The sequence below is a fragment of the Leucopleurus acutus genome (assembly GCF_964270905.1).
Source record: "Leucopleurus acutus genome assembly, chromosome: 16".
Classification (NCBI taxonomy): domain Eukaryota; kingdom Metazoa; phylum Chordata; class Mammalia; order Artiodactyla; family Delphinidae; genus Leucopleurus; species Leucopleurus acutus.
This window is the reverse complement of record NC_139158.1, coordinates 55,434,682-55,578,860: the sequence shown is the minus strand read 5'-3', so window position 1 is coordinate 55,578,860 and position 144,179 is coordinate 55,434,682. Positions and strand designations below refer to the sequence as shown.

The 144,179-nt window shown below is 39.4% G+C and overlaps 1 protein-coding gene and 1 pseudogene across 5 annotated transcripts in view; both read right to left on the bottom strand.

Annotated features, from left to right (window-relative positions):
* The window catches only part of LOC309973514 (mitochondrial nicotinamide adenine dinucleotide transporter SLC25A51-like), a 27,493-nt pseudogene extending 23,231 nt beyond the window's left edge, over positions 1-4,262 (bottom strand). The window contains exon 1 of the transcript in view: positions 4,162-4,262. The product of the transcript in view is annotated as a mitochondrial nicotinamide adenine dinucleotide transporter SLC25A51-like (transcript). The remainder of the gene's footprint in view (positions 1-4,161) is intronic.
* A 55,255-nt stretch (positions 4,263-59,517) lies between these two features.
* On the bottom strand, positions 59,518-120,208 carry GPCPD1 (glycerophosphocholine phosphodiesterase 1). 4 transcript variants are annotated; one of them, XM_082857930.1, is made up of 20 exons: positions 120,103-120,208; positions 114,455-114,531; positions 111,157-111,253; positions 106,560-106,644; positions 100,743-100,818; positions 98,826-98,867; positions 96,708-96,831; positions 92,921-93,152; positions 90,623-90,785; positions 90,186-90,318; positions 89,365-89,419; positions 84,998-85,090; positions 81,067-81,144; positions 80,323-80,362; positions 78,606-78,667; positions 75,898-75,963; positions 74,386-74,522; positions 73,784-73,919; positions 73,199-73,359; positions 59,518-60,731 (listed from the first exon to the last, which is right to left on the bottom strand). In XM_082857930.1, exons 2-20 carry the CDS (start codon positions 114,501-114,503, stop codon positions 60,542-60,544), a joined length of 2,019 nt encoding a protein of 672 aa, XP_082714056.1. In that variant the 5' UTR covers positions 114,504-114,531; positions 120,103-120,208; the 3' UTR covers positions 59,518-60,541. The 4 variants fall into 4 exon arrangements, with proteins under 4 accessions (XP_082714056.1, XP_082714057.1, XP_082714058.1 ...); XM_082857931.1 differs by lacking the exons at positions 100,743-100,818; positions 106,560-106,644; positions 120,103-120,208 and having other exon boundaries at positions 114,455-114,465; XM_082857932.1 differs by lacking the exons at positions 111,157-111,253; positions 114,455-114,531; positions 120,103-120,208 and having other exon boundaries at positions 98,826-105,119; positions 106,560-106,625.
* Positions 120,209-144,179: the final 23,971 nt, after the last annotated feature.

The following is a 144,179-nucleotide window of genomic DNA, read 5'->3' as shown; positions in this document are numbered from 1 at the left end:
TGCTAAAATGCACCTTTCCTACCCCCACCCCATGTCTGAGTCCCCTTGGCACTATCCCTGCAGCAGTGTTTGGGCCCCCATGCCTGGGAGACCCCACACTGATCCAGGTGTCTGCCTTGTTCTCAGACAACCTTCTAGCTCACTGTCTTTCCTCCAGCCAGTCCTAGATCTGCATGCCCAGGCCACAGGAACATCAGGATTCTCCAAACCATGCCTATATTCTTCTTTCCCAGTATAAACTTGGTTCCCCTGGGCACTGCTGCTCTGCTCCCAAGGTTTGAAGCCCCAGAACTCAGAGCCCCCAGCTCTTGTTCTGACTCCAGTGCCACCACCCCGGGTCTGCCCTGTAACCTCAAGGCTCCATTCTCCCTTGATTCTGTTGCTCATATCTGGACATTCCGCATGGACCAGGATGAGAGGGGACATGGCAGTAATGGAAGAGGCAGTAGGTGAGGTTTGTTTACCATCACCGTGGAAGCTTCTGTCCATGGGCACTGGGTGGGGCTTAGGTGGCAGGTTAGACAACCCTCCTCAAGCCCCCTGCTCATCCCAGCTCACTGGGAGTAGTCTTGGACATTAGGAATCCCTGGGGAAAAGCCCCCTGTGTTATTGAGCCCTGGTTTCAAGGGCTTACCGCATTAACTCCATGTGATCTTGAGAAGGCCATCCTCTCTCAGCCCAATTTTTTTTTACCTCTAAAGCATGGGACATTTCCTGACTTCATAGGAAACAGTGGGCAGGTGGGATGGAGTGAGAGACAGGCCCAGGTGGAAGAAACAAGGAACATTGTCGGGATGTTTCACTAGGCGGCACAGACTTAGAGAGCAAGCAGATCCAGGGAGATGTCTGTGGATGAGTCACAGAGGGAGGAATGGGTGCAAAGGTCTCAGTGAGACCCAATCAGAGCAGGAGCTGGCTGTGGCCAGGCAGTCATCAAGAGGAGATAGAAGGCTCATGCCAGACCCTGGGACAAGGCAGAGAGAAGTCTGGGCACAGAGACTCTCTCCAGCCTTTACACTTCTTCTGACACATTTCTTCCCAACACCCTGCAAATGTGACTCTGCTGTTGAGTCCACCTGGGGTGACCAGGGTGCTGGGAGGCCTGATTCAAGAACGGCTGATTCAAGAAGATGAGAAGCCATGGGGATGAGTAGGGCAGCAGGCAGCACCTCAGTGTGAAGCTCAACACAGCAGGTCCATGCCCTCTTCAGGGTGTCTTGTTCCCCTGGCCACACCTTGGACCTTGGATGACAACTACTTAGTGACATTCCCTAATCAACAAGACATGGAGAAGAAAGGATGGAAACATCAGTAAGTGAACTAAATGAGGTCTCTCACTCATGGAGAAATATGAGAGGACACGAGAAAATGAGTCTTCAGGGGGAGTGCCTATAGCTCAGATGTATTTGATCACATTAGAGCCAAAAACACCAAGCTTCACCTTAAACCTGGAAGACCTCTCATTGGAAAGCTGCAGATGGAGAGGATAAGATTGGGTGGCTTTTGCTCACAGACCTGGGCCAACTTTGGTTGAAGTCTCAGGAGAGCCTACAATGACCATTTTTTTTCTTTTGGTAAATTCCATAAATGGACAATAATAGCAGGGGATCAACAATGGATTTAGTAGAAGCTCAAAAAAGTCACCACAAAAATACAGAAAGGGGTTAAAATCTTATCAGATTATGAAAAAAAGACAAACCAGTAAGGAACCTTTTGAAAATATCACCATGGCTCATGCAAAAAAGCAAATTCCAGAAAAGAATGGTAGGAGGTGAGCATAAGCTCTCCAGGGAGGTGAGCCACTGGAAAGTAATTACTCTGTAAGACCCTGTGAACAACCAGCAAATGAGCTCCAAAGACAATGGGAATGGAAGAGGACAGAGAATGAAAGTCATGGTCCAGCAAGAGAAATATTTCAAAGACCAAAACCTGTGATAACATCTCCAGGACGATCTGGTCATGAAACCCTTCCAGAGAGGTCCTCAAGCCCAAACTCACTGTTTGGGCCAAAGACAGACACTAGCAAGGTCCCCTGCCCCATCCTGTGCCACCTGCAATGACCTTCTCCCCTTTTAATGAGAGAGATGGGCTTAGAATGTAACTTGGGTTTGAAGGTGGGCGTCACTTCATGTCCAGGTGATTATAACTTGATTACAACTTAAGCGTACGTGAAATACATTCACATATTTTGTTTCGTGTAATTAAAACAAACCTGAACAAGCACACCAATAACATCGCCTGGTGATTCTCACTTAGGAAATGGACCCACTGGTTACATCAAAAGTACTCTGACTTGGAGAGTCTGGAGGAATGACACTTGCCCGGCTGGGTGGCTGTTGAAGAAGGTACTTGACCTTTACCTCATTTGACCTCACAAGCTGTACAACTGTGGCCAAGCTCTGAGAAGTCATCCTGCCCCAAGTCCCTCCTGGTAGCAAGGTGCAATGAGGAGTAAAGCTCACCCAGAGCCCCCAGTGCTGCCCAGGGTCTTTGCATGGAGATCAGTAGAGACACCCCAGCACATCAGTGGAGTCAGTTCTTTTATTATCACCCTTCTGGGGAGGAGAATAAAGGCACAACGAGGTTAGTTAAACTTGCCCAAGGGCACACAGCCAGCGGGTGGCCCAGCCAGCCTTTGAAGTCAGCATCTGATGATCAGCATCTGGAAAATGCTGGTTCTTCAGACTCCTTGCCCTGCCAGCTCTCTGCCCCACTCTCAGACTGTCCCTGGGCTCACGGCTCAGAGAAGGAGGAGGAGGAGAAGGCTGAAGTCTGAGAGCTCAGAAATGGACCCAGCAGGCCCAGCAGGGGCTGCACCCAAAATCCAGGTTTCTCTGGGTCCAGGCCCTTTCCTGGCGGACATGAAGGCTAAGGCCAGGGTGGCAGCAGAGGGGAGTCCTGCTGGGCAGAAGTTTCCAGGGGAAGCCAGAAGGTGCAGAATTTCCCCAGAGTCAGCCAAACCCAGGTGGGAGGCAGCATCTGGGGTCCCATGGCCTCGCTCAGCGTGGGAGCCTGAACCTGAGGCCCCAGGAGGGGCATGGATCCCCCTTCTGGGAGGAGGGAGCCAGCCATGCAGCCACCTTCAGCTGCCTCAGCATCCAAACTGGTTCAACACCTGTGAATTGGCAAAAGGAGAGTGTGAAAGGCCCGAGGGCTTCCGTGATCCCTACCGAGTCTCTGCTGGTTCCATCCATGGGTCTTTCCCTGCCTTCCTCATTTTCTGTCAAAATGAGAGGCTAAGATGGACAGGGCAGGTAGTGGAGAGAGCAGATCTCAGGACCAGCCCTGTGTTCTCTCCTCTCCCAGGCAGAGTGGCCAGAGTCACTTGCTCAGGCAGGAGTCACCTGGATCCAGTGTCTGGGACACCCCTCTCTGACAGTCCCTCTTGGAGTCTGACCACTTGATGCATGCAACACCATTGAGCACCAGCCAGAGCAGAATCAGCAAGAACAAGGTCAGTCTGAGGCCTGCCTGCTGACTGTTACCTTTGCAAATCCTTCCCTGTTTCCTGAGCATTAGGTTTTTCAGACATATGAGGATTCTAAAAAATAATATCACAACCAGCAGGTGAACAAAAGTTTCATTGTTTCCATGACTCTGGTCCCCTAAGGGTCAGGAAAGCAGTGACCATATTCCCGTTTTCTAAACTACAGGGCCCAGGCCCAGGTGGGTGGTGGGGAGGCTTGCATCCTATGGCCACCTGGGATGGCAGAAATCAGGTATTTCATGTGGGAAAATGGGTCCCTAGATGGCAAGAGTGGCCTTTCAGCAGATGTGGAGTTGCACCTCTGTCCCAGTCTATGCAGATCTGAGAGGTGCTGGGGGAGGGCACTGGTCCCCTGTCCTCATCCCAGGGGAACACTTCAGCCACTCCAGTGGCCTCCTTCTGCTCTTGGGCTGCAGGGAGGAGAGCAGAGGTGTGCCTGATTGTGGCCGCGTCTCGGTGTGTCTGCTATCGGCATGCACGTGTGCACGTTTCTGTGGTTTGTGGGCACAGGCTCAGCAAACCACCTCTTAGCTGAGTGCCCAGCTGATTCTTCTCATCAGCTCAGGAAACCATCCTTGTGGGCCCTTTAAGTTCTGTGGCCCTGGACTGTGCCTACCGTGCCCACTGTCCCAGGGCCCCGCCGGCCTGCCTGTGGCTGTGCTGCCTCCACTCACCTTCTGCCCCAAGACATTCCACACAGCATCTTTCCGCACAGAGGACAGATGACAGTAGCTCCATGTCCAGGGATGGCTCCCACATCACCGCTGAGCGACATGCGTCTGCCCTGCTCACAAGATGCTCTGTGCCTGCTTCCTTCCTTTACATCATCTGCTGACATGTGTGGGGTGCTTCCCAGGGCCTGGTAGTTCTCTAAGCCCATTCCATTGACTAACTCCAGATCCTCGACTCACTCCCACGCAGAAACACTGTCATCGCTCCCACTTTACAGATGAGGAAATGGAAGCACAGAGAGGTGATATGAATTCCCCAGGCCCGGGGGTCTCTAATGGGGGAGGTGGTGTTGGAACCCAGCAGTCTAACACAGAGCTGGTTCCCTTCCCCTCTGTGTGGACCATGGAAGCCATTCCAAGAGCTGGGCCAGCTCATTCAGGCCCTGTCTTTACCTCAGATAAGTTGGGTGGCTGGGATGAGGGGACAAAGGCACCTAGGCTGCAGATCTTGGCCCCAATGTCACCTTCATCTCCTTCCTGCATTTTCAGACCTAATTCTTAACCTAGAGATTCTGCAACCTGGCCTCTCTGGTCACTGGAGTTCCTGGAGTTGGAAAAACCAACTGGGTCTGTTTTTCTTTCAGTTGAAAGAAACAACCAAAGTGACAGTGTTCTCTATATTATGTGTCTTTCTCTGGCAAAATCAAACCGGAATCGGGTGTCTCGCTGACAGCCAAGAGAGGAGCAGGAAGCAGCCCTGGGTGACCTGCCTGAGGGTCCACCCATCCTCTTACCAGACTCCCGCGGGCTGCCGTGACGCAGTGTCTCGGGTTCTCAGGCAAGAGGCGATGTCCTCCTGGGCACCACACACCAGCCCTGGGGCCCTGAGGGTGTCCCTGCCCTGGGGCAGCCCCTACAGGAGGATGAGGCTTGGCTGCTCAGAACGGGACTGTCCTGAATGCATGTGATCCCCCGAGGGAGGGGCTGTTCCTGGCATTTAAATATGAGGAAACAGAAGAACAAAGAGGTGACATCACTTGCACAGGTTGACCTTGTGGTCATGACAGAACTCAGATGCGGTCCAGGTGTACTCAGGTCCCTGCAGCCCACTCTCCAAAGAGGAAAACAGGATGGACATTTAAGGCTGAATTTGCACTCAGCACCAGTGGTCCCGCCTCATTCAGGCCACGGCTCCTGTGGCACCTTTACCTGTGCCCACCAGGAGGAATCTGGTAAAACCAAAATCAAGGTTCAGACCATGATCCCCAACAGCAACCACGGTGGGTGCTCTTCTCATTCCCCAGGGGCCAGGCAACCCCCTCTCGACCCCAACAGCTCAGATCCCAGGATCCTGTCCTAATCCCCGTACCCAGAACTCTTCCTCCCACTTCTTCCCAGGTCCCCGGCTGTCCCCAGCCTGCTCTGAAGGAGGCCTGTTCTCCTTCAGGTTACAGGAGGGAGTCCGGCCCTGGGAGACAGCCTGCTCTGGGAGGGGCACTCATCCTGTCCCATCCCTGCTGTGTGCTGTCACCTCTTACCAGGCAGATGGGGACTCTCCTTTCTGGAAGCTCCTCTGCCTGCCCACACACAGCCGGGTGTCTGCCCTTCTCTGGGCCCAGGGCATGCTCCCACTCTGTCCCTGCACTGCCTCACCTTCCACTGCCTCTCTGGCCACAGGAATTCCTCAACTACTCTCCTGAGTGAGCCTAGACAAACAAATAGTCCTGACTCACTGAGGAGTCTGATGGAGACCTTGTCACTTTAACTGATTCTGTCTCTAAGGAACCAAATGCTGGATGATCCTGATTGGCTGAGCCGTGCGGCCCACCTGACCAACTGAATGGCCAACTGCTGCCTGTCAGTGTTACCAAGCTGCCTGTCAGATGGATGGACTCTGGGATCCTGGAGGGGCTGACAGACAGACGGACATCAGGCAGGAGAGGGGGCCTGGATGGGGAATGCCTAGGGGTCATCCATAGCCTCTTTGGTCACTTTTCTTTCTTCTTCTCTTTTTTGTATTTTTACAGATTTATTGAGATATAATTCACATACCATATAATCATCCATTTAAAATGTACACTGGTTTTTAGTACATTCACAGAGTTGTGCATCCATCACAATATAATTTTCAAACTTCTTTACCACCCCAAAGAAAAACTGTACCCCTTAGCAGTCATTTCTATTCACCAAGGTGCCCCCAGTCCTAAACAACTACTGTCTAGGTAATCTACTGTCTCTATAGATTTGCCAACTTGAACATTTCTTATAAATGAAATCATACATGTGGTCTCTTCTAGATTATCTTCTTTCATTTAGTATTTTTCAAAGTTTGTTCTTATTGAATCGTGTATCAGAACTTCATTCCTTTATTGCTGAAAAACAGTCCATCTTATGTATAAACCACATTTTATTTATCCATAAATAAATGGATGGGCATTTGACTGTTTCCACCCTTTGTCTATTATGAACAAAGCTGCTATGAGCATTCATGTAAAGTTTATGCCTGGATGTAGGTTTTCATTTCTCTTGAGTATACGCTTAGAAGTGGAATTTCTCGGTCAAAGTGTAACTCTATGTTCAACATTTTGAGGAAACACCCAACAGTTTTATAAAGTGCCTGCACCATTTTAGATTCTCACCAGCAATCTACAAGCATTCCTTTTCCCCCTATCCTGACACTTTCTGTCTGTCTTTTTAGCTATAGCCATCTTAGTGTAGCGGTATCATTCATCTTAGTGGAGTGGAATCCTATTGTGCTCTCAATTTGCATTTCCCTAGTGACTAACGGTGTTGAGCATCTTTTCATGTGCTTATTGGCTATTGGAGAAATGTCTATCCAAATTTTTTACTCATATTTTAGTTGGGGTTTGGGGTTTTAAAGTCGAGTTGTAAGAGTCATTTATGTATTCTAGGTAAATTCTCTTATCAGACATATAATTTGCAAATATTTACTCCCATTTTGTGAGCTGTCTTTTCACTTTTCACTTTCTCGGTGGTGTCCCTTGAAGCACAAAATTTTTAATTTTGATGAAGTCCATTATTTTTTCTTTAGTCACTTGTGCTTTTAGCATCATAGCTAAGAAATCATAGCCTGATCCAAGGTCACAAAATTTTATTCCTATTTCTTCTTCTAAAAGTTTTATAGTTAAGTCTTTGATTCATTTTGAATTAATTCTTGTATATGGTATGAAAGAGGGGTACAAATTTATATTTTGCTGGTGGCTATCCGGTGGTCCCGGCACCATTTGTTGAAAAGACTATTGTAATAGCAGCCTCCCTATCCTGAACCTGAAGCATGATGGGCCCTTCTCTCCTCCCTCCCTGTCGCCGGCCCGCACACTGTTAAGGCAGGGGCCGCTCGCCTCTCCTCTCCCGGCTTGGCCGCACCTGGCCCACCAGACTGGCCCGGCGCCTGCCACCCACCCACTGAAACTCTGCTCTGGGATACCAGCTCCCAGGCCACTTCATGTGTCATGAACTGACCAGTGAAGCCAGGGGCAGGCTGATCCCAGGGAGCCCCTGCCTCAGATGGTGATCCCAGTAACGCGCGCATCAACTGCCCCCACGTGGCCACCGCGGTTTCCACCGCTTGCGGGCCTTGCTCTACCGCAAGCTGGAGGACTATGTTGCTGGCAGCCTGGTACTTCTTCAGACCTGGCTGCTTTCTGGAGTCGCACCTTTCTACTCAGTGTGTAATAGCAGCGAGGCAGGTGCGAGCTATAGCAGCCCTGCTCAGCCATTGGTCGGTGCCACAGTGGTCCCTCCCCCTCTTGTATATAAAAGGAGCCCAAATTCAGACTTAGGTAAGATGGTTCTTTGAGAGGCTAGTCGGCCATCTTCTTGGTCTGCTAAGCTTCCTGATTAAAAGCATTATTCCTGTTCCAACAGCTCATCTCCTGATTTATTGGCCTGTCCTGAGGCGAACAGAACAAGTTTGGGCTCAGTAACACTATCTGTTCCCTATTGGATTGTTTTGGCATCTTTCTCAAAAACAAATTCACCATAAATATAAAGGTTTACTTCTGGACTCTCAGTTCTGTTCCATTGATCTGTATGTCCAAATACTAGTACCACACTGTTTTGATTACTGTAGCTTTACAATAAGTTTTGAAAGCAGGAAGTATGAGTCTTCCAACTTTATTTTTCTTTCCCAAGGTTGTTTTAGCTATTCTGGATCCCTTGAATTTTCACATAAATTTTAGGATCAGCTTGTCAACTTCTCTGAAGAATCCAGCTGGAGTTTTGATAGGTATTGTGTTGAACCTGTAGATCAATTTGGAGAGTTATATTAATCAGGGTTCACCAGAGAAACAGAATACTATATATATATATATATCAGCAAGAGAGAGAGATTTATTATAAGGAGTTGGATCACATGATTAGGAGGATGGTGAGTCCAAAATCTGCAGTCTGGGCCAGCAGACTTAAGACCAGGAGAGCCAATCTTCCAGTTCAGTTTGAAGGCCAAGAGCTGATGGTGTATTTCCAGTCTGAAGTCCAGCAGGCAGACTCAGGAAAGCTTTTGTGTCAGTTCCAGTTCAAAGTTTGGCAGGCTGGAGATCCAGGAGGACCAATGATGCAGGTGAAGTCTGAAGGCCATCTGCTCGGCAATCTCTCCAGAGTGGTCCCTGTGCCTGGGGGGCACTGCTGTGAAGAGGGAAGTCTCTCTTTACTGTGGGTCTGTGACACCCAGTAGAGTGGAGAACTCTCACCTCTGTTCAGGGCCAAGACCCCATATTCTGAACTGAGAGACCTGGCCCTGCTGTCTGGGGTGGGCAGGGCCCTGCACCTGTGTGCACACAGGGAGAGAGCACGATGTGTCCACGCCCATGTGTCTCTGGAGGTACACACACATACACATGACACAGCTGATACCGCTGTCTGTTCATGTCCCTAGGGGCCATAGACCCCCCACCACCCTCCTTTCTGAAAGCTCCATGGGGCTCTGTCTGACACACTGCCCATGATCATTAATGTGCCAGGAGGGGCAGGTGCTGGGTGTTCTGCTAACAAGCAGGTCCTCTGAAATCACAACCCCCAGAGATTCTCACAAGGCTTCAGGGTGGAGACCCCACAGAAGAGTCCCTCCCATGCTGACTGGCAGTACTGATGAGAAGCTCACTTCCTTGGGTCTCTGGACTGGAATTTAAGGTTAGAACCCTGCTGTAACCACATGGTTGTCATCCTGTCTGCACATGAGGCCCACCTGGGATTTCTCCCAAAGTTACTGCCACCAGGACCTCACTTCCCCAGCTCCAGTGATAATTGTTTTGTGGTGCTGAGTGAATATCAGGAGTTCTAAAGCCCCCCAGATTGTTGCAATGAGCAGACATGGTTGAAACCTTCTGCTCCACTTGGCACCTCCCCCATCAGAACACCTGTTGCCACTATGGTCACCAAGTGTCCTGGTTTGCCTGGGGCTGTGGGACGTTCCGATGATGTGGGCCTTCCAGGGCTAACACCAGCTCAGGCCTGGGCAAATCAGGATGGCTCATCACTCTAGTTGCGACACACAAATCCCAAGTCTCAGCCTCACCTTCCCCTGAACGAAGGCCTCACGCTTCCTCCTCCAGTCCGGCAATTTATCCTCATGGGCTCCTAATTGTAATCACAACACTCAAGCCCCCTTTTTTCTTGTAACTCACTTATAGCAATTCCATCAGCTTTCGTATAGACACAGGTCTCTATGAAGCAGCTATACTTGAGGGCCACAGCTCCAGCCCTTTCCCCAAAGACCTCATCCCCCAACCCACTCGCCTGCTACCACCTCCCCACTTGATGTCTCTCAAGAAGCCCAGCCTGGTTCCTTGCACCAAAGTCTAAGGATTCTTCCACCAATTCCCCCATGTATCCTTCTCAATCCCTTACTTCCTTATCAACCACATCCCAATTCCAAATCCCAAGCTCCATTTTTTCCCTAAATTCCCTATAGATGTCCCATCTCTAATCCTAGAGACCCCACTCAAATTGAAGGGATTTTTTCAGTTCATTTACCACATTTCCTGTAGTGACTTCCTTGAGTCCCCCTGAAGGCCCACACACTGCTCTCTCACAGGTGCTTGTTTTTCCCTTCACTAGAGCCTGGTTTTCCCTCTCCATCCTTTCAGCTCTTTCACTCATCCCCACCACCCCCTGTACACATACGTGCTCAATGCCTACCATGCACTTAACCACTGCACTCAACCATGAGATACAGCCACAAATGGGGCCCACGGTGCCCTTTCACAGACCTTAAAAAGGCCTATATAGGGACTTCCCTGGAAGTCCAGTGGTTGAGACGTTGCCTTACAATGCAGGGGTTGTGGGTTCGATCCCTGGTGGGGGAGCTAAGATCCCACATGCCTCTTGGCCAAAAAACCAAAACATAAAACAGAAGCAATATTGTAACAGATTCAATAAAGACTTAAAAAATGGTCCACATAAAAAAATTGAGGGCTTCCCTGGTGGCGTAGTGGTTGAGAGTCCGCCTGCCGATGCAGGGGACAAGGGTTCGTGCCCCAGTCCGGGAAGATCCCACGTGCCGTGGAGCGGCTGGGCCTGTGAGCCATGGCCGCTGAGCCTGCGTGTCCGGAGCCTGTGCTCCACAACGGGAGAGGCCACAACAGTGAGAGGCCCGCGTACCGCAAAAAAAAAAAAGAAAAAATAAATGGAAAAAAAAAGCATATATATATATGTAATATGTACACACACACACACACACACACACACACACACTCTACACAACAGATATTTGACAAGTTGAGTTTGAGATGCTCAATAAACCAAGCGGAGATGGTCAGGAGCAGGCCACTGTTCAGGTCGTAGACTAGGGGAATATGCTGGGGAGTGGCCAGTGTAGAGATGGCAACTGAAGCCATGGCAGGGACATGCTTGTTGGGTGGGAGAGTAGAAATGGAGGAGAGGAGAAAAACCAGGGCTGATCCTGGAGATATTCCCATATAAATTCATGTAAAAGAGAGTTAGTTGTGCCCTCCCAGAACCCCTGATGTCCTGTTTATTAGTCTTGGTCAGTGTGTCTCCTGCCAGGGACTAAGGGGGCTTAGCTTAATGGATCACTCCTCCTCCATCCTCTGAAGGATCATTCTTGAATCCTCCTTTCTGCCAGACCAGGGAGTTGTGCCAGCCACCTTCCCCAATGCCTAAGGCAAAGGTCTTTGGCAAAGGCCTGCCTGGGGTGATGGGGAAAAATGTCTGGAGACAGGACAGACTATGCAATTCACAATCCACAGCACACCAGGGTCATGTGGAAGCTAGATTTCACCGCACCCACAAGCAGGGAACCCCACCTGCTCACTCCTTTACAGTTTCTTCTGGGAGCCCCCAGTGAGGCACATGCTCATAAGTCCTGCACCCAGGCTCTGCTTCCAGGATCCTAAACAAAGACATTGAGGGAATAGAATCCAGTGGTGGAAAAGCCATGTGTTAAGCTGGAGCTTTGGGAATGTCGTGCTGCTGAGGTCTAGGGCAAAGAGGGATCAAGAAGGACAGAGTAGCAGACCCAGGGGTCCTGTCCACAGGTGAAGGGTCAAACGAGGATGGGAGACCTGGTAACGATGGGGATACCAGGTTTGGGATGGAGTGGTGGGTTGTGAGATCAGATAGGATTGGGCTAAAACTGTTCAAAATGTGTTGTTGTCATCTCAAGAAATTTGCCTGTGAATGGAAGAGGGAATGAAAAGTGGGTAGAGAGGGATGAAAAAAATCAGATGACCAAAAATTATCAATCCATGGCCAGAAAAGAGTTCTAAACAGAGAACGCAGCCCATATGTGACAGAGGGAAATAGAACACTTTCCAGGTTATTATGCAGACTCCTTTTTGATGTTGGGTCTCTTCACAAGCATCCATGTTAATTTTAAGGTTGTACATATTTTAGTGTTTTTATCTTAATAATTCTGATTTATTTCATGTATTTATTCAATCACTTAACAAGTATTTACTGAGCACCGACTATGTGTGCCTTACACTCTTCTCGACCCAAAGAACAACTTTGAAAAGGCAGAGGAAACCTCTGTCTCCTGGAACTTACATTTTAAGAGGGAGGGGAAAACAACAATAAGTATATGTAGAGAGTGATATTGGGTGGTGAAAATTGCTATGACTAAAAACATTTTTTTTAAATAAATAAATTTATTTATTTAGGCTGCATTGGGTCTTTGTTGCTGTATGTGGGCTTTCTCTGGTTGCGGTAAGCGGGAGCTACTCTTTGTTGCGGTGCACAGGCTTCTCATTGCGGTAGCTTCTCTTGTTGCGAAGCATGGGCTCTAGACACGCAGGCTTCAGTAGCTGTGGCACGCTGGCTCAGTAGTTGTGCCCTGCAGGCTCTGGAGCGCAAGCTCAGTAGTTGTGGTGCATGGGCTTATTTGCTCCACAGCATGTGGAATCTTCCTGGACCAGGTCTCAAACCCGTGTCTCCTGCATTGGCAAGCAGATTCTTAACCACTGGCCACCAGGGAAGCCCTGACTAAAAATATTTTGATGGAGGAGGAAGGGGAGACTTATTCTTGTGAACAGCCTTACAGTTACCTGTCACTATCAGCTGGATGAAAGTGAAGGATTAATAGTAACGCAAAAATTAATGTATTTGCTGGGAAGTAGAATAGAGGGAACTCATTCTCTGGAAAAGAGTTTGGAAAAGAGTTTATCCATTGGCTTTATCCAATGAAGCTGAATGTGAACTTTGGCCCTGCAATTCCACTACTAGATAAAACTTTGCGTGTGTGTCCCAGAAGACAGGTAAATCTTGTTCAAAGAAGCAAAACTGAAAACAGTCCAAGTGTACATTAACAGAAGAATGGAGAAATAAATTGTGGTGAAGACATTGCACTGGAATACTTCACAGATGCAAAAATATACAAGGCAATCAGTTGAGAACCATAAAATTCCAGATAGTGGTTTCCAAGATTGTGACTCATGGAGGGTGCATGGGGCCTGCAGAATTAACACAGGGTCTGTTTCCAGAGCTGAGGGATAGCTACATTGGGAAAGCTTCGGTAATTAGTTCCCTTTCTGTTTGTTTTTCATGTTAGCTACCGCATCTTATGTCTTCAAATAGAGAAAAACACCCACACACAAAAACCTTGGCTTCTAGTAATTTATGAGAACCTAGGCCACAGCACTCAATCCTCCTTTGGATGAACTTCCTGCTAAAAACCAATCTGGGAAAAAAACCTCATTCAAAAATAAGTAAAAAGAAGCTGGGGAGAAATATAAAGAAACTACAAAAAGAAGTGGAAAGAAAAGGCAAAGCAAGGCTTACTGAAACATTCACCAGAAAAACACTGCTTTAGAGCAAAGATACTATGACCCAAAATGTTGGAACAAATGGCAGTATAGCAATTGTGAGATCTAAGTGCTCACACACAGCAGACTGGAGACAGCAGGAGTCCTTGAGCTAGAGCTGACCATGCTGGGGTGTGAGGAGGGAGGGAATATAAGAGAGTATCTTTGTGGCTCAGCTCAAACAGGAGAAAATGGCTTTCTAAGGGGGCAGGCAATGGGGACAGTCGAGGGGAGGAAGTGGCTATTTCCTGAAATAAAACCTTTTAGAGGTTATTTGTTCAATCTATGCTGAATGAATAAGTTTGATGTAAAAAATAGAAAATAATAGAAAGGAACCTCTGGGAATTCCCTGGCAGTCCAGTGGTTGGGACTCTGCACTTTCACTACCAAGGGCTCAGTTTCGGTCCCTAGTGGGGAATTAAGATCTCACAAGTTGGATGGCATGGTCCAAAAAAAAGAAGAAAGAAAGGAACGTATTTCCTGGCCATTACCCAGTGATGACTCACAGATGGTGTTCCCTGCAGGAGGAGTCTCAGACTTCTGTTCACACAGCCAGAGCACCCACCACCCCACCTTCCTGGTCGCTTCCAAGACAACCCCATCAAGCACCAAGGTCTTCCAAATACAGAGCACCCCCCCCACCTCTCCCAGTGTATCTTCCTCAGGCTGGTTCTAGTGCTGGCCACCAAGGACCCAGGAACATATGGGCTCCTTCAGTCAAACCTCACCCATGTTCCCCAAAGCTGCTGAGACCCTGATTTCCTGTGTTCCCTGTCACTGCCACCCTGATACTCGGGTCCAATATCTCAAGTCCTCAAGGCTTGGCACTCTCCTGGAGGATCCATTTCTCTGTGTTCCTGCTCATCACATCTGTACATATGGGCTATAAACCTGTGACGATATTATACTCTTTGCACCTCAGTTATTTTTTTCTCGTGCAAATTTGGGATGTGTAGTCAATTTCACTCTGGACAGATGGGGGTGGGATGGGGTAAGATGGAAACAGAAGCTAGAAAAACGGAAGCTCTGTTGCTGGATTGGTACCTCTGAGAATGGGAGTTGGGCTGGGACAGGTTGGAAGGCAATTCCCAGAATAAAGTAACTGGGGTAGGGGTAGTGATGTCATGAAGGTCCCATTGTGACACCTACCCACACACCAGGAGGGGAGCTAGGATTGGCCAGGAGGGCATAGAAGGGAATGAAAGACATTCGCCCAGCTATCAAACTAGAAATTCGTAACAAATAAAAAGAAAATCTCCAAAGTACTTGGAAACTACACCATACATTCTAAATAATCCATGGATCTAAAAGGAAGTCTCAAGGAAAAAAATTTTAAATAGAGTGAAATAATAAAAATGGTAATACAACATATCAAAATTTATGGAGCACAGTTAAAGTTGTGCTAAGAGGGGAATTTACAGCACTAAATGCTTACATTAGAGAAAAGAAAATATCTCAAATCATTTACCTAATCACTCCCTCAAGAACCTGGGAAAAAGCTAGCACAAGGAAGGAAATAATAAAAAACAGAAATCAATGAAATTGCAAACATAAAAATAGAGAAGATCAATGGAGCAAAAAGTTTGCTCTTTGACAAGGTTGGTAAAATTGACAGACCTCTAGCAAGAATGACAAAGGGAAACAAAGACTACTAATATCTCTCTGATAATAGTTCTTAGAGATTATAATACATAAAAATCTAATACTGCAGTAAAACAGAGGATATCACTGTTACCAAGCTTGTTCTGCTCACCGCATGACAGGCCAATAAATTGGGAGACAAGTTGTTGTGGCAAGGAATAACAACTTTAATCAGAAAGCTAGCAGACCAAGAAGATGGCAGACTAGTGTCTCAAAAAAACCATCTTCCCTCAGTCCAAATTTGGGCTCCTTTTGTATAGAGGAAGGGGAGGAGGAGGGGCCCACTGTGATTCCAACCAATGGCTGAGCAGGACTGTTAATAGTTACTCACTAACAGCTGCTCCCTAATGGTAGCTCACTAATGGTCACTCACTTGGGGGAGGGGTCCACTGCAACCCCAACCACTGGCTGAGGGGGACTACTACTGGTTGCTTACTAACAGCCATGCAACTGTCCCACCCCTATTACAATTGCCCACTGTCAATGTCCATTTCACAATCTTGTGGGGAAAGGGGTGATGATCTTTCTGGCTACTTCCTGCTGAGCAGGGGTGAGGAGGGGGTGATTGTGAAATGGAATTGACCAACTTTGTGTTGGGAATATTCATTAAAATTTTTAGTAAGTAATATAATTCTTTCTTTATCTACAACTATTTGAACCTGATGAAATTCCTTCTACAATGACATTTTTATCTCAATACTTATCCTTTTTGAAGAGCAACCTTAACCCTTCTAAGAGTTCACAAACCCATTGCTGTCTAAGCCTCTCAGTGTAATAGAGCAGGGTAGTGAGCAGCCCTTAGCATGTGGCCATCACTGGGTGCCATTACTGGGCAACCCATTACAATGTCTGCCCAAGAGGGACGTTGAGTGACAAAGATAGAAGTGAAAAGTTCAGTCATGCAGAGGGGGTCCTCTTGGTAAGTAGGTTTATGATTTTTACAATTAAACCAATCTGAAATTGAGAATAGCTTGTACACCCATAGAAACCCAGCTGGTTGGCCATCTGCATTAAGACCTCTTACAGGATATTGGTGCAAGGGAAATTGCCCTGCTCTGGAAGTGGGTCCCAGTCCAAATTGGGTGCCCTGTCAGGTCTTAGATGGTGACACCAAACCAGGCCCCTGTGCCCTGGAGGTTAACACAGAAACTTCTAATTGAGCCCCATAAGTAGGGGAAACAGGAGATGGTGAAAGGAGTGAGTATATTGGTGGCATGAGGGCAGTTGGAACAACTGCCAATGCAGCGTGCTCAGCCAGTGGGAGAGCTGGGTTTGCTGGAGGGGGGTTTAAGTTTTGAAATAACATGTCCTCAGTCTCATTTTCTCCCTCTCCCTCTTGTAGAACAGGTTTTCCCTTTAGACTGCTGTACCATAAGACAACAGCCATCTGACTTCTTTTCCTCCTGATGCAATAGCATAAATGCTTCTACATATTGGAATCTCATTTTAACCTGCTCTTTCACAAAACAATTCTAATTTCAAGATCATATAATAATTAGGTGAGCCATTCAAGGTCCATCGCTCTCCTGATCCTAACATATATTTGGACCACACACTATTACAATAGAATATCATCTCTTTCTTAGTCACAGGCCCACAACAATATTTTGTCCACTTGTTTAAGATATGTCCCAAAGGCCTTTCCTTAGGGACATATGGAGTATTTCCCAAATTTATAAGTTCAAAAACAGCAAAACACAAAAAGCACAAGCAAATTCCAGTACCAAAAGCACAGACCCCATCATGAATGAATACAAAACAAAAGCAAATAAACCAGTTCACAAATCAGGTAGAGTCCAACAACGATTCCCCTCTCCAACAGTGTACCCCAATCAAATGCAAAATGAATTGGCTTTTCTCCTAAAGAAAAAGCGAATACCCTAATATATGGAGCCCATTGGCTCCCAAATGTTGATTCCTTGCTCCAACTGCCAAGCGCTGGGGCAGCAGGTGCCTCTTCAGGGAATTTTGAAAGGAAAAGCCTCAGGACAAGTGGTCCAGGCAGCTGCTAGGGCCTCACCCCAAAATTCTCCAACCAGGGCAATTGGCCCCAAGAAGCAAGGCTCCTGGCTGTCTTTGCCAAAATTGTTACCAAGCCCAGCCTCACTCTTCTCGCTGCATGACAGCCCAGTAAATTGGCAGACAAGTTGTTGGGGCAAGGAATAATGACTTTAACCAGAAACTTAGCAGATGGAGAAGATGGCAGACTAGTGTCTCAAAAAACCATCTGTGATAAGGGCAGATCAGGCACAACTTGTAACATCCCCACTCAGCCATTGGTCAGTGTCACAGTGGACCCCTCCCCCAAGTGAGCAACTGTCAACAAGCAATGATTAGTGGTCCTACTAAGCCATTGGTTAGCACTGCAGTGGGTCCCTTCCACTCCCCCTCCTCTGTATAAAAGAAGCCTGAATTCAGACTTGGACAAGATGGTTTGGGGGACAAGAGTGAGCTTGGGCTCAGTAACACATCTTCCCTTCGTCCAAATTCAGCCTCCTTTTATACAGAGGAAGGGGAGGGGAAGGGGCCCACTGTGATTCCAACCAGTGGCTGAGAAGGACTGCTAACGTTTGCTCACTAACAGTTGCTCCCTAACGGTTGCTAGCTTGGGGGAGGGGTCCACTGTGATGCTGACAATGGCTTAGCAGTACCACTACTGGTCACTCACTAACAGCCATGCACCTACCCTGCCCCTATTACATCACTACAGACCATGCAGACATAAAAAGATAATAATGGAATACTATAAGCAACTCTACACACATAAATTTAACAACTATTACTACAAAAGCACAAACTACCACAACTCACCCAATTGAAATAGATAATTTGAATAGCCACATAACTATTAAATGCATTGAATTTATAATTAACCTCCTGAAAAAGAAATCTCCAACCCAGATGGTTTCACTGGAGAATTCTAGCAAATATTTAAAGAAGAATTAAATTTAACTCTACAAAGTCTCTTCCAAAATAGAATAAGAGGGGTGAACATTTCCTAACTCATTATAGGAAGCCAGTATCACCCTCATACCAAAGCCAGATAAAGACTGTACAAAAAAAAAAAAAAAAAAAAAAAAAAAAAGAAAGAAAAAAGAAAAGAAGAAAAAAAGAAAAGAAAAGGAAAACTATGGGCCAATAGTCCTCCTGAATATAGATGCAAACATTCTTAACAAAATATTGACTAATAGAATTCAGCAAAATATAAGGAGAATTATATATCATGAACAAGTAGGGCTGGTTCCAGGAATGCAAGATTGATTCAATATTTGAAAATCAATTATACAATGTAATCCACCATATTAGCAGGCCAAAAAAAAAATACATAACTATATCAGAAATTTCCTAGCAAAATAAATGGGTCCTCTTTGTGGATGACATGATGTTATACCTAGAAATTTCCAAATAATCTAAAAAAACAAAAATAAAAAAAATCCTAGAACTGATAAGTGAGTTCAGCATACAAGATCAACTTATGCTATCAACAAATATGTGAGCACTAAATTTGAAAATACAATACCATTTACAATTACTTAAAAAGATATACTTACATGCAAATGTAACATAACTTGTACAAAACTTACATGCTGAAAACTACAAAACACAGATGAAAGAAATCTAAAGAGGTCTAAATAAATGGAGGAACATACTATGTTCATGGACTGAAGACCCAATATGGAAAAGAGATTGATTATCCCAAAATTGGTATACAGGTTTAGCAAATCATACAAAAATCTCAGCAGGACTTTTTTGTAGATTTAGAAAATATTATTGAAAAATTTATAAGGAAAGACAAAGGAACTATGATAGTTAAAACAATTTGAAAAATAAGAATAAAGGGGGAGAAATCAGTCTGATTTCAAGGCTTATTATATAGCTATAATTAAGACTGTGTTGTATTGGCAGAGGAATAAAGATATAGATCAAAGGAACAGAATAGAAAACCCAGAAATAGCCCCACACAAGTATAGTGAATGAATTTTTGACAAAGGTGCAAAAGCAATTCAATAGAGGAAAGACAGTCTTTTTCAAGAAAGGGTGGTAGAACAATTGGGCATCCATAGGCAAAGAATAAACCTTGACCCAATGCTCACACCTTATACAAAAATTAACTTGAAATGGATCATGAACTTTAATGTAAAATGCAAAACTATAAACCTTTCAGGAAGAAAAACAACACAAGAGAAAATGTTTATGATCTAGGGCTAGAAAAGAGTTGTTAAATTTTATACCGAAATCCTGATAAATAAAGGGCAAAATAATAAATTTAACTTCATCATAACTAAAAACTTTTCCTGTGCAAGAAATTCTTTAAAGAGGATGAGCATCTCTAGATAGGGAGAAAATATTTGCAAACTACATATCTGAAAAAAATGACATATCTAGATTATATAAAGAACACTTAAAACTCAATAGTTTGGGACTTCCCTGGTGGTGCAGTGGTTAATAATCCACCTGCCAGTGCAGGGGACACAGGTTTGAGCCCTAGTCTGGGATGATCCCACATGCCGTAGAGCAACTAAGCCCGTGTGCCATAACTACTGAAGCCCATGCACCTAGAGTCTGTGCTCCGCAACAAGAGAAGCCACCTCAATGACAAGCCCATGCACTGCAATGAAGAGTAGACGCTGCTCACTGCAACTAGAGAAAGCCCGCATGCAGCATCGAAGACCCAACGCAGCCCCCCCCAGAAAAAAAAACCTCAATAGCTTGAAAAAAACCCAAACCAATTACAAAATGGGCAGAAGACACACTCACTGAAGGGGCTATACAGATGGCAAATTGACACATAAGAAGATGTTCAACATTATGAAACATTAGGGAAATGCAAGTTAGGACCACAGTGAGATATCACTATATAGTTATCAGAATAGCTAAAATAAAAAATAGTGACAGGAAGAGATCAAGATGGTGCAGTAGGAGGAGGCTGAGCTCACCTATCCATGAACACATCAAGAATACCTCTACATGTGGAGCAATTCTCACTGAAAACAAACTGGAGACTGGCAAAAAGACTTCTATAACCAAGGCTCCCACACAGAGTTGGGTAGGAAGGGAGAAGTGATCAGCCAGGACCTGAGTCCCTAGCAGCAGACACAGAAGAGGAGGGGGACTACACAGGCTTGATAATCCTCCCTGGGGAGTCAGTATTTAGAACCACATACTGGGAACCCCAGTCCTGGGGTCCAACACACAGAAGACAAGTCCTCTTCACTGGTTTGAAAACCAGTGGGACTTAGAGGAGGGCTGTAAGAAACCTAGACTTTTCTCATGAAGTTCATGCACCTACTTGCTTACTCCCAAGAAACAGATGAAACTGCCCAGGGCTCTAGCTGGTTTCCTGCCACCACCCCAGTGTGTCCCCAGCCCATGATGAGCATCCGCTCAAGGCACTCTGGCTCCAGCACAGCTCCCTGCTAGGGTGGCTGCCATTGCTGAGGAGAGTACACAGTTCAAGGGGACAAAGCAGGGACTGCATCTGAATGGAGCAAGGGACCATTGCTGGTGCTCACAGAGGTGGTGGAAAGGGAGCTGTCCCAAGTTCTGACTAGAATTCTGGGACCATCCCAATGCACAGTGGGCACACACTCTTGCCCCTTTTGATCCAACACTGCTCCCCCCTTGGGCAAAGGTGCTATTGCTGGAAGGGGGGAGAGTGTACACTTAGAGGGAATGGAACTAGCTCAAACATGACCCTCAGGGCTTCTGCTCCAATACCTTGGAAACCACCCCTGCCCCCAATAGGGTGGTGATGCTGCTGAGCAAAGGAGAAGCCCTGGCTCCCACCTGGCTCTGGCTCTAGCTCCTCCTTCTCTAGCCCCACCTCTCACCAAGGTGATAGCTGCCAACACACCCTAGGAGAAGATGCAACCCATGCTCACTTCACATCAAGCTCTCCCACCAAAGCCACTGGGCACTTGTAGACTACATAGAGACACTCCCACACAAAGACACCCCTTCAAGACCAAAACAGGTAACTGTTTCACCTAATTTTATAGAGACAGAGAAAGTTAAACAAAATGAGAAGACAGGGGTATTTGTTTCAACTGAAAGAACAAGGAAAAAAACTTGAAAAAACAACTGATGATACAGAGAGAAATAACTTACCAGATAAAGAGTTCAAAGTATTAGTAATAAGAATGCTAACTTAACTTGGGAAAAGAACAGATGAGCACAGTGGAAATTTTAACAAGGAACTGGAAAATATAAAAAGAACCAGTCAGAGCTGAAGAATACAATAACTTAGATGAAAAATACAGTAGAAAGAATTAACAGCAGACTAGGTGATACAGAATTCATAAGTGATCTGGAATATAGAATAGTGGAAATAATCTAATCAGAACAGCAAGAAGAAAAACAAATTTAAGAAATGAGAATAGTTTAAGGGACTTCTAGGACAAAATCAAGTGTACTAACATTCACATTATAGGGGGTCCCAGGAGATGAGAGAAAGGGGTCAAAAATCTATTTGATGAAATTATGACTGAAAATTTCCTGAACCTGAAGAAACAGATACCCAGGTACAGTAAGAACAGAGAGTCCAAAACAAGATGAAACTAAGAGACCCACACCAAGACATAACATAATTAAAATAGCAAAAGTTAAAGATAAAGAATTCTAAAGGCAACAAAAGAAAAACAAAGAGTCACATACAATGGAATTCCCATAAGTCTATCAGCTGATTTTTCTATAGAAAATCTGTAGCCGGAAAGGAGTGGCATGATATATTTTAAGTGCTGAAAGGGAAAATCATAAATCTAGGATAGTCTATCCAGAAAGAATATAATTCAGAATTGAAAGGGAGATATCGAATTCCTCAGGCAAGCAAAACCTAAAATAGTTTGTCAATATTAAACTGACCCTAAAAGAAGTGTTATAGGGGCTTCTCTAAGTGGAAAAGGCTACAAGAAGTAAGAATTTATAGGAAATGAAAAATCCCACTAGTAAAGGTAACTATATAGTAGAGGTTGTGGATCGACCACTTGAATAAGCTAGTACAAAGACTAAAAGATAAAAATTGTAAAATCAACTATAATTACAATAAACAGTTAAGGGATAAACATGAAGAAGTAAAATATGACATTAAAAACACAAAACATGAAGAAGGGGATTAAAATTGTAGATCTTTTAGAATGTGTTTGAACTTAAATGATTATCAGTTTAAAACAAGTAGATATAGTCAACATATATGCACCGCATGGTAACTACAAATCAAAAACCTACAATAGATACATAAAAACTAGAGGCAGAGGAACACAAGCATACCACTAAAGAAAGTCATAGAACTACATGGAAAAAATGAAAAGGAGAAGAACTACAAAAACAACCAGAAAACAAGTAGCAAAATGGCAATAAGTACATATTTATCAATAATCCCTTTAAATTTCAATGAACTAAATGCTCCAATCCAAAGACTTAGGGTGGCTGATCAAATTTAAAAGCACAAGACTGAGTACTGGCACAAAAATAGACACATAGATCAATGGAACAGAATAGAGAGCCCAGAAATAAACCCATACACTTACGGCCAATTAATCTACGACAATGGAAGCAAGAATATACAATGGAGAAAAGACAATCTCTTCAATAAGTGGTGCTGGAAAAACTGGGCAGTGGCACGTAAAAGAATGAAATTAGAACATTCTCTAACACCATATACAAAAATAAACTCAAATAGATTAAACACCTAAATGTAAGATCAGAAACCATAAAATTCCTAGAAGAAAACATAGGCAGAACATTCTTTGACATAAATAATAGCAATATATTTTTGGATCTGCCTCCTAAAGCAAGGGAAACAAAAGCAAAAATAAACAAATTGGACCTAATTAGAGTTAAAAGTTTTGCACAGCAAAGGAAATCATTGACAAAACAAAAAGACAACCTACAAAATGGAAGAAAATATTTGCTAATGATATGACCAATAAGGGGTTAATATCCAAAATATACAAACAGCTCATATAATTCAACAACAAAAAACAAACAACCCAATTTTAAAATGATCAGAAGACCTGAATAGACATTTTTCCAAGGAAGATACACATATGGCCAACAGACACATGAAATGATGCTCAACATCACTAATCATTAGAGAAATGAAAATCAAAACCACAAGCTATCACCTCACACCTGTCAGAATTGCTACCATCAAAAAGAACACAAATAACAAATGTTGTCAAGAATGTGTTAAAAAGGGAACCCTTGTACACTGTTGGTGGGAATGTTCATTGGTGCAGTCACTGTGGAAACAGTATGGAGTTTCCTCAAAACACTAAAAATAGAAGTACGATATGACCCAGAAATTCCACTCCTGGGAACATATTAGAAAAAAACAAAAATGCTAATTTGAAAAGATACATGCACACCAGTGTTCATAACAGCATTATTTACAATTGCCAAGATATAAAAACAATCCAAGTGTCCATCAAAAAATTATATAGATAAAGATATACATACACACACACACACACACACACACACACACACACACACACACACTAAATGGAATACTACTCAGTCATAAAAAATAATGAAAATTTGCCATTTGTAACATGGATGGACTTAGAGGGTATTATGCTAAATGAAATAAATTGGAGAAAGACAAATACTATATGATATCACTTATATGTGGAATCTAAAAAATAAAGCAAACTAGTGAATACAAAAATGAAATAGACTCACAAATGTAGAGAAAAATCTAGAGGCTACCAGTGGGAGAGGGAAGAGGGTAGGGGAAGACAGAGGTAGGGAATTAAGAGGTACAAAATATTATGTAAAAAATAAGCTACAGGGATATACTGTACAATGTAGGAAATACAGCCAATATTTTATAATAACTATAAATGGAGTATAACCTTTAAAAATTGTGAATTACTATGCTGTATACTTGTAACTTATATAATATTGTACATCAATTATATCTCAATAAAAAAAGACCCATCTATATGCTGCTTACAAGAGACTCAGAGGTAAAGACACACACAGATTGAAAGTGAGGGGGATGGGAAAAAAATTTCATGCAAATAAAAATGACAAGAAAGCTAAGGTAGCAATACTCATATCAGACAAAATAGACTTTAAAATACAACAAAAGACAAAGAAGGACATTGTGTAATGATTGAAAGATCAATACAAGAAGAGGATATAACATTCATTAACATATTTGCACCTAATATAGGGACACCTAAATATATAAAGCAAATATTAATAGACATACAGGGAGAAATTGACAATAATACAATAAAAATAGGGGACTTTAAAACCTCACTAACATCAATGGACAAACCATCCAGATAGAAATGAATAAGGAAAGAGTGGTCTTAAATAACACATCAGACCAGCTGAACTTAATAGATATCTACAGAACATTCCATCAAAAAGTGCAGAATACACATTCTTTTCAAATTCACATGGAATATTCTCCAGGATAGATCACATGCTAGGCCACAAAACAAGTCTCAATAAATTTAAAGGGATAGAAATTATATCAAGCAGTTTTTCCAACCACAAGGGTATGAAACTGGAAATCAATTACAAGAAGAAAAACGGGGAAAACACAAACATGTGGAGACAAGCAACATGCTACTAAAACAGCAACAACAATGGGTCAATGAAGAAATCAGAAAATACCTCGAGACAAGTGAAAATAACAACACAACTTTCCAAAATCTATGGGATGCAGCAAAAGTAATTCTAAGAGGGAACTTTATAGTGATACAGGCCTACCTCAAGAAACAAGTAAAATCTCAAATAAACAACCTAACCAACTATCTAAAGGAATTAGAAAAAGAAGAACAAAGTCCAAAATCAGCAAAAGGGAGCAAATTAGTAATATAGAGACCAAAAAAAAAAAAAAAAAGAGAAAATATCAATGAAACAAAGAGCTGTTCTTTTGAAAAGATAGTTTTAGCAAGGCTCATTAAGAAGAAAAAAAAAGAGAGTACTTGCTTTGGCAACACATATACTAAAATTGGAATGATTTTCCATGTGCATTTGAAAAGAATGTGTATTCTGCTGTTTTGGATGGAATGTTCTGTACATATCTATTAAGTTCAACTGGTCTGATGTATTATTTAAGACCATTTTGGCCCCTGCACAAGGATAACATGCAAATTCATGAAGCATTCCATATTTTAAAAAAGAAAGAAAAGAAAAAAAAAGAGAGAGAGAACACAAATAAACAAAATAAGAAATGAAAGAGGAGAAATTACAACCAACATCACAGGGAAAGAAAAAATCATGGAAGAATACTACTACAATTATATACCAACAAATTGGACAACCTAGAAGAAATGGATAAATTTCTAGAAACATACACTCTTCCAAGACTGAATTGGAAGAAATAGACAATCTGAAGAGACCAATCACCAGTAGTGAAATTGAATTAGTAATAATTAAAAAAAAAAAAAGCCTGCCAGCAAACAAAAGTCCAGGACTGAAAAGCTTCACAGGGAAAGTTTACCAAACATGTCGAGGAGAGCTAATGTCTATTCTTCTCAAACTATTCCAGAAAATACTGAAGAGGAGGGAACACTCCCAAATACATTCTATGAGGCCACCATTACCCTGATATGAAAATCAAAGACACTACAAAAAAAAAAAAAAAAAAGGAAGCTATAGACCAATACCTCTGATAAATATAGATGCAAAAATCTATATATGATAAATATAGATGCAAAAATCCTCAACAAAACATTAGGAAACCAAATTTGACAATATATTAAAAGGATCATGCACCACAGTCAAGTGGGATTTATTCCAGGGATGCAAGAATGGTTTGATATCTGCAGATCAATCAACGTGATCCATCACATTAATAAAAGGAAGGATAAACTCACATGATCGTCTCAACAGATGCATAAAAAGCATTTAAAAAATTCAACATCCATTCATGATAAAAGAAACTCTCATCAAAGTGGTTATAGAGAGAACATATCTCAACATAATGAAGATTATATATGACAAACCCAAGCTGACATCATACTCAATGTGAAAAGGTGAAAGCTTTTCCTTCAAAGTTAGAAACAAGACAAAGATACCCACTCTCACTACTTCTATTTAACACAGAGTTGGAATTCCTAGCCAGCAGTTAGACAAGAAGAAATAAAATGCACTCAAACTGGAAGGGAAGAAGTAAAACTGTCACTATTTGCAGATAACACAATACTATACATAGAAAACCCTAAAGTCTGTAAACTAAAAACTATTAGAACTAATAAATGAATTCAGTAAAGCCATGGGATAAAAGATTAATATACAGAAATCTTTTGCTTTTTTATGCACTAGTAATGAGCTATCAGAAACAGAAAGCAAGAAAACAATTTCATTTAAAATCACAACAAAAAGAATAAAATACCTAGGAATAAACTTAACAAGAGAGGTGAAAAACCTATACTCTGAAAACTATAAAACATTGATGAAGGAAATTGAAGATGATACAAAAAAATGGAAAGATATCCCGTGTTCATGGACTGGAACAATTAATAGTGTTAAAATGACCATACTTCCCAAAGAAATCTACAGATTTAATGTAATCCTTATCAAAATACCCATGACATTTTTCACAGAACTAAAATAAATAATCCTAAAATTTATATGGAACAACAAAAGACCCCAAATAGCCAAAGCAAACTTGAGAAAAAAGAACAAAGCTGGAGGTTCATACTCCCTGACTTCAGACTTTACTACAAAGCTACGGTACCCAAAAGAAATGAGAACTTATGTTCACAGATGTTGATAGCAACTTCATTCATAATAGCCCCAACCTAATAGCACAATCCAGATGTCCTTCAGTGGGTGAATGTCCAGAGAAGTTTGAGGGCAGATACTGCAGAAGTTTAGACTTGGATTGTTTGTGACTTTCCAGAGAATGAGTACATGACTGGGGCAGAGTTAGGGTGTGTGCTGGGAGGCTGGGAAAGAACAATGATGACACACTAGCAGAACTGAATACTTCAGTCTATAATTGGTAAATATTGAACTACATCTCTAAGGCCTTAGGTTTCCCAGATCTGCTTCAGTCCAAAGCACTTAGGAAACAGAGACTCAATAGGGCAGCCTCCTAGGCCTACGGAGGGACATGTGGTTTTCCTTCTTTGGAAGAGATGTGCCTTGTCATCTGTTCTCCTAAATTTAGAACAACCTGTGAATAACTTCATGGGCAAAGTGGCCCACTTTTTGGAACACAATTTTTGTGTGGGGATTTATGGGTGTTAATGTAAGATGTATGTGTATGTAGTATGCAGTATGCAATGCTCAGAAAGGTTAGACCTCACCAAGTGAGCTAACAGCGCCAGAACACATTAAAGAAATGTTCCTCAAAAGACCACTAGATGGCAGCACATGCACACAGCAGTTAATGCTCCTTCACCCAGAGAACTTTGCAATTAAACTGTCCTCCGGTAATACCCCTGCCACCCTGGAAAATCCTGCCCTTGAATAGACATTTCTCCAAAGAAGATATACAGATTGCCAACAAACACATGAAAGTATGCTCAACATCACTAATCATTAGAGAAATGCAAATCAAAATTACAATGAATTATCACCTCACAACAGTTAAAATGGGCAACATCAGAAAATCTACAAACAAATGCTGGAGAGGGTGTGGAGAAAAGGGAACCCTCTTGCACTGTTGGTGGGAATGTAAATTGATACAGTCACTATGGAGATTCCTTAAAAAACTAAAAATAGAATTACCATACGACACAGCAATCCCACAACTGGGCATATACCCTGAGAAAACCATAATTCAAAAAGAGTCATGTACCAAAATGTTCATTGCAGCTCTATTTACAATAGCCAGGAGATGGAAACAACCTAAGTGCCCATCATCAGATGAATGGATAAAGAAGATGTGGCACATATATACAATGGAATATTACTCAGCCATAAAAAGAAACAAAATTGAGTTATTTGTAGTGAGGTGGATGGACTTAGAGTCTGTCATGCAGAGTGAAGTAAGTCAGAAAGAGAAAATCAACTACTGTATGCTAACATGTATATATGGAATCTAAAAAAAGAAAAAAAGGTTCTGAAGAACCTAGGGGCAGGACAGGAATAAAGATGCAGATGCAGAGAATGGACTTGAGGACAAGGGGAGTGGGAAGGGTACGCAGGAATGAAGTGAGAGAGTAGTATTGACATATATACACTACCAAATGTAAAATAGCTAGTGGGAAGCAGCTCCATAACACAGGGAGATCAGCTCGGTGCTTTGTGACCACCTAGAGGGGTGGGATAGGGAGGGTGGGAGGGAGATGCAAGAAGGAGGGGATATAGGGATATATGTATACATTATAGCTGATTCACTTTGTTATACAGCAGAAACTAATACAACATTGTAAAGCACTTATATTCCAATAACGATGTTAAAAAAAGGTTTATGATGAAGTATATTTTTATGATAATGTGTTGCAAACAGGAAGAATTTCACAGGCTCTGTACGCGCAGGCCCAGCGGCCATGGCCCACGGGCCCAGCCGCTCCGCGGCACGCGGGATCCTCCCAGATCGGGGCACGAACCCGCATCCCCTGCATCAGCAGGTAGACTCCCAACCACTGTGCCACCAGGGAAGCCCGCAAACATGAAGAATTTTGAGGTAGGAACATAGATTCAAAGGATGACAAGAGATCGTGTAGTTAGAATTCTTCACCTTTTGGCGAAAAGTATCTTTCTTGCACCTGAAGCCAGAAAGTAATTATACCAGATAAAAGGTTTTTTTTTTTTTGAAGTATAGTTGATTACAGTTTTGTGTTAGTTTCAGGTGTACAGCACAGTGATTCAGTTATACACACATATATATGTATCTATTCTTTTTCAGATTATTTTCCCTTATAGGTTATTATAAAATATTGAGCATAGTTCCCTGTGTTATACAGTAGGTCCTTGTTGGTTATCTACTTTATATGTAGGAGTGTATATATGTTAATCCCAAATTCCTAGTTTATCCCTTCCTCTCCCCTTTCCCTCTTGGTAATCATAAGTTTGTCTTCTATGTCTCTGGGTCTATTTCTGTTTTGTAAATAAGTTCATTTGTATCTTTTTTTTTTTGATTCCACATATAAGTGATATCATATGATGTTTGTCTTTCTCTGACTTACTTCACTTAGTATAATAATCTCTAGGTCCATCCATGTTGCTGCAAATGGAATTATCTCATTGTTTTTTATGGCTGAGTAATATTCCATTATATATATATATATATATATATATATATATATATATATATATGCCACATCTTCTTTATCCATTCATCTGAGATGGACATTTAGGTCACTTCCACATCTTGGCTATTGTAAATAGTGCTGCAATGAACACAGGGGTGCATATATCTTTTTGAATTAGAGTTTTGTCAGGATACATGCCCAGGAGTGGTAATGTTGGATCATATGTTAGTTCTATTTTTAGTATTTTTTAAGAAACTAAAAACTGTTCTCCATAGTGGCTATACCAATTTATATCCCACCAACAGTGTAGGAGGGTTCCCTTTGCTCCACACCATGTCCAGCATTTATTGTTTGTAGACACTTGGATGATGGCTATTCTGACCTATGTGAGGTGATACCTCATTGTAGTTTTGATTTACATTTCTCTAATAATTAGTGATGTTGAGCATTTTTTCATGTGCCTGTTGGCCATCTGTATGTCTTCTTTGGAAAAATGTTTATTAGATCTTCGGACCATTTAAGAGGATTTGTTCGATACAGGTATCCCTCTTGGGTTCATGGTTTGAGGCCGGCTGTGCCATACACTATCCCTGCATCTCATAATTGCTACTGTTCATTTATTGAGAATTTAGCTTGATGCTGGGCATGTGCATTATGCATTAAACTTTACTGCAGCTGTCTGGTGTAGCAATTGTTATCCTCATTTTACAGATGGGAAAACTAACTATTAGAGCCACTAAGAATCCTGGTAATGGAACAGAGCTAGTAAAGACTGAGGTGCACTCTTAATCCTATGAACTTCCCAACATTCCCCCCGGTACTCCTCCAGGTGGTGCTCATGTCTAAGCTTTTACTGCTTCATGATGGCTGAAGTCTAGGACAAATACTCTAACTGAAGATGTCTTCTTTCTCTTCCACCAAAAATATCTTGGCAATCCCTATCAAGATACCAATGGCATTTTTTGCAGAACTAGAACAAATAATTCTAAAATTTGCATGGAAATATGAAAGACCCCAAATAGCCAAAACAATCTTGAGAAAGAACAAAGTTGGAGATATCACACTCTTGGATTTCAAACTATACCACAAAGCTACAGTAATCAAAACAGTATGATACTGGCACAAAAACAGACACATAGACCAATGGAACAGAATAAAGAGCCTATAAGTGAATCCTCACTTACATGGTAAATTGATTTATGACAGAAAAGTCAAAAATATACAGTGGGGAAAAGACAGCCTCTTCAATAAATGGTATTGGGAAAACTGGACAGCTACTTGTAAAAGAATCAAACTGGACTACTTTCTCACATCATATACGAAAATAAACTCAAAATGGATTAAGGAATTAAATGTAAGACCTGAAACCATAAAACTCCTTGAAGAAAACATAAGTAGTAATGCTTTCACAATGGTCTTAGCAAATTTTTTTTTTTGATATGTCTCCTCAGGCAAGGGAAACTAAAGCAAAAATAAACAAACGGGACTACATAAGACTGAAAAGCTTTTACATAGCAAAGGAAACTATCAACAAAACAAAAAGGCCGCCTACTGAATGGGAGAGGATACTTGCAAATGATATATCTTATAAGGGGTTAATATCCAAAATATACAAAAGACTCATACAACTCAACATCAGAAAACCAAACAATCCAATTAAAAAATGGAAAAAATAAATAAATAAAATAAGAAATGGACAGAAGGGCTTCCCTGGTGGCGCAGTGGTTGAGAGTCCGCCTGCTGATGCAGGGGATGCAGATTCGTGCCCCGGTCCAGGAAGATCCCACATGCCTTGAAGCGGCTGGGCCCGTGAGCCATGGCCGCTGAGCCTGTGCATCTGGAGCCTGTGCTCCACAACGGGAGAGTCCACAACAGTGAGAGGCTCGCATACCGCAAAAAAAAAAAAAAAAAATTGGACAGAAGATTTGAATACACATTTCTCCAAAGAAGATATGTAGATTGCCGGTAGGCACATGAAAAAATGCTCAACATCACTAATCGTCAGAGAAATGCAAATCAAAACCACAATGAGCTATGATCTCACACCTGTTATAATGGCTATTATCAAACAGACAACAAATAACAAGTGTTGGTGATGATATGGAGGAAAGGTTACCTTCATGCACTGTTGGTGGGAATGTAAACTGGTGCAACTACCATGGAAAACAGTATGGAACTTCTTAAAAAATTTAAAAATAGAACTACCATACAATCCAGCAATTCCACTCTGGGTATTTTTCTGAAGAAAATGAACACTAATTCAAAATAATATATGCACCCCTATTTTCATTGCAGTATTATTCACAATAGCCAAGATATAGAAACAACTTAAGTGTCCATCAATAAATGAATGAATAAATCAGAGAAGAAAAAGAAATAAAAGGAATACAAATTGGAAAAGAAAAAGTAAAGCTGTCACTGTTTGCAGATGACATGATACTATACATAGAAAATCCTAGAGATGCCACCAGGAATCTACTAGAGTTAATCAATGAATTTGGTAAAGTTGCAGGATACAAAATTAATGCACAGAAATCCCTTGCATCCCTATACACTAATGATAAAAAATATGAAAGAGAAATTATGGAAACACTCACATTTACCATTGCAATGAAAAGAATAAAATACCTAGGAACAAACCTACCTAGGGAGAAAAAAGACCTGTATGCAGAAAACTGTAAGACACCGATGAAAGAAATTAAAGATGATACCAACAGATGGAGAGATATACCATATTCTTGGATTAGAAGAACGAATATTGTGAAAATGACTATAATACCCAAAGCAATCTACAGATTCAATGCATCCCTATCAAATTACCAATGGCATTTTTTACGGAACTAGAACAAATCATCTTAAAATTTGTATGGAGACACAAAAGACCCCGAGTAGCCAAAGCAGTCTTGAGGGAAAAAAACAGAGCTGGAGGAATCAGACTCCCTGACTTCAGACTATACTACAAAGCTACAGTAATCAAGACAATATGGTACTGGCACAAAAACAGAAATATAGATCAATGGAACAAGATAGAAAACCCAGAGATAAACCCACGCACCTATGGTCAATTAATCTGACAAAGGAGGCAAAGATATATGATGGAGAAAAGACAGTCTTCTCAGTAAGTGGTGCTGGGAAAACTGGACAGCTACATGTAAAAGAATTAAATTAGAACACTCCCTAACACCAATACAAAAATAAACACAAAATGGATTCAAGGCCTAAATGTAAGACCGGACACTATAAAACTCTTAGAGGAAAACATAGGAAGAACACTCTTCGACATAAATCACAGCAAGATCTTTTTTGATCCACCTCCTAGAGTAATGGGATTAAAAACAAAAATAAACAAATGGGACCTAATGAAACTTCAAAGCTTTTGCACAGCAAAGGAAACCATAAACAAGACGAAAAGACAACTCTCAGAATGGGAGAAAATATTTGCAAATGAATCAACGGACAAAGGATTAATCTCCAAAATATATAAACAGCTCATGCAGCTCAATATTAAAGAAACAAACAACCCAATCCAAAAATGGGCAGAAAACCTAAATAGACATTTCTCCAAAGAAGACATACAGATGGCCAAGAAGCACATGAAAAGCTGCTCAACATCACTAATTATTAGAGAAATGCAAATCAAAACTACAATGAGGGGGCTTCCCTGGTGGCGCAGTGGTTGAGTGTCTGCCTGCTGATGCAGGGGACGTGGGCTCATGCCCCGGTCCGGGAGGACCCCACATGCCACAGAGCGGCTGCGCCTGTGAGCCATGGCCGTTGAGCCTGCGTGACCGGAGCCTGTGCTCCACAACAGGAGAGGCCACAGCAGTGAGAGGTCCGTGTACCACAAAAAAACAAAACAAACAAAAAAACTACAATGAGGTATCACCTGACACTAGTTAGAATGGGCATCATCAGAAAATCTACAAACAAATGCTGGAGAGGGTGTGGGGAAAAGGGAACCCTCTTGCACTGTTGGTGGGAATGTAAATTGATACAGCCCCTATGGAGAACAGTATGGAGGTTCCTTAAAAAACTAAAAATAGAATTACCATATGATCCAGCAATCCCACTACTGAGCATATACTGAGAGAAAACCATAATTCAAAAAGACACATGCACCCCAATGTTCATTGCAGAACTATTTACAATAGCCAGGTCATGGAAGCAACCTAAATGCCCAACAGACAAATGGATAAAGAAAATGTGGTACATATATACAATGGTATATTACTCAACCATAAAACGGAACGAAATTGAGTCATTTGTTGAGATGTGGATGGATCTAGAGACTGTCATACAGAGTGAAGTAAGTCAGAAAGAGAAAAATAAATATCATATATTAATGCATGTATTTGGAACCTAGAAAAATGGTACAGATTAACCGGTTTGCAGGGCAGAAGTTGAGATACAGATGTAGAGAACAAACGTATGGACACCAAGGGGGAAAACCGTGGTGGGGTGGGGATGGTGGTGTGCTGAATTGGGCGATTGGGATTGACATGTATACATTGATGTGTATAAAATTGATGACTAATAACCTGCAGTATAAAAACAAACAAAATCAACTAATACTAAACTTTCTTTTTGTATTTGTATGGAAATATGTTAATATAAATGTTTCAGACATTACATGAAATTTCTAAAAATCTTATATGTTCTTGTATAATGTTATAAGTCATAATTCTAGTTATTATTTTAAAATGTATATCTCAGAAACAACTAAATTTCCTTGTCAATTGCATTATTATGAACTTTCATCAAATCTTTAACTGTGGTCATTTTTGTCTTTTGTCATTTTCAGACAGTTCTGGGTGTACTCTGATGCTTTTGCAAAAATGTTCCTATAAAAGGGTTTCATCTTCAAGGAATCGATGGAAAAGACTCTGACAAGTACAGGTTTCTGGTAACTGACTATACTGCTGAACTGAATGAATAAGCATTTTCAGAACTCTAATGGAAAACTGATGAATTCATGAAAGTGCTAACAAAAGATCAAGATGAAAAAAAATTAATTACATGGGACTGAGTGAACTGATGAGGATGATTATAATTTTTGTGACTTTCTGTTTGAATAATAATAAAAAATGATGTCTCTCACACACAACACACACACATGCAATGGAATATCACTCAACCATAAAAAGAATGAAATCTTGCCATTGAGACATGGGTGTACCCAGAGGATATTATGCTAAGTGAAATAAGTCAGACAGAGAAAGACAGATATTGTATGATTTCACTTATATGTGGAATATAAAAAAACAAAACAAATGAACAAACATAACAAAACAGAAACAGAGTCATAGATACAGAGAAGAAAGAGGTGGTTGCCAGACGGGTGGTGGATGAGAGGATGAGTGAAATGGGTGAGGGAGATTAAGAGGTACAAGCTTCCAGTTACAACATAAATGAGCCATAAGGTTGAAATGTATGGAGAATACAGTGAATAATAATGTAATATCTTTTTATGGCAACAGATGGTAACTAAATTATCATGGTGATCATTTTGTAATGTATAGAAATATCAAAACATTGTGTTGTATACCTGAAACTTAACATAGTGTTGTAAGTCAATTATACTTCAAAAAACAAACAAGCAAACTCAAAGTAAAAGAGATCAGATTTGTCCTTACCAGAGATGGAGGGTGACTGGGTGGGAATTGAATGAAGGCAATCAAAAGGTACAAACTTCCAGTTATAAGTACTAAGGGTATAATGTACAACATGATTAATATAATTAACATTGCTGTATGTTATATATAAAAGTTGTTAAGAAAGTAAATCCTAAGCGTTCTTGACACAAGGAGAAACGATTTTCTTTCTTTTTCTTTTACTTTGTATCTATATGAGATGATGGATATTCACCAAACTTATTGTGGTATTCATTTCATGGTGTATGTAAGTCAAGTCATTATGATGTACACCTTAAACTTATATAGTACTGTATGTGAATTATATCTCGATAAACCTGGAAGAAGGAAAAAAATATTTTGAAACTAATATGTTCAATCTAATACCAACTGAGTATAGCCTTTAGCTTGGGATAGTGAGAATAGTAACTAGCAACTTAATATCAAGAAAAAGATTCATAAGATTCTTTACATGGTTACTTGTTGGGCTTTTTTTTTCCACATCAATAATTGTAGGACTAAATTACATTGATACCTAAAATGCCATCAGCTGACCAATGACTCGCGGAAGTGACAGATTGCAGGCAAGCATATACAGCTGATTTTGCATGGCACACTTCCAGCCACATGGCTAGTTTGGTGTTGGGCAGGGGGCAGGTGAAATAGTTTGACATGGATGGTTATATCTTTTTTTAACTTTTTGAAAGTTGGCTTTTCTCAATTCCTATTTATGACCATGGGTGGAGGCGATCAATATACTTGATGCTAAATAGAACTCAAGTAATATAATGGTGAATGGCTGAAAAGACAGGTGGGCAGGCAAGTAGGAGGGAGACAGGTAAAGTCTATTTGAGGCACGTATACCTCATCTACATAGAGAATACCCATGAGGAATCCTGCTTCCCACTGCCATGCCAGGCTTAGCAGTTCACACTCCCCCTCCTGACTCAGGCACCGACTTAGTGGGGAAAGGGAAACAAGATTCAATTTGGGATAATGTAAATAGGAAATCAGAAGCCCCTATCATTTTTTTAAATTGAAAATGCTAAATCCATCTAATGCACAGCATTGTGATTAGAGTTAACAACACTGTATTGTACTTGAAAGTTGCTAGGAGACTTGATCTTAAATGTTCTCACTACAAACAAGAAATGATAATTTTGTGCCATGATGGAGGTGTTAGCTAACACTACAGTGGTCATCATATTGCAATCTATAAATGAATCAAATCAACACATTGGGAACCTTAAATATATACAATGTTATATGTCAATTATATCTCAGTTTTTTCCAGTTTTATTGACAAATAATTGACACACGTCACTGTGTAAGTTTAAGGTATACAGCATTTACATATTGATTTACATATATTGTGAAACGAAATGATTACCACACTAGGCTTAGTTAACATTTATCATCTCATATAGACACAATAAAAAGAAAAGAGCAATTTTTGAATGTATAATGTTGTAAGAGATGAAGATTTAATATATCCATCTCTCCTTCCTCATCCTCTCTCTAAAACTTTATTATCCTTTTACTTATATCAATAAGTCGTGTTTGCGTCACTTATATCTCAATTTAAAAAAGAAAGAAAGAAAACGCCAAATCCTATCAGAACAATTTGGCATGCAGTGTTCCCCTAAACATTATGTCTCTAATTTTTGACATGCACACTTTTGATATATGTGACATATAAGTTATGTAAAGTTATATAAAACCTTCAAATTAACCCTGTAGTTTGGGCATTATCTCTCTTTTATAAAATAGGAAAATGAGGTATCATGTAACTTTCCTAAGTGACATACCTAGGAAAAAATGCATTTAGTTAAGTGGAAGTCTTTTGTGTATTTATAGGGGCAGTAAAATGTCATACAGGAGAATGGGAGGTTGACTGGACAGGCAACTGCAGACCAGCTGAGTTTTTAGTGGCCATGAATGCAGTGAGGCCAGTTAGAAGTGCTGCTTGCTCTTCTCCAGCCATATCCAGAGGTGTGGGTACAGACACAGACTTGGAGGCAAGGTGGACATAACCAGAGGGGTGTGATGAAGCAAGACAGTGTAGGGGCCTTGAGGGCACAAGGGATTCCAACAATTGACCATCTAATGAAAGCTTGACGAGGCAGGGAGTGAGAGCATGAGAGGAGGTGGGCTACAGTTAAAGAAGATGACTGAGGCATTAGTGGTTCTATTGCGAGGAGGGTACCAGAGGAAGTGAGCAGTGATGAGGGAGTGGGATGCGTGAAATTTCTGAGAGGTGTTAATACTGGACAGGACATGTCTGGGGTGTGACCACGGGAACAAACAACTGAGGAGACAAGATCATTGGTGGAGAGCTGGGAGGCCAATGTACTGGAAATACTATCTACCAAGATATTGATCTTACCAAGGATAATGACTAGGGAGTGTTAGAGAAAGTGACAATGATCCAGGAAGTGAAACTTCAAGGAATAAACTCATCTACCCAGACTTTGGTAGATGATTGTGACCACAAGGCTGGTAGGAAAAACAATCTGTGGTTGGACGGAGGGAGCGTGTTCCAGGAAAGCAGCAAGCAGCTGTGGGACTGTGGCCCATGAGAGGCCAGCAGCCAGGACTGGGACATCCCAGTGGTGACTCATCTCAGGGCTGGGTCATTAGTGAGGCCTGAAGTAGGGACATGGGTGATGCCACCAGAACATTTAGGAAGTCACTGACCCCAGACTAAGTTCCTTCCTCTCTCCCTCCTACTGCTCACCCAACTTTGGAGGGAAGTCCAGAGCTTGTCGTGACACCATGGAAGAAATTGCCTAGACTATGAGGTCAGAACAAAGCCAATGGGTGTTTACAACAAACACTCATTAAATTTCAGTGTTGGCTTTGAAGGTCATCTCATCTAAAAAGACAGCTGGTGAAGCATCCCACCTCATGAAAGGGAAAGGGCCCTTTCTACCCCTAAGGCACCTCAACTTTACACTGTTCCGAGGGTCAAGGACCCTCAAACTATAGATGAAATGTGTTTACTCTGTGGCACCTAGCACATATTAAGAACTCAGTAAAGGTTTGTGGAATAAATGGATGAATGGATAAACAATGTCTTCTCAGGGCTTCCCTGGTAGCGCAATTGTTAAGAATCCACCTGCTAATGCAGGCAACACGGGTTTGAGCCCTGGTCCAGGAAGAACCCACATGCCGCGGAGCAATTAAGCCCCTGCACCACAACTACTAAGCCTGCGCTCTAGAACCCATGAGCCACAACTACTGAGCCTGCGTGCTGCAACTACTGAAGCCTGCGTGCCTAGAGCCCATGCTCCGCAACAAGAGAAGCCACCGTAATGACAAGCCCGCGCACCACAACGAAGAGTAGTCCCCGTTCGCCGCACCTAGAGAAAGCCCGCATGCAGCAATGAAGACCAAACGCAGCCAAAAATAAATAAATAAAATAAATAAATTTATTTTTAAAAATGTCTTCTTGGTAGAATCAGGAGCTGGAGACAGCCCTCCGGGTACAAGCAGCAGGAAAGTGTCCCTGGATCTTTAAGTTTATCCTAAGGATCTCACCTCCCCATCACCTCCTCTGTGTTTTAGGAGAATCCAAACAGAACTGCTTCCCCCACCCACGTGGCCTCTAACTGCCTGCCGCCTAGACACAGGCTCTCAGGGGTTTCAGACAAAGTAGATGAAGAGAAGCAGTCTGTCAGTCCTTCCCCCGAGGCTGCCTTCCCAGAGCTTGCTTGTTTCTCACAGAGCATCACATGCCCAGTGCTGGGAAGGGATGAAGAAAGAGCCGTTACCTTCATACACTGGGGCAACATCCCTGCTCTGAATGGAGATCTCTCACAGTTAAAGAGCACCATCCTCCCTGCTCCCAAGAAGGGAGGTCCTTCATTCTGGGTTACAGAGTCATGGAGTGACTTAGTGGGTCCCAGGCTGACTCTGCAGCTCTCTTGGAGCAGAAGGCAGCTGGGGCACATCACCAGGGTGAAGCACATCACCCCTTCCTGCTCGTCATATCTCCCAGTGTGGTCTCCCAGGGCCACGGCCACATGGTCAGCTCCCCAAAGGCAGTGAAGCCCTTGCCCCCAATTTTAGCCCAGGTCCTCAGCAGGCCCTCGTGAGAAGCAGCAAAAAAGACAAAGTGCCAAGTGACCTTTTTAAATGATGCTGAAAAGACTACTAAAGCAGTTCAGTTATTATTATTCCCAAGATGTACAATTCAGTGGAAATAGGCAAATTACAAGCAATAATATACTGTGTGAGCATACACACTCTTCTGTTCAGAGAAAGGTCTGAAATAGCCTAACCAAATCAGTGCCATTTCTCAGGGATAATATGAGAAATGGCCTTTACTTTTATTTTGTAGATTTTTGCTTATCTATATTCTAAATTTCCTTAAAGTTGCACATCAAAAAGACATTTTTAAGAGGAAAAAGAAAATGAGATTGTATCTCACAGTGTACCTTTCATCCAAAGCTCGGAGGTATTTTTCTGAGAAGCCTGGAAAAGAGCCAACCCCGCCACTCAGACTTGCCAGGTTCTCTGGGGCCCACTCCAGGCATTCAGGAACCTTAAGGTCCTGGCCTGAGCCCACCTACAGGGGACAGACCTGATGTGTTATACTTTGGTCATTTTTATTTATTTGTCCATGTATCACCTGGGGCCTAGTGAGTGCCAGGCTCTGAACCAAGTGTTGGGGTTAAATTCTGTCCTGGTGAAGAGACGGGTGCTAGGTATTGAATTGTGTCCCTCCAAATCACATTGAAGCCCTAGCCCTCAATGTGATGGTATTTGGAGATGGGATCTTTGGGAAGTACTTAAATTTAGATGAGGTCATGAGGGTGAGATGTCCGCTATGGGATCAGTGCCCTTATAAGAAGAGGAAGAGAAGCTCATTCTCTCTCCAAGAACACACACCAAAGAAAGAAAGGCCATGTGAGGACCCAAAGAGAAGGTGGCCATCTGCAAGCCAGGAAGAGAGTCTTCACCAGGAACTAATCATGCTGGCACCCTGATCTTGGAATTCCAGCCTCCAGAACTGTGAGAAATAAATTTCTGTTATTTATGCCACCTCTGTCTGTGGTGTTTTGTCATGTCAGCCCAAGCAGACTAAGACAAAGGGCACATAAATCAGAAGTACAAAGCAATGTGCTAAGTGCTGTAGGTGGGGTGATGACGCCAGAAAGTTCTAGATAAACCCCTGCTCTTTTGCAAGCTGCTCAGTGCCCTGGAGCAGGGACATAGCTGGCCATATGGTGAAGGGAAGGCTGCCCAGAAACTGGGTGCAGATGCAGATGGAAGGGAAGGGAGCTTTTTGTGCAGGGTCCCAGGCTAGCCCAGCACACGTGCATGCTGCTGAACTGCGGGACACATACTATTAGTCTGAGTTTCTTGTCAAGGGGACGAGAGAGCAGAGGAAGCCAAAAGACTTGTCCTTTCCTGGTACGGGGCCAAGCTAGGAAAAGTGGCGTTTATTAGTTTCTCTTCTCTTTGGCATCCTCTCAACCCTCCTCTAAATCCTGTAACTGTTTCCCTGCACTCTTCTTGCCCCCATACTGTCTTGCTGTATAGAGGGCAGGATAAGACCTACTTGTGCTCCAAAATTATCTGCCTGTCCTCCTAGCCAATCAGAACATCCACTCTCTCAGCACCTGCATCAGAAATTAATCCACACTGAGATGCAAATGACTGATTGGATCAAAATCTTACTAGAGAGTTTCCCAGAAAGAGTATGTAGACAAGTGATTTTTTGAAGTTGGACATTCTTCTTTATTACTAATTCCCCAGAGCTTCTGATATGCTGTCGGTCAGAATTTCCAAAGGTGTGGAGTGGGACTGTCTCCCTAACCTTTTACCTAGAGAATGCTTTTTTTGTATAACATCTCTTACATCTTACCTTTGTCTCCAGAATTCCATAGTAGGCACTATAAAAACTTTGTCCCGAAGTTTTTGCATTTTAAAAATAGGTCTATGACTCTAATAAACTGCTGTTGGAATTTCTGACTGTGTAACGAAGAGTAAAGGAACTTTCCTGGCTTGTGTGTGTGTGTAGCAGTCAGATCTATGTGATGATGACTCTGAATTGTCTATCTGACATCCTGCTCAGTTCCAGACCAATATATCCAGCCGCTCTTAGGACTTTCCTCTTGGGTGTACCCAGACACTTCAGACCAGAGAGGCCCAAAGGGGAAATCACTATATGCCCTCACGTCAGCACATGGCAGGATTATTCACCCAACTGCTCAAGACAGAAACCTAGGAGTCATGATCGACACCGCCCTTCCCCTCACACCATGCAGCCACACCAATGTCTGCAGGTTCTGTTACTCAGTATCTTCCAGATCTGAACCTCCCCTCCTCCCCCATCACTCCTGCCAGCGCTCATGCTGAAGACCTCATTACTTCTCTCCTGATTGACCAGCAGTCTCTTCTCTGGACAATTGGCGTAATAATGGTATCTGCCTCACTGGGTGGCTGTAAAGAATAAAACACTTAATAAACATAGAGCAACAATCTTCTCACTCCTCGGCTAAATACCCACCCATTCAGTAAATATTACATGTGTGCATTACTTCTGGATCAGTGCTTGGTGCTAATGTTACAGAGTAGATATTTTCTGTTCGCTCAAATGTCTAAGAGAAGAAACACACAAAAAGTAACTGAGGTAAAGTGTCCCAGGTGATGAAGACACAAAGGAGGAAGCAAGTGGCCAATTCAATCCCAGGGAATTGGGAAAGAGTCCACGGAGGACAGATGGGGACCTAATGGGTCAGAGCCGTTAAGCGATCAATGTCATGGTCTTGTCCATAAAATTCACTTGACGTGGCACACACCTCCTTCAACGAAGCAAGCAAGTCAGACACTGACCTGTCAGCCCCAAGTAGTTCCTGGCTTCTGCCATCTCTACCTCCTCATCTAGACCTTCTCCAGTTCCAACCAGGAGAGCCTGGGGTCCTTGGGGGTCCAAATACGCTATTTGACATTTCTGCTGACTCACTCATGATGGCTTGCTTGCATGTTTGGCAACTTTTTTGTGTACCAATATTTGGCTTGCCTTAATTTGAAGGATGAGAGTGACTTATTCCAAGTGAAATTTGGATTTACTTCTGCAAGGTATCCCAGGGTACGACCAACAAGGAAGTATTTGAAAATCATTTCTCGGTCTGGGTTTTCTTCTGATCATGTGGTAGTGTAAATTCAAACCTGGAAACAGTGTGAGGATAAACCTGTTCTAGGAAGGGGGACCCCTTCCAGGGCCTGAGAGTGGGCTCTTGTCTAACACTCTGAAATGAGTTGTCCGGGGATACACATATGCTGACAAAGCAAGAGACTTTATTGGGAAGGGGCACCCGGGAGGAGAGCAGCAGGGGAAGGGAACCCAGGAGGACTGCTCTGCCATGTGGCTCGTAGTCTCAGGTTTTATGGTGGTGGGGTTAGTTTCTGGGTTGTCTCTGGCCAATCACTCTGACTCAGGGTCCTTCTGGTGGTGTGCACATCGCTCAGCCAAGATGGATTACAACGAGGAGGATTCTGGGGGGTTGGTAGGACATATGGACTGATGTCCCCTCTCTCCTTTTGACCTTTCCCTAATTCTTCAGGTTGGTGGTAGATTGTTAGTTCTGTCTTCCTTACCAGGACCTCCTGTTCTAAGATAACTCATGCAAGTGGCTACTATCTTGCCTGGCCAGGGCAGGCGGTTTCAGTCAGTGTTTCCCCTAACAGACCTATGATTTGAAATTTTAGGGAAGACTTTTCTCCCACTTAACCCTGAGCAGAGGCCTAAGAAACACTGACAGTGATTTGCTGGGAGTCATTAATTTTCTAGATCACGCTTTCACCCAAACTGTAGCCTTTTGGCATCCCTGGCATTTGGAGAGTCTCAGTTCCATCCTCCATCTTGCATGGGCCAAAAACATTATGACCTGTCCCTCCCCGGGGTCTTTGAAATCCACTCTCTAGCTTTCTGGAACAGCAGACTCTTCAGGGTAGCCATAATTTCAATTTTGGTTTTGTCTTTTGTGGGGTTTTCTTGCTTTCTGGAGCATTTATTATTTTAAATAAGTTTATGTTTTGTGGTGAGAAGCTGTTTCAGTGTATCTAATCTGCTATATTTCTGGACATGGAAGTTTCCCTCTGATATAGATAGATAGATATATAGATAGATAGATAAATGATAGATAGATAGATAGATGATTGATAGATAATAGATAGATAAACCAAACCACACCTTGATCTTGGACTTCTAGCTTCCAGAACTGTGAGAAAATAAATTTCCGTTGTTTAGACTACTGAGTCTATGGTATTTCATTACGGCACCCCTAGCAGATGAATATAGTAGCCATCAGTCACTTCAACAATTATTAACATTCTACCATTCTTGTTTCATATCATATCACCACCTCCCCAGCTTTCACTTAATTTTTGGCCGGATTATTACTTTAAAGCAAATCTATGCCATAGTATTATTTTACCTGTAATTGCATCAGTATTTCCAACAGGCAAGAACTTTTTAAACATAGCCACAGTATCCACATGGCTTTTGACTAAGAATTCTAGTTCCAGGAATTTATCCTAGGTACAGTTGCACGCGTGCTCCACTTGGCCTTTGGGAGGGAATAGCATTCGTATTGCGGCTTGTTCACAAGATCCCCTCTGTCACTGACCACCTTCTAACAGGCCAGGCTTCTGCTGCTCCCAGGAGCTCGCTATGCCCTCAGCAGCCAGCAGCATAGCTCAGGCTGTCTACTGAAGACCTTTCTTTTTGCACAGCTCCTGCACTGGAGCTGTGCAACCTGTCCCAATCCCATGTGTGTGCAGCGATGGAGCCACTAGTATTCCGCAAGCCTCCCTACTTATCTAGGGGCTGGTTCGGCAGCCCTCCCTACTCTGCCTCAAGGGGAGGAAGTGAGATGCAAGGACCCTGGAATCTCACCTGCTCAATCTCCCTCTCTCTTTTTTCCCCACACATGGCTGGCTTGGAAGTGCTTTCTCTTACTTTCCTTTCTTGTTGGGAAGGGATGTCCCGTGCTTCTTCTTTCCCAGTGTCCTTGACTCACACCTTCTGTAAGGCCACATGGCAGAACAGTTGCCAGGGAAGATCATTGAGGCAAAGAAAAATATCTGGAAGTATAATTCCAAACTGTTATCCTATGACAAACTTTCGTATGTTTGAATTTTCTGTTGCATGTGAATATTGTTTAAAAAAAGAAAAGACCTCAGAAGAAAAAAGAAAATTCAGGTAAAACTCAAGCTTCTGAATTCATTGTGATGTTGTAGTCTTCTATAGGAAAATTCTGTATCTTAAGCCTACTTATTTGATACTAGCAAATTAATGCATGCTTACTTCTTTTTGATCCAGTTATTTATTGTTTTTATTATTATTTTGTGTATGTGAACCCAGTTTGCCTTAAATCAGTCAAACAAACAAGAACAATTACTTTTCATGTCATCGGGCATCTCTGATATCTGACCAGACTGCTTCATTCCAAAGCAGTGCACTGGGCTAGTAGCAGTCCTTACCACAAGTGACCCGAAATGTGCTGAGCAGAGGCTGGCTCATGTCCACCATTAGTCCTCATCATGACATGGGATCTGATGTGGCACAGAGCTGGGAAGATGTTTGTGGAATGCTGGTGAAATGCAGCCAGCTCTTTTCTGCTCTACAAAAGACAATGGTACCTGCTAAGCTGCACAGAATCCCCCTTTCCTGGAACTGGCTTCCAGGAAGAGAGACAGCGGCCTCCAGCTAGTTCACTTGGAGCCATTGGGGACAGAGACAGCCCTGATGGGCAGTGCTGAGTGGCCACTCTCTCTAGCAGCAAAGGCAGCAGAGACCACCTCGACTCAGAGATCTGGGTCCCTTTGAGAGAAGCAGGTTTGACTCAGTGACAGCTGGTCAGCTGCCATGATATCTGACATTAATTCGAAGAATAAGGAGGAGGTAAAGTACTAAGAGACAAGAGAGAGACAAAGACAGGACTTCCTTGGTGGTGCAGTGGTTAAGCATCCGCCTGCCAATGCAGGGGCCAAGGGTTCAATTCCTGGTCCAGGAAGATCCCACATGCCGTGGAGCAACTAAGCCCATGTTCTAGAACCCGTGAGCCACAACTACTGAGCCCGCATGCTGCAACTACTGAAGCCTGTGTGCTTAGAGCCAGTGCTCCACAACAAGAGAAGCAACCGCAACGAGAAGCCTGTGCACTGCAACAAAGAGTAGCCCCCACTCACCACAACTAGGAAAGCCTGCACACAGCAAAGAAGACCCAAGACAGCCCTAAATAAATAAACTTATTAAAGAGAGAGGAGAGAGAGAGAGAGAGAGAGAGAGAGAGAGAGAGAGAGAGAGAGACAAAGACACGTTTTCCTCCATACTTCTAGAAATACTGGTGTTTTGGTAACTGACATCAACAAAGACTGAAAAAGAATGCATTACCAGGTAGAAGCAGGCAGTCCCAAATTTTTGTCCTTTCCCACTCAATCAACATTTTTGGAAAAGGGATCCCATGACCAGTGTGGCAGGAATAAAGCCTGGCCTGAGCCATTCAGAGGCCCCAAGTGCAGTACTGAGGAGACGGGGAGCCCCTCTCCTAGCTCTCAGAATTTAGGACTTGGGGGATAGACTTCTCCTTAGAGGATCCCTCATAGCCCCCTTTCTCCAAGATGAATTGCTGGCTACTGCTACTGCCAATCCACACTTTGTACTTGTGTGGATTCTCTGCTGTTTCATTGATGTGTGTTTCTATCCTTTCACAGTACCACACAGTCTTGATTCCTGAAACTACATTAAGTTTTGAACTCAGGTAAAGTGATTCCTCCCACTTCATTATTTTTCAAAATTGTTTTTAACTACTCTAGGTCCTTTGCCTTTACATATAAATTTTAGAATAATCTTGTGTATATCTATAAAATGCTTTGCTGGGACTACCATAAGACTTGCATTAAAACTGTATATTAGTGTGGGGAAAATCAACACGTTTACTAGAATGAGTCTCCCAATCCATAAACCTGGAATACCCCTCCATTTATTTAGATCTTTGTTTCTTGTGTCAGTGTTGAATAGCTTTCAGCATACATGCCCTACATTTTGTTATATTTGTACCTAAGTACTTTTCTTTTTTTAGCAATTGTAAATGGTACTGCATTTTAAATTTTGGTGTCCACATGTACATTGCTAGTATACAGAAGTAGTGGTTTTTTTATGTTGATTTAAAAATTTTTTTTGTATGTTAATCCTCCGACCTTGCTGAACTCATTTACTAGTTCTAGTAGTTTGTTTGTTTGTAGATTCCTTGGGATTTTTCTATGTAGACTATCATGTCATCTGCAAATAGGGACACTTTGATTTCTTCCTTTCCAATCTGTATGCCTTTTCTTTCTTTTTTCCTTTTTTAATCTGTTGCACTGGTTAGAACTTCCAGTACTATGTTGAATAGCACTGGATGGTGGGCATTGTTGTCCTGTTCCCAATCTTGGGGGAAAGCATTCAATCTTTCACCATTAGTATGATTTCAGTTGTATGTTTTTGTAGATATTCTTTATCAGTTTGAAGAAGTTCTCTATTCCTTTTCTTTTGAGAGATTTTATCAAATGGTGTTGAATTGTGTCAAATGCTTTTTTCTGCATCCATTAATATGCTCATGTCATTTTTCTTTCTTTTTTCTTTTTTTTGCTGTGTTGGGTCTTTTTTGCTGCATGCGGGCTTTCTCTAGTTGTGGTGAGCAGGCTACTCTTCGTTGCGGTGCAGGGGCTCAGTAGTTGTGGCTCGCAGGCTCTAGAGCAAAGGTTCAGTAGTTGTGGCTCATGGGCTTAGTTGCTCTGTGGCATGTGCGATCTTCCTGGATCAGGACTCAAACCCATGTCCCCTGCATTGGCAGGAGGATTCTTAACCACTGTGCCACCAGGGAAGTCCCGCTCATGGCATTTTTCTAATTTAGCCTGTTAATATGGTGAATTACATTGTTTGATTTTCAAATATTATATCAGTTTTGAATCCTTAAAACAAATTCCACTTGTTTGTGGTATATAATTCTATTTATATATTGCTGAATTCTATTTGCTAACATTTCAAAAGGATTTTTGTGTCTACATTCATAAGGAATGTTGGTCCGTAGTTTTTTTTCTTTTCTTGCTTTCTGTTTTAACAAAGTACTATCTTTTTGGTACTCTCTTCATTTGGTTTTGGTTTTGGTATCAGGGTAATAACTAATAACTAGCTTCCAAGAATGAGATGGAAAAACTTCTATTTTCTAGAAGAGATTTTGTAAAGTTTGTCCTAATTCTTATTTAAACATTTGGTAGAACTCTCTGTTTGAGCCTGGAGATTTCTTTTTCAGGTTTTTAAAATTCAATTTCCTTAATAGTTATAGGGCTATTCAATATACATCTCATTTTGGGTGAGTTGTGGTAGTTTGTGTCTTTCAAAATTGGCCCTTTTCATCTAAGTTGTCAATTTTATGTGTAGAGTTTTTCATAGTATTGCCTGATTATCCTTCTGATGTCTGTTAACAGGACCTGTTTTATTCCTGATATTAATAATTTGTCTTATCTCTTTTTTTTTTTTTGCCAGTCTTGCTAGAGGTCTGTCAGTGTTATTGATCTTTTAAAATAACTAGTATTCTATATCACTGATTTTTCTCTATTCTTTTTCTGTTTCCAAATTTACTCATTTATACTCATTATTTCCTTTTTTCTGCTTGCTTTGGGCTTATTTTGATCTTTTCTTTCTAGTTTCTTGAGATGCAAGCCTAGGTTATTGATTTGTTTCCTCTTTTCTAACATACACATTTAGGTGCTATAAATTTCCTTCTCAGCCCTGCTTTTGTTGTATCCCACAAATTTTGGAACATCAGCTAGATCCTGTTGGTTGATGTTGTTGAGTTCTTCATATGCTTGCTGTTTTCTGTTTAGTTGTTCTATCAGTTTTTGAGAGGAGATTGCAGTCTCCAACTATGATTGTGTATCTGTTTCAGTTCTAGCAGTTTTTGCTTCACATATTTTGCAACCCTGTTGTTTTTTTGTTTTTTGTGGGTTTTTCTTTTTGCATATACACCATTAAGATTGCTGTTTTCTTGGTGTATTGACCCTTTTATCATTATGTGATGTCTTTTTTTTTTTTTTTTTTTGCGGTATGTAGGTCTCTCACTGTTGTGGCCTCTCCCGTTGTGGAGCACAGGCTCCGGATGCGCAGGCTCAGCGGCCATGGCTCACAGGCCCAGCTGCTCCGTGGCATGTGGGATCTTCCTGGACCAGGGCACGAACCCGTGTCCCCTGCATCGGCAGGCAGACTCTCAACCACTGTGCCACCAGGGAAGCCCGTGATGTCTCTTGTTGTCTATGGTAACTTTTGCTCTGATGCCTACCTTAGTTGATATTAATAGTTGTTGTACTTGTCTTTGGTTTTTTGCATGGCATATCTTTTTCCGTCCTTTTACTTTCAACCTGCCTTTATCATTACACTTGAGTTTCTTGTCAACAACATATTCACTCTACAAATCTGTCTTTTAACTAGTATGTTTAGTTACATTTAATGTAATTACTGATGTTAAGGCTTAAATGTGCTATTTTATTTTTTGTTTCTTACTTGTTCTGATATTTTTCTTTGCTTTCTTTTCCCCAACATCCTGTGGGTTACTTCATCATTTTTTACAATTGCATTTTTATTTGCTTATAGTATTTTGAGTGTATTTCCTTGTATAGCTTTTTTATTATTACCTTTTATATATACAACTTATCAAAGTGTACTGGTGTCATAATTTTACCAATTTGAGTGTAGAAACATCTCCTTTACATGCTTTTCCCTCTCCCAAATACTTCCCCTATATACACTGAGAACCACATTAGGCAGTGTTATAATTTTTGCCTCAAGCATCAAACATAATTTAGAAGACTCAATAGGATAAAGAAATTCTATTGCATTGGCCTGTGTTTTTGCATTTCATCTTACCATTTTCTCTTTAGAGACCTCCCCCTCAGCTCTTCTTTCAGGGTAGGTCTGATGGCAAGAAATTCTCTTAGTTCTCCTTTATCTGATACCTTGATTTCCCCTTCATTTCTAGGGGATATTATTTCTGCTGGATATCGAATTCTGGTTTGGCAGTACTTTCAACACTTGAAAAATGTCATATCCTTCTAGTCTCCATAGTTTCTGAAGAGAAGCATGTTGTTTGAATTGTTTTTCCCCTATAGGTAATGGGCCATTTCTCTTTAGCTGCTTTCAAGATTTTGTCTTTAATTTTCGGAAGCTGACCTACCATGTGTCTTGGTGTGGATTTCATTGGGTTTATTTTGTTCGTGGTTTGCTCAGCTTCTTAAATCTCTAGGTTTACAAGTTAGTTTTCCCCCCAAATTTGGGAAATTTACAGCCATTTTTTCTTCAATCTTTCAGCCCCACCCTATTTTTCCTCTTCTCTGGAACTCTGATGACATGTCAAGATTTTTGTTTTAGTCCCACATGTTCCTGAGGTCATGCTCATTTTTCCCCCCAGTCTACTTTCTCTCTGTTTAGATTAGGTAATTTTTTTTCTATCTACAAGTTCTCTTATTCTTTCCTCTGTCCTCTTCATTCTGCTGTTGAGCCCATTCACTGACTTTTAAAATTTGTTCATTTTCATTCTAAAATTTTTGTGTGGTTCTTCCTTATATCTTCACTTGAGACCATTTTTCACTTGTTTCAAGTATGTTTCTAATTGCTTGTCAAAGCATTTTCTGACAGCTGCTTTAAAATCCTTGTCAGATAATTCCAACACCTATGTCATCTGTGTTGTCTTTTCTCACATGGTTTGAGATCTTCCTGGTTCTTGGTATGACAAGTGATTATTAATTGAAACCTGGACATTTTTGGTATTATAAGACTCTGAATCTTATTTAAGTCTTGTATTTTTAACAGGCTCCCTCTACCACAGCGCTGCCTCATTACTGCCAGGTAGGAGAATGTTCCTGTTGACACCTGGGGACAGGAAGGGCTGGGAGTTCCGGCTTCACCCTAGACCTCCTCTGACACCACCCAGTGGGCAGGGGGAGAGGCACCTTGTTACTGCAGGACGGGGATGAAGTCTAGCCTCCCTGTGCAGTCTCCACTGACACTACAGTGCAGGCAGCTTTGTTACCTCTGTGCAGTGGTGAAAACCCTGATTCTCCATGGGGTCTCCTCTGCTTCCATCCCAGAAAGCAAGGAGGATGGAGTCCAGGCTCCTCACTAGACCTCCTCTGACATCATCCTCGTAGAGGGTTGAGGTGCTAAGTTTAAGCATGCTTGAGTGGAATCTAGGCTCTCCCCTTAGCCTTAACTTGTGGGGGTGAGGATAGGGTTGCAGTCTTTCCTGAGGTATTTGATTGGAATAGAGCAGTTACTGTCTAATGGATTTCTGCCTTCTTAGGCTGCCTTTTTCCTGGTCCTTTACCTGGAGAGAGCAGGCTTTTGCTGTTTTTTTGTTTTGTTTTGGTTTGGTTTTTGCCTATATCTACTGTGTTTCCTGGTTGCCAACTTCACCAGTATTGTCTGGGATAGATGAGGCAGATAAGAAAACCCAGGGAACTCACCACATGTTGTTCCTTGAGTCCTGAGGTTCCTAGTTAGTCTGTCTTCTCTTCATCTTTGAGTCTTTTTATGCTTGTTTTGCATATAATTGTTCATAAAATGTTCAGGGGTTTTAGCTGTACTGGCAGGAGGAATATGGGAAGTATGTATATTCCATCTTTCTGGAAGAAGTTCAATTTTTCATTAGATACGTTTTAGTCAAAAAATGAAAATACAGTAAGATCCACAATTTTGTTAAAAATAGAACATATCTGCCTAGAAAAAATACCAAATTATAATAATGGTAATATGTGGGTAGTAGACTTCTGGATAATATTTGTTACTTTTGCTTACCTCTATTTTCCATGTTTAAAATAATGAACATGTGTCACTTTGGAAATAATAAAGTCATGTTCCTACAAGTTGATTTCTACTACTGTCTTCCCCTCATATGATGCACCCCAGGTTATGTTCACTTTTGCAACGGGAGTATGGGTTCCATTCAACTAACACCGAATAGCATTTGAATCCTTATTTTAGTGTGCTTTTTAAAACTCCCGATAAGCTGATACTTAACAGATTTGTGTCCTGGCCCCTACTTTCCAGGTATGGATCCCCTGGGCTCTTTCTGCCCAAGGGAATCAATGGAACCATAGGGGAGAAAAGTTGGTATCTTGGACAAAGGTGTAGGCCCTCTGTGATTGCCACCACTGACAAATGACACTTGTAAGTGGGCTAGTCAGCCCGACAAACATGAGTAACCCCCATCTGCCTGTATGGATACGATGGATACTCTTGAGAGTCAGAGTATTGAGAGAGAGATATATATATATATCCATATACATACATTTCCCACCCTACAGCAACATGTTCCAGTCTGGGGATCAGTTCTAACAGCCTTTCTTGTGAGACCTGGCTTATCTTCCAAACACATCTGGTTTGTTTTATTCAGATGGAGCTGCAGTACAAATAAAAATTTTTTCAAATAAGCATTTTCAATCAAGAACTAAACATATCCATCACTCCCCCAAATTTCCTCATGCCTTTATAATTCATTCCTCTCTCCCCACTTCACCCCCATTCCTCAGCAAGCACTGATCTGCTATTACTCTAGATTAGTTTTCATTTTCTACAATTTTTTATAAATGAACTCATATGGCATTAAATCCTTTTTTGTCTTGCCTTTTATACTAAGTAAAATTATTGTTGAGATTCTTCTGCACTGTTGTATTGATAGTTTGTTCCTTTTTTTTGTAACCATTCAATTGCTAATGGACATATAGTTTGTTTCCAGTTTGGGACTCTTACAAATGTGCTGCTATGAACACTCACATGCAAGTCTTTATATAGACATTGGCTTTCATTTCTTGTGGGTAAACAATTAGGAGTGGAATGGCTGGTTGTATGGTAGGTGTGTATTTAACTTAAAAACTGAAAACGGCTTACACATAAGGTCAAAATAAAAATAAAGTCATTGTTCATTCTCTTACAGGTCATATGAGATTTTTTTCCATTTCAGCCCAGAGTAGCACACTAACTAAAAAACAAAAACAAAAACAAAAACAAACCACACAAAACTGCTACCTGTTCAGATCCAATAACTTACAACAGGAAACCTTCCTAACTGCCAATACAAACCCTACCCCCAAATCTTTACATATTCTCTTCTCAGTCTTTAGTAGACTAAAGCAGCCATTTACCGTTGTCACCTTCAGATTAGTAACTCTTCCCAGAGACCTCATACATTCAGCTCATTTCCTATGGATATTAACTAGGTGAGATTATTATGAAGCTATTTCACCTGTTATAAAAAGTATTAAATATTTAAATATGGACATATTGGTAGGCCCCTGACCATTTGAGCAATCTATTTTCTATTTTCAGGAGACTATTACGGGGGAGGGGGGGAGGGATAAATGAAGAATTTTGGATTAAAATATAAACACTACTATATCTAAAATAGATAACCAACAAGTACCTACTGTATAGCACAGGGAACTATACTCAGTATCTTTTCATAACTTATAATGGAAGAGAATCTTAAAAAGTACCATATATATATATATATATATATATATATATATATATATATATAAAACTGAATCACTTTGCTGTACACCTGAAACTAACACAACATTGTAAATCAACTATATTTCAATGCAAATTAAAAAAGAGAGACTGTTACCACCTCTAATTGATGTAGGCTGATTTTGGCTTTTATTAGTTCTCAGAAATTAAAGTATCTGAGTTTCCTCACTACCAAAGCAAGAAATTGGATTTAAAAAGTTCTCTATATACATATAAACAGAGCATTTCTAGGAGCCACCCATAGGGTGTGGCTCTATGATCAGAGGTCCAGGTTCCAGGAGTTGAGGACATGCAGGACCTCAGTCTCTCCAATTGCAACTCTCAAGAAAGTTTCTGACAGCTCAAGAACTAGAGTCAGCCATAGAAAAAATCAGCCATTGGTTGTTACTCATTGGCTAACACAAGTTAGATGATGCTGTCCCCTCTCTAATCATCAGCTGCTAGAGGGGCAACAAAGATTCTCAGTACCAGGGAGAGGTGGGAAGACAGGAAAAGTTAGCATAGAAAGTGACGGGCCATAAGGGAGGAAGGGGTTAGAGATGCTGGGAAGGAAGTTACATATAAGTTTCAATAAGCAGGTTTCTGAGGTGAGAGTGGAGTCAAATCCTTTTGGGGGCAGCTGGTTTCTATCTTTGGCACCAGGTAATAAATTTCCTGTGTGCGTGTGGGATCTGCTACCTTAATGGATAGAGTAACACAGATATAATTCCCTGATGGGCACTCAAAAGACAGAAGGCAAGTATATGTGTATAAAGCACTGGGACAAGCTTCTCTGATAAGCCATCAAAGCAACGTCTTGTTGTTTATATCCTGGACTCACAGACACATAAGTATACAAGGCAAGCAACTAGAAAAGAGAAAAAAAAAATTCTCCTTGGACCAGAAATCAAAACGATGCTGCTGGGTGACTCTAGGGTGGGGTGCAATGTCCCTAGTGTCCTTCCAGGCATTAACTGTCAGGTGCCATGATATACCTGGATCTAGACTGAGGTCTTGGAGCCCCTAAGGGAGGCAGCCACAAGACCAGCAGAGAGACTGGAAGAAGGAAGGAAAGACACAGAAACATGATCTTGCATACCAAAACTCCAAAACGCATGAGGCACGAGGAAACTCAAAGCTAAGAAAAAGCCAATAAAATCAAAATGAGAGTTCATTCCAGAACAGCCGGAAAAGGATAATATAATCAAATAGATTGAAAATGTTCAAAGAGCGAAATGGAAGTTACACTTCCATTTAAAAAAGAACTCTAAATTATTTAATAAAAATGGAAGGGAATGAAATAACATCAGATGGACATAAAGAATCAATTAGAACTCTTGCAAATGAAAAATATGTTTTAATATTTAAAATACAATTAACTAAGCTGGATATAGTGAAAGGGTGAATGAGTGAATTGGAAGACAACACTGAGGAAATCACCCAAAATGCAACATACACACCTCTCAAATTACATGTATAATAGGCATCTTAAATATTTTTAGCCAAATCACATCTTCAAATCACATCTCTACTAGAAGAAATAAAAGTTGTCAAAGCAGAGCCATTCCAGTTAAAGTGGAGGTGGTAGGACTGATCTATGTTGCTAAATGAGCATTAGGATATAGCTTGGAGACTTTCCTTCTATTGTTCTCTTGGACAACTACTACAATTTTGCATTTTTTAAAATATATATTACCTCAACTAAATAATTAGCATACTGAAAACAGAAGCTAACTTTATTCTACTGCCCAAGCCCTCAACAAATATTTGATTTTGGTTATGAATATGAATATAAGGAAATTCAATGCAAGCAAATTAGTTAGAAACTAAAAAGATTTACACTTTATATAGTGTATACAATATACAGTGCATAGTTCCATTATTATAGAAACACCAGCTCTTAGGAGTACCTACTTTTCTTTCCTTTGTTTTTAAATTAAAGTTCTTGGGACTTCCCTGGTGGCACAGCAGTTAAGAATCCACCTGCCAATGCAAGGGACACGAGTTCAAGCCCTGGTCTGGGAATATCCCACATGCCGTGGAGCAACTAAGCCCGTGCACCACAACTACTGAGCCTGCACTCTAGAGCCTGTGAGCCACAACTACTGAAGCCTGCATGCCTAGAGCCCATGCTCTGCAACAAGAGAAGCCACCGCAATGAGAAGCCCACGCACAGCAACAAAGATGCAACGCAGCCATAAATAAATATAGATAAATAAATAAAATTAAAAAATAAAGTTCTTGTTCCATTTCCATTAAAACAGTATTTGTCTAAGATCAGTTCTATTATTCCATTGTATTTAATATTGAGGTAGATTCAACTCAAGAAGGTATAAATAAATCAAAATTAGGTAGAATTTTTAAAACTAAATTTAAGAGCAGTAATGAACAGGCAATAACTAAAGTAGAAACTGTAACGGCAGTAAAAAACACTTGAAAATATGCACATAGGAGAGTTTATCTAAACTTTCAATGAATAGATGACTCTCACAACATATAAACTGTTTGACAAAATAGAAAACCTGAAGAGCTTACTCATTTTATAAGGCTATCCCAAAGGTCTCTTAAACTAGACATAATAGCATAAGAAAACTAAGTCAATCTCATTTATGAGTGTAGATAATAAATCCTAAACAAACTAGCAAATCAGAAGTTCATAAATACATTTATACCAGTTACTGAAAGGTAATCCAAATTCAGAAACTATATTAGCATCATTCACTACATTAAAATTCACAAATAACAACTAGAATTATATTCTAAATCTTCAAAAACTCACTGGATAAATTCAAAATGTATCCCTTGGGGGTCAAGGGTGGGGGGGGGGGAAGAGATCCTTTAGCAAACTAAGAAGAAAAGGAACATTTCTTAACTTGATAAAGGTCACCTACTAGAAACTTCAGCAGCCATCATACTTACTTCCTACGATAGGCAGGAAAAAAAACAAGGATGCCTACAACTGTTATTAGCTAATGAAACAAGGCAAGATAAAGAGCTGTTACTTAAAATCAGAAAAACACATTTGCAGATCAAATTTATCTATTTAGAAAATCCCAGAGACTTAATACATAACTATTTTGACTAACTGAATTCAACAAAGTAGCTAGATAAGATAAACAAAAATTAACTGCTAATTATTAGTGAAGAACGTATTTAAGGAAAGTAGTGTTTAAAATAAACTTTAAAAAAGTATACAACACCTAAACAGTATACAACACCTACAGGAGGACATAAAAATTCTGAATGGAAACACACCTGTGCTCTAAATATTTAGATGTCATATTTTTAAATACTAATCCTTCCCTCACATTAATCTAGAAAATCAATCCAACACTGATCAAGATCTCAAGGGGACTTTGTTGGCTTGAAAAGGTGATTCTTGTGTTATTAAACAAAATATGTGAAGTTTTTAAAAATTGAAAAAGGATAAATGGACCACCGACCTATTACATATCATAGTTAAAAGTTGTACTAATCACAAGGAAATAGGAAAATAATGCCACTTACTGAGATACAGAACACTAGAGGAGGTGGGATAGGAGCAGGTTTGGTGAAAGGAGGGAAAAAGAGCTTTGTTGAGGTACATTAAATGTGAGATGCCCATTAGAACTCCAAGTAGAGAAGTGGTGACAGCTGGATATATGAATCTGGAGCTTAGGAGAGGTCTGGGCTGCAGAGAGACACATTTGAAATCATGGGAAGCCATGGAACTTTTACTAGGTTTTAGTTTTCTTTCTGTGAAATTATATAATTTGGCTTTGCAAGTAAGTTTCAGAAGTTCACCCATCCCACCTGCGTTTCTGTTTTCTATCTGAGGAAACAGGTAGACGTACGTTTGGATCAATTTAGTAGAGGACTAGACAAATTAATCTCTGTACTTCTTTTATTATTATTCCTGTACTAATATTACTTTCTTCATTATTTGAAAACACATTTCATCTTAATGTCATTTTCCTTTAAAATCACCAGTAAAATTTTATCTCCTGCAAGGATGCAAAGTCTCTGACATCCCAAAATCTTTTCCACTGTTGTGATGGCCCCTTGATCCTCTCTGAACACAATACTACTCTGGCCTCTGAATTTACAAAGGCTGTGCCCCAAACTGGCTTCACAACTTCTGACCTCCACCCCATTCTGCAAGGGCTTGAGAGCCTCATGAAGTCTTTGCTCCAATCCATGAGCTCTCCTTCTTACCTCCAACACATACTCCTGTGAGGTTAATCATATGCTCTCTTACTTTTTTAAACATTTCACATCCATTTCTCAAACTATATAAACCCACTGAGATTATATTTCAATAAATTTTCACTCATGAACACCAAATAATGCAGTATTTCTAATATGCATACTTTGCTTTCTACCCCAAAAGCACATGATCCAAACCTAAAACATAAAGGAGTAAATCACTTGTATCCAAATCTAAATTAACAGGACTCCACTGTCAACCTAGAGTACCAAACCAGGAATAATGTGAAAAAACAAAATGCAGTCAAGATGTGGTGAGTCAAGGCACAAAGGATAATGATGCTCCCTCAAGACTCATGAAACAGCGCCCCCCACAGGTCACGCAAGTTCTATCTGAGGCAGTACCTGCTTCACTTAAGGGGCACCGGCTGCAGGATTTAGGTGTACTGCCCTAGAAAGGGACAAGGCCTGGGGGAAAACTGTACCTTATCTGCCACTTATTCCCGTGACTGTCCCCATTCAGCATGGACTAGAAAATTGGTTGTGGTAACCCCTTAACTATGTGACCCCAAGAAACGGGTAGAGTGAGAACTCCATGTGTAAACATGCCAACGTACATGCACATGCAAGCACACACACTCCAGACAACACGGCCACGCACACCATATGAAAACATATGTATATTGTGAAACAATCTGAGTTAAGAAACTAGGATTGTATTCACCACCATTTATTTATCTAGTTCATAACTCAGTATAGAACACTATGGTAGTGGCTAGAAATGCAATGAAGTCCTTGCCCTTAAGGGGCTTACAATCTTATTAGGGAAATATAACAGGCACATAAAAAGTGGGACTACAAGAAAGCATATGCTAAAGAATGCCACAAAAATTCAGAAGGCAGCATTGTATAAGAACACGGGTTTAGGAGTCACAAAGCCCAGTTCTAGTCCCAACCCGGTAAGTCAGTTAACTTGTCTGGGTTTATAACCCAGGCTGAAAATAAAACTGGTAAGATTTAGAGGCTGTCTGTACTTGTTTGCATCATGAGCTGAGGAATGGTTTTTGGAAGAGGTGGCACCTGAGCTGAACGCAGAAGGAAGACAAGGAAAGCGGTGCTGAGGTAGGCCTAAGCATGGGCTTCAGAGGGGAGAAGAAAGACGAGTGTCACAAGGAGCAATGGGAGTGAGGTCACGGGTGGCTGTGGCTGCCCTCAGGCACCACTGACACAGCAATGAGCTGTATTCCTCACATTTACATCCAGGCGGTTACAGTACGTAATTCCGGACAGTGGAATTATCAGAGAACAATGGCAGCATTTTATCAAACATTTCACTCAGTTTCCAGAAAATATAAAATAATTTAACATTATACCTCTACATTTAAAACTGACATCAATAAACTGTTCCAACTGCCAAATGTAAACCAATTCAAACTTTACATTCTTAGTAAACATAACTAAATCTCTTAATTCAAAAAGACATTTGATACAAATTATCCCCACAATTCCAAAGTTTAGTTTCTACTATGTTTCATGCACTGTGGAAATAAAAATTTGTAAGACAAGGTCCCTGCCCCTGAAGTGCCTGCAGCCTGGTGAGACAAACCTCAACTATGTCTACCTAAAGTGTGCTATGATACATGGCATGATCAAGGAATGAACATTGGGCCATGGAGTAGAAAAGGTGGATTCATCCCTTCTTAAGTTTTGGCAAGGGTGCAGCGGAGAGAGGTCAATGAATGGCTTAAGGAGAAATGAGTTTGGCAGCGAGAAAGTATCAAGGAAAAAGAAGGCTTCCAGGCAGAGGTCACATGGCTACAGACAGGAAGTAGTGTAGGAATATGGCGTGGCTAAGGCCTAGCACAGGTACAGTGTAGCTGGAGCAGAGTATACAAGGCAATAGCTAGTGATATGGAAGCCAGGACCTAGTCCTATAAAAACGAGAGCCACTGCTTGCTATGAGTTAATCATCCACTAACCCTGGTGTTTATAAGGTCAGGAAGAGACAGGAAAGAAACTGAGCAGTGAGGTCCTGTCCTTGTCATAAGCAATGGCTGTAAGCTCTTCTCAGCAAATTACACAGTTCAGGAAACTGACCCCCACATCACTTCCTTTCCTGTTTTTTCATGATCTGCAGGTCTTCAAAATGGAGCTGGAACTGGAAAGGCACAGGGGAGGAGCAAACAAACACGACTTGAAATACACATATGGCTAATCAAGTTACTGTAAGGTAATGGTAATTGTACTGTACCAGGTCTGCAGATTAAGAAAAGTAATTCTTTTTCAGGAGTTTTCTAAAAGTGCCTAATTCACATCAAGTGATGGAAAATCTCTTTCAACATGAGAAAAGTATATAAAACCCCTGCAGAAGACTCCATTTCCTAAACTATTTTCCATTAAATATCAGTGTTACAAACACAATACCATAGGCTTTTAAAGCCTATCTTCACACAATTTAGATCTGACCAAAGCTGCATTGCTTGGCTTAAAAAAATAAAAAGATACAAATATATAATCCAAGTTTCAGGTTCTCAGCTACTACCAAATCATGTCAATACATGAATAAACTGCCTAGTGAGGAACATGCAATAAAAGGTATATGCAAATAAGCCATCCTTGCAGAGTAGACACTAAATTCCAATTTCTCATAATAATAATACAGAACCAATGCTATAAAAGTAACACCTTCTTGAAATTTCATTTTATAATGAAGAAAATAAATCTGTGTATTTTATTCAACATTCATTCATAAGTTACAATTATGCCAAAACAATCTGCTTCTAATGAAAGAAACCTTGGTATAATCCTAACAACATGCATATACATTTAATAGAATCTTCTGCATTTCTAAATAAATTACATGCATGATATTCATTAACCAATAAAGAATACCGATATAAGAATTCAGGACATTTATTTTTCTGCACAGAGATTTAACTACCGTACAACACACACACAAAACAAACCCATAAAGCAACGGTGTGTAACAGGTAGTGAGAGACACTTAAGCATATTTAAAATGCCTACAAATAGGCTTTTTTTTTCCTTTTTTTTTTTTTAGGCAACAAATTATTTTTCTGTCCTTGACACCTTCTCACACTCACCTAGCACCACAGATGCAAGGACTTACAGTAAACGTGTACTATCTCATGCTTAAAACAAAAAGCATGCATTCAACAGAATTTATACATTATCATCTACTGTACTAAGTCTTCAATCCATTCTTTTAATACTTTATACATTAAGTTACCCTGCAGCTTTTTGAAATTTTAGTATTTATGCAAAACAACTTTTGAAAGATTTATGAAACAAGTTTTCAAGGATCACCTCTAGGCTATTTACACAGGCATTGGTTTGGTTAAGTGGGGAAATGGCAGCAGCCTCAAGGTTCATACTGAATGAAAATGGTGTGAATGTCAATTCATGTCAAAAATACACAGATGGCACAAAGGTTTGTGCAGTTGGAATCACCAGTGCAAATGCATGCATTTGAGGTACTTATTTTTCCCATGGTCAGGTATAATTATGCATAGTCATGTTCCTTGAGTGCTAAATATTTCAGACCTGATCAAATGAAAAGCTGTAATAAGTATAAATATGAGATATTTGTATAGTTAATTTCAAAGTGTTATGTTTTTAATGAATATTTGTTTAACATTATAACTTACATATTTAGTTTAAAATATTTACCAACCAATAAATTTTTTCATTGTAAAGAGACTGACTGGTAATTATACCTGGCCAAGTGATTTATATAGAATACTTGAAATTCTAGCAAGAACTGTAGTGAAATATTAAAATACTTCATTATTGCTTCACTGGACTGAAAACCTAAAAGGCATAGATAAACAATGCTCAGTGATGAAAAGTGAATACCCAGAACAGCGATGCATGCCCCGAATGGTCTCCGCCCAATAAACACTAAGCATTCTCCACATTATCTATGCCATTGGCATCCACATGGATGTCAGGCTCCCCACAAAAAGACGAGGGGACAAAGCGGCTAACAGTGGGACACAAACAGCTCTTAAGCTCTGGCAATTCTTGCTTCAGACGTTCCAACTGCTCCACTTGGAATATATTTGGCTGTTCAGGCATCCAATCATATATCCTGTGATGAAAAAAACACAAAACATAAAATATGGTAATTTTATGGTTTACTTAGGACCTGGCTTAACTTTTTCAGGAGAATTTGCTTACCGAATGCCTAAAACACCTATACTACAGAGTCCTTATTTTTTCTTTAAAAGATATAAGCATCAGTTCTATTCAAAAATATTTCTCTTCTCCCAGTCTTTCCAATAATCCAGAATAGCATCACTGCCTTTTGTACCCCTGAAGCAAAAGAGCTGATTATAAATTGATAGAATGTGAAATCTGTAGCGTATTAGTGATTCTTCAAGTATCTTTTCTCCAAGTTAATCAATCAGCAATGCCTCATTTGACGGAAGGAAAGTTACTACACAGTAGAGCTGGAATTCATATCCAGTTCTGACTTCAAAGCACTGAAGATCAAGATGAAAAGGACTGCCCGGGACTTCCGTGGAAGTCCCAGTGGTTAACACTCCAAGCTTCCGGATTGGTTCAAGATGGTGGAGGAGAAGGACGTGCACTCACTCTCTCTTGCGACAGCACCAGAACTACAACTAACTGCTGAACAATTCTCAACAGGAAGACACTGGAACTCACCAAAAAAGACACCCCAAAGACAAAGGAGAAGCTGCAATGAGATGGTAGGAGGGGCTCAATCACAATGAAATCAAATCCCATAATCGCTGGGTGGGCGACTCACAAACTGAACAATTACACCACAGCAGTCCACCCACTGGAGTGAAGGTTCTGAGCCCCATGTCAGGCTTCCCAACCTGGGGGTCTGGCAACGAGAGAAGGAATCCCCTGAGAATCAGACTTTGAAGGCCAGCGGGATTTGACTGCAGGACTTTGATAGGACTGGGGAAACAGAGACTCCACTCTTGGAGGGCACACACAAAGTAGTGTGCGCACAAGGACCCAGGGGAAACTAGCAGTGACCTCACAGGAGACTGAATCAGACCCACCTGCTAGAGTTGGGAGGGTGTCCTGCAGAGGCGGGGCGGGTGGCTGTGGCTCACCACGGGGACAGGATACTGGGAGCAGAAGTTCTGGGAAGTACTCATTGGTGTGAACCCTCACAGAGCCCACAATTAGCCGCACCAAAGAGCCTGTAGGCTCCAGTGCTGGGCGGACTCAGGCCAAACAACCAACAGAGAGGGAACTCAGCATCACCCATCAGCAAACAAGTGGATTAAAGTTTTACTGCCCACCAGAGCAAAACCCAGCTCACTAGTCCCTCCCATCAGGAAGCTTGCACAAGCCTCTTAGATAGCCTCACCCACAAGAGGCAGACAGCTGAAGCAAGAAGAACTACAATCCTGCAGCCTGTGGAAGAAAAACCAATATCAAAGAAAGACAGACAAAATGAAAAGGCAGAGGACTATGTCCCAGTTGAAGGAACAAGATAAAACCCCCGAAAAACAATTTAATGAAGTGGAGACAGGCAACTGTCCAGAAAAAGAATTCAGAATAATGATAGTGAAGATGATCCAGGACCTTGGAAAAAGAATGCAGGCAAAGATTGAGAAGATGCAAGAAATGTTTAACAAAGACCTAGAAGAATTAAAGAACAAACAAACAGAGATGAATACAGTAACTGAAATGAAGAATACACGAGAAGGAATCAATACCAGAATAACTAAGGCAGAAGAACAGATACGTGACCTAGAAGACAGAAGGGTGAAATTCACTGCTGCAGAACAGAATAAAGAATGAGAAGAAATGAAGACAGCCTAAGAAACCTCTGGTACAACATTAAACGCAACAACATTCTTATTATAGGGGTCCCAAAAGGAGAAGAGACAGAGAAAGGACCCGAGAAAATATCTGAAGAGATTATAGTCGAAAACTTCCCTAACATGGGAAAGGAAACAGCCTCCCAAGTCCAGGAAGCACAGAGAGTCCCAGGCAGGATAAACCCAAGGAGAAACACGCCAAGACACATAGTAATCAAACTGACAAAAATTGACAAAATTTAAAAATTGACAAAAATTAAAGACAAAGAAAAATTATTAAAAGCAACAAGGGAAAACTGACAAATAACATACAAGGGAACTCCCATAAGGTTAACAGCTGATTTCTCAGCAGAAACTCTGGAAGCCAGACGGGAGTGCCACGATATGTTTAAAGTGATAAAAGGGAAGAACCTACAAGCAAGATTACCCAGCAAGGATCTAATTCAGATTTGACAGAGAAATCAAAAGCTTTACAGACAAGCAAAAGCTAAGAGAATTCAGCACCACCAAACCAGCTCTACACAAAGGCTAAAGGAACTTCTCTAAGTGGGAAACATAAGAGAACAAAAGGACCTACAAAAACAAACCCATAACAATTAAGAAAATGGTAATAGGAACATACATATCGATAATTACCTTAAATGTAAATGGATTAAATGCTGCAAGCAAAAGACACAGGCTTGCTGAATAGATAAAAAATACAAGACTATATATATGCTGCCTACAGGAGACCCACTTCAGACCTAGGGACACATACAGACTGAAAGTGAGGGGATGGAAAAAGATATTCCATGCAAATGGAAATCAAAAGAAAGCTGGAGGAGCAATACTCATATCAGATAAAATAGACTTTAAAATAAAGAATGTTACAAGAGACAAGGAAGGACACTACATAATGATCAAGGGATCAATCCAAGATCAATTACAAATATATACGCACCCAACACAGGAGCACCTCAATACATAAGGCAACTGCTAACAGCTATAAAAGAGGAAATCAACAGTAACACAGTAATAGTGGGGGACTTTAACACCTCACTTACACCAATGGATAGATCATCCATTCAGAAAATTAATAAAGAAACACAATAGGCCAGATAGATTTAATTGATATTTATAGGACATTCCATCTGAAAACAGCAGATTACACTTTCATTTCAAGTGCACATGGAACATTCTGAAGGATAGATCACATCTTCGGTCATAAATCACACCTTGCTAAATTTAAGAAAACTGTAATCATATCAAGCATCTTTTCTGACCATAACACTATGAGATTAGAAATTAGAGGGAAAATATGTAAAAGCCATAAACACACAGAGGCTAAATACTAGTAAATAAACAAGAGATCACTGAAGAAATCAAAGAGGAAATCAAAAAATACATACAGACAAATGAAAACAAAAACACGACGATCCAAAACCTATGGGATGCAGCAAAAGCAGTTCTAAGAGGGAAGTTTATAGCAATATATCCCACCTCAAGAAACAAGAAAAATCTCAAATAAACATCTAACTTTTTACCTAGAGGAACTAGAGAAAGAAGAACAAACAAAACCCAGAGTTAGTAGAAGGAAAGAAATCATTAAGATCAGAGCAGAAATAAATGAAATAGAAACAAAACAATAGCAAAGGGCTTCCCTGGTGGTGCAGTGGTTGAGAGTCCACCTGCTGATGCAGGGGACATGGGTTCATGCTCCGGTCTGGGACGATCCCACATGCCGTGGAGCGGCTGGGCCTGTGAGCCATGGCTGCTGAGCCTGTGCATCCGGAGCCTGTGCTCAACAGGAGAGGTCACAACAGTGAGAGGCCCGCATACCACCAAAAAAAAAAAAAAAAAAAGCAAAGATTAATAAAACTAAAATCTGGTTCTTTGAGAAGATAAAACAACCTTGATAAACCTTTAGCCAGACTCATCAAGAGGGAGAGGACTCAAATCAATAAAATTAGAAATGAAAAAGGAGAAGTTACAACGGACCCCACAGAAATAAAAAGCATCATGAGACTACTACAAACAACTATATGCCAATAAAACTGACAACCTGGAGGAAATGGACAAATTCTTAGAAAGGTATAACCTTCCAAGACTAAACCAGGAAGAAACAGAAAATATGAACAGACCAATCACAAGTAATGAAATTGGAAGTGTGATTAAAAATCTTCCAAGAAACACAAGTCCAGGACCAGATGGCTTCTATCAAACATTCAGAGAAGAGCTAACACTCATCCTTCTCAAACTCTTCCAAAAACCTGCAGAGGAAGGAACACTCCCAAACTCATTCTATGAGGCCACCATCACCCTGATACCAAAACCAGACAAGGGTATTACAAAAACAGAAAATTACAGACCAATATCACTGATATAGATGCAAAAATCCTCAACAAAATACTAGCAAACAGAATCCAACAAAACATTAAAAGGATCATACACCATGATCAAGTGGGATTTATCCCAGGGATGCAAGGATTCTTCAATATATGCAAATCAATCAATGTGATACACCATATTAACTAATTGAAGGAGAAAAGCCATATGATCATCTCAATAGATGCAGGAAAGGCTTTTGCAAAATTCAACACCCATTTATGATAAAAACTCCAGAAAGTGAGCATAGAGGGAACCTACCTCAACATAATAAAGACCATATATGACAAACCCATAGCAAACATCATTCTCAATGGTGAAAAACTGAAAGCATCTCCTCTAAGATCAGGAACAAGACAAGGATGTCCACTCTCACCACTCTTATTCAACATAGTTTTGGAATTCCTAGCCATGGCAATCAGAGAAGAAAACGAAATAAAAGGAATCCAAATCGGAAAAGAGAAGTAAAACTGTCACTGTTTGCAGATGACATGATACTACACACAGAAAATCCTAAAGATGTCACCAGAAAACTATCAGGGCTAATCAATGAGTTTGTTAAAGTAGCAGGATACAAAATTAATGTACAGAAATCTCTTGTACTCCTATACACTAATGATGAAAAAATCAGAAAGAAATTAAGGGAACAATCCCATTCACCACTGCAACAAAAAGAATAAAATACCTAGGAATAAATCTACCTAAGGAGGCAAAAGACTTATACTCACAGAACTATATGACAGTGATGAAAGAAATCAAAGACAACACAAACAGATGGTAAGATATACCATGTTCTTGGATTGGAAGAATCAATATTGTCAAAATGACTATAGTACCCAAAGAAATCCACGGATTCAGTACAATCCCTATCAAATTACCAGTGACATTTTCTACAGAACTAGAACAAAAAATCTTAAAATCTGTATGGAGACACAAAAGACCCCGAATAGCCAAAGCAATCTTGAGGGAAAAAAATGGAGCTGGAAGAATCAGACTCCCTGACTTCAGACTATACTACAAAGCTACAGTAATCAAGACAATACGGTACTGGCACAAAAACAGAAATACAGATAAATGGAACAGGACAGAAAGCCCAGAGATAAACCCACACACCTATGGTCAACTAATCTATGACAAAGGAGGCAAGGATATACAATGGAGAAAAGACACAGTGTCTTCAATAAGTGGTGCTGGGAAAACTGGACAGCTGAATGTAAAAGAATGAAATTAGAACACTCCCTAACACCCTAGACAAAAATAAACTCAAAAAGGAATAAAGACGTAAATGTAAGGCCAGACACTATCAAACTCTTAAAGGAAAACATAGGCAGAACACTCTATGACATAAATCACAGCAAGACCCTTTTGACCCACCTCCTAGAGAAATGGAAATAAAAACAAAATAAATAAATGGGACTTAATGAAACTTCAAAGCTTTTGCACAGCAAAGGAAACAAGAAACAAAACAAAGAGACAACCCTCAGAATGGGAGAAAATATTTGCAAATGAAGCAACTGATAAAGGATTAATCTCCAAGATTTACAAGCAGCTCATGCAGCTCAATATCAAAAAAACAAACAACCCAATCCAAAAATGGGCAGAAGACCTACATAGACATTTCTCCAAAGAAGACATACAGATTGCCAACAAACACATGAAAGGATGTGCAACGTGACTAATAATTAGAGAAATGCAAATCAAAACTACAATGCTGTATCACCTCACACGAGTCAGAATGGTCATCAAAAAATCTACGAACAATAAATGTTGGAGAGGGTGTGGAAGAAAGGGAACCCTCTTGCACTGTTGGTGGGAATGTAAATTAATACAGCCACTATGGAGAACAGTATGGTGGTTCCTTAAAAAAACTAAAAACATAACTATCATATGACCCAGCAATCCCACTACTGGGCATATACCCAGAGAAAACCATAATTAAAAAAAAACATGCACCCCAATGTTCACTGCAGCTCTATTTACAATAGCCAGGACATAGAAACAACCTAAGTGTCCATCGACAGATGAATGGGTAAAGAAAATGTGGCACATATATACAATGGAATATTACTCAGAGATAAAAAGGAACGAAATTGGGTCATTTGTAGAGACGTGGATGGACCTTGAGACTGTCATACAGTGTGAAGTCAGAAAGAGAAAAACAAATATCATATATTAATGCATATATGTGAAATCTAGAAAAATGGTACAGATGAACCTGTTTTCAGGGCAGAAATAGAGACAGATGTAGAGAACAAACGTATGGACACCAAGGGGTAAAGCAGGGTGGAGGGGGGTGAATTGGTAGATTGGGATTTACATATATTCACTAATATGTATAAAATAGATAATAAGGAAATAAATAAATAAAATACCCACCCCCGTAAAAAAAAGACTCCAAGCTTCCACTGCAGTGGGCACGGGTTTCATCCTTGGTTGGGCAACTAAGACCCTGCACGCCATGCGGTGCCGCCAAAAAAATAATAATGAAATGAAGTAAAATAAAATAAAGGACTTCTCACCAGTGTGAAAATTATCCTAAAGCTATGCCTAAAGGCAGGTGTACCTAGAGTTGAGAGTCTAGAAAAAGCCCCAAGTGACAATGGCAGCACTAGCATTGCCTATCAGCAGAGAAAGGAAGGTCTTTCATGCTTTAAATGTGAAAGTCAGACAATTTATGTGAGGAACTAACTCTTTATGACCTCACAGTAGGGAAGAATTTCTTAAACAAGATTTTTAAAGTATTGATTCTATTAAGTATTTGACTATTCTAATATAAAGACTTTCTGTTAAAGACATACATAAGAGAATGAAAAGTTACCTCTGGGTCAAGGTATCAGACGGAACAAAAGCATCTAAGTTCACCCCCTATATTGTGTTAAAAATAAAATAAAGGTATTAAAAGAAAATTCACTGAACATGAGAAGAACCAAAGAGACAGTACAACAGAATTTTGGAAGCTAGAAAACAGATGGATTAAGTAATAACAAAGTGTTTCAGTTAGCAGAATGGATAGGTCAAACCACAAGCCAGTAGTTGAAAAAATGAAAAGGGTGAGTTAAAAGCAGCCCCAAACTTCTGTAGATCTTGGGGGGTAAGGAAGGGGCTCAAAGAGGGACAATGAGATGAAGTCTTGAGCAGCAGCAAGTGGTTCCCTTCCTCTTACTCCCTGCTGCGGAGGCTGCTCTTACCCCACTTGGTTGAGGTTTATTTCCAGAATTAAACAGGAAATCTGGAATGGAGGACAAGACCAGGTTAGAGAGTTTGGGGCATTTTATAAAATGGCCATCAGCATCAGGGATATTGGAGATGGTACAAATACAACACATGCTAAATACAGACATGCCCTCCTTCCCCCATCTCTCTTCCCACACTTGACTCCAAGAAACCAGACCTGTATCCTCTAAGAATATATTATAGCGTCTTCTACGAGGAATCTGACTAGTCAAAAAGCAAAGTTTTTTAATCTACTGACAGATGTATGACCAAACAGGTCACCCAGATCACCCCATAAGCCCTATTCACATGCTCAGAGCTTCCAACAAGCTTTTTAGATCTTAATTCCTTATCGTAAGAAGCAGCCAAGAATTTCTAAATATCTGAGGAAAGCTTCTAACAGGTAAGATAGTAAGCAAAAGAAAATTTTTTTTAAAAAAGTTCCTTAATGCCTTCAAATAGTACTTTCATCAAATGAGAACAGGATTTTTTAACTATATATAGAAAAAAGAGAATCCAGAGAAAAAAGGACAGTTCTTGAAAATTAAAAACACAATAGCAGATATGAAAAACTCAATAGCATGAGTGGAAGATAAGGTTGAGGAAATCTTTGAAAGTGGAAAAGACAAAGATAGAAAATATGAGAAAAGATAAAGAACTTTAAGTCTCGTCCAGGAGTGTATAATATACAACAAAAGGATTCTTATAAAGAAAAAGAAAACAAACTCAGAAAAATGGAAGAAATAAAAATCAAAGAAATAATTCACTAACTATTCCACATCTTCAAGGACATGTATCAATAGACTAAAAGGGCTACCAAGTGTCCAGCACGATGGGTAAAACCAGACCCACAAGACCATCTCTATGAAAGTTTAGAACACTGGTGATGAGAAGAATCTCCAAACTTCCAGAGAAGAAACAAAGAAATCACATGTGAGGGAGTAGGAATCAACATGGTTTCACATTCCTTAACAGCACAATGGAATTGTGAAGAGGATGGAGAAATGCTTTTAAAAGTCTAAAGGAAAATGATTTCTAACATGGAATTTTATGCCTGGCCACAATACTTCCAGACACACAAGACCTCAAAAACATTTACTTTCCATCCTTTCTCAAGAAGATACTGAAGGATGTGTTCCATAAAAATGACAGTAAAGTAAGAGAAAAAGATTTGGACTACAGGAAACAGAAGGTCTGACACAAGAACTGTAGCTCAGCATGGCAGCTGTGCCCAAAGAAGTCAAACAATATGTACTGGAGGAGCCTGCATGGGTGGGCAGGTATGCTCAGGGCTATCACTCCAGGAGGGCCCCTGCCCACCCTACCAGCTTTGAAACCTACAGACAGAGTGCCCTGAGCCATTTAACATGTGTTGATTCAGTGTCCACTCTACCTGACAGGTTTATTATGGGTGGCCTACTCCTGAGAACTGGTAGGAGGCTCCAATGAGCACTGAACAGCCCACTCCATGTACCCATATTCCTGCTGTACTTCCAATGCCTGACCCACGGACGGATGTCTTGTCATGCTGAGCTAGAGACCTAGTGGGTCACAAAATCAGTTCAGAAAGTTAAGAAAAGCATTGAAATAGGTGTGAGCCAGTGGCACAATCATTTAAAAAGCACACACATATAAATAAAATATTCAAGGGGCATTATCTTTTTAATTTAGTTTCAGGTACACACTTGTAGATATACATATCTATGTGTGCACTGGGCTGCAACGTGAAATGCATTTCTAACTGATTTTGGGGTCAAAAGGTTTAAGTCACTGCCCTAAAGAAACTTATACACATACCATAGGACAGCTGGTCAACAAAGTTTACAGCAAACACTGTAATAGCAAAAACCTGAAAAAAAAAAAAAAAAAGGGCTTCCCTGGTGGCGCAGTGGTTGAGAGTCCACCTGCCGATGCAGGGGACACGGGTTCGTGCCCCAGTCCAGGAAGATCCTACATGCTGAGGAGTGGCTGGGCCCGTGAGCCATGGCTGCTGAGCCTGCGCATCGGGAGCCTGTGCTCCACAACGGGAGAGGCCACAACAGTCAGAGGGCAGCATACCGCAAAACAAAAACAAACAAACAAACAAAAACCTGGCAACCACCTCAGTGTTCTCCAATAGTAGAATAAATTGTGGTACAATCATACAGCCAGGAAGATGAATAAAGTACAGCTAAACGTAACAAATGGATTGATTTTAAGAATATAACAAGAAAAGAGTACAAATAAAGCTTAAAGCCATGAAAAACTAAATGTTATATTGTTTAGCGATAGATATAAGAATTTAAAAACTTTTAAAAGAGAGTAATTGCTTGCTTATCAGTTATATCTATGGGAGGAGGTAGGGGCATAGAATTAGAGAGGAGAACACAGGGGAGTTCAAATCTAATAATAATGTTCTTTAAATGTGGGTGTCTGTTACTGAATTTTTAAAAATAATTTGAGCAGACACAGTATAGAAAGAGGAAACATTGCTCAATTTACTCTACGAGGCAAGTATTATCCTCATGCCAAAATTAGACAACAACCATTTGATAAAGGTAAATTAAAGGCCACCTTACTCATTACTACAAATGCAGAAATTCCAAATATCAGCAAATCAAGCATAGCAGCTTATATCACAAAACCATGATTAAATGCAAAATCTGTGTTAATGCCTTTGTAAAAGAGAACAAATTGGTTTTTGATAAACTAAAACACATCACAATGCTCCCACATGTAAAATGAAACAAAGGTTCTTCTGAATCACTATCATTCAAACCTTCTATAGGTCTAAATTTGGTAATGAAAAAGTAATAGCATAAGCACCTTAAGTACCAAGAAATAGTTCCAAAAAATATTAGGGCACAGGAATTCAGCTAGAGACAATGGAAGGGATAGGTGTAAGGGACTGCTAGTTTGTTTTTTTAAATTTTTTTTTTGGCTGCACCTCGCGGCTTGTGGGATCTTAGCTTCCCAACCAGGGACTGAACCCGGGCCCTCAGCAGTGAAAGCACAGAGTCCTAACCACAGACCGCCAGGGAATTCCCAGGACTGTTGGTTTTTACTGTTAGTCTTGTAGAACTATTTGAAGTATATACACACACACACAACACACACATAAGTGTGGCTGATTATATATACATATGTAGTTCTTTGACTAAAATTGGAAAAAGAAGAAAAAACTTCCAAGGATAATAAAGACTGACTTGACTCTAACACAGTCCACCTCTCCTCTCATCAGGTCTGAACAGAAGGCCAGTGCTGGGCTGCCTCCTCAACATCCTCCACACCCTCAACACAGTCCTGCCCTGGTGCCTGCTTGCACCTCTGCCTAAAACGCAAATCCTGTCAAAGCTGATTTAACCCCCCCACCCCACCCCACCCCTGCCCAAATCCAACTCAATCCTTCCTCTTTAAAATTATTCTTGTTGACCCTGAGCCAGGAAGAACTCACTTTCTTTAGGTCCTTTTGTATCACATACTATCTTCCTGTTCTCCCTGCAAGGTCAGTGTTTGGCTACAACCAAGTAAGGCCCTTTAGTGAAGGATCGAACTAAAATTTGTATACCCTACAACTGCCATACCTGGTATAATCTCACAATATACTTTTCTTGCCTGAAAATATTTGCAATCATCCCTTCCTCCTCCTCCAAGAAAGAAATATTCTCCCAAAATTTGCTAAATAAAGCACTTCCATCAAATTGTAATTTAAAAATTTTAATTTTCCTTTAATAAGTTGGAAACGTCTATTAAAAAGAGCTATGAATCATGCCACTTAAAGCAGTATTAACCAAACACTTTAAAAGGCAGGCATTATCGCGTGGCAGTTTTAAAACCAGACTAATTCAGACAAAATTTGGGGTGGGGAAAAGCTTTATTAAGAAAGTGATATAACTTTATAGAACAAACAGTAATATAAACTAAATCCAACGACTGTATTTTTTAAAGCAGGCCTGGTAACAATTTCATCACTTACTCTTTGTATGATGCTGCTCAAGCATTAGCAAGCCCATTAATCCCCTCAGCAGGACAAATGACATTCCCTCTAACCCAAAATTTCTTTACGCTGAGCAACCTTTTCATCTCTCTGAGATCTCAGACTTACATCCTAAACACCCAGGGAGTTTATTTAAAAAGAAAAGATTAGTTCAACAAATATTTGAGCTTCTACATCTAACCTCTGGTGATACAGCAGTGCACAAAACAGGCAAAGTCTTGCCCTCATGGAGCTTCTGCTTGTGGGGGTGTGTTGGGGGTGGGATAGGAAAGGAGGTTGGGGAGAAAATAAAATATAGTATGTATATGGATATATCACGTGGTGGTAAATGTATGGAGAAAAGTCAGGAAGTGCACTGTGAGTAGAGGTTTTGATTTGAATTAGGATATTCGGGGAAGGCCCTACTAAGAAGGTGACATTTTAGTCTTTCCTGACATCTTTATCAGAAGAGAAACAGCAGGAGGCCAATTAGGGGTGGGGGCGGGGATCATCTCACGTAGGGCCTTGTAAGGATGTGGGATTTTACACTAGGAGACACAGAATAGGGGGGGAAGGTTAAGCAGTAACATGATCTGACTTCAGTTTTCAGTCCTGCCCGCCCCCATAATGGACAGCAGGGTATATGAGTGGACACAGTCCCAGTAAGCAGGTTACTTTCATAATCCACCTGAGAAACGATGTGGCTTAGTGGAGAGTGACAACAGTAAAGGATTCAGGATATATTTCGAAGACAGAATCAACATGATTCTGATTTTGTCTGACTGGATTTGGGTATGAGATAAAGAACAGAATCATGAAAGACTCCAGGGATCTGGCCTCAGAAACTGGAAAGAAAGTTGTCATTTATACTGAAATCAGGAAGTCTATAGGAAGAATAGGCGTTGATAGATGGATATAAAAGTTTAGAGGTCAGGGGAAAGGCTTGAGTTGGGGATATACAAAGGTAGGAAAAGGCACAGAACTGGATGAGATCACCAAGAAAGTTGGTGTAGATAGAGAAGAGGTCTAGGGCGGCCACCTTCACCCGCAAGATGACTCAATACATCTGGGTTAGGGCCCAGTCATCTGAATTTTTAAACAAGCTTCCCAAGTGACTGTGGTATAACTTCAAAATTTGAAAAATTCCACTGACAAATGTTAAGATAATTCTACTTTTTTTCTAACAATCCATTAAAATTTTTCATGAAAAACAAATACCTATCATAAATTAGACCATTAACTCCAAATTCCTTTAATTTCTTTCTGTTTTCAGGATCATTGGTATCATCACCCCAGCAGAATATGACCAGTCCCTTAGCTTTTGCCTCTTGAATATAGGATGGGTTTCTGAGAAGGTCTTCAGTATGTGCATTTATCCCCTAAAAGAAGAAAGATAAGTTACTCATGAAAGAGAAACTTATTATATGTATAAAATACATAACTAATAAGAACCTGCTGCAAAGCAGAATGGACAGGGAAAGAAAACGATAGAATTTTTTCTTCCAATTTATGCGATCAAACAAGTTTACAATCTAACTGTTTTAGATGATTCATAAAACCCACTCAGAAAACTAAACTACAAAACTTACTTAACCTAGGCCTGCAAGAAAATCTTTGTTGGTGGTGATCATTTAACTGCTTTTCAGTCTGAGATTTACTATCCTCATTTTAAGTAGAGCTACCTCCTCATTATACATAGGTCAAAACTAACCAAGTAGATGTTAAATTAATATATAACTTTATTTACTAGTGCTCTAAAACATTTTTAAAAAACAAATAATAAAATATTCAACCACAGCTTACCAGTAGATTTTCAAACTGTGCAAAGCTCATTGCAATGGGGGTTGTCCGAGATCTGAGGTCCATGAGTTCAGGGTAAATATCAGATTTCCCCTGAGTCAAAAATAATATGGGATATTTGTTCTGCTTTTGCCGAACCCTAAAAAAGACAGTTTAAAAAATACTTTTCATTGGGGAGATAACCATAACATATTGTTTTGAAATTTTAGAAAATACTAAAAATATAAAGAAACAAAATTTTAAAAGCATACTCATTACTGAGATATAACCACCATTAATGTGTATTGCCTTTTAGTCAAAAAAAGAAAAATTTAAATTATTTTATACAAGAGTTAAAATATTCTCAGAAATGGGCAAAAAGAAATCCCTTGAGGGCTTACAATTTGGTAAGGAGGATATTATACATCTGTAAAATGAAACACAAGGCATGAGGTGCTATAACCCAGCGGGTGTGGAGGCCATCCCAGCAGAGAATATATACAATGGGACTGAGAAGACAAATCAAGGGTGAAGTCTGGGAACTTCCCCACCTCCAACTACAATCTCTGTGCCCTTAGTCCTAGCTACAGTCTAAGCATATAGGAGAAAAAAACTGAATTACTCACATTGTGCAAATATCTGCATCAAATGAAGAAAATACTATTCTCCTCTTCCCAGAATTTTCTAAGACAGTTTTTAAAATTATATCCAAAAACAGATTCATGTCAAAATATGTTGATAAGTTACCATCCCATATTCCATCCTATATGGAAGAATAGGAAAACAAAAGTCATTAAATACCTTAGAATCACAGTGCTAGGAAAAATTCTCGAGAACATTTAGTCCAACTCTTATTTTACAGATGAGAAAGCAAAGGCCTGTGTGAATTATTATCATAATCAGGTATAGAGACACTTATATACAAAGCAATTATAACATCAAAAGACTTTTGCTTTAATAAGGTTAACAAAATAAAAACTAAAACTCTGGAAATTTGAAATCTACCATGACTTTAAAATATTTTTATGCAATCTTCATAAACTATAAGTGGACAAAAAGACTCCACTTCGTTTGCTAACTCACTACCCCAAAAACCCTGGTAATTAAGAATTACCAGTTAAAAATCTCATTCTTTGAGTCTTAGGCATATCAAGTGCCCTCAATAAATAATAAAAATAATTTTCTAATTATAGCTAAGATACCAAGAGCCCTATTGATATTCAAACATTAAAAATTTTAAGTATTAGTCATTACAATAATTCTAAAAGTTCTGAAAACTAAAAATCACCTACTAGAAAAAGCATGGTTGTGCACTTGCATGTTATATGTTAGCCAGGACCGGCTTATCATAAATAGCTACATAGAAGACATGCTTTAAGGGCAGTTATAGATTATTCTGACCAGAACAAATACCAGGACTGCCCAATCATGATGCCTGGATTAACTACTTCCAATGTCCCCCCACCTCAATCAGCCCTCTTACCATGCAGCCTTATCCATTTACACATATCCCCATCTGATACATCCAAGTTGTTTTCCTCGACTAGAAGACTGTTAAGTTTCAGGAAGGCAAGGCTTTATTCTGTTTTCTTCACTACGTAAGCACAGAACTCAGAAAATGCCTGGCGCATAGCAGCTTTTCAATAATTATTGAACAAAAGAATGACTAAATTTCAGAGTGATTTAAAACATGTCTGCAGAAATTTCTTTTCCTGATTAATTATTACTAGCTACTGCCACTTAACAGAAAAATGCTTAGGCACTTAAGGTATATATTGAGACGGGGGTTAAAAAAAAAAAACCAAAAAACTAATCAGAGTTATAAAGTTCTGACTGGCCACAGTTCTCACTGTTCACTTTATAAGTGTGCCCAGAAACCATCCATATTAATGTGCACATGAGACACATGTAAATTAGAATTTCTACTATAATACATTCATCACTACTTTTAAGAACTTAAATATTAGTGTAAGTGTAAGATATACTTTACTTCAAAGTTCCAACAAGCACTGTGCTTGCTGGAAGAAGCCACAATTTCAGTTTCATTTATTCCATTAAAACAAAGAGACAGGAATGAATGCATTTAAAGAAACGGGGGAGGGAGGAACGAAGAATGTGCCACATGGAAAATGACTTACCCTTTGTTGGCAGATCCATTTTATTTCTATGTTAAACCCTACATCTTCTGGCAAAGACTCTAAAACCTAGAGTTGTGTTTGTTGGTGGTAAATTTTGTTTCATTTTTGGTGAGATGAATGGTAGAATAAGAAGGAAAAAAGAAAAATGGATTAATTACAAAAAGCAAACTATAAGAAAACATTATCACTAGTAAGGATAAAGTGTTTTGTGCCTTCAGCAAAAACCACTATCTTTTCTTATACTCAAACTGACAACCTGGTTGATGATTAAGTTGAATAAGAAAGTCAAAAGAAATTAAATAGCAAAGGCAGTAGTCTTTAGCAATATCTGTGATAATCAATCACTACTAGCCGCAAAGATGATCCTGACCTAAAATCCTTTTCACCATCACTACTGAACAGCTAAAGTGAGCAGTAATAAGATAGGCAGCCTCATGAATTTAAAAAGACATCTGTCATGTTTTCTGAATTGCATTCAGGTATGTCAGTCTACTTTACTAAGATATGGTTATATGAAAAACCATGATTTCTAGCTTGCTGTGAAGGTGGTGATGCTTAACACCACAGTGATAACCTCCTGGAAAGATGTTAACTCCAAATTAAAGAGGCTCATAAATAAATAAGTCTATATCTATATAAATTAACAAATAATATAGTGTCAATATATCTAAATTATCTAGAAACTTTGGACTTCCCTGGTGGCACAGTGGTTAAGAATCCGCCTGCCAATGCTGGGGACACGGGTTCAAGTCCTGGTCTGGGAAGATCTCACATGCCATGGAGCAACTAAGCCTATGCGCCACAACTACTGAGCCTGCGTTCTAGAGACCGTGAGCCACAACTGAGGCCCACGCGCCTAGAGCCTGTGGTCTGCAACAAGAGAAGCCACTGCAATGAGAAGCCCGCGCATCACAATGAAGAGTAGCCCCCGCTCGCCGGAACTAGAGAAAGCCCACGCACAGCAACGAAGACCCAATGCAGCCAAAAATAAATAAAATAAATTTATTAAAAAATAAAAACTAAATTATCTACACACTTTGCAATAACACCACTTGGGCAGCATAACTAGAAAATCCAATCTAAAATATGAAGCTTGGGGCTTCCCTGGTGGCGCAGTGGTTGAGAGTCCGCCTGCCGATGCAGGGGACAAGGGTTCGGTTCGTGCCCCGGTCCGGGAAGATCCCACATGCCGCGGAGCGGCTGGGCCCGTGAGCCATGGCCGCTGAGCCTGCGCGTCCGGAGCCTGTGCTCCGCAACGGGAGAGGCCACAACAGTGAGAGGCCCGCGTACCGCAAAAAAAAAAATGAAGCTTGGTTATTAACTTACAATCAGCTGGTTTAGTCAGTATTTCAAAGTGTAGAAATCCTTAACATGTATAATATATATGGTATTTAATTTTATAATAGCAAATAAAAGAATGCTAACAGAGTAAGAACACAGCCTGGGACTCTGGTGACCTGGGATCTAGCCCCTGCTGCATGAAAAGTACGGTACCTAAAACAGGTTGTACTCAATCTCCTATGGGGCTTTTTGACTTTCTCCGAATTTCTCCGATACGTTTAGCCTTTTTTAGTTAACATACCTTCCACAATTTTACTGGACTAATGCAAAATCAGAAAAATAAGGACAATAGTGTATATTAGTGTTGAGACTGGTATACATCAAATTTGCAGGATTCCCCTTTATACTAAGATTGCGTTTGGCCTTTCTTTGGATTCAAACTTTCTGATTAAATTATAGTGATGGCAAAGTGAATGAATAAATGTGTTTATTTGGCTAAATGAAAGTTGTCAAACCTTTGATAAACAATTTTTTTAAAGCCTGTTTTTCTGTTCTATGAAATCACAAGTCTAGAAATCATGGAATTTCTAAGAACCAAACTATTTCAGAATTTTGGACTAGAAGGAATGACTTAGCTGGGCTTCATAAATATCTGAAAATTTATACAAATCATGCTCTAAATTCACTAAGACAATGTCTATTTTAGGGGCTCTCTTGTAGCATCCTTTTTGGAGGGTGAATAATCATGATAAACTGAAATTACCTATTTTTGCCTAAGAAGTCTATTGTACCTGACACATCACCAGAAAAAGACAGTGGAGAAGAGAAAAAATTAGGAAATGGAGCCAGCAAGAAAATGAGACTCAGCATGGCCAAAGAAGGTATCTGGTATTCGCGCAGGCTTGCCTGACGCTGTCAAAGGAATTCCTCTATGAATTGGGTCTAGTTTTTAAATGTTCATGCCAGTTTTTGTTACACATTTTCAGAGTGAATACTTGAAATCTGTATTTCATTTTAAGTAACCAGGGTACTTATTTTCTTTGGTTGGGGAATTTCTCTCTAAAAGCTAAGGACCAGCCTTACATATTGTAAAAATGCCTCTCCCATCGTCACACTCCCCAACCCCTTTTCTGTGCCCTTTCCTTCCTGTTTATATACAGAAATATGTGAATTTCCTATTCTTACCAAATTAACCCAATGAGGTAGGAATTTTATTCATTTGAGCAAATAAGTTTCTCAAAAAAAAAAAAAAAGGCACCATAGGCACACTTGACAAGAATGTATCTTCTCTAAAAAGCATCAAACATAAGTTTACATTAATGTTGTCTTTTACACAGCCTTTTTAGTGCCCATTTAAAAGACCATAATAAATTATTCAGATATAACAGAATAATGATAGCCTGCCCTAGTTTTCCTAAGGAACTTACCATCTTAAGAGAAGGAAATGGCTGATTTTCAGAAAAGGAATTTTCCTCCTCAACCACAGATTCTGAAAATTTAAATTACAAAAACTCAGTAGATAAATGCCATTTTATCACTAAGACCTTTTCCTAAATTCTGAAGGCAAAAAAAAAAAAAGATGTAGTTATGAGATCCTTTCATATATAGTATTTTTGAAGGCTCCTGTATTTATTAATTTTAACCATTAAAACCCCCATTTTCAAAATAAGCATCCTTTATGAAGACTGGTTTACAACATTTAGTAGGAACATCACAGTTTATGACCTCAACAGTGATTATTTTCTTATAAAAACTGTAATATAATTTTAAGAAAGGAATCACAAGCAGTGATTTGTTATTTCTCAGTGAAATTAAGGGCTGTGTAATCTTGCTAATACTTCTACTTGAGATATCAAGTTAGAAATTAAGAGAATCTATAGGTAGCATTACCATTTAATCCAAAATTGATTATGTCTCAAGGCACACAAGAATTTTTTTCCAAAAGAGAAAAATTTTTATATCAAGATTAAAAAGAAAAATCACCCAGGAACAAACAAAAAGCAAAACAAAAATTACAACAAAAATAACCAACCCTAGTGCATTACAAATTCAAAAACTAAATCATGTAAAATTTTCCAGTCAAATAAATTAAAGTAAAATTGATTTTACTACTAATAGTTATGAACTATTTACAAGCTTGTAAAGTCATATTTATGCTCTGAGAAGAATCTTTGGAGTCTTTGGCACCTCACTAAGTTCTTCATAAAGGCATTCCAACTATCCTGTTATCCTAAATGCAGATTAACATCTAATGAGTACCTACTATAACCAGAGTACTGTAAATGTTTCAGGGAATAGAAAAACATTTCCCCCACCCTTGAGAGGTTTACATCCTGGAGGAAGAGAAAGGACATACAGAAAAATAAAGGGTTAAAGAAAGGACACACCAAGGCTAAAATGAATGTCACAGACTATTAAATTCTGTGGAAGTAGAAAGTAAAGTGGAATTACAAAGGGATTTTGTGGGTAGGACAAGCTTTGAGGAAATAGGCACAGAGTGGTTAAATAAAGTAACCGAGGTCACAGTTGGTAAATGCTAGAGCTGGTTTCAAATTCCTGGCTCTGGAGCCAGATTCTATACTTGATACATTCTGTACTTTGTAATGCTTAAGAATGTGTGGAAAGAGGGACCTCCCTGGTGACACAGTGGCTAAGACTCTGTGCTCCCAATGCAGGGGGCCCGGGTTCGATCCCTGGTCAGGGAACTAGATCCCACATGCATGCTGCAACTAAGAGTTCGCATGCCACACTAAGGAGCCTGTGTGCCACAACTAAGGAGCCCACCTGCCACAACTTAGGAGCCCACATGCCACAACTAAGAGGCCGGCGAGCTGCAACTAAGGAGCCCACCAGCTGCAACTAAGACCCAAATTAATTAATTAAATAAAAAAGAATGGATAGGTACAAAATTATAAAGAATTTTTGATCATCAAGCTAAGAAAATTCATAAAAGTGAAAAATCATGCTTACTATACATGACATGTATGCATTTGGCAATTAATACATACAAAGCCTTCATGTCTATAAAATTACATTTATATAACCCAGTATTATATTAAAGTCACCAAGAGTAAGTTAAAATGGATAAGGAAATTCATGATGCTAATTATGAAATGAAAACAGTGTTTTCACATTGGTACATACCTTTCAGTTCTTTAGATTTTAGTGCAGTCACATGAGTGAGCTAGAAAACACACACACACACACACACAAAATGTAATCAGAAAAAAAGGCCTTAGTTTATGAAGGTATGGTTAATAGAACTATAACTTGAAAAGCTAGCAAGTTAGGAGAAATTATAAAATGTAGAATCATCAGTTTAATAAGAATAAGCACTTACCACTGTACATATTTTATATTTACATACATATGCATAAGACCATGATCAAATACCCAAGTAGGGGAGAATATAAAAATTATTAGGTTAGGAAACTGTTTATACTCAATCAACCAATAATTTAGGTATCTAATGAGAATAAGAAGAGGGATCATGTAAAATTACATAGTAAAATACAGGAGGATTTTAGATAGTAGCATAGCTATAAAAATCAACAATAGCATAGAAGGCTAAGTATAAAATAAAAAAGAGCTAAAGCAGACCAGAGACAACCTAAGATTATGGCTAGCCCCTATGGCCTATAAAGACTTATAGCCCATCTCCTTCAAAAAAGCAAAAAAAAAGATGGGGTCCATAGAAACTGTTAAAGAAGACAGATGGATGAGCACGAACCCATTCTTCCTAACAGAACAGAAAACCAAAGCACAGACTCAGTACATGCTGTATATATCTAGTCATCCCCATGCACAAAGAGAACATTACTATATACAAACAAGTACAAATAGTCCTAAAACTAAAAGATAATTTACGTTTTACATTATTATTACTACCTTTAACAACTGGAGTTGGTCAAAGGTTAATTCTTTTACTGGAATTTCAAATAATTCAACTGGATCAGCATCAAATTTCTAAAAGAGAGAGAAAATTGGGCCCCATGTTATTACTGAATGTTTACTCTAAACTGGCCTAATATCTCAATTTACTGATGAGAATAACAGCTTGGTGGCCTCAGTGAGCCCACGCAGGGGAGCCCTTGCTACCGAACACCACCTCCCAGCTTAAATTCTGGCTTTTGTTTTTAATGTAGGTGGGAGTGCCTGGAAGAAAACAGCTGGGAAGAAGCTGTAGCACTAAAGACACACTGAGAACCAAGCCACAAGTCAGTCATTTCCCCTATTTCCTGTCATGCTGTATACATTTTATTTGACACATATCCATGCTACAGGACTAGGAAATCAACAGGCATGCAGGATCTAACTAAGGATTAGTTTCTATCAGTAAGTTTCTAAACCTTTTAAACTGAAGTTTGGTTAAAAACAGCCACAGAAATCAACTGTCATGAAAAAATCGTCTGGTTAGCTGTAAGTAGTAATATTTAATAGGAACCCTAATCTATTATAAATGCTTTCCCAAGGAGCAAATCTGTTTTATTAGATTTTAATATCATATCAAATGTCACACTGTTTAGGCACTTCTATCTTAAGAAAATGAGTTAATGTACCACCAATAAATCATCAATCCAACAAATATATTAAAATCCGTTACATTTATATTCATTCATGTATATATAGTATGAGGCTATATACGTATAAATTTCTTCTGGAAGGACACGCAAGAAACTATTAAGAGAAGGGAGTACCACCAAGGAGAAAAAGTAAAGGAAGATTTACTTTTCATTTCATAATCTTCTGAACTACTTATAATTTTATAAATGAACATAAATTGGTTTTTTAAGGAAAATACCAACTTAAAAATTAATACTAAAAATATATATAATTTATTGCTTTCATTCCGCAATTAACTGAACCAGGTTCAACTTAAGAGCAGGACGAATTCTGGTGAAAACTGGGGATCAGTTATACTCTTCAATTAGCCCTCATGGATTTTTAGAAATTACAGCTAGAGTCATTAATCTCAATCTTGGTTAGTGAGTTCCTTCACCACTCCATTCCTTCTCATTTCGCTTTGCATTAACATTTCCCCACAGCAAAAAAACCCTGCCCCAATTCTATTAAGTAATTCTACTTCTGTCATCTAAATAGGTGCACCTCGGAAATTCCCGGGAGGTCCAGTGGTTAGGACTCAGTGCTCTCCACTGCCAAAGGCCCAGGCTGAATCCCTGGTCAGGGAACTAAGATCCCACAAGCCACGCAGCGTGGCCCCCCAAAAATAAATAAATTTAAACAAATAAATAAATAAATTTAAACAAACAAATAGGTGCATCACCTTCCTTCCTTCTCCTAATACCCTTTCACAGAAAGGGAAGGGTCCTTTTCTATAAATGATAATAATCCAAACTGATACGACTGTTTAGAATCCACTAGCAGGCAGAGCTAGGTGCCTTGTCATAGGTGCCTTGCATACTACACCAATGCAGTGTCTGATACATGTTAGCAAATCAAACTTTATTTATCTTGAAGTATACTTAAGTTACAATATTGTGTTACTTTCAGGTGTACAGAAAAGTGATTGTTATACTTTTACATATGTGTGTATACATATATAAGTAATTATATATCTATTCTTTTTCAGATTCTTTTCCATTACAGTTTATAAGATATTGAATATTGTTCCCTATGCTGTACAATAGGACCTTGTTTATCTATTTTATATATAGTAGTTTGTATCTGCTAATTCCAAACTCTTGATTTATACCTCAGCCACCCCTTTTCCCCTTTGGTAACCATAACTTTGTTTTCTAAGTCTGTTTCTGTTTTGTAAATAAATTCATTTGTGTCATATTTTAGATTATACATGTAAGTGATATCATATGGTATTTGTCTTTATTTTTCTAACTTACTTCAATTAGTATGATAATCTCTAGGTCCATTCATGTCACTATAAATGGCATTATTTTATTCTTTTTTATGGCTGAGTAGTATTCCATTGTATGTGTGCATATCTTTACACATTCATCTGTATCCATTCATCTGTCAATGGACATTTAGCCATGTCTTGGCTATTGTGAAGAGTGCTGCAATGAACACTGGGGTGCATGTATTTTTTCGAACTATAGTTTTCTCCAGAAATCCCAGGATTGGGATTGCAGGATCATATAGTAACTTAATTTTTTAGTTTTTTGAGGAACCTCCATACTGGCTGCACCAATTTACTTCCCACCAACAGTGTAGGAAGGTTCCCTTTTCTCCATACCCTCTCCAGCATTTATTATTTTTAGACTTTTTGATGATGGCCATTCTGATTGGTGTGAGGTGATAACCTCATTGCAGTTTTGATTTGCGTTTCTCTAACAATTAGAGACACTGAGCATCTTTTCATGTGCCTGTTGGCCATCTGTATGTCTTCTTTGGAGAAATATCTATTTAGTTCTGCCCACTTTTTGATCGGGATGTTTGCTTTTTTGATATTAAGCTGTATGAGCTCTTTGTATATTTTGGAAATTAATCCCTTGTCAGTAGCATCATTTGCAAATATTTTCTCCTAGTCAGTAGGTTGTCTTTTTGTTTTGTTTATGGTTTCCTTTCCTGTGCAAGAGCTTTAAAGTTTAATTAGGTCCCGTTTGTTTATTTTTGTTTTTATTTCCATTAGTCTAGGATACAGATCCAAAAAAATATTGCTGCAATTTATGTCAAACATTCTGCCTATGTTCTCCTCTAAGAGTTTTATAGTATCTGGTCTTACATTTAGGTCTTTAATCCAATTTGAGTTTATTCTTATATATGGTGTTAGAGAATGTTCTAATTCATTCTTCCACATGCAGCTGTCAAGTTTTCCCAGCCGTAACTTTAGATCAACACAACGGAAAATGATACCCAACACAGTTTTAAAGAAAATGCCAAAGAAAAGGGTTTTAAAGGACCCTCCTAGTTTAAGTCCCTGAGAAATCACTTGGTTAACTTGTATACTGAAGTCCAGATGCTATATAATTATTACAATTATTTCTGTACAACAGTAATTATAATTTTAAAGAAATTATACGCTTTTTAAATCTCCTTCTGGACTTTCTCCTCTATCATGCCCTCTTTTCCATTCTCACTGTCTCTACTCCAGTTCTGGCTTGTCTTAAGGTTTGGCCCACATTTCCACTCCCCTTGTCTCTAGTCTCTGTCCTCTTAAGTTGTCCTTACATCAGGTATCAAAATATTCATCTGAAAGTTTACTTCTAAAACATTTCCCTACTTGGTTCAAAAGTCTTTCAAAAGAAGTCCCTAGCTCCTAAGTCTAAACCCCTGAGGCTCTCCACTATCTGGCTCTGAAGCACTTCTCCAATTTTATTTTTCACTGTGGCTCTTACCACTAGTCAAATCATATAAGCTTATTAACTTGAGAAAAAGCTTGAAGCAAAAAGAGAAAGGAGCCTGAAAACAAACACTCTGATAGCTTCCTTTCCTGCCTCAACAGAGGGACAGTGGCAGAATGATACAGAAACCACGTGTAATATCCTTTTTGTTAAATAACATTAAAAAAAGAAAATTCAGCCATACAGAGAAAATACTCTAGAAAATTAATTCCTGACTCCTCCCTCTCTCTTGATGTTGTAGGAAGGAGCTTGAGAGAGGAAAGAACTGGCAGTAATTCCCTAGGAAAATGAACTAACCAACTCTATTAAATAAATAATTAAATATATAGTCATCCATCAGAATCTGCAGGGGATTGGTTCCAGGACTCTTCACAGATACCAAAATCTACAGATGCTCATGTCCCTTATATAAAATGGCATAATATGTGTATACAAAACTTCCTAGTTTTAAAACCTACTGTCTAACTGTAAGAGTTTAAAATAAAGGAATTTCTACATACCTTTTTCATAGTCAAACAACAGGTCAGATCATGATACACTACAGGCACAAAATCTTTTGAAAGATGTACATCAAATTCTACAAAGGCTGCACCCTGACAGAAATAGAAGAAACAAGTATTTGAAAAATATTATCTGGCCCACGATACATCTAAAACTATAAGAACATGAGAAATTTATTGTTCACCATAAAATTACAGACTTGTACACACAAAACTTCTTCATGAATCATTTAATGCTATACTTCAAGCTTTTCCTAAAAGGTAATTTCTTCTTTTAAAACAATTATTATTTCTTTTTTGCAATAGCACACCAATTTTTTCCTGGCAAAAAAATGGGTTCTGATCCTACTCGAACACACCCTGGGGCCCTTCTGTGGCAGTGGACAGCCTCCACCAGTGTCACCTCTGCTATTGCTATTAGCAGAAATGGCGCCTGGAGCATGGCTACCTCGCACCTCATTGCCCCTACACACCTCAGATGGACAGGGGACCCTCAACGGTGAGGTGGGAACAAGAATAAGCTTCAGTCTCTTAGCTCTGCTCCTTGGTGCACTTGAGCAGTACACTTTACAACCTTTCTTAATAAAACCTCAATAATCAGATTAAAGAGGAAACTGTAGCTTCTGCTGAAAAGAAAGAGAAAGCAGAAATGGGCAACAAGAATGATGCATATGCCAAATTTCCTAATAGAAGCCTAAACAGAAGAAAGGTGGACACAAATTAGACTTAAGTCAGATCCATCATGACATATGAATTAATCCAAATAAAGGCTGAGAACATAAACTGACATACAAATTTGTGCATTCACTAAAAGAAAGCCAGCTGGGATCAAAGAATACAAGGTTTGAGGATTCTGTAATGTGTCTATGGCCCAGACAAGTGCTGTATAAGAATGGATGGACACGTTTCCATCCCTTACCCTAGCTTTAGGTCAAGGAAGATGCTCAACTTTTCAGTACATATGGATCAGAGACTAGAACAAAAGGAGCCTACTTCCTCAATGACTTCTGAAGCAGGAAATAAGCTTAGCTCCTTCTATTGTCAACAAGACAATGACACAAATCATTTTTACCAAAGAGAACAAATCCTATGTCCCCTAAATAGTTACAATGATTAAAAGAAATTATAGCTTTCCAGTTTAAAAGTTTAATTTTACATGATCACCATCCTTTAGAAAGATAAATTTACTAAGAGGTAAAACTTGATCTCAAAATTCATGTGTAAGGGACTTCCCTGGCAATCCAGTAGTTAAGACTCCATGCTTCCATTGCAGGGGTGCAGGTTCGATCCCTGGTCAGGGGACTAATCCCGCATGCCGTGCAGTGCAGCCAAAAATTTAAAAAAAAATTCACGTGTGAGCAAGCTTTAAGAAATAAGCCAATAATAACCAAAATCTCTTCAAAGATGTCTTTAACATTAAAATCAAACCAGATTGTCATAACTAACATAAGATCCATAAAAGTACAAAGGGTTTCGACAGAAGAAAAGGGCTTAATGAAATCCTCTCTCAAAAAGCAGAGACCCTAGGGCTTCCCTGGTGGTGCAGTGGTTGAGAGTCCGCCTGCCGATGCAGGGGACACGGGTTCGTGCCCCGGTCTGGGAAGATCCCACATGCCGCGGAGCGGCTAGGGCCGTGAGCCATGGCCGCTGGGCCTGCACGTCCAGAGCCTGTGCTCCACAACGGGAGAGGCCACAACAGTGAGAGGTCCGCATACTGCAAACAAAACAAAACAAAACAAAAAAGCAGAGACCCTAAAAATTCTTTATCAGGGATCTTCATGTCTTGACAGCTAATAAAACCACGCTTAGATTACTTAGCTACAATGAACTAAAACGTGTTCCAAATAATGACCTACAGCACAACATACTCACAGATTTAATATCCTTTCAATACAAAAACAGAACTATCCACTATTAACATTTTTAAATATCAAAATAATTATGATAATCAATCTAATATGTCATGAAATATAAAATGCATCATTATTTTATATACCACTAAGAGGGAGAAAAAACAATGCCAATCAAACCATGACAAGCTAAAACAGCTGTAAAACTATCTCAATTTCAGAGATATTAAAATATGAAAAAAGTATGTCTTAGAATAGATGTTTGCTCATATAAGTGATAAAGTTAAACATATGACAAATCAAATTTATTTGGTGAACTATTTTAAAAAAGGCTAAGTTTAAGGCATGTGGAGGACACTGGGAAAAAAAAACAAAATGAAATGAGATGTTCCTCCATTTTTCCCTTAGTTTAACTTGAGAACATGAGGCTTAACTTGAGGTACAGTGGAATGTGGGGGGAAATAATGCAGGTTCTTGATTAAAAATGTCAAGTTTCAGGTGCTGAAAAAAGAAAAAAGGACTATCTCTGAATAATTACATAAAAGGAGTTAAGAAATTCAACATAATCAAGTTGGTATACAGGAAGCAAACTGACAGACTTCAAAAAGTGTTACATAAAATCACTATCAGGGCTTCCCTGGTGGTGCAGTGGTTGAGGGTCCGCCTGCCGATGCAGGGGGCACGCGTTTGTGCCCCAGTCCAGGAAGATCCCACATGCCGCGGAGCGGCTGGGCCCATGAGCCATGGCCACTGAGCCTGCGTGTCCGGAGCCTGTGCTCCGCAACGGGAAAGGCCGCAACAGTGAGAGGCCCGCATACCGCAAAAAAAAAAAAAAAAATCACTATCAAATCCTTCTGTAAACATTATTTCCAAAGTGAGTATCTAAATAAGCATAGTAATTCAATTGATGAAATGCAGTGCTTAATGCGGAATGTTTTTCATGCCTCAAACACTTAAAATGTTATCTCAAAAAAAAAGGATGCTTAAAAAACAAACAAATGGGACAGAATTAAACTTAAAAGCTTTTGCACAGCAAAGCAAACCATCAATGAAACGAAAAGACAACCTACTGAATAGGAGAAAATATTTGCACGTGATTATGACTCATAAGGAGTTAATATCCAACATATATAAAAAGCTTATGCAACTCAACATCAAAAAAACAAACCACCCAAGTAAAAAACTGGCAGAAGAAATGAACTGACATTTTTCCAAAGAGGAAATGCAGATGGCCAACAGGCACATGAAAAGATACTCAGGGACTTCCCTGGTGACGCAGTGGATAAGACTCCGTGCTCCCAATGAAGGGGGCCCAGGTTCGATCCCTGGTCAGAGAACTAGATCCCATATGCATGCCACAACTAAGGAGCCTGCCTACTGCAACTAAGACCTGGTGCAACCAAATAAATACATAAATTTTTTTTTAAAAAAAAGATGCTCAGCATCGCTAATCATTAGGGAAATGCAAATCAAAACTACAATGAGTTATCACCTCACAACTGTCAGAATGGCTATCATCAAAAAGAACACAAATACAAATGTTGGAAAGGATGTAAAGAAAAGGGAGCCCTCCTACACTGTTGATGGGAATGTAAACTGGTGTAGCCACTGTGGCAAACAGTATGGAGGTTTTTCAAAAAATTAAAAACAGAACTACTATATGATCCGGCAATTCCACTCCAGAGTATACAAAGAAAACAAAAACACTAATTCGAAAAGGCATATGCACTCCAATGTTCACAGCACATTAGTTACAACTGCCAAGATATGGGAGCAACCTAAGTGAATGGATAAAGAAGGTGTGTGTGTGTGTGTGTGTGTGTGTGTGTGTACATACACACACACACACAATGGAATACTGCTCAACCACAGAAAAAGGGTGACATTTTGCCATTTGTAATAACATGGATGGACTTGGAGGGTATTATGCTAAGTGAAATAAGTCAGAGAAAGACAAATACTGTATGACATCACTTAGGTGGAATCTAAAGAACATAACAACGAGTGAATATAACAAAAAAGAAACAGACTCACAGATATAGAGAACAAATTAGTGGTTACCAGTGGGGAGAGGGAAGGTGGAAGGAGGGGCAATAAAGGGGTAGGGGGCAAACAATGAGGTTTAAAATAAGCTACAAGGATATATTGTACAACATGGGGAATACAGCAAATATTTTATAATAACTATAAATGGAGAATAATCTTTAAAAATTGTGAATTACTATATTGTATAGCTGTAATTTATATAATATACATCAACTATACTTCAAATTAATTAATTAATTTTTTAAGAGGATGCTTAGGATTCCATTAACTTCAATCTTCACCATGAATCTAAATAAAAATGCCTAGAAATACTTTACCTTCACTTAGAAATATATTCAGAAAAAGCATAAATATTCTCCCTTTTAACCTATTAATGCAGACTGAAGGAGGCTCTCCAGGCCTACATTTCTCTACTTTTCTACCTTTGGACCATCAGTCCAAAGTTGTTTAAAGAAAGAGAGATTCACTTACATGACTAGCAGCATTTCTTAAAGAAGCAATAGTATTTTCCTGAACTTTAGCAAGCCTGAAAGAAAAGAAATATATAGACATATAGTTATCATTACTATAGAAAAAAAAAATTTAGTAAAGAAGTCAACTACATTTTAAACAATGGACATAGTACTTATTCTCTATTTTGAGGCTAACTTTGCCATCCCCAAAATAAGACTGTGACCATGACTTGGTTGGTGTGTGCATTCATTCCATAAATCAAGCTCTAACAATTTTAGGTATTTACAAGCTGAATACAGATATATCCTATACCACCCCATACCTCCCCAAGTGAGGTGACCAGTTAAGGAAAACAATCCTTTGCAATGGGCATGAAGTAGTGGAGAAACTTGCTCCCTGCATTGAAGCCTCAGGTGACTTGATACTGGCAGACCAGGGAAGGGTGGAAAAAGGCAGACACACCAACAGGGTGAAAGAACGGAAACTGTACTGAGAACTGGTGAGGAAACTAAGACCCGGAGAGAACAACATGCTGAAAGTCAGGACCACAGCACAGACACACTGATATCATCAGGCTGACTGCATCAAGCTCTCCCCTCCTGGCTTTCTAGTTTTAATGTCTCTCTCATCAATTCAGCAGAATACTAAAAAGACTGACCAGAATCTTACAAGAGAGTTAGTCTCTAATTAATTTGAACTGGAAACCCCAATTACCAAATTACATTTAAATCCCAGGGTAATAATTAAAAGGATCGTTTGACCTTTTAGTTGGTCAAACCTATTTAACCTTATCAAGCATGAGCTACCAAATGCTAGTACTACTCAAATATTCAACCTACTGAGCAGTTGTTGTAGAATTTCCTGCACCTCGATGTCCAACATCCAATGGTATTCTTGGCTTCCAATACTTGGAAAATGAAGATTTCATGTCACAATTGTATCCTGGTAACGGCTTAATAATTATATAGTCAACTTTCATATGAAAAAAGGGGGAAGGGAAATAAAGACAATTAAAAAGGCTATGATGAGCTCAATTACACTTAAAAACCACTCAAAACAGCTTTATCAATCGATCAAATAGAAAGAAATCAAGTCAAAACGCATTCAAATTAAAGCTTCCAGAAAATTAGATACGTCTTTATTGTTATTGTATTTGTTAATATTCTAAAACAACTTATTAATTCTTTACCATTCTCAAAAGCTCAATTTGAAACTAATTGAAATCCTAACTTAATCTGCTTATTTGTAAAGGGTCACCCTGCTTCTCCAGGCTTACCTCTCACTTTGCCTATTGTTTTTCTGGAATTTCTGCTCATGATGGGAAGAGTTAGGATTCCAGCACTCTTCCCACTCTCTGCAATGGTGGATGATAAGAGGCACGCTGTACCCACATGTCCAGGAAGAGTGTCGCCCTGAACTATGTGTTCACTGAGATCTTCCTGAAAAATGAGGTTAAGAATAACCCAAATTCTTATACTTCAATATTTTCCATTTAAAGATCAGAAGACATCCTTTAAAATCAACTCAGAATCTATGGAGGAAGATCAGTATGAAACACAACCAAATTTATATTCAGGTACTTTAGATAGCTTTGTTGTAATGAGTAACACATTTTCTTTTAGTATATAAAGATATTTAGTATATAGTATATTTAAGATTTTATGTGTTACTTTATTGATCAAAACTGTTGATTTGCACTTCTGATACTCTAACATGTATTAGGCGAATATAAAGCTCAGACTGAAAGTTTCTAAGTACTTTTACATTCCAGGACTAAGATATACCTGTAGTGACTTTTAATGTATATTTTATTCTTTAAAAATGCATCTACACAGATGACACAGAGGGATAGGACACCAAATACTCAACTTTGAGATTATACAGCATATTTCATCCACCTAGTCTATGAATAAATTTGTATTTCCAAAACTGCTAACCAAATGAAAGGGAAGTTAGGCTGCTCGAGAGATTATTAAGAGGTAGGTACTAAAAGAACAAGGAAATGTTCAACCAAAACCTCATATTTTTAGAATAAAAGTCTCCCAGATCTTATTAATTAGGCAAGATCTAATTATAAGGTTATAACTTTATTATAAGTGTTACTTACTGGATTCTAATCCATCCTGAATTTTGCTATTTTAAGAAACAGTGGCTAGGTGCTACTGTTGGGCAAGGAATATTCCCTACTCTCAAAAAGCTAAACTCTAATCTAGTGGAAATGAGAGTGGAAACACCAAAGAGCCAGGACCTTAGGGGAGGACCCAGTGTTATTCGTGAGGAGCAGCTGAACAGCCCATAAGCAGAGAGCTCTAGTGTAAAGTGGCACAAGCAGCTCTGGAAAGTTGGCAGCACAGACTCTGAATAACCTGGCACAATTTTCATAGCAACTATTTTTTCTTACATATTTATACTATCAAGTAAAGTTGCAAAAATGGGTCCACTGTTACAATGAATTCTTATAAAATGCTTCGATAAACCACAGACTTCAGTCATAAAGGACTCAATCATGCTAGTTACATCAGTTTGCCACCAAAAGTTACACAGCCTGCACTTCTCTCTATCCTTGGAAGCTCCTCTGGATACAATTCATTTATATTTAGAATAGACACAGACATCAAGACATCTGGTCTTGATTTAAAACATCAATTCTGAATTCTGCAGCCTGTGGAATGAAACCCCATTCACAGAAAGATAGACAAAATGAAAAGGCAGAGGACTATGTACCAGATGAAGGAACAAGATAAAACCCCAGAAAAACAACTAAATGAAGTGGAGAAAGGCAACCTTCCAGAAAAAGAATTCAAAATAATGATAGTGAAGATGATCCAGGACCTCGGAAAAAGAATGGAGGCAAAGATCGAGAGGATGCAAGAAATGTTTAATAAAGACCTAGAAGAATTAAAGAGCAAACACCTAGAAGATTAAAGAACAAACAAACAGAGATGAACAATACAATAACTGAAATGAAAAATACACTAGAAGGAATCAATAGCAGAATAACTGAGGCAGAAGAACGGATAAGTGACCTGGAAGACAGAATGGTGGAATTCACTGCCACGGAACAAAATAAAGAAAAAAGAATGAAAAGAAATGAAGACAGCCCAGGAGTCCTCTGGGACAACATTAAATGCACCACCATTCACATTATAGGGGTCCCAGAAAGGTAAGAGAAAGAAAGGACCCGAGAAAATATCTGAAGAGATTACAGTGTAAAACTTCCCTAACATGGGAGAGTAAATAGCCATCCAAGTCCAGGAAGCACAGAGAGTCCCAGGCAGGATAAACCCAAGGAGAAACATGCCGAGACACATAGTAATCAAATTGACAAAAATTAAAGACAAAGAAAAATTATTGAAAACATCAATTCTGAAGTTCTCAATTATAATTTTAATAGTACCTGAATCTGTCAACTCTTGCGTTTTTAAAATCTGCTAACATGTATAGCGGAGTAACATCTAAAAAGTTGTATGAATCATGCATTTATACAAATTAACCTATGATAAAAATCAAAGCATATGTAAAAATAAGCTCTAGTCTGCGTTGTCTCTCACCCCTCTCAGTGAAATATACTCACCTCAAAAAAATCAAATATTAGTTCCAGGTTATCTGGTTCCATTGTCTGTATACTATACTCTGTCCAACGATCAGGCTGTAAGCCATACCCACACTCCGGCTGTGAATGCCTGCACTTGAACTCATTGTCGCTTATTAAGGATATCTCCAGACTATTGGACATTTTGTGAAGAACAGTGGGAGATACCCTATCATCGTCATCTTCCTCCAGACCCTCTAGTGTCAGCTTTACCCTACATAAAAGGAAAAAATAATGAAATGCAAAAAGTGAAAACGAAGGAAAATCCATATAAATGTTACCAAAACATTAAATTTAAAAATGCTCCTTGTATATGCTAAACCCTCAAATAAAAATATTACGCAGACTACACATACTACAGGTTAAGGCATTAGTTATACTTTATAAAATAGTGATTTTTTTATCTCCACACATTTCTGCAAAGTATTAAAATGAGATAAATGCTCATTATGCCTAAGGCTGTTTTCATTAATTCTTTAGGTTTTTTAAAATGAATCTAAAAGGGCATTTACTATTATCCATTTATAATTGGCTATCTCAATTTCTTATGAGAAGTTTCACAAATATATATATAAAACAAGTACAAATTTGAACCATATTCTGTTAGTGTGCATTAAAAGACTGTTAGAGTTCGTAGTTGTAAATTTTTAAATTTCCTCTTTCTTCTCACCATAGTGAGTCCACGTACTTTGTGAACAGTACATCATTAAAGAAAACTATCGTATTAAATATATATATTTGCATGTATTCATGGTTTTTATGTATGTATATTTATATGTATGTACCTTTTTAATGAAACAAATGAATAAAAAAATAAACCAAGAGTCTAAAACTCTTACAGACTCCACAGCAATGAAAACAAAATACAAGTTACCCAAGCTATTGGGTCACAAAGACTAGTTTACTCCCAATGAGAAGCGATTAGTTGCACACAGCACTTGTAATGCCAAACAGTCAACTCAATTCTAGAATATTTCTTGCACCAACTAGAATGTACATAGATTAAACAACTTTAATACCAGTGATGTAGAAGCAACATTATTGTACAGAATACAGCTGCGCTAGGAAAACTTTTCATTCTAGATTTAAATGAGATCCACTTAATAATACAAGTAACAGAACTGTATTAGTGAGGCCTGCTCTCTCCGAATGACGCTGCTGCCTTCAACCACCGTGCAGACTTGCCTCATAGGCACACACTCTGAAACCTTCCAGAGGGGATATGAACACAGGTTATTCAATTAGTAATAATGTTGCGTAATCATACTGTAAAACCAAAAGCAGCACCACTTTAATAATCCAAACAAAAATGATCATCTCTTCTCTCCAAACTTTTAGGAACAGTTCTGAACAACTGATTTTGTTGGTCAGCCTGAAGGAACAAACATTCTCTACCAGGACATATGAAAAGCGACCACAAGTGGATAGTAATGAACAAGCAAGGAAGGAATGGAAGATTAAAAATGGCTATTCCAGGGACTTCCCTGGTGGTCCAGTGGTTAAGATTCCACGCTCCCAAAACAGTGGGCAGGGGTTCGATCCCTGGTCAGGCAACTAGAATCCCGCGTGCCATAGCCCCCCCCCCCCCCAAAAAAAGGCTAACCTACAAATAGCAATGTGCATCTATGCCCCCCCAAAAAAATCAAGTTTAAAGGGATCTATGAAAGAATTTAGTTCTAAATGAACTAAACATTAATGGTTTTACTCAAATAGCTATATAAATGTTATAGTCTATCATAAGTAACATTGCTTTCCAAGTTCTGGTGGAATCAAGCGAAAGAGAAACTTGTGTTGTTGAAAATGTGGTGGTAATGAGATAAAACATCATGTCTAGTGTTTTATTTAAAATTTAAATGCTGTTGCTAAGTTTTTAAAAGTCCTGATAAACCTGCAGATAAATTTATTTTCTAGCCACTGAAGGCTTAACCTATTGATAATATGAATTTTGGGGGAAAAAGATGGTCAAAACAACATTGGTTTCTAGCTATGCACAATTATTTCAGTAGGAATCAGTCACTTAATTTGTAGAGCCCAACTAAGTATGGTTATAAAAATCTTCCAGTTTAAGCTTAAGCAATACAATAATATAATCAATCACTATATAAACAAGAACAGTACAGGACTCAGGATGCATGCACAATGCAATCAGAACCCCATTAATTATCTATTAATTTTTTTTTTTTGGCCACACCGCAGCATGCAGGATCTTAGTTTCCCAACCAAGGATCGAACCTGTTCTCCCTGCAGTGAAAGCACAGGGTCCTAACCACTGGACTGCCAGGGAATTCCCTCTATTAATTTCTTATAGTCAAAGAAAAAATAAATCCTAATAAGCCCAACCAACCAAGGCTTTATCTTCTACTGCTACCTTTATTTCAAGGTCTTATGCTAATAAAACACTTTACAGCGGTTAACACAATTTATTTGCTTCTTTTAACATGTAAATAAAATATTCAGTTATTTATGACTAACTGGTTAGAGAATCTCTGCGATCAAATGGATCTTGCAGATCAGCCACGTGGTCCAATTACCTAGGTTTTTCAGAAGCAAAGCAGAGGCCTAGAAAAGCTAATGAACAGAGGCAAGGTACACCCAACACTCTTTACTCACAGAATAGCCAATGGAAAGGGCTGTGAAGTGTTACCCACCCTTTCCCTTATGTATTTTATTACTGGTATAGGTAAGTACTATAATATTTTCAGCAGTTATTGTAAAACATTTATGGATTTACAAACTGCAACATCATTATCAATTTTATTCTGAAGATAATAAGTATTACTATTAATTACTTCAGTTACTGAAAATGGTCCTTTCAACCCAGCCCTGACATTTTGTCAGAAAAAGGTGCATAACGTATCAAGACTTAGAACTCTCAGTCCCAAAGTTATAAAAATTCAAATGATAGGGCTGCCTCTGTCGTTGAGAAATCAGTTCACTCAAAGATATAACATGGTAGGGCTTCCCTGGTGGGACAGTGGTAGAGAGTCCGCCTGCCGATGCAGGGGACACGGGTTCATGCCCCGGTCCAGGAAGATCCCACATGCCGCGGAGCGGCTGGGCCCGTGAGCCATGGCTGCTGAGCCTGCGCGTCCTGAGCCTGTGCTCCACAACGGGAGAGGTCACAACAGTGAGAGGCCCGTGTACCACAAAAAAAAAAACACAAAAAAACCCCCACATATACATGGTGACATTACAGAAAAATTAAGTTACTTACTATTCTGTTATTTATACAAAGCTTGACACCTAAATCTTCTTAAATTAAGATTAAAATTAAAGTAACCTGGAACTGCTATGGTAACTGTGACCTTCTTAACGGAAAAGTTTCTCGTTTTCAAGCCACCGGAAAATTTAGGACACTGAAGTATATTTCCAACAATCATTTTTCTCTGTTCATGCCATTCTCCCTTCATTTAGCTCAAAATCATTTCGTTATGTCAATTTTAAAACAAAATATTTATTGCTACACTAAGAAATTTTAAATGGTAGAAACTACAAAGATAGTAAGCCTAGAAATCACTTATCTAAGTAAAAACAAAATTTTCTTGTTTCCAATTTGGAGATTAAGACTAACATAAGTACATTTAACTGTAGCAATCTTCAGGCAGGGAAGCAGTTCACTCTCACAAGACACCGCATTTATTAGAAAATGTGACATTATCTGTGTGTTATTTTCTTAGTTTATACACATAAAGGCTATAACCAGATGGATCAGAAATCTACACCATTAGTGAAAATAAATAGGCTAAGTAACAAATACACATGGTCATACCTAAATCTAGATTTTTTTAATTTTTTCTTGGTTATTGAGACAGGAGGTTTCTCAGAATAATGCAAACGTAATCTGATTTCAGTCTGACACGTCAGCCATCCAGAATCCAGAGTCTCAATACCATCTGGCAAAGTAAATATGAAGAACAGTAATTAATATACATATTTTTAAAGCCAATCCAATAAGTACAATATATATTGACAATTCTAGTTCACATTCCGTTTAATATACTCAGGTTATCTATCACTGGTATTTCTCTCCAAAGCAAATATATAAGTAGTCTTACTTGTCATTGAAAAAGAACTTTTATATCAAGTAGGAGGGAAAAGTTAAATGAACATTAACAACTAGCCAAACTTTAGCACTAAAGTAAATTAAAATACTCTTGTTGAATATATTACTGAAGTAATACAAATCTATCTCAGAAAGAATACATATTGCAAGATGGCTTCTCACCTAGCATTTGTTCCACTGGCAGTGGATCACTACTACACTTCCAAAGTTTCACATGAAATATTCAGCTGAAACTAGTTATTCCACTAGTGCTGGCCGCGTAGATATGAGGTGGTAATAACAAAACAAATGTATTCTCTGTTTACATATTCTGCCATAGATAAACTGCATGATTGTGATAACACTGTTAGCACTGTTTAACTTGAAGTTTCTTACTAACAAAGGTAATAACATTTTCATAAATACCAGGGAGCTGACAACTGTTTTGGACCTAAGTTCTTCATCAAGAGAACTTCAAAAAAAAAAAAAAAATCAAGAAGCTTTTCTCCTTAGGTATGATTTCATAACTATCAAATTTCATACATGAAGAGATACCATCTCTTAATTTTAAACTGTTTTCAGAAATGGACAGAGTTGGAGAAATGGCTTTCTATCCTGAAGGCCAACTAACGCTGAATTTAGGAAGATGATGACAACAGCAACAGATGACGAAAGAAATGCCATGCGTTTATAACCATGCATAGTAACTAACATATAATAGAAGGATATAATGTCATCATTACAGTTGAAGAAATGAGAAAACAACTTCTCCATTAAAAAAGCTCTCCAAAACATGTAGCATAAATTTTGTGTAGTCTCTAAAATACTAAATAAAACTATTCGAGTATGTTAGACTACCTTATGATGTGATATAAATAATCCCAAACAAAATCAAGAAAAATAAGTTAAATTCCTGCCCAAATACTGCAAAAGCATGTACATTTCTAAAGTGGATAAACATATGTACTTAGTAAAACCACAACCAAAACATTCAGGCCCTATTCCTTCCTGTACTCAACAGGAATGCAAACTGGTTATGAGCAATTATCTCTGGTTCACAGTCAATGCAAGCACACATTCTGTCCACCCCCTTTACACCTTTTGACTCCTACAGTATAGTATCTAAAATGAAAATGCAGTTTAGCATGATAATGCTGATACACTGTGAGAATTCCAGTCATTGAAGAAAAAACTTGAATCCTTAGGATAAAGTATTTACTGATGCAGAAAGTATATGAATGCATATTCCACTGTAAATTAATTGTTTAAATACTCAGCCATAATTACTAGAACATCCTGCTACTTAATCTTGATTTTACTATAAATGCACATACAAACACAAAATGCACAAACATAGCTTATGAGTAACATTTCACACTTTAAATGTTGAGAACAATTAACATCATTTTCAAACATAGTAGTGTTAAGTGATGATATAGTAACAGTTAAGTACAATACTTTTAAATTGATTATATTAATTCATATACCTAAAGTCAACAGCCAAATAAAAACTAAAAAATAAATAAAATTTTAAAGCATAAGAAGTATACTGGAGGGAATTCCCTGGCAGTCCAGCGGTTAGGACTCTGCTTCCACTGCAGGGGGTGTGGGTTCAATCCTCCTGGTTCGGGAACTAAGATCCCACAAGTCACGTGGCATGGCCCAAAATAATAATAATAATACTGGAAACTATTATTTAACAGAATGCATTTGTTTTTTGGATCTAGTCTTCTAGTCTCTATTTTCAATATCATACTGTCATATTTCCCTGTGCTGTTTCTAATGAAATGTAAGGTAACATCTCAACCATGTGAATAAAAATTTTCAAAAGTCAGTCTCACTTACTGTGGATTCCAAATTGTCCATCGTCAATAATAATTTCACTTTCTAAAATTGAAGGAAAATAGAAAATCTAGTTAAAATTCATGATGTATATACCGAATGAACAATTGAGAAATTACCTACCTTAAGGATTTTTAAAAAAATTAATTTAGAATTTAAAAGCAGCCCAAAGTGAATAAGCATATTTATTGTAGCCCTCAATAAAGAAATCCCTTTTAAGGAGGCTATCAAACAATAATGGTTCTTATATTCATGGTGATTATTCACAATGTTGTAAGGAAGAGAAAGAAAACTCCTCAGAGAGGTGCTCTAGAGGCACTGGGACAAATGTTTATACCAACCAATGCATGAGACTGACAAGTTGCTGGACAACAATATCTCCTGGTTGATTTTTCAAACCAAAGGTCTTGGCACAATTAAAATGCTTATTCTTACGTAGTGCGTATTCTGAACTTACCTAAAATGTAATGCTCCTCAAACCCCAACTATTCTCTATAGCCAGCTAAAAGCTTTTTAAACAGCATAAACTTACCTGTATATATAGAGCTATGAGGAATTACCAAAAAGTAAGTGTTTGCACATTGCCTCCTAACAGAAATTTCAACTAAATGAGAAAAGCTGTTAAGCCCCACCCTCTGAGTAAAATACTAATTATCTTCCCTGCTATTTCCTTTCCCAGTTTACTTTAAACATAAACCTGAATTTGTTAAAATAAGTGTGACAGTTCCCAATAAAGATTCTCTGGTATATTTCACACAGTTCTTAAGTTCAGAAGTTTTATTTTCCAAAAGTATAAAATACATTTATTAAAAAGACCAGAAACAAAATCATCCTACTTTCTCAAAATAAGAAAATATATTTAACTGCAAGATGCTTCAAAATGCAATTTTTTAAATATTCAATTCCTAATAATTTCCAACCTCAGTATGGCACTCTTTTAATTCTAAAGTACACTACATAAAAATTCTAAATATACTATCAAAAATGTATTACAAAAATGTATATACAAAAAGAAAATCCAATAAAGAGGATGGAATGAGATAGCTGTTTAAACAAGATGTGTCCTTGCTATATACAGGGTAAAGCAGAATCTCTCACTACTTTCTAATCTAAGCTAGTAAATAACAAGCCATTTATTCTTTAAATTCTAATTTTCTCTGGAAACTAAAACAGAGTTTTCAGCACTAAGTCAATTTATAGATGAAACCAAGTAGGTAATTTAATGTATGTGAAAAGAACTTCAAATTTTAATCTCAGTATGGAAAAGGAAATTCAAAAATACTTGTATGAAGAGAAATGCCATTTTTAGGCACAAGAAAACTAAATAACGTTTAAACAAACAAACAAACAAAAATTATCTGAGTAGCAACTTTAACATAGCCAGCAGGGTATTGGGGGAAAATGTCTGCTACAACCAAGAAATCTGAATTCATTCATACAAGTTTATTCAAGTATTTACTAGTTTAAAAAACACACACAAATAGAATAACTTATTCTATTACTATTCAAAGTTAAAAATGTAAGAATCATTGTTTTGGATTAATTCTTTCCTCAAATGTTCTAAGTTCTCTGAGCAAGTAATATCAAAGCCACGGATGGATGCTCAGTTAAAAAAAATGCTATTTTATAAACTTTTGTAACTACTCCAAATATAAATATATATTCCACCATAAACCCATCTAATTCAAGAAATTAAAAATAACTAGGCAAGCATTTCTAATAAAGTTTATGAAGAAAGGCAATTAAGAACTGTTTAGTTTTGAAAGTAAGACCCATGATATGCTCAGTGAAACTTGTAGTACTGACAATGCATTGACCTTAAACTTTAAAATAAATATTTATTAAATCCCACTAAGCCATTGTGCAGCATATTAGTAACTTTATGCATATGCCTCAAACAGATGCAGTTAATGCCCATACCTAAAGGGGTTATTGATCGTGGTTGTAGATGAGTCTCCCACTTGTGAACTATGACTTGACATGGACCACCGATAGTCTGCAATTTAAAAGTTAAACGTCTGCAATAATTTCTTGTATCTTATTTTCTACCCATGATGCCATTAGATGTTTGTGGCCTAAGTCTTATACTAATTATGAAACCAAGAGATTCATCTTGTTAATATCAATATTATATGCGAAAAATCAGGAATGTACCAGGTCAAAAAACATGACGAATGCTGGAAGAAAATGAGGGTGAGGCAGTAAACAAAAATAAGATGAACTGGCAAATAAAACCATTTAAAACCCATTCTTAAATCTGCCTACAATACTCAGTTTTAATCTTTAACTGATACTCTGTCGTAAGTTAAAGTTAACAGCAAATATACTTTATGTTTGGTATGTCGGAAGTCAATGAAGTATTACTGGAAGATTGAAGTAACTCCTCAAGTGTTCGGAAAAAGCCTAAACTCTCTGATAGTAGAAATACTGAGAACAAATACTTCAAGATCAATTATCACAAGTTACTCAAGGAACTAGAGGGCATAATTAAGTCCTTCATTACATATATTTAACTAGTAAGTAGGTAACAGGAAGAATATCAGATTCTCGTATTTTAGTAACCAGTGTTTCTAAGGAGCACAGGAAGCCCTTTCCTTTAGGAAAGGACACATGCATGGGTAAATCTGAAGAACAAGTTTGATTAAAGGGGAATGAACATCCAGTTTTACTCTTACTGCCTTAAAGTTTATAAATTCATACAGTGTGAAAAATTTTAATACTGTCTTCTGTTATCAAATTCTCTTACTAAAAAAGAAAATAAAGTTTTATGTATTGTTGATAATGTCTACAGCAATTTAAACGCAAGAATGAACTACCACAAGGATTCTCTTGTGTGCTCCTAAAGTACTGAAGTATATGAAGTGTTTCCTAATTTTCCTTGAAGTATTTAAAACAAAACAAAAAACCCTACACTTGTCTAATTAAACTTATGTGCCAAAATACAATCCTTAAATACATATTTTAAAAGAAAATTTTCAAACTATATCCTTACAAGGTATTTTTTTTTCTTCTTCTGAAGAAATTTAGTAAAATACAGAGAAGCAAAAAGAAACAAAAATCACCCATTATCACACTACTTAGGGATAATCACTATCAATATTTTCACTTATCTTTAAACCCTTGTCTAGGCACATATATACTCTTAAGTCTGGAACATATAAGCTTCTCTCTTTATTACATCTGTAGATGACATTAAATACTCTTCTATAACATTTTATAGGATTTCAATATTGATTTTATTTAATAACAAATGAGCCAAATGATAACAAATAAGTATGTAACAAATTAGGCAAGACATAATTCTGTCATTTAAAATAACCAGAGGTTAAAATCTTTTTTTAAAACTTGCAAACTTTTGCAGATTGAAAACTAAAATTGCATTAGATATACATTCAATTCCTTAATCCTGGGATAATACAGGAACTCATTTTCTCTAGCTGAATACATCCTTGTTATAAGGGTTCACTTGTGAATTGATAATAAACTGTGTAGACATTTTTAAAAATGTAAATGTGAAAGTACTAATCTTAAAATATGGTGAATTACGCTAAAAAAACAAGAAACATCTGATCCTGCATCTGCTAGATGTTTTTTACTATAACTTTTTGCTGTCACTTTTTTGAATTTGTTTTCACACATCAAACTTTCTAACCCTCAAAAGATACAAATGTATATAATAAAAATAGGAATGTTTCTTAGCAATAATGGGCAACCAGAAATAACTAATCTATTCCCTTCTTCCACCCCTCCCATGTCCCCTGCACTCCCCTCAAAAAAAAAAAAAATCCTCTTTGCTACAAAAGTGGTGTAGATCCATATTCTTATAAAAGTTACTAATCAAATGTGACTTGAAAGGGTGCCATGAACATAACAGTAAATATCAGCAGGGATTAAAAGTGGGTAGAAGAAAGGAGAGACTTTGTTTTTGTTTTAAGTTTTTGTTTTAATTCAGGTATCAGGGGAATTTCACAAAAAGTGTTGATTACAGTATCTATACTTAATCATGTAAGAATAGTCCTGTGGATTAAACACTTGAGAGGGAACATATTTTAGCAGTAATTTTTAAAACTCCACTCCTGTTTACAAACCCAGTAACCATAGCATAAAGCTAACTAGGCTTGAACAGAATGGAGTCTTGAGGAGCAGTCCAAAGGGTCAATTCAACAGATGGCTTATAATTGTGTCTACTGGCGTTCACACTACAAATTCATGGTTGGTACATAAAATGTGATAATATTGACAAATGAACCAAGTTTTAAAACACACTGAATTTCCAAAATTGTTGTGACTACTTTATTAAACTTTAGTAGGTAATCTTAAATTTTAGCTTACCAATGTTCTTTAAAACAAAAAAAAACCTTAACACCTGAGCATTGGGAAATTAAAGATCTTAGCAATGATTCCAAAACATGCAATCCTTTTTAATATGCTAAATGCAGTAAGTCATTCTTCAAGATCTTAGGCAAAAAACAAGAGTTCCGTTCTGTAAAAGACTGCCACAATTTTAAGCACTTTGGAGACAAAAGTAACAATATCAGTCCAAGACAGTACTCCACTAACAGGACTGGTAGAGTTATTTCACATTTTAGCATGTAATTAAATCAGAAGATTGCTGGAATGTTTCTCATACAAAAAACCTGTTTCTACAAAAAAGTCATAATGACTGCTTTCTTAAACAGTTATTGATTGACATCACTCAGCTATATCAAGCACTGAGAAAAAGAAACAAGATTATATAAGAGGTAGACTGTTTTTAACAGACCACCAAGCAAAACTATCACTATCATGGAATATCACTGCTTTCAAATATCATAAAAACTGTTAAGCGTAAACTGTAAAAATTTCACTGTTTCCTTTCTACGATTTTGAAAAAAATGGAAAAAAAATGCCCATGTGAAAGGGGCTCTGAATTTTTAATCTATGTCAGAGGCCAGAACCAGTTAGTTAAAAATCACTATTTTTAACAAGACCAGGAAGAAAAACGGTCACTTAGGAGTGAGTAAAGCAAAGAAGGCTAGGCCGACATACATCTCTCAGATGGTTCAAATTCATAGTTAACAGCTGAGGGTATTTAGCATGCAGAAGAATTTTATTAAGAAACCACTGTACAAAATGACAACCTGGGCTATTACGAAAATAAACAATTGTCTGCCTACCAGATGACTGATTCTTTTGTTAAAGGATTTAAATAAAAATCAAGGGACATTAAGAACAAGGTAAAAGAATTTGTAATGAATCTAATTATGAGTGAATGTTAACACCTGTAAAAATTAAAAGCAGATGTTACTGAAAAATAAGCTATTTCACTGAAATGAATGAAAAATTTCAAAGACAATATAATTAAAAAGTGGCTAACATCTCAGTATGAGACAACAATCCCTAATTCCAGCCACAAATAAAAAGGGGTGAACATGGATTAAAAAATGTTTAAATTACACATTAATTCAAAAATTATCTTTGGTGAAGATATGAAATTAATGGGTTATCTGCAGACTCACAGCAATGTTTCCATTCCAGGAATATCTACTACTTTTGTTTGCTATGTTTAAATAAGATAATATTTGTCACCTGTAAAAAATTATTTTAGAATTTAATATATTAACACCTTATTCTAATTCTACAAAGCATAAGAACATACAGCTGTGAGAAATTAAAGAGAAAAAGGACTTCAAGAGTCTTTAACTTCTAAACTAAAAGGAATATGCCAGAAAGAGCAAATTACGGAAGAGAAATTATGAATGGTAAAATTTTATTCATAGAAAAATTTTAGCAATGGAAGGGATGTAAGAAATCAATAGTTCAAACCCTTCATTTTATAGATGAGTAAGCTGAATTCTGAAGGTCAAGTGACAAGATCACAAGATTTTTAGCTTAGGTTCTACAACTGCTTGGATAACCTAAAACTTTTGACCCAGTAAAATTAACCTTATTACCCATTTCAGTTTTTCAATGCTTTCATAATCATTTTGCTTTCCAATCATTCTTTATATTCATAAAATATATACTCCAATAATTTACATCATTTCACGATTTAAGATTCCTTGCACATTAGTTCTATCATTTGACAATGCACAATTGAGACAAAGTTTCTAATTACTTCTATTAAAAATTATGATTCATTTAAAAAGCGCCACCAACTTTAAAAAGAAGTGTCACTTTAAGCTGGCATGTGGGAAAAAAAAAACCTCTAGCCATATGCATGGGATTTTATGTGGCTATTTACTCTATTCCATGAAAAACATACTTACCATGGCAGCCCCTGCATCACACGGTACATGTGTACACGATACAGAGCACCTACTTAAAGAAACACACTCACCAACACATACTGTAAACTTTTGCAAGTATTACAAGGGGAAAAACTTGTTTCTTACTGTAAGCAGACTTCGTGCCAATTTTTTGGAAAAGGCATTTTGGAAGGATTTGCTGCTTTTGGTTACATTTTCAATGAAAAGAGAAAATACTGTAGGTTGGCTTAATTTGACCTGTGTTGACAACAGTCTTACTTTAGGAAACTACGCCCAAAGGACTCATGATTTTTCTTGTCCAAATGCCCCCGTAAGTAAAATTTAGTTAATTTCACATACCAGGATCCTCAAATATGCTTTCAAACTCACAAGTGCTATGATCTACATAACTCTGCACAAATGTTCACTTTATACTAAAGAACTTTGCCACAATGTACAACCCCTATGCCAAATAAATGATCTTTTCCTTAGTCATTAAAGTGAGACTATTGTCAAGATAAGCCAACATAATGATCAACTATAATGTAATTTAATTTTAATTACTGAGTATATTCACAATATATTCTTGGAATAAGAAACGTAATAGGTGCAAAAGACAGCTGAAGTGGGTTTGTCAGTTTTTCTCTTTTATATAATGGTGGCTAAGAGACTGAGGTAACAGTGGCTGCTTGCATTTTTTTTTTTTTTTACATGTAACAAGTATTCAAGGACCCCAAAGGGAAATAAATTTTTAAAAAGATCTAATCCATGTTTGCTTCCTAGACTCCTGCCTAAGCCCTTGTTCACATGCAACCCAAAGTGTGCTCAAAGGTAAAAATCTGAAGGAAAATAATCCTTTCAGCAAATAAGTATCTTTAAAATAAAGAATCAACTTTTCTAAATATGAAAATGTTCCCAAAATAATAAATAAATCATTGTGAGCAAGCAGATTTAGATCTAACTGATATTCCAAAGGCCTTCAGAAAAGATCCTGGTCTATCAACACTATCACTGAAAAAAAATCTAAAAGGAATGACTTCAGTTTTGATAGGAGTTAATGCAGCCACTAAGAGATGGCTGCGTTGAAATAATTTTTTCGAAGTTACTCACTTAAAGTTGGCTATATACACTTCTAAATATATCTTTACCACAGATGAATTAAAAAAATGAAACAAAAAGAAAAACCCTTACTACTGGTTACTAACTAGTTTACAAAAGTTATAGAAAATGCACACCTATCAAGAACACTTATCATTAAAACCAATTTCATGATAAGAATATTGCAGAACATACTTACTATTAGTCTTTTAAAAATTCCATTGCACACACTATTTGCCTCTGAAGAGGCTACTTCCTTTCTTTTTGGTACTAAAATATTATTAAGCTAGAGTTCTTTTTTCCTTATTTGGTCTAAACAAACTCATTTTACTTTTAATGTTTCCAAACTTAAGTTAGTTGCTTTTGAAAGAAGTCTTCTAAAGAAACTGGAAACTAGATAAAGAAAACATACCTTTGGTTCTAAAAAGCACCCTTTGAAGTAGCGGTACTGAACTGATACTCCTCTACTAAGTACAATGGTTGCTTTCCATAACATGCTGTGAGAAAAAAGAATTAAAGTAGCAGCATCAGTATCAAACTAAAATTCATAAAGTCTTCATTAATTCATAAAACCCCTCAAGTAAGGTCTGTGATCAATACCATTTATTTATTCCTACACAAAATTTTACTCCAGGCCTAATCTGAACCAGGTACTGGGAACACAGTGATGAATAAGGCAGAAAGAGCTCCATCTTCAAGGAGATTGCTTGTTTATGTGGATAGACAAATATATAAGCAAACAGCATACATAGGAAGGGCTAGCTGACCTTTCTGAGGTGACAAGAAGTTTTGGAGGGAGATCTCAACAAGAACGAACTGTCTGAGCTGAGACCTAAATGATGAGCCATACAAAGAAGCAGGAGAAGTAGTATTCCAAACAGAAAAGGCAAGCAGTGCAGACCTCTGAATCTCCTCTCACTTTCCACTTAGCTAGGGATGTTACATGGCTGCTAAGAGGCTTTGAGGCCAAGGTCACAAACTTAAATGCCTGTTCCCAACTGTCCCTTATTCTGTCCTGCCCAGCCTCTGGCTATTTCCCTAGCCAAGCAATCAGTGTCTGTATCTTACTTGTACTTGTATCTTACTCAATGTCTTCCTCTGAACTATGTCATTCTACGTATTCTAATGCTAATTCTAAAGCTTAGACTCAACAGTGAAAGAATTCACTACAATTCATGATTATAACTGATTTTTAGCTTCAAATCATAGGCCAATGTTATTCAAAGTGTGGTCCCAGGACCATCAGTATCAACTGGGAGCTTGTTAGAAATGCAAAATCTCAGGCCAGGGCTTCCCTGGTTGCGTAGCGGTTAAGAATCCACCTAACCAACGCAGGGGACAGGGGTTTGAGCCCTGGTCCGGGAAGGTCTCACATGCCGCGAAACAACTAAGCCCATGTGCCACAACTACTGAGCCTGCATGCCACAACTACTGAAGCTCACGCACCTAGAGCCCATGCTCCACAACAAGAGAAGCCACCGCAATAAGAAGCCTGCGCACCACAATGAAGAGTAGCTCCCGCGCAACGCAACTAAAGAAAGCCTGCATGCAGCAACGAAAACCTAATACAGCCAAACAAACAAAAAAAATCTCACGCCACATCTAGACCTATTGAATTTGAAACTCTGGGGGAGGGCCCAAGCACTCTGTAATTTAACAAGTGTCCAGGTGACTCTGATGATGAACACAAGTTTGAGAGCCCATGTCATAGACCATTACCCAAACATTAATTCAGCATGAATAGTTCAGTGACTAAACGGCAGCTCCAAATATTCTTCCATGATACCAGATGGCTAGCACTGCTCCCCACCTGGCTCTGCCAAGACAGACTCAGGGCATTATCCTCACTCTTACTCAATTCTGGTTTCTAACAAAATATCCACAACCAGCTGTCACCCCTGGTCCTAGCTTCAACAATCAGATTAACCTGGTAATAATAAAATACATATGCCCTGGCTCCACCCTGGGAAACTCTGGTTTCATAGGTCTGGGGTGGAGCTTTGTCTCGTGGAGTTTGATAAACTGGACATATGTGATTGGTTGAGAAACACTGCTGCACAACAAGGACAGCCTAAATGCTCGGAACATGTGCCCTGACTACTTCTCCCCGATAAGCCTCAGAATCCTTTTCAACACAGGGCTCCAGGCAGATTCTACCAACTCTGAGATGAAATTTATTTCCCATCTCTGCTACCCAAAAAGAAAAAGGCAAATTTCCAGTATTATTTCACCCATAAAACCAGCCAGAGTATGTGAAACTAGCCCCAGATGTGCACAGTAGAATTAGTGGGAAGCTTTAAAAATGTGCTGGGGCCCCTCTCTCATGCACTATTTATCAATCTTACAGGAGCAGGGTCTCAGCATTTTTTTAAAAGCCCCCTTTTAAAGTGCTTTAAACCAGTTAAAGTGCTTTTTAAATCATTTTTTAAAGTGATTCCAATGTGCTCCCCTGGTTAAGAACCACCAAATGAAAAGATCAGATGGTGAGAGCAATAAAATGAGTCTTTTTACTTTACTTCCCTAAGCAAATATAGCAAAGTTATAAATGAACCAGAGGGACTTCCCTGGTGGAACAGTGGTTAAGAATCCGCCTGCCAATGCAGGGGACACGGGTTCGATCCCTGGTCCGGGAAGATCCCACGTGCCACGGAGCAACTAAGCCTGTGCGCCACAATTACTGAGCCTGTGCTCTAGAGCCCGTGAGCCACAACTGCTGAGCCCATGGGCCTACAGCCCACGCTCCACAACAAGAGAAGCCACCGCACCACAACAAAGAGTAGCCCCGGCTCAGCGCAACTAGAGAGAAGGCCCGAGTGTAGCAACAAAGACCCAACACAGTCATGAATGAATGAATGAATAAATAAATAAAATTACTTAAAAAAAAATGTACCAGAACTGTTCAGTGACATCAAGAATGAACGTAACCTGATGAAACTGAAGAAAAACCAGGAAAGAGGGGCAGTGAGAAGGTTTAGTGCACCTGTCTAATTTTGAATTGCCCTAATATCCTCCCCACAAAAATACCATGAAATCTCCAAGAAGGGCAAATAAAATCATAAGTGACCCACATTTTCTGCATTATTAGGAAATAACACCACAACCTTCAAATTGTTTGTAAGAAAAAAATTCCAACAGAGCTCTTGTCACCACAAACCTGTAGGTACAGAGAGACTTAAGAGACTGAAAAGGAGGAACAGAGGACTTAAATGCAGAGTACACTGAAATCCCAAAGAAACACAGTTCTAAAACACAAGACTGGGGAATTTCCTGGTGGTCCAGTGGTTAGGACTCTGAGTTTTCACTGCAGCAGGAAGGGTTTAATCCCTGGTCCGGGAACTAAGATCCAGCACGCTGTCAAAAACAAACCAACCAACCAAAAACCCCCAAGAGACTGTTGTTTACAGGCAAACAGATTTGTTTACCTTTTGTATCATCTTGTATCAACTGCTTATATCAACTGTGTCATCTACTTCCTTTCTCTTTGTGAAGCACTGTTTATCTGCCATATATGAATCAATTATACTTCATTGTACAGCGATGTCAAAATGGCTGCTTCCTTAAAATTAAGAAGTTAACTGTTCTCATTCTGTTCACATCACTTTGACCAGGTTGGCTAGAATGGACTTAAGACAGGTAACAGGGCAGCTCAAGAGTTCAGAGCAGAGGTAAACAAGTTTAGAAAGACATGAGGTTTCACTTCAGACATGAGTGACTAATCCACAAATCAAGGAAAAAATAGGCACTAGAAGAGAATAAACATCTCGTTTTTCTGTGATCCCAATATCATTTGTCAACAGAACTTAACTTATAAAAACAGAAGAGAATTGGCTGAGAAAATGTGTCACACTAATGACAAATAGAGAAACGGGTATTCTATGTATGCTTTTTGTTTTCTTTTCCTGAGCTTACATTATGGTATTGTTTTACTTTCCTTGTTATTTCCCTCTGCTTTGCCATCAGTGCTCCTCAAACTGTCTGCTGTGAAGGACCAGTTTCTGTTTACTTGTGTTACTCTACTTGTCCCATGACCAATACTTCTGGTCTATGATGTACCCAGTTCAATGAGATAAGTCCATGACATGCATGGGTATCCCAGCAATGTCAAACTGTCATAAACATTTCTAAATGCTTGCTCTCAATCTTTGTATTTCTCACATCGTGCACTGATAAAAAAATGTTTTTTGTCTAGCACTGAGTCCACAGGCCACATTTTTAGTAGCACTGCTTAACAATCATTTAATCTGATGTTTCTCCCTGGGGGCACTGCATGTATTTGTATACTATTTAGAATATCCTCATCTTTCCTTTACCCCCACGCATACATCCTGACAATCCATAACACTTCAAAATATCCATACAGAGAAGGACCACCTTTGCTGACAACACTGATTCTATCCTAACCCCTTTACCATGCAGATAAAGGAACCAAGGCTTAGAGATATGAGATGTGCCCAAGATCACAGCTAACTGCGGAACTGAAACTGGCACCCAGATCCTCCTTTCCCCACTCCAATGCACCAACACACCCATGCTAAGTTTAGTGCTGTATTTAATGTCAGTAGTAAACTTATTTCATTACATTAGCTAAAATTTCTAAGGATGTGTTCCACCCTCTGCTACTTTTAAAAGAATATATGTCTCAAGAAAATTATTTCATAAGCTAAAGCAAAAATTAGATCTTTTATCAAGAATAGTACTGAGAAGCAAAAAAATGCCTTAATTTTTTTTAAAATAAGAAATAACAATATAAGCCTGTTTAGAAATATGGTATTAAGCATCAAAAGAACCAGCCAACAGCCAAGAGTTGAAAATGACTTTTTGCGAGGTGGAAATTGAGAAACAGAGGAACTTGTTTTTTCACAGCAAACTGTAAAATGACTTCACTCTTTATACATATGTGATAAGTTTGATAAAAATTAAAAGAAAAATATACCAAGGTATCTTAGAAACCCCCAAGTTTATAATCTGAATATCACAATTATTCAGTATTATGACATGCCCATGCTTACCTTTCACCTGTCTCGTTCTCTGGAAGAAGAGCCACAGCATTTTGAGGATTCCAGTTTCCCAAAGCATCAGAGCTTCCACATATTGCAAAAACCTCTCCTAAAGAAACATAATGAGTTATAGTGGGTTAAGTAGGAACATCTCATTTTAGTTTTAGGAAACTGCACTAATTTAATGGGATGCAGAGTCCCTTTCAGTGGAGATGGAAGAGCTTCAGTGGAGAAATGGGTTTGGACCCAGGTGCCACTCACACTAGCACCTACGTTATTAACCTGACCCACCTCTATAGAACCAAAGGCAGAGAAAAGGAAGGATGTACAGGGACAGACTTTTCTTCATTTTTCAACTACTTACTGAGCCAATAATGAGCACCAAGACAAAGTGATCAAATGGCAGTCCTTGCCTTCAAGGCAGCTTCCAATTTAAAGGAGCATATAAGTATCCTACAGAACCAGTACCTGATATTTTCCAGGAACTCAAACAGTAGCTACCAAGAAGCTAAAGATCAAGAAAATTATCAATGGGATATGAGCAATGTAACAACAACAAACAAAGAAAAAAAAGTCCCCAGAACAAAGACTAGTGAAAAACTAGACAAAAATCTCGTATTCCTTACTAAAATAAAGACTATCACACTTCATCTGAACACTTGTCATCAACACACAAACCAACATATAGTCATCACCTATATTTGCTAAATTCCATATATTTAGCAAAAGTCTACAACTTCTTGAATATAAGTATGCAGATATCTTTAACTTATATATCAACACATTCTGAATTACTATAATTAAAATCCATAAAGAAAAAAACAAGGAACTGAGCCCAAGTGAACAAACTTCAGGACAAACTCCTCCACACTCTGAGAGTAGCTTGGTTTCCAAGCTCTGGGCACTACTATAGTAAGACTAGAGTTCTAATTGGCTTTAGCCACCTGCATGGCATTTTATATGCTTGGACTGTCTAAAACTTAACTAAAATCCCAAATGTGGTAGTCATTCAGGAGTTTTCAGGGTTCTAAACACATGTCTGTAAAAGCATAAGGTGGTTATGTATAAAGATTTCATGTTAAAATACTCACCAATCCTTTAAAGTAACCAGATTTTTTTTGCAATTAACTTAGGTTATCACTACCTCTCCGCATTAAAAAAAAAAAAAGATAAACACTTGCTAAATACAAGGCACAAATATTTATTCTCAAGATCATATATGTTGCTCTGCATATGTACAGCATATGCAGTGGCTCCTAGCTCAAAATACAGATTACCATCAAATCACTGATTCAGGCCGGTTATACTCCTTTGTAAAGGAGAGTCTCATTAACCTTCCTCATGGAGTCAGTTATTTCTTATCCCCATACAAAACAGCAGCTACTCTCTGCTCTGGAAAGAACATGTATCCCACATGGAAAAAGTGAAACTTGGACAATCTGTTGTTACTTTCCTTCTATATAAGTGCTCCTGCATTTTACCAATTCCCTCCTGCAATGTTACTCTGTCTTTCTGCTGATTGCCTTTGAATATGGTTTCTATGAGGAAAAACGGGAAACTTTTTACCAGAACAGACCTATTTCTTTAATTGGATTTCATTTATTGAAGATTATAAAGACCTGAATGCTAACTAAAGGAATCTGCAAACAGCACCCCCACATATTCTTTTTACTTGTTCCCTCTTACTTCACTTCTCTCTGCAGTCTTTCCACTTTCAGCAGAGAACACTTCCTCCTTGCTTTGGGGAGGAAATCAAGGTGACATGAGATCTGGGGGGGAGGTGAAAATCCACCCCAACATCCCCTCCCTGTCCCTCTACCTCCCTTCCTTCCCACCTACATTCACATCTGCCACTAGTCCTTGAGAAGGAGTTCCACCTTGTCAAGCTGACCCTTCTGTGGCTAATTCTGTGGTCACCACATTTGCCTGATGTGGCCAGCTCCTTCTAGCTTAAACTGCCTATGCACAAAAGTATGATATAGGTCTGCAGTCTTCTCTCCACAGAAGAGGTTACACACAGGACAAGAGGTGAGTACTAGACATAAGGGAGCAACCCCATCAACTGACTAGCAATCTTCAATCTGCAGAATCTTGCCTAGAGGTGGAGCTGTACAAAATCATCTTGGCTAAGAATCTGAACTTGGACAAACACACACCGTCAGGTGCTGTGATGGATGCTGTATCAAAGATGCCTGACATACAGAATGAATCATTCATTCATTGTTCGAACACATACTTACCCCTGCTCTGAGCCAGGCACTGTGCTAGGTACAGGAATTCAGCATGAATAAGATAAAGTCACATTTTTTTTCATAGAGCTTACAATCTGTCCACAAGAAAAATTACTCATATGACTCCATAAAACTCATAAGAGGTACTACAAAAAAGAACCTTGAATTTCACAGGGACCTTAACCTAGTTGAATACGGGAAGCTGGGATAAGGAGAGTTAGGGGGGTGGCGGGTGAGGGCACAGATCTAAACAAAGGAAACAATCTGAGAAAGCCCCAAAGGAGGAAAGGAATGCAAAAGATTTGAGGAACTGGCCAGTATAGCCAGAGTGTATTAAACAAGGAATTTTTAACCCAGGTGTGATACTGTTTGTTTTTTTTGTTTGTTTGTTTTTTGGGCCGCACTGTGCGGCATGTGGGATCTTCGTTCCCCAACCAGGGATCGAACCCGTGTCCCCTGCAGCAGAAGGGAGGAGTCTTAACCAGGTAAGTAGCAAGGTGTGATACTGTTTTGACATGTTACCTTACACTAAAATTATTTCACACTGCTTCAGTAGACAGTTAAAAAATACAATAAAGCTTAAAAAAATAGATGTACAAGTAAGGAACAAATTTACCTTCACCAAATATTTCACCAACTCCTCAACACTAGAAAAATTTCCTTCATTTTCATGACTTAAAAATCATAGCTCAGAGAATTCCCTGGCGGTCCAGTGGTTAGGACTCCACGCTCGCACTGCCGAGGGCCCAGGTTCAATCCCTAGTCGGGGAACTAAGATACCACAAGCTGTGGAGTACAGCCAAAAAACAAACAAACAAATTACGGTTCAATTATCTGTCCTGTTCAAAATTCACAGCTTTCCTGGAAAACATGAGACTAAGACACTTACTAGTTGGGAAGTTTTTTTTTCTTGAATTTGTTATGCTCCGAGCACATTTCTGTTATCAGGCATGTCCTAAAGATACTTTCATCTAATAATTAGGCTCACTCTAGTAACAACTCTATATTTAAGATAATCCAGATAAGAAAAACACTCATTTATTTTTTTTTAAATGTTTAAAAGTAAAGTTTTACAATACCTGGTAAAAGAGCTCCTCTTATTTCAAAGGTAACCTGAGAAGGTGTCATTCTGATGGATTTATTTTAGGACGTTGTGCTAGAAAGAAAAAGATGTCATTTATAGTACATGAATATCAGCTCTAGATAGCTACCACCAAGAAACAAGTTAAAACACACAAAAACAAAAATGAATCTCAACTGTGAGCAAAAGATTTCAGATACCTTATATATAGAATTATTTAGGAAGTATCTAGCAAGTTTTAGGACCTAGTGTTACAAACCTATTCTGTAAGAATGTATGGACCAGAAAAATCTGCAAAACAAGTGTGTCCAAACTTTTTTTAAGAATTCAAGATTATCTTGTCATATACCTTCTCCTCTAATAAGCAGCTGTTCTGAACTCAACCTATCTTTCCTGACCAGGCTCATGTTTATAGTGGAGGGAAACACACACAACCAACAACTAGAGACAGAAAAAAACTTGGCTCAAGAGAGCATTTCTACTTTAATTAAGAAGGTTCCAATTTTAATAACAAGAAAACAACCAAAGAACTTAAGTACCACCCACTGAAACAAACTAGTTAAGTTCTGAAACAAGTTTGAGAACCTGCTTCTAAGTGACCTAACCAATGGCTTAAAAAATACAATAACAAAAACCCCTTCCCCCTCACAAATCACTCTTTTCAAGTTTCTCTTTATTAACCACAGGCCCATCATTACTGTAGTTCTGCAGACGTGAATTTAGAGTCTCAACTCTGCAATCTATTGCGTTGGCCAAAAAGTTCGTTCGTTTTAAGTAGACTTATTTTAATATATTTATTTTTGGCTGCATTGGGTCTTCATTGCTGCGGGCGAGCTTTCTCTAGTTGCTGGGAGCGGGGTTACTCTTCGCTGCAGTGTGCAGGCTTCTCACTGTGGTGGCTTCTCTTGTTGCGAAGCACGGGCTCTAGGCGTGCGGGCTTCAGTGGTTGTGGCTCAGAGGCTCTAGAGCGCAGGCTCAGTAGTTGTAGCCCACAGGCTTAGTTGCTCTGCGGCATGTGGGATCTTCCCGGACCAGGGCTCGAACCCATGTCCCCCGCATTGGCAGGCGGATTCTTAACCACTGCGCCAGCAGGAAGTCTGCCATTTTTCATTTTCACCAAGAACTTTATTGAACAACATTTTCATTAACCGAACGAATTTTTGGCCAAGTCAACATTACCAAATCCTGTAGATTTTAATTGATCTTATATACATGCCTTTCTTTCTAAGTTTAAACTTCATTAAAAACCCTAAGTCTCCTACTTATATTTTGGCTTCTCGATCGCTTCCCAACAATACATTTTATGTCAATTAGAATATCCCTCACATCCCTGGCTTGGAATCACTTCCATTACTTATAGAAATCTAAATCCCGAAGTCTTTGATGTCCTTTATTCCTTATCCACATTTTCTCTCCAGCTTACTTTTCATTTCTTCACTGTTTTTCCCAGCCTAACCAACCTATTCACCTTATTATCCCTTAATTTAAGTACTTAAGAAAAGACTGGAAATTTAAAATTGTTTTTAGTTTTATTTATTTATTTATTTATTTTTGGCCACAGCACGCGGGAACTTAGTTCTCCGACCAGGGATGGAACCCCATGCCGCCTGCAGTGGAAGCACGGAGTCCTAACCACTAGACCACCAGGGAAGTCCCAAGATAGGAAATTTTTTAAAAAAATTAATGTACATCAATTCTCATGCAGTTTATAGAATTTAAATATAGAAAGAATACATACTCCACACAAGGTCACATCATATTGTACATAACTACTCCAACACCTCCAAAAAAACTTTTATACCCCCAATCCATCAATGTTCCTAAAATAATTCCAATGATGTCTTTACATCATTTCCTTTAATTTACCAACTGAAACTGCTTATCTTCATTTACACATTATTTTATTCAAAAAAAAATCCTCAAGTACCTTTCCTAGCTATTCTTTCTTCCATTTTCGCTATGTTCCCTTCCCTGTGAACACATGCACAACTCTGCAATGGTCATTTAATGAACACTAATACCCACAGTTAACCACGCTTCCAAGTCAAGGCAGATAGATCGATAGCAGCAGTTGCCACTGGAGGCAATTTTGTCCTCTAAAGGACATTTGGCAATGTCAGGAGACATTTTTGGTTGCCACAACTGTGGGTGATGCTCCTGGCATCTAGTGGGTAGAAGCCAGGAGTGATGCTCAACACCGTACAATGCACAGAACAGCTCTCCACAAATAATTGTCCAGCTCCAAATATCAAGAGGGCTGAGGATGAGGAATCTCTAATATCTAACCACAGGGGGGCTGCAACGAGGATCATAGTTTATAGCCAATGTTAGCTATAAACTATGCATCATCCCACCTACATCAATTACAAAATGTAAATACAGTATATATACTAAGTAAGAACACCAGTCAATGTGGTTTCATGTCACTTGGCTAAAGAATTCCGTATCTGGCGACTCTACCATTTCAGTTAGAAAACCCAAGATTCCACACTGGAGGAAAAAACACCTGTCCTTGATACCTTAATCTACTTTCTGTGTCTAAGAGTAAACATGATCTATTTAAAGCATATACATCCAGTTGTAGCATGGCCAAAGAATGTTCCAAATCTAAAATTAGCTCTAGATTGTTACCTCACCTTTTACCTATTTAACCCAAATATCTTAATAGTTGTCTTTTAATATGACATCTGATATGAATCTGAGTATAACCCTAAGATAATAAGACTATTTCCTTTCCTAATAAATAAAATGATTCATTGAAGCACTGCAATCTTACATTTATCTATATCTTACATTTAATTTATCTGTATCAATCATATCAAGAAGAAACCTTAAGGCTAGCAAAAGCTTGGTTTTTTAAGTTACTGAATTAATTTTGAGACATAGCAAAAAGCCCTATCATCCAGCAAATTGCTTAATAAACAACCACCATCTCAACATATAACCTGTACTTTCACCCAGTGTTTACTGCCACAGTTACTAAGAACAATCTCATCTACATAATTAAAAGCTGGTGTTCAGTTATTTGTTGATCAATTTTAAGTAACTATTTTAACCAATTTTAGGGAAATCAGATGTAATTATTCCTATGTATTAAAATCAACACCTAGTACAAAATTATCTCTAAATTTCTACTGCGTTAAATGTGAAACATGTAAATTTAATGAAAAGGAAATCAACTGATTAAAATTGAGCTTCTCATTCTTAAGGTTGCTTGTAAAAGTGGCTATAGTAACTTGACTGGAACCAGCTGCAGTATCCAGTATTTACTACACCAAAGCTACATACACAAGCACAAAATTACCGCCCCCCCCCAACCTCCCCAGTCGTCAACAAAGCATCATCTCCAACTTGGATTGCCTTAAATCATATAATCTGGTTAATTTCCATTCCCCCCATTGCCCAAATTTAATACCATACCAAATAAGAGCCTGCAGAGCTGCTCCTACAGCAGTTTACTTGATCGTGGACAGAGGCCAAAATTCTGGTGCAGAATTGAAGCGTACAATTTTGGCACCCTGCTACCACCAAAGTAAAATACTGTTCTGTTGTGGAACGAAAAATTTATACAACCAACACTTCCTCTTCTTCCAAACAAGCAAAGAAAATCTCAACTTGGACAGGGGAGGTCTTCTAGATATACATACAACAAGAATAAGATGAAAAATGCTAGTCATTTTTACATACATGAGCTGACTGCATATGTAATTTAACCAATTCTGAGATAGGTTTTTGGTTTGGTCTGGTTCTTAAACATAACCTCCACTTCGTGCTTTTTGAAGATAAGCATTAAACAGCATTCTCATCTGGGACTTTGAATAGCATTTTACACTACTTTAACTTTTTTAAGGACTCACATAATTTGCAAAATGACATTGTAATTTACATTTAAAAAATATTTCAGAGTTTACACTACCTGAAATAAGTTTTACTTGATTCTTTTTGTCAAGTAAACTATCCCAACACATTCCTTTACTGGTTTGCCAGCTTGGGGAACAAAAGGGAGATTTAAGCAAACAAAGGTACAAGAACATTTACTTTAGAGCTAAACTGAAGTCACAGATATTTTCAGCTAAAATGTGTTTTTTTCTAGCCAAAAAAATTCCACTGTTTTCCTTCAAATACTTTTTCAAAGAAAAAAGCTGTTTCCAATTCTCCTTGCTCTTTCCTAGGCTCCAACAGCCTAACTGACTATAGGAAAACAATATATGAAATGCCTGTATTTTCCTGAGTTAATTCCTGCTCATCCTGTTGGAGGATCATTATGACCCCACTATTCAGACCCCAGTATATTTTGAGCCAGTATTTTAATCAAATGTACACAGACATGAATGGATTTTTATTAAGAAAGCAGTTCTGGAGATTTCATTAAGCCGGTTAATTCTTTAATCACCTTTCTAAACAATGTCATAAAACTATGCCAAATTTTTTCCATTTCATCTTGATATTATTTTCATATGCATTTCGTTTATTTTTCCTGGTTAAGTTATACACAAAGATTTGATTCATCAACTTACTTTTTGTACATATCAAATTTTACTCACTCTGACACTGAGATTTCCTTTGTGGTCATTATTGGAGTCCAACTTTCCTAATCTTATTTTGTCTAGAATACCGGTTCTCCCTAATGAAGTTGAGAACCACTGAACCACCGTGTAGTTTTACCTGTTTGTTTTATCTTGTGTTATTTGTATCCAGAATGTTAGGAGTTGGAAAAAGGACTGATAATTTGTATTTATTTCTTAGCTAAGTCACAACTGTCAGAAACGTAGCAAGACACACAAGGGGGTAGGGGGGGAGTAGTGGATAGGAACTGGGCAGAAATAGGAAGGGCTACAGAAGAGTATGAAGAAAACATCAAGTCCAAACATCCTGCTTCGTTCTATCAGTTCCTCTATGTGTTACAGACTAGGCAGCTGCCTCAATGGTGAAAGATTTCTCTACAATTCGTGGCTGAATTCACGCCTAATTTCCTTCTAACCGGGCAGTGGGATAAGAGGGGGCCGATGAAGCACCTAACTGATGAAGGCTTTCTCCCAGAAGTCATCAAGGCAATTTGAAGAGCTTTGGAAAAAGAAGAGCTTTATAAGAAGGGGAAACTGTCTTAAAATTGTATCAAGGGCACTGATGACTGTTCCTGGAACCTTTTCCTAAGAGACTAAGGTACTTCGGTTTCTTGGAATAACTGAATTATACAAGCACACCCTAGACTACTTGGTTAGGCAATTTCAGAAAATAAGCAGTTGTCAAAACACTATGAATTACTTATGGATAAAGCCAGAGAGTGGTGGTGAGCGAGACTTGTTTCTTTGAATACTCATGGTGGTCCTACGGTTTATGCATTCTCGTATATCGAAAACGCTGCAAAATTTTTGGAAGGGAACGAAGCACCAGCAGCCCAGCGGAGTCGCGGCAGCAAAGGATAAATACAATAAACATGTGTCACCCACCGACTTACCGGGGCGAACGTCCAGGCCGCTGTTTCCCCGACGGGCAGAGCCCGCCCGGGCTGGGGAACCCTGCCCATGCCTCGCCCCCCGCTCCGCCCGCGTCCCCCAGCCGGGTCGCCCTGACAACTCAGCCGCCACGTGAGCGGCCACCACGGCCCTCGCACCGCGCGCCCGGCCCCCCGACCTCCCGCCTCACCTGCCGGGTCCGCGGGTCCGCGCCGCCACCGACGCCGCGCCCAAGAGGCAGTGCCGCGGGCCGAGGTGCCGGGCGCCCGCTGTCCGCGCCTCGCCAGCGCTCCCCCAGGCGGCCAACCGCGGCGCTCAGCGGCAGGAAGCGGCTCCGCTCAAACCGGTTTCAGCTGCTCCAGACCAAACCGCCAGGCCACTCCGCGGGGCGGGGCCGGAGAAGTGGCGGGGCGGGGACTGACGTCACGCCCGGCGCCGTTGGGCCAATGGGCGGCCGCGTGCGGGGGGCGGGCCCGCGCGTTCCTGGAAAGGGCCTGCGTCCGAGGCCGAGGGCGGCCGGGCCTCCCCGCGATACCCGGTGCCGGGTTTTTCTCTTGGCCGGGAGTCGCCGCAGAGACCTGGCCTGGGTTCATAGATGCCTACCTTGGTCCCCTAAGCCGTCTTAGGACAACCTAGTTTGGAAGGTGGAGCTGCGATCCTGAACTGCGTTTTTTTCCCATTGGAAAACGAGGGAAATTAACAGGCCTGACGTTCTGTGGAAACTTTCTTTCGTTACAAAATAACAAGCACACTTGGATCAAATCTTTAGCGTTAAGAAGGAGAATTAGGTGACCTAAGATGGTTGAGAGTTTATACCTCTGCTAAGCAAAGTATGGTGTTCGGACCGGCAGTATCACCTGAAGGCTATCAGAATTTGCTCTCTCAGGACCCTCTCAGACCTGTCTATTGGAATTGCGTTTAACAGGATCCCCAGGTTATTTGTATGTAAAGTTTGAAGGAAGCTTTCTGGAGGCTAGAAAGAACCTCTCTGCAAAAGTTGTAGTCATTTATTTTCTGGGAAAAAAATTGGCCCTACCAAGTAAAAATAAAAAAAAGGCAAGAGTTGTTCTCTCCTTTGACGGTTCCAAAAAAATTAATCAGCATTTGCTACTCACCCAAATTAAACTGTTACTTTCCAGCATCAAGGTTAACTGCTGGTTCACCCGTAATAGAAGATTGTTATCAGATTTCATTTAAATCGAGTGAGATACTAAAAATTTAAAAAGAGATGTTGAAGGACTCTAAGAGATAGCTCGAGCAGCAAGTTGTGGTCCTATTGAAAAGGCATTTGAGTTAGATAAGCTCTAGCTTTTAGACAGCTTCTAGTTTTATAAATCGGATCATTCATGACGGAATTTGATATTTGAGCTTGGATTAGATCCCAGAACATGTCTGTTATCCATTCAGTTAATAAATAATTACAAAGTGCCTGCTTTGTGCGAGGCACAGAATGCAATGGTTTCTTGATGGCACTCGTTTTAATCCCAAATTTCTTAAGGAATTAAAAATTCCTCCCAGGGCTTCCCTGGTGGCCAGTGTTTGAGAGTCCGCCTGCCGATGCAGGGGACACGGGTTCGTGCCCCGGTCCGGGAAGATCCCACATGCCGCGGAGCGGCTGGGCCCGTGAGCCATGGCCACTGAACTTGCGCGTCCGGAACCTGTGCTCCGCAACGGGAGAGGCCACAACAGTGAGAGGCCCGCGTACCACAAAAAAAAAAAAAAAAAGAAAGAAAGAAAAATTCCTCCCAATTTTGTACTATAAAGTCTGCTGTTGTACATTTCATAAGAGCTTGGAGTTGATTTCATTCCTCTGCTGTTAGTCACACTTCAGTGATGAATTTCTTTCACATGAGTTTGCTTCTTTTAAATGTTTATAGTAGATCTTTATTTTCCTATAATCACCATTTAATCAAGCTATTATTTGCCTAATGTTTATAGTCCAAGTTGATGATCTAATCCATGCTCCTTCCCCAAATCCTATTGAAATAGCAGGAGAATTACACATATTTGAAAGTTGCTATCAGAGGGCCAGAAACTGAGGAATTTCTAGAAGATATAAAACAAGCCAGCAGCATTGGATAATTGAAAAAATGAGAACAGAGAAACCTGGACCCATGCAGGGGAAGAAGGGACTCCTGGAGCTGCCACTTTACACAGCCTTGCTTAAAAACTCTTTAATAATGCAATATATTTTAGATTATATCATGTATACCCTGTTTGGTTGAGATATTGGAGTAAAATATAAACAATAAATTCCTTCTTCCTACCTCTGTGGAATGTCATAACTATTCCGAGAAATGTTTAATGAGATTAAATTGGATCTTACTTCATTTAAAAATATTTTACATGATCTTATTTGATTAAATAATGAAACATGTTATCTCATTTGTCTAAAATCAGCTGCATGATCTCACTTTATACCTTCATTTTTTAAAGGTGGTAGTGGCATTGGTGGAAAAACCTCTAAACTTAGGTCCCAGACTTGAACGTAAATCCTACCCCTCACTATCTGTGATTAAATATAAGTCTTTGGAAAAATTTTTACCACTATTGACGAATTTTGAGGCTTTATTCTGGAGAAAACTCTATTAAGCCCATTTACTTTCTTACTTAAATTTTCTAGAAGGTAGAGTTAAGTTGTTGCTAGTTCCATTTTTATTTTATTGAAATTATTTTTATTGGGTTCAGTTTTTGTTTTTTGGGGTTTTCTTGCGGTACACGGGCCTCTCAATGTTGTGGCCTCTCCCGTTGCGGAGCACAGGCTCCGGACGCACTGGCTCAGCGGCCATGGCTCACGGGCCCAGCCGCTCCGCGGCACGTAGGATCTTCCCGGACCGGGGCACGAACCCAGGTCCCATGCATCGGCAGGCAGACTCTGAACCACTGCGCCACCAGGGAAGCCCTGGGTTCAGTTTTTTTCATATAAATTTTACTGCAAAAAAAATGCTTTATGTTGGTATCATTTTCTTTTTTGTTTTTAACCAGCTATAGCTTCTACCATTGTGAGTTTACTTTTGTGGCCCTTATTTTACCAAGTCTAGTTTTGCAAGCCTATATTTTTGTCACAAAGTATTGGTTCCTCCAACAATATTTACATTAAAGCACATTTTACTTTGGTGATTTTAAACAGCTTTGTTTTGTGCTGAGCCTTCTCCCAGAAATACTCATTATGACTTGGATAAAAGACTGATCATTTCATTTGTACTTATCTCTTGATCAACCCATGAAAATATTATGAGTATTCTCCTGAGATACTTCACAATTGCTGTACTGTCAGTATCTTTTTACAGACTCAAAAGGCTATCAATTTTGTGTTTCATTCACCTCACCGGTGGCCCTGTTCCTCAAAGGTAATGTCCATGCCTTTCATTCCCTCTACATGAGTCCATGAGCAATTCCCAAGTTATAGGAGGTGCCACTTATTCATCATATAAGTAACACAATTGTTATAGTTCATTTTTGCTGTTAATTTTTCTTTCATATGAGATCAACCCTACATGGAGGAAACCAAGGAAATTGCTGATTTCCAAAGAAATTTAAGTGCTGCAAATGTGAACCTTTAAACCAATTTCAAATTGGCTGCAGCTTTTGTGGTGTATACATTCCAAGCTCTCAACTGTACCATTAGATCAAAATGTCTGTAGTGGGAAAGATTCAAATGGGAAGCTCAAAATGCCTTCTTTGACCTGTTTTTTCATCAATGAAGTGGAAATTTAAGTACCATAGGTTATTTCAAATGAAGTTTGAGAAGGCACCCAGCACACAGTACACAGTACCTGCTGCTACCTAATGCCTGTGTCCCTCCTAGACTTTCTCTGTGCCTCTATTCTATGAAAGAACTACCAATTTCATCAAACCTAAAAAGTTGATTTGTAAGACAATACTAAGAATCAAAAAGTGCTGCCCTTTAAACTATGCCAAAATACTTATATTTTATAATGTTTCATTTTACTTACTGAAAGTGTTCTTTTATACGTTTTTTTTTTTTTTTTTTTTTTTGCCTTTGACTGCTTTCACATTGCAACAGGATAGTTGGGTACTGTCCTGTCAACAAAGACCTTGGCCTACAGCCACTATCTGGCTCTTTTATACCTATTTAGACATAAATTTTATTACATATTATTCTTGTGCATATATACGAGAAGGAAAATATAAGTGAAATAAATGGTTTAGGTATTTTTCAAACTTCTTCACATTATAGTTCAACCATAAATAATATTGTAATGCTCTTGTTTTCTAAACAATATTATCCAATAACATTAGTGACACAACATTTTTCTAAGTGCTCAGATATTATCTCTGGGACATAAACCACTGATAGCCATTGGGCAAGTTTTGATGCCATTGTTATTTTTGATCCTAAGAGAAGTTATCAACAAAGGTCTACAGATAATAGCCTGGACACCTACTCCATCTACAAATGGTATTCAGGAAAAACAACCGCATTCAAGTGTGTCTAAGGCATGACAACAATGTCAGGGCTGCTGCCTGGCCATCAGTGATTTGAGAGGTTATATTTTAAAAAGGGGATGGTAGAATGGATGAAATAAGGTAATGTCCACCCTAACTCACAGAATTGTGGCAATTAAGCTAATTGTTTAGATAGATACTATTATTTACCCATTACCTTTCCTTATCCATATTTTATTGTTTTTTTGTTTTTTTTTGTTTTTTTGCGGTATGTGGGCCTCTCACTGTTGTGGCCTCTCCTGTTGCGGAGCACAGGCTCCGGACGTGCAGGCTCAGCAGCCATCGCTCACAGACCCAGCCGCTCCGTGGCATGTGGGATCTTCCCTGACCGGGGCACGAACCCGTGTCCCCTGCATCGGCAGGCGGACTCTCAACCACTGCACCACCAGGGAAGCCCTCCTTATCCATATTTTAAATGTATGTAATCAAAAAGGGAGAGCTTCAAAAAATCTTTTTTAATTTAATGGAAGAATCATCTAGAAAGATTTGTCAATTACTACATAGAGTCTCCTCCACAAAAAGGGACAGTAGAATAACCATTTTTTCATGAATGACTGGGAAAGTCTTTCATTCGATTTTGACTAAATTAACTTTTCATCCATAAATAAGTCATCTGTGGGCCAGCAACCCCATTCAAGGATTAGTTCAAATTTTCATGTTTAGCTACTGTAGTATGCTACAGAAACATCCTGAGTAGTGAAGTACTGTTTGTAAATGACTAGCATATTGCTAAAACTGGATATAATGAAGCAATCTCTAAAGAAAAATTACCATGTGTAACATAATTGTAATTCTGGAAGTCCTCTGTCCTATGGAATCTTCAGGAGTTAATACCTTGTAAAGCTCAGTAGCAAAAGTTATATCATATTGAAACCACAAAACTCCTAGAAGAAAATAGGCAGTACCTCTGACATATGTCTTAGCAATATTTTTTTGATCTATCTCCTCAGTCAAGGGAAACAAAAGCAAGAATAAGCAAACAGGACTACATCAAACTAAAGAGTTTTTGCACAGTGAAGGAAACTATCAACAAAACAAAAAGGCCACCTACTGACTGGAAGAAGATATTTGTAAATGATATATCTGATAAGGGGTTAATATCTGAAATACTTAAAGAACTCAACATCAAAACAAAACAAATAAACAAACAACCCGATTAAATAGCGGGAAGAGGACATGACTAGACATTTTTCCAAAGAAGACATACAGATGGCCAACAGACACATGAAAAGATGTTCAACATCACTAATCATCAGGGAAATGCAAAACCACAGTGAAATAGTGCATCACACCTGTCAGAATGGCTATCATCAAAAAGACAAGAGATAAGTCTTGGCTAGGATATGGAAAAAGGGAAACCATTGTGCACTATTGGTGGGAATGTAAATTAGTGGAAAACAGTATGGAGGTTTCTCAAAAATTAAAAATAGAACTACCATATGATCCAGCAATTCCACTTCTAGATATTTACCTGAAGAAAACAAAAAATACTAATTCAAAAAGATACATGCACTCCTATGTTCATAGCAGCATTATTTACGATAGCCAAGATATGGAAGCAACCTAAGCATTCTTCAAGAGAGGGACAGATAGGGGCTTTCCTGGTGGCACAGTGGTTAAGAATCTGCCTGCCAATGCAGGAGACACACGTTCAAGCCCTGGCCCGGGAAGCAACTAAGCCCATGTGCCACAACTAGTGAGCCTGCTCTCTAGAGCCCGTGAGCCACAACTATGGAGCCTGCATGCCACATCTACTGAAGCCCGCACACCTAGAGCCCATGCTTCACAACAAGAGAAGCCACTGCAATGAGAAGCTTGTGCACGGCAATGAAGAGTAGCCCCCACTCGCCGCAACTAGAGAAAGCCCATGCACAGCAAAGAAGACCCAACACGGCCAAAAATAAAAGTAAATAAAAACTTTAAAAAAAGAGGAACAGATAAAGATAATGTGATATATATACATACAACAGAATATTACTCAGCCATTTAAAAACAGAAAAAAGAAATCTTGACATTTGTGGCAACATGGATGGAACTGGAGGGTATTATACTAAGTGAAATAAGTCAGACAGAAAGACAAATACTGTATGATCTCACTTATATGTGGAATCTAAAAAACTAAGGAAACAAAAACAAAAACAGACTCATAGATTCAGAAGGCGGGAGGGTAGGGATGAAATAGGTGAAGGGAATTAAGAAGTACAAACTTCAAGTTATAAAATAAATATGCCATGGGGATATTAATGTATAGTATAAGGAATATGGTCAATAATATTGTAATAACTTTGTATGGGGATGATGGTTACTAGATTTATCATGGTGATCATTTCATAACGTACGCAAATGTCAAATTACTATGTATTACATCTGAACTAACACTGTATTTCAATTTTTTAAAAAATTATTTATTTCTTTATTTTCTGGCTGCATTGGGTCTTTGTTGCGGTGTGCGGGCTTCTCATTGCAGTGGCCTCTCCCATTGCGGAGCATGGGCTCTAGGCGTGTGGGCCTCAGTAGTTGTGGCATGCGGGCCTAATTCCTCCACGGCATGTGGGATCTTCGCAGACCAGGGCTTGAACCCGCATCCCCTGCGTTGGCAGGCAGACTCCTAACCACTGTACCACCAGAGAAGTCCCTCAATTTTTTTAATACACACAAAAAATATTATATCAGAAAACACTGAACATTTTGTCCTCATCCTGTTCCACTTATTACTATTTTTTGTCTTTCCAAATGACTCTCAGTCTTGTGCATTTGGCTCTAAAATGAATGCCCCAAAGGAGTTCCCTTTACTGCTCAAATTGTTCCACATTTGACTGGCTATCATCATTTTACCATTTTAGTGAAAATATTGATGACTCTCCACAGAATGAGCTGCTGTTTTCAGGGCATATTCTTACTCTGAACAAAATAATACTAACAGTACTACTACCACACACCAGGCTCACAAGCCCAGCTGCTCACTTCAGGCTGGCAACAGGCCAAAGAATGCTGGAACTGGAGTCAGGAAGGCAGAGGTTCTTGGCATTGGTGGTGCATTTATTATGTGAGTGATTTAGAGGTGATGATTCTACTCCCTGTTTTGCTATCTCGCACCATACCTTTGTTATTTTACCTATAAAATGAAAACAAGCCTGAGAACTAACACTTCATTGCTTTTATCTGTTGCATTTCTGTTTTGCTCTCCTGTAATCAGGCCTTCCAGAGCAAGAATTATTGATCCCAGCATAATGCCTTGCACATAGCAGGTATAAACATGCTTATAGGAATAACTGAAAAATTCAGGAAAAAATATTAATTAGTTTGTCAAGGCAGATGTCAATATTTTATAATAAACAATGTCACGTGTACCCATTGGAGAAGTAGGGACTCACTGCTACATGTTCCATACCATGACCTCCCCTTGCACCCATATCACCGTGTCCAGTTACCAATAATGACATTTAGTCATATGATATATTTGACCCACAACTGTAGATATATAGTGATTTTTTTAAATTTAATTTTGAATGCACACCCTAACCCAACACAGAGCCAACTCCCTGTTACTCACCCACTGTACTAATCAGACATGTCATATGTCCTGCCTGGCCCAGATAGGCCTGGAGTCTGGGTTCCAGGACAACAAAACAAACTACTGATTATCCTAGTCCTGCTGGGTTAAAGAGATCCTTATTTTCCTTTTATGAAAAGAGGCGGATGCCATAGCTATGCTCCTTACTGCATTTTCCTGCTAAAAGAACAAATGTAAATCCCAACCCACGGGGCATGGAGAGAGGGTGGAGATCATCCACTTGGAATTCATCAACATGGCCATGCAATCAATTAATGTGATTATACGTAAAAATGCTAAGACATCAAGAATAAAAAATAAATCAAAAAATAAGAAGAAAAATAAAAGTAATCAAAATACTTTCCTTAAGGAAAAGAAGAAAACCCCAAGGACCTATGAAAATGATGGTAGAATCCTGAGGCCATCTTTTTTTCACCAGATTTAGTTAACTACCAGGTATTTTTTAAAAAATCTGAATAAATGACCTTTAACACAAATATTATATCTATGATTCATGGTTAGAGGACTCAGTTATAGTGTGTGGAGTCAACCAAAGTCCATCAGAAATGGAAATAATCTCCCAAGTTATTTTATTACCCAGCCAACTAAAGAAATGAGCATTAGTAAATACAACTAATTAGTTGGTTTCAGAGATGTTTATTTTACTGGATTTGGGGAGAGAAGTTCCCAGTTGGGAGATTATTACAGAAAGGTTCTTTAAGAAAATGGCACCATGGTCTCATAAAACTTATTAAAATCAGTGATTATTCTTTTAGATCCCAGATCCCTGTCCAGAGAATCCACTGTCAAGTCATCAATGCATGTTTCAAATCATAGAATTGAGCAGGACCCTGTGGGGCACTCCCAGGTACAAATCCTTTCCATATCCCTTTTATTTATTTATTATTTATTTATTTATTTATTTATTTATTTATTTATGGCTGCATTGGGTTTTCACTGCTGTACGCGGGCTTTCTCTAGTTGCGGCGAGTGCGGACTACTCTTCGTTGTGGTGCGTGGGCTTGTCATTGCGGTGGCTTCTCTTGTTGCAGAGCATGGGCTCTAGGCACATGGGCTTCAGTAGTTGTGGCACGTGGGCTCAGTAGTTGTGGTGCACAGGCTTAGTTGCTCAGTGGCATGTGGGATCTTCCTGAACCAGGGCTTGAACCTGTGTCCCCTGCATTGACAGGCAGATTCTTAACCACTGCACCACGAGGGAAGTCCCATATCCATTTAAGGGAGGGAGTGCAGGAACAAAGGAAGGGCAATCAAGAAACAATAGTGCAGGGATGGGGCAGGGTCCTGGTTCCTCCTTAAGGAATATACATAACAATATATCTTTGAGTTCTTCTGTAGGATCTAAGGGTCCCACCCAGGTAGAGGATGGTAACTTTCTCTTTCAGTAACATTAATGCCAAAGCAAGCACCCACTTTATAAGGCAAACAGCCAAAATTCCTTTTGTAGGAGATCAAAACTCATCTTGGAAATGTTAAGGAATTCAGAGACCTAAGAATTCTGTAATAGCCAGAAATTCTGTTTGTCTTCAAGACAGAGGAGCCTTCCTCTTTGCTTGCTTCATGTAATTCTCCACTTTTATGACTTAAATGAAAGATGAGGAGGAAGAGGGGGAGGAGAAGACAAAGAAAGGGAAAGGGTAGGAGATGTATTCTCATACTCTGCCTCTCTGGATTAGATTTCAACACCACCCCCAATTAAGCACTCCTCTTTTTAGTATCCCAATGGCTCTCCACAATTAGCTGGATTCTACCTAACACTAAAGCTTTATCTCTGATACAAGCTACCCCCTTCCCTCCCACTTATACCAAAGGATTTAGGGCCACCTCAGCCTAGAAATTTGCCATTCTAAGTGTGGTCCTTGAACCAGCAGCATTGATGTTTCCTGGGAGCATGTTAGAACTGCTGAGTCTCGAGGCCCCACCCCAGACCTGTTGAACCAGAATCTGCATTTTAACAAGATTACTAGGGGTTCACTGAACACAAAGTTTAAAAAGATCTGCTCCAGAGAAGCCTTCTCCTCTGCCCATACCCACCCACTTGAACCACTATAAAATTAGCTTCAAGAAGCCATCAAGTTATCTGCCTTATCTTGGAAGCCTTTCCTTACAAGCCTTTTCTTTCCTCCTGCTTTCATCTTAGTTATTGTTTTTGTGGGTGTGACAAAAATTTACATGGGTAAATTTGCATAGGCAAATGTCAACCACAACTTGATTGGTATAGCTTTTGGTTTTCAGTCTCCCCCACCCTCCCCAACTAATTTGTAAACTCCTTGAATTTACTGAATCTTACCTTATTCTATTTGGAAGCCCAGTGTCTAGAATGATGCCTATCAAATGGACTTGATAACTTCTGTTGCCTGAGTAAATAAATAATTGACTTCTAAAGCCCACTCTTTCTTGTAATTAGACTCAGCCACCTGAAGGGCCATCTAATCCTTAGTAGAGTTTGAAGGGATTTCAGAATCACACATCTTTAATCTCACATGACTTTTTAAATTTGGCACTAAATTATTCTTAGAGATGCAACCCCTCCTCATCCTGTTTCTAGTAGAAAGGATGTTGCCCTGAGCCAAAATGAAGGGATCTGCCATCTTACTATGCCGCCACAGGCTTACACTCTGTATAATCCTTTGGTCTAAGGGCAAGCATGAGTCTCTTTCTGCCCAGACCCCAGAATGGCCCTCTTTGACTCTGAAGCCAAAACTCTCCTAGCAGCCAACAGAGCAATCCATTCCACCACATCTAGTTCTGTGACCTTCAGCCTCCTGGGTTTCCAAGAATCCTTAATAAGGAGAAATCACAGGAACTTATCAATAATAGAAGTAAGAATTTATAACACCCAGTTTTGGAAGGATGTGAGAAAATGAATAATCTGGCACATTAATGCTAAGGGTGTTCATTGATAACACTCTTGGAGAGTATTTGAATCATAGCTGTGAAAAATTTGTGTGCATAGCTACCAACCCAGAATTTATATTTCTAGAAATATATATTTACAGGCATATAAAGATATACCAAGAGTATTCATGTAACGTAGCTTGAAATTGCCACACACACACACACAAATCCACAAAAACAAACAAACAAACAAAAATTTAAAAAGTAGAAACAAAGTAGACATCCCTCAATGGGATGTTTGACAATGGTTACATAAACAATGCTCATTTATTTACATGAGAAATAAACAGCCATGAAAAGAATTTGATTATTCCTTATGTACCCACGTAAAAAGATGTCCGCAGTCTATTGAGGTTTTTTTGTTTATTTATTTATTTATTTGGCTGCGTTTGGGCCTTTGTTGCTGCGTGAGGGCTTTCTCTAGTTGCGGCGAGCAGGGGCTACTCTTCGTTGCGGTGTGTGGCCTTCTCATTGCGGTGGCTTCTCTCGTTGTGGAGCACAGGCTTTAGGTGTGCGGGCTTCAGTAGTTGTGGCTTGCAGGCTCTAAAGCACAGGCTCAGTAGTTGTGGCACACGGGCTTAGTTGCTCCGTGGCATGTGGGATCTTCCTGGACCAGGGATCGAAACAGTGTCCCCTGCTTTGGCAGGTGGATTCTTAACCACTGCACCACCAGGGAAGTCCCTCATAGTCTATTGTTAAGTAAAAAAAGCAAGTGCTAGGTTATATAGTATGAGCCCACTTTTTAATAAAAGTATTTGTTGATGTATGTATATATGTGTTTATAGAAATATATTTTTGGTATACTACTTTTAAAAGGCTGAGTGAATGCACAAAAAAGTAGTGGAAATATGTGATGTTGTTGCTTTTTTGTGTGTTTCTCAGTTTTTCAAATATTCTATGTGAATATGTGTTAATTTTTTAATCATGCCTGAGAACAATAGAAAAGACAAACAAGCAAACTAAACTACAAGCTCATCTTCTACTGAATTACAGAAACAAATTGTGGTAACACAGATAAAATAAGAAATTTGTTTGTTTTGTTTTGTTTTTTGGCCGCACCACATGGCTTGCAGGATCTTAGTTCCCGAAACAGGGATTGAACCCATGCCCTCAGCAGTGACAGCACAGACTCCTAACCAGCAGTGACAGTGACAGCACAGACTCCTAACTTGGGAAGTCCCAAGAAATTTGTTTTGAACACAAAAAAAATTGTGAAATTTTCAGAACAGAAAAAGTATCACTTCCTGGACTTCCCTGGCAGTCCAGTGGTGAAGACTCCACACTTCCACTGCAGTGGGCACAGGTTAGATCCCTGGTTGGGAAGTTCCTCATGCTGCTGCGGTGCAGCCAAAAAAAATCACTTCTTGTTTCCCCTGAAATCCACTGAAAATCCTCAGTCAAATCAGGAAGATAACTGTGATTTGAAAATAGCCCACAACTCCCCTGCACCCCCTCCCCACCACCCCCAGAGGAGAGGCTCCACTATCCTTTCCAACACAGTGCTCCAGGGAGCTCTCACAAATGACTCGGCTTGGAAGAAACACATTAGCTCTCCCTAACTGTGAATCTGTCTGACTCAGTTCTCTCCCCATCTTTCTTGCAGCATTCACCAGGGATATAATTTACAGCTACCATGTGCACCCATGGATGTCCCATCCATGGTTATTACATGGCCTGGACCTTGGCTTCATGTTCTTTCTTAGGACTCCCACTCCAGAGAGAACATCATATCATACTCAGAGTGACAATGACATTATTGTTCTTACTCTAATTTATTTTTAGAAGTAATTTGCATACATTCATATGCAACTTAAGCTTCCATCATGATCCAAACAGAATTGCACTTAATAATTGCTCAAATGTTTCATCATTGAAAAAGTATTTTCTATGCTTGGATTGCCCTTCATAAATCATATTAAGCCAGAACCAAAATTCTGCACCAAGATTGCTAACAGTGAGAAGTATTTTAAATTTTCTTCTTTTTTGCATATTGGTACTTTTTAATGTTCCACACTGAATATTTATTGCATTTGAAATAGAGAATGACTGCACAGCAGGCAATGTGCTAAAAATTTTACATGCATCATCTTAGAAAATCCTCCCAACCGTGTTTGAGGTACTATTATTAACCCACATTGCAGAAAAGGAAACAAAAACCACTGAGGTTAAATAACTTGCCTAACATCCTTACCTGACTTTATACTCATTCTCTTAGGCTTTCAATTTTATAGCCTATAAAACTAAGATAGTATCTACCTCATCAAGTATAAGAATTTTAAAAGAATGACAACTGTGAAGGAGTTCTTATGTGAGACACCTGGTATAAAGAAAACAAATTCTGGGAGTTTCCTGGTGGTCCAGTGGGTAAGACTCCACACTCCCAGTGCAGGGATCCTGGGTTTGATCCCTGGAAGGGGAACTAGATCCTGCATGTATGCCACAACTAAGAGTCCACATGCCACAACTAAAAGATTCCGTGTGCTGCAACTAAGACCTGGCGCAGCCAAAATAAATAAATAAATACTTTAAAAAAAAAAAGAAAGAAAACAAATTATTTTAAGTTCTCTAAAGATGTCAGGTACAACTATTAAACAACCCCCTAAGGAATCCTGTGCAGGAGCTAACTGTGTGTAGGTGGTACACATCTCCCAACTTCAAGTTCACTGTCTTCAGGTTGGTGACTTGAAATCAGCCACGGTGGGAGTCTGAAACCAGCAAATGCTGCAAATCAGGGCCTTTCTCCCAGGAGAACTGGTTTGGGGTTATTTACCAGCACACCACACCACAGCTCCCAGATTGAAAGAAAATGGAGTTACTGGTCTGGCTCAAATTCAGGTTTTATTTATTTATGTAGGGGGAATGATTCATAACTTGGATCTGCAAGTCATGAGGCCTATTTTCCCAGCTGCAGTGTGAGGGAATTCCAAGAACGGCAAAAAATCCCCAGAAAGTGATTTTTCCCATTTCAGCTGTTTCAATCTGATTAGGAAAACACAATATGCCAGACACATCTTTGGGTGTTGGTGTGGGTTTTTTTGGGTTTTTTAAATCTCTATTCTGTTTATTACTACCATAAAGGTCCCAGATTAATAATTTTATGAATAGCCCATTTTGTTTGGCATACTTGTGTCTTGGGGTAGTTAGTGGTAGTCATTAACTAACTAAGTAGTAGTTAGTAGTCATTAACCAGTGTTTCTTCCTCTGTAGAACCATATCTTGCAAGAATGGCTGGCATGGAGAAACTGAGATATTTTGTCAAAATAAGGCACTATCGGTCAACATTATTTCAGTGGTTGGTGTTCGACCCCAGAAAGTTTCCCTTTCCTCCAGGATAAAATAATGAGACTACTTTATTATGGCTGAAGAAATGGGAAACTTTCTGTTGGAGTTCACTGTGCCCTCCTGAAACTCAAGCTTCAACCCAAGGGGTTTCTGAAGGTAAGTCCTGCTTCCCCCTCTACGTCGTCCAGGAATGGGCACCTTCACTGGCCTTTTTCCCATGAGTCCTGCCAGCTTTCCTGTATTAGACATGTAGGTCAGAGTGTCCCACTCATAGTTACCTAGGCTGGGAAGCAAAGCTAGGCTGGCCTATAACTGGACTAGGGTTAGGCACCCAATCAGAGGCAAGCTTCTCTCAGCAACTTCAGTTAGGATGCCACATGTTTCCTAGGTCTACTGTAACAAAGTACCACAAGCTTAGTGACTTAAAACAACAGAAATTTATTCTGTCACAGTTCTGGAGGTCAGAAGTGCAAAATCAAGGTGCCAGCAGAGCCATGCTCCCTCAAAAGGCACTAGGAGAGAAAAATCTGTTCCATGACTTTCTCTTAGCTTCTGGTGTTGCCAGCAATCCTTGCCATTCTTTTCTTTCCTTTTTTTTTTTTTTTTTTGGCTGTGTCGGGTCTTAGTTGTGGCACGGGAGATCTTCATTGCTGTGTGCTGGATCTTCATTGAGGCATGCAGGATCTTTAGAGGCAGCATGCGGGATCTTTGTTTTTTACAGTTGCAGCATATGGGATCTTTAGTTGCGGCACGTGGGATTTACTTCCCTGACCAGGAATCGAACCCAGGCCCCCTGCAGTGGGAGCATGGAGTCTTAGCCACTGGAACACCAAGGAAGTCCCAATCCTTGGCATTCTTTAACTTGTAGATGCATTACTCCAATCTCTGCTGCCATCATCCTAACCCTGTGTGTCTGTCTTTACATTGTCTTCCCTCTGTGTGCATCTATCTCTGTTTCTTCTTCTCTTCTAAGGACATCAGTCATATTGAATTTCCCACCCTAATGACCTCATCTTAGCTTGGTTGTATCTGCAAAGCCCCTATTTCCAAGTAAGATCATGTTCAGAGATACAGGAATTGGACTTGAACATATCTTTCTGTGGGACACAGTTTATCCAATAACAGATACTAAGAAGGAAGTCCTCAGTGAGTGATCTGTAGGCCAGGAGTTTGTAAATAACCAGGCCAAGTCGAGATGAGTCAACAGGGGAAGGCAATGGGAAGAGGAAGACACAGGCAGAACAGATATAAAGAGGGAAACAAAGGGAACAATCTCTGAAAGATGGACAGTATGGCCTCCACTGCATCGCTTCCATTAACTCATTCATTCTCTCCTTTGGTTTTTTTTTTTTTTTAATTTACTTATTTATTTTTGGCTGTGTTGGGTCTTTGTTGCTGCACACTGGCTTTCTCTAGTTGTGGGGAGCAGGGGCTACTCTTCATTGCAGTGCACATGCTTCCCATTGCAGTGGCTTCTCTTGTTGTGGAGCACGGGCTCTAGGCTGCGGGCTTCAGTAGCTGTGGAATGCAGGGTCAGTAGTTGTGGCTCATGGGCTTAGTTGCTCCTTGGCATGTGGGATCTTCCCAGACCAGGGCTTGAACACGTTTCTCCTGCATTGGCAGGCGGATTCTTAACCACTGTGCCACCAGGGAAGTCCCCCCTCCTTTGTTTTTGTTCACTTGAGAGACTTCTTTTTCTATACTGTAAACCATCAGAACCTTGATGAGAAGAGAGATTGCCCCAAAGTCCATGTGGATTCCTGAAGACATGTTTACCAGCCACAAGAAAAGTGAGAAATGCAAAGGAAATGTCATTAGTTCTTCATGAAGCCAAATTTATCTCATAAAAACATATCCTATGATGAATGACATTTATTTCTACTTTTTAAAGGTTAAAACATCCTTTGAAAAAACAAGAGTTTGTTTCATTTTATAAAGGTCTCTTTGGGGCAAAATGATAAAATGGCAATCCTCTGTCTAAATCCAGAATTTTTAAAAATTTACTTTGTTAGATCAAAATTTCTAAAAGTCTGATAAGCACTGACCTAAAGCACACTGAAGCCCGTGAAGTTCAAACACACAACATCCACAAGCTTTGCTGAGTAGGAGATTCAATTCCTTTCTCTGATGAATTCCACATCAGCTTCTTTCCCCCCAAATGTCTCACTTCATATAAATTTTCACCAGGCTGAGAGTTACTTCAGGTTCCCTTGCAGTGACTATGGGGTTCACGACAGTTCTTTGTTGCTTAGAAACTGCACTCATCTATAAGGGTGGATATTCAATGGCCAGCTCTGTGCTAAGAGGCCAGCCTCCCTGACTATAGCTCATTGTTCCAACAGCAGTGTCAGCTTGGAATCACCTGATTTTTCTTTCCTATTATTTTAGTTTGCATTTCTCTGAGACAAAGAATTGTGTGCGAATGGCTTATTTGCAAGGTGATCTCAGAAAGTATTGTAAGGGAGGGGGAAGGGGACAGGGGAGGGAGAAAAGCCAATAAAGAATGTATAAGTCAGTGCTTTAACAGTTGGTTCTCCAAAAAAAATTCTGATTTGTAGCATTTGCCAGTTTCCATCGTACAAATACTCTCACCCACCATGGCCATTTTTCATCTACCTGTGCAACATGACTGAATGTTGAGTTGGGATGAGATGCATAACTGAGGACATTATACAGTATTTCCACCATGCAAATATAATAGTATATGCACCCCAAAATATGCCGCTTTATTTTGAATTAAAGGTACTTGGTGGTTTTTAAAGGTGGTGCAAGGAAGACACTCTTCTTTGTCCCCCTGAAAGCAAGAGATGAATCTCCCCTGTGAAAGACACCTTCCCTCTATCAGGAGGGTAGATGGCATCCTTATCAGCAGAGATAGGGAATTTAGGGATGAAAGCCTATATTAAAAAAATTGTTACTTCTTCACCGATTTACTACCCAAAGCCAAACCCCTTTGTCTTGTCAATTCTTCACAAATTTGTTGTTTCTTTGTCTAAAAGGTAGTCCTGCTGTGGTCACTTCTTCGAGTCTTATATCTTTGTGGGGCTCCCATATGTAGTGTTGACAAAAAAATTAATCAGTCCATGTAGGAAAGAAATGAAAAATTTTATTTAAGCCAAATTGAAGAGAATCTCCTTGTTCTTAGGAAATATACACTGAAGTATGAAAGGGTAAGAAGCATGATGGATTCAGCCTGCTAACAAATGGTTCAGATAATAATAATTTGTATATATGTGTATGTGTGTGGAAAGAGAGAGAGTGTGCAAATATGGCAAAATGTTAAAAATAGTGAATCTGAATAAAGGATGCATAGGAGTCCTTTGCATCATTTTTGCAATTTTCCTTAAGTTTGAAATTATTTCAAAATAAAATGGTAACAAAAGAAAGCAAGGGGGGCAGAGTCACAATGTCTAGCCTCCTCTTCAAAAGCTTGAGTAAGTGATGAGACCTCAGTGACCGACCTCAGGCTGATTTTGGACATATGCAGCAGTAAGCGGCAGCTTGCAGAAAGCAGCAGTGAGCAGTAGCTGGAAGCAAGATCTTAGTTCCTGGACAGGGAGTCCTAACTGCTAGACCACGGAGGCCACCGGCCAGGGCCTAAACCCCCAGTTCTTGCCTGGCTTGTCGGGGAAGAATTCAGGCGAGGAGGCAGAAAGTAATGAGAAAAGTAAAAAGTTTATTGGAAAAGCAGTGTACATGCGGAAAGACGCACAGGCTAACCCTGAGAGAGAGTTGTGCCTTTAGGAAGTTTAAATCCTTTATAAGGAGGCAATTTTCCAGGTCTTTGTCTTCCTTCTGGCCATTTTGTTTCCTCCCCCACACCTCCCCCACTCCCTGCTAATTTGTCTCAGGACCCTCCCCTTAGGTGCGCACCTCTCAGCCAAGATGGATCTTGACATGAAGGCGTCTGGGGGAAGCAAGGCTCATTACGGCCTGGCATTGTCCCCTGACTTTTGATCCCCAAGGAGCCTTTCTGTGCATGTGTAGTGTCTCCCTTGCCTCAAGGAGGGGGAAAGTAGAGATCCCTTGATCCTTTATTCAAACAAGGTTTTGTCCCTCTTTGCCCTTGCCATGACGGCTATCTTAAGGTGTCCATAGGAGACAAAGTCTGGCTATTTACCCTGTTTCTGTTGTTACTTCCATTTCGGAGAGCAAACAGGAGGCTGATTGTAAATGCCTAACCTGGAGCCCACCTATCTTCTGTCTCAGGAAATACAAATAGGAGGCTAGTTGTAAGAGTCCAGCCTGAAGCCCACATTTTTTCTACCTCAGGGCTGGGAAAGAAGGGAGGCAAACCCCACACCTTCTGGCTTCCACCTGTCATTCTCCTTCCTCACTCTGTTGCACTGAAGAGAGAGCATCTCAAACTCAGTGGTAAGAAATATAACCCCACATTCTTCACCACTGTTCCAAGACCCAGTCTCAGCTCCTTTACAGATTCATGTTCCATATAAGCTGAGTTATTTGGTTTTGTGAATATGCATATGTATGCGTGAGTTAAAAGTCTCTATTTTCCTAGCATATATTCTATAGATGAGAGAAAGAGGAGAAAGAGGATGGGGGTGGCAGCGGGAAGAGAGAGAAAGAGAGGGAGGAGGAGAAGAGGGAGGAGGAAGAGAAGAAGGAAGAGGAGGAAAAGAAGATGGAGGAGAAAGAGGTAGAAGAGGAAGAGATGGAGAGAACAAAAGAGAAGTGGGTAGAAGGGAGAGAGAGAGGATTGTCATGGGTCACTTGGATAATTAGCAGAAATCAAATATAATTATGGAATGCCCTAGAATCTAGGACCTAGAGCAGTGCCTCTCAAACTTTAACTTACCCTTGAATCACTGGGGATCTTGTTAAAGTGCAGATTCTAATTCAGCAGGTCTGGGGTCTGAGATTCTGAATTTCTAACAAGCTCCCACGGGATGCTGATGTTACCAGTCTCTTTGAGTAGCAAGTACTCTTTGATCAGCAAGGCTCACCACAGTCTAGACACAGTGGATCAATGCTCAAAGAATACATCATTCTGTAGGCCTTTGGCATCTGTGATCCATCTCTCGTCTGATGTTCTTGGGTTAGTTCATATATTTTCAAGAGTTCTATCAATAGATGGTAGAACACTAACAGAACTTGAAGGTGAAACCAAGACAAGTCATCAAAAATTACATGCACCTAAAATCGTAGGGTCATTTCTTAAACAAAACAATTTGTCACTGCACATGACCTGGTGCTGCAATACTGAGTTTAAATTGCCTCCCTGCAGGCAGAGACTAACTGATAATTCACACCCCACTGTTATGCAGTCACCTTAGCATAATGACTCATGAAAGCAAACAAAATGTGGGAAAATATTTACACAGAAGGTAAATAACAAATATCAGGACTGTATTCAATATCTTTGTTTCCAATTTCATTTACTTTTTCCCACATTACATTTGTGGAGAACTTAGATAAATCACCTAACTTCTTATGTTATTTCTATAGCTAGTAAGCAGAGAAAATGATATTTACAACCCATCAAAGATGTTGGAAGCAAGTGGGTTCTGTGCTCTCCCTCTCCCACCAAAAAAAAAAAAAAAAATTGTAAGAGCTGGATGCAGAAGTCACAAATTCAGAGATAAATTCTATAAATTTCCCAAGTCAAGTAGAAATTAGGGTGAACTAAATTATACCATGTCATTTTTACCTACACAAATCTTTGATATGAGCTTGCAGATCCCATACATCTTGCTTATTTGGGGAAAATGTCCTCCTATTTACAATCTTAGTTGCTAAAAAGGATAGCTATTTGCATTAAATGTGTATAATCAAAACACTAATTTGGAAAGATGTACGCTACGCAATGTTCATAGCAACATTATTCACAACAGCCAAGATATGGATGCAATCTAAGTGCCCATTAACAGATGCATGGATAAAGAAGATGTGGTATACATATATACACACAAAATGGAATACTACTCAGCCATAAAAAAGAATGAAAATTTACTATTTGCAACAACACAGATGGACCAGGAAGGCATTATGCTTAGTGAAATAAGTTGGACAGAGAAAGACAAATATTGTATGTGATCACTTATATGCAGAATCTAAAATATAAAACAAATGAGTGAATATAACAAAACAGCAACAGACTCACAGATATAGGGAACAAACTAGTAGTTACCAGTAAAGTGAGGGATGATGGGGGGCAAGATAGGGGTAGAGGATTAAAAGGTACAAACTACTATTATAAAACAAATAAGCTCTAAGGATATATTGTACAGCATAGGGAATATAGCCAATATTTAAAGATAACTTTAAATAGAGTATAATCTATTAAAAATTTCTATGTTATACACTTGAAACTAAGATAATATTGTAAATCAACAATACTTTGATAAAAAATAAAATATAAGATTTTCTATACAGTAAAAAAATGTATAATCATAACTTAGAATCTAAACAATTGCAATGTAATGTGTTAAAAATATTATTGCTCAAACAAATGGAAAGCTAATTAGGTGAAGTTTTATTTGAACATTTAGTTCATAACTATTAAGATTCATTTTAATTAATGAGGATATTTAGCTTCCAGAGGTATTTATCTGATTTGTGCTTATTGCCATTGATGTGGTTCTGGGCAGGCCACTCCAGAATATGCCACTTTGCCATATGGATTTTTTCGATCTGAAGGCAATCAAGGCCCAGCAGACTCAAGAACAGCTTTATACCTTTCCTTAACTGCATAAAAGAATTTAGATAGAGAGCCTGTACCAGGAAGAGTGTTATTACCAAACATAACTTTTAAATTTTTTCATCATAAAGACTTAACTGTAGAGAGCAGCCAAGATGGCAAAGTGGGAAGACCCTGAGCTTCCTTCCTTCCATGAGCACACCAAAATTATAACTATTTATAGAGCAGCTATTGATAAGAAAGACCAGAAGACTAACAGAAAAGATCTTCTAACACTAAAGATTTAAAGAAGGAACCACAATGAGACAGGTAGGAGAGCAGAGGCATTGTATAGTCAAGAACCATAACCCTGGGTGGGTGACCCACAAATGGAAGGATAATTATAATTGCAGAGGTTCTCCCCAAGGAGCGAGGGGTCTAAGTCCCACATTGGGTCTGGGAGTCCTGAACAGGGAAGACAAATCCCCAGAATATTTGGCTTTGAAGACCAGCAGGGCTTACTTTTCAAAGAGCCAGAGGGCTATGGAAATAGAGACTCCATCTTAAACGCACACACAAAACTCACACACTCTGAAACCCAGGTCAGAAGCAATAATTTGAAAGGACCTGGGTCAGACCCACCTGCTGATCTTGGAGCACATGCCTTCTGGAGTTCACGCTGGAACTCACACTGGGGACATGAACACTGGTGGAAGTCATTGTTGGGAACTCTTTCTACCGAAAGGACACTGATCCTGAGAAGCACCATTTTGGAATCCTCCCTCTAGCTTATTAGTATCTGGACCCAGCCCCACCCACCAGCTTGTCAGCATCAGTACTGGGATGCCTTAGGTCAAGCAGATAGCTGGACAGGGACACAGCACTACCCACCAGTAGGTTGGTTGCTTTAAGACCCCCTGAAACCACAGGCACCCCAGGACCTGGCCCTGTGTACCAGAGGGCCCAGGACCTAGCTCCACACACCAGTCCTCTGGCACTATCCTTGGGACTCCCCCAGAATCCTGCAGCCAGCCATTGGGACCCTGTCCCATGAACCACTTGGCCAATACCAACTCCTGGACACCCAGGGCCCTAGAGTTTGAGATCCCAGGACCCAGCTCCACTCACCAGTAGACCAGAACTAGCTCTGGAACCAGTATCACCCACCAGTGGGCACACACCAGCCCCATGCCCCATGCACCAGTGAATAAATACATCAATTTCAGGATACCTAGCGCCCAGCATCCAGAGATCCTGGGACCCAGCTCTGCCCACCAGTGGGTTGGACCTAGCCCTGAGACCAGACTTATACACCAATGAGCTGGCAGTAGCCCCAGGAGTCCCTGGGACTTGGCCCTGACCACCAGCAGGCTGGCACCAGCTGCAGAACCCCTGGGCCCTCTAGGTAGAGAACCCAGAACCTAGCTCTGCTCACAGTGGGCTGGCACTAGGCCAAGGACCCGTCCACACTCACCATGACAACAGCAGCCCCATGGCCTGCCCTATCAAGAACAAGCCTACACACTAGCAGGCCAATACCAGCTCTGAGAAAACTTGGACCTCTCAGTCAGTGCCCCCAGGAACCAGCCCTGCCCACCAGCAGGCTGATACTGGATCCAGAAACTCAGCCCCATAACCACCCACCCCAGAACTTGACTCTGCCCACCAGTAGGCCAGCACTAGCCCCAGGACACGCCCCCACCCCCGGGCTCTGCAACAAGCTGCCTCATAACCCAGCCCTGCCCACCAGTGCTTGGCAGCTCCTGCAGAAGGTGGGACCTGGCAACCAATCAGACCAAGGGCCAGTCACAATTACCAGGCCACCCACAATAGTAAACCCACCCCAACAAAAGGACCTATGCTGTCCACATAAGGGGCACCCCTAGAGCATACAGCTCTACTGACTAGAGGGGAGTGTGCTACAGAGATGCATAAGATGTCTCCAAGGATGGGAAATGTAACCAACCTCCCAAATACATAGAAATAAAAACAGCAAATTAGGCAAAATGAGGCAACAGAGGAGTATGTTCTAAATGAAGGAACAAGATAAAACGCAAGAAGAAGAACAAAGGGAAGTGGCAATAAGCAATCTACCCAATAAAGAGTTCAATGTAATGATTCTAAAGATGCTGAAAGAATTCAGAAGAAGATTGGATGAACAGAGTGAAAAGTTAGAAGTTTTTAACAAAGAGTTACAAAATATAAAGAAGGTCCAGACAGAGATGAAAAATATAGTAACTGAAATAAAAAATACATTGGAAGGAATCAGCAGTAGATTGGATGATACAGAGGAACAGATCAGTGAGCTGGAAGACAGAGTAGTGGAAACCACTCAAGCTGAACAGAAAACAGAAAAGAGAATAAAAAGAAATAAGGACTGTTTAAAAGACCCCTGGGACAAGATCAAGCATACTAACATTCACATTATAGGGGTCCCAGAAGGAGATGAGAGAGAAAAAATGGCAGAGAACATATCTGAAGACATAATAGCTGAAAACTTTCCTAACCTGAGAAAGGAAACACACATCCAAGTCCAGGGATCACAGAGAGTTCCATACAGGATTAACCCAAATAGGAACACAGCAAGGCACATAGTAATTAAAATGGCAAATTTAAAAATGAAGAGGGAATATTAAAAACCAGCAAGGGAGGGACTTCCCTGGTGGTGCAGTGGATAAGACTCCATGCTCCCAATGCAGGGGGCCCAGGTTCCCTGGTCAGGGAACTTGCAACAACTAAGAGTTCACATGCCACAACTAAGGAGCCTGTGGGCCACATCTAAGGAGTCCACCTGCTGCAACTAAGGAGCTCACGTGCTGCAGCTAAGAAGCCAGCAAGCCTCAACTAAGGAGCCTGCCTGCTGCAACTAAGATCCGGCTCAACCAAATAAATAAATAAATAGTTTTTTAAACATCTAAAAAAAAAACCCCAAGGCACTTGACTTTTCAGCAGAAACTCTCCTGGCCAGAAGGGAGTAGCATGGTGTATTTAAATTGATGAAAGGGAAAAACCTACAAGCAAGGCTGCTATACTTGGCAAAGATTTCATTCAGATTTGATGGAGAGATCAAAATTTTTACAGACAAGCAAAAGCTAAAAGAGTTCAGCACCACCAAACCAGCTTTAAAAGAAAAGTTAAAAGGCCTCTCTAAGCAAAAAAGAAAGGGCTACAGCTAGAAATATGAATGTTATGAAAGGGAAAAAAATCTCACTGGTAAAGGCAAATATACAGTAAATGTAGCAAATCATACACATATAAAGTTAGTAGGAAGGTTAAAAGACAAAAGGAATAAATCATCTGTATTCTCAATAAGTAGTTAAGGCATACACAAAACAAAAAAATAGAAAATATTAGGTCAAAAACAGTAAGTGTGGAAGGGGAAAGTAAAAATGCAGTCCTGTTAAAATGC

Bases quoted from the DNA above. Each gene is read 5' to 3' on its own strand.
- GPCPD1 (XM_082857930.1), bottom strand. From the start codon at position 114,503: ATGACACCTTCTCAGGTTACCTTTGAAATAAGAGGAGCTCTTTTACCA. The intron at 90,319-90,622 runs GTAAGCCTGGAG...TTCATATGAAAG, and splicing joins AACAATAGGCAAAGTGAGAG to TTGACTATATAATTATTAAG. The intron at 73,360-73,783 runs GTAAGCTGTGGT...TTCTTCTTTTAG, and splicing joins CACAGTTTGAAAATCTACTG to GGGATAAATGCACATACTGA.